Genomic DNA, 134,092 nt, shown 5'->3' on the forward strand with positions numbered 1-134,092 from the left:
CTTGCCACCAGACAAGCTGTGTGCTCTCGCGGGGTGGAGGGTAAGCAACCCTCTCTAGACTGTTTACATCTGATAATGGTGGTGGGGAAAATACCACACTACAGCCTCCCAGGCCATTTCCCAAATCCTTAACAGACTCTCAAACCCATTTTTTCTCATTGAGGAAGGGATATTTTAGAGAAAAATTAAAAACTCAATCCTGGTATAAACTGAAGGCGTGATGGGAGGCAACCCTGCCTGGTCTGCGAGCAGAGCTGGACACAACGCCTTGGAGACCCGGCTCCTGTCCTGCTGTCCCCAGCAAGGGCCACCCTGGGTCTCTGGAGAGGACCTCGCCTGGACAGGCTACTCGAATCACCACAGCCCCAACATCTGGGAGCTCCGGCTCCACCGACCACAAGGCCGCCCATGTCTCGTCAGGGGCAGGGCAGCCAGCCTGGGAGGGACGGACAAGCCTGGCCCACAAGCTGTGTCCCCCCTGAGCAAGCTGACTTGGGGCTGCTCGGACTTTCCCTAAAGGCCTCCAGGGCGACCTCCCCGGTGGTCCAGTGGCCAAGACTCCATGATCCCAGTGTAGGAGGCCCAGTTCGACCCCTAGTTGGAGAACTAGATCCCCACGTGATGCAACTAAAACTCTGAATACCGCAACCAAAGATCCCACATGCAGCAACTAAGACTGGGCACAGCCAAACAAATATTAAACCATATCTCCTTTCAAAAAAAAAAGCCTTCAGAGACTGCGAACCATGACCTCCTGAGGCAGCTGAGGAGCTTACCTGACAGTTTAGACCAGCAAGACTTCCGGGTTCTTCTACATACTATCAGGGCCATGTGGAGGACTGCAGCAGGTTCCTGGGGCTCTGAAATGTCCTGAGTCATCAGCCTCCTGCCCATCCAGCAAGCTCCATCCTCCTAGAGGGACAGGTGGGCCAGGGAGCACGGCCCTGTCGAGCGCCTACCTGGTGGGGTGGTCACCACTGCTACCTGACACAAGACCCTGAGGCTCAGAGGTCACATCACCATGTGGAGGTCACACAGCTCAACCAAAGGCAGAGCCTGAGGCCTGACTCCCGACTGAAGCTCTCTCCCCACCCAGGTGGCAGAGCAGCTCCCCCAGGCTCGTTGTTCACCAGGACTCAACACAGGCTGCCTCTTGTCAGCCTCAGCTCTGAGGCATTCGGCCTCTGCTCCCACCTGGAACCTGCAGAGACTGGGAACCTCACTAGCTGCCTGGTACTGACAGTTCCTGGGATTCTACCACCACCCGCTCCCCTAGGCCCCTGGGCCAGGCAGGTATGTTGGAGGGTAAATACCTCCCTGGCTGGCTGGGCCCCAAGAGGCTGAATGCAGAGATATGGACGACACCCAGACATATGGGGAACACTTGCCTGGCTTTCCTACGTGGATGCAGGGAAGCAGCCTATGGAACCCTCATGAGCAAGGGGACAAGCAGATGCCTGAAGCCTCCAGGTCCCAGCTGAAGCAGCCAGAGGGACTCTGGCTGTCCTTGCTCCTGAAGACCCCGAATGGCAGCAAGCAAGGTGTGCAGGGCTCTGGAGGCGATGCTGGCAGGGGCCCTCCCCAGATGTCATTTTGTTCTCCCTTTATGGACCCTGGGGATGGAGGGACTGATTAGGTCTCACTCAGAACAAGCCATTCCAGTGATGAGCTCCATCAAGTTCATTTTAATGTTCAGGTTCCTTTGCCCTCATGGATGCAGACGAAGAAGCCCCCAGGCCCCAGGAAACATGTGGGACAGAAATCAAGGCCACTGCAAAGCCACCATCCCCTCCAGAGGGCTTGTTCCTGGATAAATCGGACAGATGGGCCCACTTTGGGCCTTTTGTCAGATTTAAAGGAAACTATTGGCTCATCCAACCAACAAGTGGTCCGCCTCTACTCTGGGATGCAGGACAAAGCCAGTCACATGGCAGCAGGTCAGTAAGGGATGAGTGAAAAGCAGGGTGGCTTAGGGCTCTCGCCTCCAAAGGAGAGCTCCAACTCAGGGCTCCCTAAGACTCCAAGGTAACAAACATTAATGTGAAGTGGCTCCTTCACAGTAAACCAGGCATATCATTTGTGCATACGTGGGCCTGGCCTATGGGGGTCTCCCATCACCAGGTGGAGTCTCTGGGTGCAGACAGTTGGGTGGAGGGCATAGGTGCACAGCCCCTGGGCTCTGAGGTGGATACGGTTCCCAGGGCTGAATCTTATTTATTTACCCACGTGTCCAATACAATCCCCGACCCGCCACCCCCCGAATCGACCGAGCTCTTGATTCTCGCTCCCCTGATCACGGTGTTGCTCTCTGCATGATTAGCTGCTGGTTCTCCAGACACTGCTTCAGCTTGTCTTCTGTCAGGGTCAGCCGCTGCTCCAAGATGGAGACCGTCTGCAAAATAAACGGGCAGGCTCAGGATGGAGGGGCCCCTGGGCTGCCCTCAGCCAGGCCTGCTCAGCTGCCCCGGAACAAACGCCGTCTTCTCCCACCCAGGCTCCTGCTTGGTGCCTTGTCCCCGGGTCTTCATGTCTGCTCCTGCTGGTGTGGGAAGGTGGTTCTCTGCTGCTTGTGGGCAGCGGAAGGGCACAGTGAGGGACAGCAGGCCTCGTGGCCTGACATTTAGGCTGAGTTATAGAGCAGCAGCACTTGCTCATCTGGGCCAGGCTCTGTCCTTGCAGAGACCATCAACCATCCCCAACCTGAAGATGAGAAAGCTGCACCCACAAATGAAGGGACTCCACCTGGGCCCTGCCCAGGCCTTGGATCTTTACAACTGGAGAGGCTTCCCAGACTTGGAGGTGAGAACCCTGAGCCCATGAGGGCCACTGCCCGTCCGAGTCCACTGGGGACCGCTGCAGGAATGTGCTGTCTGGGGCTGAGGCCCTAACGCCCTGTTTCCGAGTCCATTTTCTCTGCTATAACAGGAACGATAATGCCAAGCTCACAGCAGTCCTGGAGACTGGGAGGTGACAGCATGGTGCCCAGCACGCGTCAGCCTGGCCCATGTGGCCACGGTGACAATGCTCATCATGTTGGCCTCTGGGGGGCAGAGACTGACTCTCTGGCCTCCCCTGCACACCCGGCATGACGGCTGCTCTGCCAACCTGGCCCTCAGACAAGGCTGCAAAACCTGGCCCCCTCCTCTGCCTTTGGACAGAGCGTTGGCAGAAAGGCAGGAGTGTCCAGGCCCACGCAGGCCCTGGGCGAGTCCACCAGGAATGAAGCAGGCTTGGTTCCTTGCCTTGTAGCCTACAGGCATTAGAAAGGGCTCAGATTAAGAAACAAGACTTTCTCTTAATTTCATCCATTTGTGGGCTTTCCCAAGAGGTTTTGCCACCTTCCCTGAGGCTCCATGGAGGCTCTGGGCCTTGGTCCAGTAGAAAGGAAACTTTCCTTTCACATATTTAATAAAACACTGAAACATTTGGGGAGGGAGTTTCCCCTCTAAGGCTGCTATAAATTCTTGCAGCATCCCACACGGATATCAGCCTCATGGAGGCTGCTCCTCCTGGCGGCTGGCCCCTTCTAAACAAGCTGGCTGGGTTGCAGGGGCTCTGAGCCCCAGGGCACAGGACAGAGCCTGAAAGGCTGCTGCCTGTGGAATACGACCTGGCACCCTGAGAGGCAGAGCTGAGCTGAAAGAGAAGATCACATTCCCCTCTACTGGCCGGCCAGCCATGGAGGGGGTCTGCGGCTCGTAAAAGTGGCAGCGGAAATAGCCCCCGGCTGGCCCAGAGTAGCATTCCTGGAAGTTTCCACTGGCTGCTGCAAAACCCACACTGAGCCAAGCTCCAGAATTGTTCCTCATCCAGACTTTTTCCGATGGCCCCGGACTCCAGGCTGCAGTGGGGAGCCAGCCAGCTTGTCCTCCTCTGGCCAGCACTGCCCCCCAACACACACACACTTAAAAGAAATGTTTTTCCATAGGGACTGAATTTCCAAATGTGGAGGCAGTGGGTTCTGGGCCAATGTCAATACCAGGGGTGCCACGCATTTCATGGGGCTAACTAAGCAGAGTGTTCCATGGCGGGTAGGGGGGCGGGGGTTACTCAAGCTCAGTAGAAATATGGTCATTAAATTTGATGATGTTAAACTTCTTTGAACAAAAAAGCATTATCTATTTCACCTCAAGCCACCTAAATGGAAGGTGTTGGGAGGTCCTTCCTTTGGGAGCTATAAATGCTTGAGGGGGTGTTTCATACCACGTTATAGACAAATGGGCTGAAAAAAAAAGCCCACCCCTCTCAACTCTGCAGGCTCTCCCCTTCCCCCAGGCAAGCTTCTGGAAGAGCCGTATCATCTCTGTTTGGTCTCCACTCCCCCACTCCTGGTGTGCCCAGCCTAATCTGCCAAGACGCTGGCTGGCAGCCACCAGGCGCTGATCAAGTCCACCAGACTCTTCCCAGTCATGTAGGATCCCACCAAACCCCTTCTGAGCTGGAGGAATGGCCGGTGAGAGCAGCACAGCTTTGGAATTCTGTACATCAGAACCATCTCTTCTTCACAAATCTGTCTTAATAATCCTATCCCACTAGAGCATGGGACCTCATTTTCATGGGAAACGGTAATCCCTTCTGATAACATGAAGCCCGGAAGCCCTGATTTCTGATTTGCTGATGCACCTTCCTTCCACCAGAGAGAGGGCTTTCCCAGTGGTGGAAAGGCTCCGATGGGGGCAGCCAAGTAGCAGGGGTCAGACATGCTCAGGGCTGGCAGCACATGCAGTGAGAGGCCAGGCAGGCCACCTGCAGGGAGCGGCCAGGCCTCCCCGGCTGCTGGGTCCATGTGAGGAGGCAGCAGTGACCCTCACAGGGACAGATGAGATTCTGGGCCATGTCCTGGGCCGGGTTTGCACTGTGACCTTTACCTGTGGGCTCAGCATGCCTCCATGAACACGTGCTGCCTCGGCATCCAGGGCAGAGCCCTGCCCTCAGTCCTGCGTGCCTGGGGCCACACCAAGCAGGCTGCTCGCAGCTTACCCCACCTCATGCCCTGGTCCAGCCCTGGGACTTTTCCTCCTGCCACCTGGTGCCCATACTCCCCAGGCCTGGAGACAAGGCCAACCTGCCCTGGAAGGTGAGGAGAAGTGCTGGAAAGGCCAACACCTCTGCAGTCCTTCTGAGTCCATGCTCCCAGCCCAGTCACCTCACTTTCCTTTTATTCAAGGGTGAATGACCTGGTCCCAGCCTCTCACAAAGCCCCCACAGGGGTGACGGTCGGGTGTTGTGGCAGGTCCCAAAGAAGGAAATGGTCCAGCTGGACGTGGTGCCATAGGATTAGCAACTTAATTTTAAGGAGGACCAAGGGAAACTGGAGAAGGGGCCGAGGAGTCAAGGGTTCTGGCTCCTGGGCAGACTGGTCTGGGCAAAGTGTCTAGGAAAGACAGCCATCATTGAATTGGTGATTCAATGGCTAAGACTCTGCGCTCCCAGTGCACGGGGCCTGGATTTGATCCCTGGTCAGGGATTAGATCCCACACGTTGCAACTAAGAGTTAGCATGCCATAACGAAAAGATCCTGCATGCAGTAACTAACAGCCAAATTAATACACAAATAAATGAATATTAAAAAAAAAAAAGACAGCCATCAGCCGGGACTCTGGGGTCCAAATTCTTCCACAGAGAGGGCCCTCCTGTCTGCTGACCTTGGAGAAACCAGGTGGCTTCATACACTCTCCTTGGCCCTGTGCCATCCAGACACGAGGCCCCCGAAGCCCAGACCTGAGGGAAGACCCAGGACTGGGCTCGGGGTGGGGGTGGGGCAATCCTGACTCTTTGCTGAGCTTGCTCTTTGTTGCTGTGTGGGCTACTCTCTCATTGCAGTGGCTTCTCCTGTTGCAGAAATAGGCTCTATGGCTTGCAGGCACATGGGCTTAGCTGCTTGGCTGCATGTGGGATCTTCCCGGACCAGGGATTGAACACATGTTCCCCTGCATTGGCAGGCAGATTCTTTACCAGTGAGCCACCAGGGAAGCCCCATCTTAATTCCTGACACACACAGCTCCAGGGGCTGTTCTTGGCAGCTGACATGGAGTGCTCACAATGTTCCAAGCACTCCAATATGACCCGTCAGGGCGGGAGCATTCATCATCCCATATTTTTCCAAAGAGGAAACCAAGGCACAGTGATATTAACCTGCCCAAAGTCACACAGCATACAAATGACAAACCTGGACTGTGAACCCTGGTGGCCTGGCTTCAGAGTGAGGGCTAGCGTGCCATGAACTGCGCGCATCTGCTTTGTCCCCGTCCATGTGTAAGGAGAGCCCCAGCCCACTCCTCTTCCCCTGGCTCACTGCGGCAGGGCCTGAGGACTACCGGCCCTGGGCCCCAGCAGTCTTGATCGTCCCTCGCCCTGTGCCCAAGCTCAAGCTGCCTGAGGACACAGCCATGGATCTCTCTTTTCACCCAGTGGCAGCCACCTTCTGTCCAGGCCACTTGGTCTGGTGGCTCTGGATTAAACGAGCAGAAGCAGCTGGAAGGGATACCCCCAACGGTCACCCAGCACTGTCCTCACATCATCTGGCTACTCTCTGAGGTGGTTCCCAGGGCTCAAACACCTCCCACGCCCATGAAGCAGTCTCTTATCAAGCTAAACATTTAGGTTTGGAATTATCATGAAAGTCACAATTTTGAGCTATGAAAAGGCAATGCTGCTGCTGCTAAGTCGCTTCAGTCGTGTCCGACTCTGTGCGACCCCCATAGACGGCAGCCCACCAGGCTCCCCCATCCCTGGGATTCTCCAGGCAAGAACACTGGAGTGGGTTGCCATTTCCTTCTCCAATGCGTCAAAGTGAAAAGTGAAAGGGAAGTCGCTCAGTCGTGTCCGACTCTGTGCGACCCCACAGATGGAAGCCCACCAGCCTCCTCCGTCCATGGGATTTTCCAGGCAAGAATACTGGAGTGGGGTGCCATTGCCTTCTCCGATGAAAAAGCAATAATATAGGGATATATCGACAAAAACCTTTTAATATGTATGCAGTGACAAGTGACCCTAACACCCTTATTTTAGATACTATCTCTCACTGGGGTGCTCTCCCTACAAGACAAGCAGTCAGACCCCAACTAAGTTGTGGGACTCTCCCAGGTCACCACTGGCACCCGACCCCTCACAAGACTGGGCTCCACTTTAAATGAAGCACCTTCCTCCCTGAATCAGAGCAATAGGAAACAGAATTCGGACTCCATGCCTGGACAGTATCACTCTTTGCCCAACACTGTCTGCCTCCCAGGGTCACAGCCATAGGGGAACAAGAAGTTTCACTTTCAAAGTCACACCTGTCAGAGAATCACCTGGGGGCTTGTTCCAGAAACACCTTCTTCTGCTATTACCAACAATTTCCAGGAAGCCACAGCCCTTAAGGAAAAGCATTCCCTTAGAAACACTCCTGTTTGCTGTTGAATGAATTCTGTTGTTTCTCTAGACCAAGGGCTGGCACACTCAGTCTGTGGACTGTTTTTATAAAAAAAGGTTTTACTGCCATGCCCACGTGCTTACGTTTGTCCATGCTGCCCCAAGGGCAGGTTGAGCGGTTATGACAAACTCTATGGCCCACGGAGCCTAGAATATTGAGTGTTAAGAAAAAGTTTGCCCACCCTTGCCGGAGACACTTTCTTCACTCACTCAGATCCTCTGGGGCATCGCCCTGTTGCTGGTCCCTGCCAGGTCCAGGGTGACAATGGCGCACAGCACACAGGGTCAGCTGGCCTCACGGGATGTGCAGTGTTGGAGGCCAGAGCTAAGCCGCTGTTGGGACTGCAGTGTGTGCTGGCAGGTTGCTGGGTGCTGCCTGGTCAGAACCAGGGGAGGTGGCCCTAGGAAGTGAATGGGCTAAGACCGAGGGGGAGCTCACCAGGAGAGAGGGGCAGGAAGGCCCTGAGGTGGGAGGGAAGGCAAGAGGCAGGAGAGGGGCCTGGGAGGAGGCAGGAGATGGGGTCGGCCCTGCAGGCCATACCCGGCAGCCCCAGCTTCAGCCTCAGAGCAGCAGGAAGGGGCTGGGGGCCTGAGGCTGGGTGAGGCCCCTCTGGCTGCTCCATGGCGATGGTCTGGGAGTGGCTGTGATTAGGTATGACGGTGGGTTGGTCTGGAGGTGATGGTGGGTGGGCTAAGGACGAACATGGACAGACTCAGAGCCACGAGGTATGACCCACCACCGCCTGGTGGTGAGTCAGATGGGGAGAGAGAGACGAGAAGACAGGGTGAGAGCGGGCACGGGCTGAGGCCCCTCCGCAAGGGCCAGGCAGGCACGGGCGGCAGTGGAAGAAGCCTGGGCCAGCAGCAGGGTTATTTTGCATTTCTGAGATGATCCTCATTAATGGGGGTAGAGGGGGCTGGGGGAGACAGGAGAGGAAGAGGGCATTGAATCCACAAGCCCCTGGGTACTGGAGAGCAGAAGCCGGTGCAGTGCCGGGGGCTCTGGCCGAGGCACAGGACCACGTCAGTGATGGCACTGAAAACCCCTGGAAAGCAGCCTGGCCCCTTCAGTGGGTGCCAACTGAAGGACCACCCAACCCAGGGACCCCATAGGAAGCAGGATACTGGAGGCATTGGGGACCAAACCCAAGAGCACAGGAGAGGCCAGCTGGGGCCAATGGGTGGGGTTCCTGTCATGATCTGGTCAGAACCCGCTGAGGAAAACCCCCTGGGAGAGACTCAGCAAGGCTGAATCTTTTGAATCCTGATTTTCCTGCTGAGGGGGGAGAAGACATTGTGACCTGTCTCCTATGGGGGCAACACTGACAGAGCAAGATGCTTTTCTCGCTCACAGTTCAACAGTGAACTGTGATGCTCTAAGGGCCTTCTGAGTGTGGTGTAAAAATAACCAATTTTAAAGAGACAGGCTTTTATTTTTAGTCCCTTATGGATTATAGTGACGCCCGAAGGAGTTGCACCAAAATGCCAGTCCTCGGTGCTAAGTCTGGCACCTGGGGCCCCAAACTCCAAGTGGGAGGGAACGCAACACAGGGGACATTTTGACAGCGTCACAGTTCCAAACCTTCCTGCTTCAGATGCCTCTTCTCTGCTGGCATCGAGTCACCAGGCGTCTGCGCCCCCTCAGGGCACAAACTGCAGGGACAGAACCTGGGTGTGTGTATCTCCTCTGGTCTCCAAGGTGGCCAAGGGGAGCCTCAACCCTCACTCCTGCCACGGGGCCTCAGACATCTGCGACGCTGGGAGAAGTCAAAGCAGGTATGTGGGGCCTCTGCCCGCAAGGGGCTGGGCAGCTGTACGCCCAGGGGCTCTACTCCGGTCCAGGGCATCACATGGGGGAGGCGAGAATCAGTGCTCCCTGGGAGAATAAGCCCCCACCTTGGGAAGCCGTGGAACACAGCAGGACAGGTTTAAGCTACCTGCAGCCTCATGGAGCAGCGCGGTCCTTTCAGGCACACGCTCCCTGGCCTGGTTTCCTCTCAGGTGAGCTTGTCCTGCACTTTCCCTCAGCTCTTTCCCCCATCTCTCATTTCTGGCTCCTTCTTAAGCCTCTTTTCCCATCTCTCTTTTTACTTTGTATTTAGGGAGAACGCAAGAAGAAATGTGTTGACCTGGCCCACAGGGACTGAGCTCCGCATGGAGTCCAGCCCCTGACCTGGCTCACCTGCTCTGGGGCTACAGCCCAGGCCAGCCCCCACGGGAAGGAGAGTGCCAACCCTGACAGGAGGCCCCAAGGCCTCTGCGAGGAGACAGCGCAAGACAGGCCAAGCGCCAGGTGCACAGGGGCAAGGTCCCAAGGCAGAGAACACAGCACTCTCGTGGCACTGCCAGGAGGCCACAGTGGTTGGTTTGGAGTTACCGAACAGGGAAAAAAGAGTGGTGGCCACAAGGAAAGTGGAGGAGGGACCCCAGGGCCCTCTGCCAAAAAGGGACAGGAGTCGGGGAGCCTCCACTCCCCGGCACTGCCTCACCAGACTCAAATTTGAGCAGGTCCAGCCAGGGAGAATGGTGCTCCTGTGGCCAATTTTCCAAGTGCTGGATCCAGAGGGGACCCTGGGAGAAGAGGCTCAGCTCGGGAACTAACCACGGCTCTTAGTTTCACAATAGGTAGTGAAGCGGGGCTGAGTAAGCCGGCACTTCAGAACACAGACCTAGCTGCACCCTCCAAGCCAGGTCCCTCCCAGCAGCTGCCGCTCTGTCCAGAACCACCACTGCCACCATCTTGACTGACGACCTCTTGCACACTCCCCGTGTGCAAATGCAGCAAGAAAACTACTAGCACCCTAAGTTCTGCAAAGCCCGGAGGGGCCTCAGGACACCATGAGCCCTCCTGACATCATCAGGCCCTCGCACGCCCATCGAGGGCCGATCCCCAGCGGCAACTAAGACGCTGGCTCCTGGGGGCTCCAGGCACTGCAGCGCTGCAGCACCAGTCCTATCTGGGCAGGCTGCTGGCAAAGCTGCCATGACTGACAGTGAGCACCACCTTGAAGGAGGGGAAAGAATGAGGATGACCAGCCAGCTATTCTCTCTACATTTTTCTCAGCTATCGGGCGAGTTCCTTACAAAGCTTCCTGTGCGCAGGTGACTCACTGCAGGCTTCCCCGCCATCCTCCCTGCTGCCATCCAGCTCAGGAAGAGCCCTTCTTCCGGCAGCCCTCGACCCGCAGCCACGGCGCTTCCCCGTCCACACTCTGCTGTGAGCAGAGCCCCAGGGTGCTCAGGGCCCCCTGTGGAGAGTGGTATTGGATTCTACGGTTGAAAGGCCCTCCTGTGTCTCCCTGGAGCAGGGGAGACAGGTGGCTCAGAGGTGGGCACTGTGGCTGAGCCCACACAGACGACGGAGGAAGAGAGCTGACATTCAGCCACGTGTCCCCTCCAGTGCACTGCCCCATGGCGAGGGGAGCTCAAACTGCCCTGGGAAGGCAGTCTCATGGGAAACCAGGAAACTGGGGGTCTCACAGCCTGGAAGGGAAGAAAGCTGAGAGGGCTGGGGGTAAGAGAGCCACATGAGCACGCATCTGCTACAGCGTGGGAAGGCGGTCAGGCTGAGAAGGGAGACGTGCAGGGCAGAGGCGCCACCAGGGAGTGGGTGGGGGAGGGCAGGGGCAGTGGGGAGCATGCAGGGCGCTGAGCAGGCCGGGGAGGCCTTGGGAAGGGCTGCCACATGGTGCCCCTCTGCGGCCGTGTGTGGCTGTGCATGGCAGCGCTGTCAGGACTCTGCCCAAAGAGCCTCCTCGCCTGGCCCCAGGACCCCCATCACACAGGCAGTGCTGTGGGCCCCCCGCGTGGATGGAGGACCATCCCCGGATGGATGAAGACCTGGATGACCACTCCTCAGTCCTCATCCCTTTGCCTTGGCTTCCTGGACACACCCCACCCCTCTGCCCTCCACACCACTTCTGCTATATTCCTTTCCTGTTCAACAGCACAGGACGAAAGGCCAGGCTCCTGGGCCTGGCACTCATGGCCTGTGTTGCCCATCACCACTGCTCTCCTGCCCCACCCTGCCTGCTCAAAGCCCCACTCCAGCCCTGCGCCCCTAAGAAGTGCTCCTCGTCTCCACCCCAGCACCGGTCCCTGCCCTCCTCCTCTCTCAGCACGTCATGTGCTGACACGGGTGTGGGCCTTAGAAAACGCCGGCCTCCCCCTTTGTCCTGGGCAGTGAGAGCACAGGCACCGGGGCTGTACTGCCTGCGCTCAAACCTGAACTTTACCACTACCTTGCTGAGTGGTCTTGGCAAGTTACCTGACCTGGACTTCAGAGTCCTTATCTTGTAGAGCATCGGAACACTTTAGCTAACGTTTACATGGCACTTGCTCTGGGCAGGGGTTCACCATGGGAACATGGCCCCCCGGCTCACAGGGACCCTGGCTGAGGCCCCAAAGACAGCCTGTGGTCAGGCCTCGCAGGGTCTGAGCCATCAGGGCACGTGGTGGTCTGGCTGCTTCTTAAAAGTTCTCCTGTGATGGAAAGTTCCTTTTAATCACTTCCAGGCTTGTGGTTGATTCTGGCTCCTCCAGGCAGTCTCCCCAGAGGGGCTGGGGCACCCCAGCCCCCTTCCCTCAACACAGGAACCAGATTCCTGGGGGGAATGGAGGGTCCCATGTGCCCTGAGTCTCAGGGAGAGGGCACAGTCACCCAGCCATGCCACTGGGGCACTCATGTCAGGCTGTGGGCAACATCCATTGGCTCAGCGCCCCCGACTCGACTGTGCTGCACAGAACATCTAACTTTCCTTGAGTTTCACTGCAAAGATGGAAAAATGTGGAATTAATCTCCCCTGTAGCATGCTTTTGACTTCACTCAGATTTTAAAGATCTAAAACAGATGCAATAAAAGGGGACTCTCTTTGCTGTGGGGTCTTGTGAGCTATCAAAACAACACAGGGCTGCTGGGCCCAGCGCCTGCCTGGCTCAGCCTCGTCTCCTGGCAGCTCCAGTCCCGGCTGTCAGGGTGGCACACACCCGTGTGCACACACGCAGGGCTCTGACTCAATGGTACCCCGGCCAGCCAGCCACCACATGTCAGAGGGGAGTGGGGGCGGAAGGGGCTAGCCCATCTCCTTCGGGAAGGGTTGCTGGTCTGGGCTCGGCTCTTCCCACCACCAAAGGTCTGTGTCTCAGCCCCAGCCTGAGACTGGCGCCTGAAGGTCTGTGGGCCAGAGGCCTTCAAAGTCAGAGGTGTGAACGCCCGCTCACAAGCAGCCGGCTGATGGCCACCAGAGTGCCAGCCTCACAGGCACAGAGTTTCTGTCTATTCCTGCTCCCAGGCACAGCCCTGGGCATGTCACAGGTGCACACTGACTGCTGGATGGACACACGCCAGACCCTGAGTGCCGTGAGGATGCAGAGAAGGCAGGTCCGGGTCCCAGGGCACCTGAGGATGACCCTGCCTGGCTGCTGAGGGACATTCCCCCAGCTTGGTTTGGATCTGAGGAGGCTTGAGGGAGTGGTGGAGGAGGGAGAGGAGGGCAGACAGGCTGGAGCCCGAGGGGTTGCTGCCAGCTGGCCTGGGGAGGGAGGAAGCCTCCTGACCTCAGCAGGAAGTGAGGGTGTGCAAAGCAGGACAGAAATCCAGGAAGCAGCCCAGTTCCTCCCCTTCCCCTGCCCCCCATGCCCGACCTGTTGGGACTGAAAGCTTCAAGGCCTGAACTTTAAAGGGGAAGGAATGGAGATTCCCGCTCATGCTGATGTCTGTCTGATAGGTTAATTCGTCCAGATCACACACAGCTGATGCACAGAAAAACAAGCTTCTAAAGACATTCCCCTCAAGCTGCCTGGGCTCAGCAACTGTCTTTTTAACCACTCCTCATCATCCCGCAGCCTGCTGCCAACATCACAAAATGAGCTTTTGTCCCTTGAGCCCTCTAGTCCACATTTCTGCTTCACATTATCTCAGGGATATAGGATTTCTCTGGCGTTTCTGCACCCCCCCCACCCCCACCTCTAATGAGGACTAGTTCTCTTCAGGAAGTACATGGAACACTATTTTCTATTGGTGGATTAGCTATGGGATTAGAGAATCTTGGCTAATTTACCTTCCTTGTGACCTTATAACAATTCCTTTTAAATAAACACAGGCTTTTCCATATTACTGCTTACCCCCAAAGAAGAGGCTGTAAAAAGCAGGTCCACTCACTACCATCCATAAAACTGGATGCTCCTGGGACCATGAGGTGCAACCCCCACCAGGAGGAAGACCTGAGCCATATACTCTCCGCCAACCCTGGCCTCTGCCAGCCATGAAGAGGCCACCTGGGAAGCCTAGGTCAGGGAGGGACACGACCCCAAGGGGCAGGATGCCAGTCACTGCACAGGCTCTGTTGTGCTCTGGCTCCAGGGAGAGTCCAAACAGGGCATGAACCTTGGCCACCTTCAGTATCCCATTTCTTCAGATACTCAAATTTTTAGCAGTCCATATACAATAGTCAATTAACCAACACCCAATAAAACACAACTGTCACAAGTCGGAGAGATTGCTCGATAGCTTGCTAGAGGTCTGAAAACCTCAGTACAGCCTGGCAAGTCAGGTTGTGGCCCTCATCCAACAGGCCCGCCACAGGGATGCAGGACTCACAGGCTCCCCCTGCCCTGCTGAGTGCCCACTGCCCATGCTGGAAGACCCAGCCTCTCATCTTGGGCAGTTTTCTAAAGCCACCAGCTAGGGTACTGTTCAGAATAGGGGTTACAGAACCATTTCCCCCAAATGCCATGCTCTGCTCAATTGAAATCTCCTTTCTGCTTTTTCTCCTCCACCCAGCCATGGCTACCATGGGGAGAATGAGGGTCTGTACCAACAGTCCAGGCCCACAGGGACCTCTGCTGAGAGGCAGAGACAAATGGCAGGCCCGACAGCAGCCCCTCCCAGCTCCCGTGGTGCTTCATTCAGGAGGGCACCAAGGGGCCAAGCGGTCAGCTAGGGCTTGGTTAATCTCAGAGCTGCGTAGGCCCATTTGGGGCTGCCCGTCACAACCAGAAGACTCATGGGCCCCTTCTCATGACCTGTGCTTGACCCTTCTCGGGAGGGCCCTTGGGTCCCCAGAGCAAATCGCCCGGGTGCCCCCCTCTGTCCTCTGAGAACTGTCCAGAGCCAGGCGGAATGAGAGGCCCCTGCTCAAGGCCAGTGTTCCAGCTGCTGCTCCCCCCGCCCCCCACCACCGCAGCCCCAAGCCCGCTCGGGGCCTCCCAGGAGAAATCTCATACGACCGTGAACACTCCCAGGCCCAGAGGTAACCGCAGCCTTCCCGAGCCCATGTGGCGGGCGGGAGCGTTCCATCTGCAGCTTCTTTGGGGAGGGGGTGCTTCTGCCACAACCACAGACGGGACAGAACACAGAGCTGCCACCCAGCCCCCCTCATGGCCCGTCTCTGAGTGCTGCCAGCAGCGCCGGCCCTGACTTGGTACTTCCCAGGCCTCTGCATTTGCAAAGCCAGAGAAGCCTGTGGACAAACTGCCGGAACGAGCAACAGGACTGGGGGAGGGCCAGGGCCAGCTGCTCTGCAACCGTCTGGAGGGGGACCCAAAGTGTCCAATAGACCAGAGTGTCTTCAGTCCCTTGTCCCCAGGAAGTAGCCTCTTAATAGGAAAAACAAGTCTCTTGTCTCCCAATCCCGAGAGGCAGGAGCCCCAGCTGTCCTGAACTCAACTGTGGCCCCAGGGCAGCCGTTAAATACCCATAAAGAGGCTGGCAAGCCCACTCGGGATTGTACACAGGCGAGGCAAGGTGGAGGCATGCAGTTGAGGGAGGGCCCGCTCTGGCAGAAACCAGCAACAGTCATCCCCGTGGCCATGTGTGTGCGTGTGCCGTGGGGGACGGGGTCGGGGGAACGTGCACACACCCCACAGACAGGGGTTGCTGGCACTTTCACTGTACACCTTCCCAACAAATTCCATCTAGACACCCCTGGGAGGACACGCCCCCAGAGAAAATGGAGAAACTGCTCTAAAATCTGGAGTCTGTTTCCACAAACAACGGTTGGTGTGTCCAGGAAAGAGGGACTCTGAGAGCCCCTCAGAGCGGTCAGGCAGCTCAGTCCATGGCAGGTGGGCCCAGGAGTCCCACACCTCCCACCAGGGTAGAACCAGACACCTCACCTGAGCACCCCATCAGAAAGGAAACTGCAGGGACCATGGCGGGCGGAGGGCTCAAAGCAATGTGCCACTGTATCCAATTCCCCAAAGCAAACAGGCCAAAATCCTTATCCTTGTTGAGTTAGGTCATCAGAGTCACAACAACCTGGACCTTCTAACCAGCAGGGCTGGGTGGCCTGCCCCCGCCTGCTTCCCACGGCTTGGGTTCCAGTTCTGGAGCCCAGCGGCCCCGTGACTCACAGGAACCTGAATGCCTGACATCACAGTCTTGAGCACGGCTGCCATGAAAAAAACACAGTTGGGACAGGAATTTCATGGCTTGATATTTTTAAAAAGCAGCAAGACATGAAACTGGAGTCAAAAATAACTTTGCTGTGGGTTTCTGAGGCGAAACCACTGGTCGCCTGCTGGGCCCAGGCCCCTCACTGCAGCCTCCCTGCTCCCAGGTACTGTCCACATGGCTGCACCTCAGCCCTCGCCCCTGAGGAAGATGCAGGGCCTCCGCAGCTTCCAGACACCACCCACCCTCTGTCACTTAGAAGGAAGGGTGCCAGGGTGGGAGGTGAGGACGCTGACTGTGAAAACAGCTTCTCCCTGCTCACTGGTTAGTTTCCCAGCACCTGGGAAAGGGACCCTGAAATCATTTGGCAGCACCCCTACAAGAAAACAAAGGGAAAGGTCAGGGCTTCTGTCTAGACACTCACTGAATGTCTGTCACCAAGCAGGCAGGCCTGGCAGGGGTCCACCTAGAGCCCTTCCTCTCGGAGTAGCCACAAGGCGAGGGGCCCGGCCAGGGGCAGCAAGGAGCGGAGACTCACAGAAAGAAGGCCGTAATAGTCTCAGGCCCCACCTGAGATGCTAACCCCTGCTGCCCACCTCCAGGACAGATAGATGGGCAGGGTCTAATATCTCCCCTCCATGGAGGAGGAAACCACAGCTTCCCCAAGTCCACACAGATGGAAAGCGGCCAGGCTGTGCCAGAGCATGTGGGGCTTCTGACTCCTGGTTGGAGCTCTGCTCTGGCCCCAGGCAGGCCTCTGCAGTCAGGCCATCTACCTCAGGAAGAGACGACAGACTGGGGCAGGCCCAGCAGGACGGTGACAGGGTGGCCGCAGGACAGAATGGGGGTAGGGGGGCAGGATAGGCTCCGGGAGGAGGGGGAGGGCACACACATGGCACACAGCAGCCACATCCATGACCTCAGCCCGAGCTGCCCTTGAGAATTCCCATGAGGGGTTTCGAAAAACAAGAAGTCTCCCAAAGAAAAACCTAAATCTCATTGTTAGGGAATACATTTTCTGCAACAACCATCACAATGATTCAGTTCAAAGGATGGCTGTCAAAAGATGAACATACATCTTTGCAGAGCTGCAGTCTTGGCCCAGCTGCCTGGATCTGGGTTCAATGCTCCCATCTAGTGCTAACCCCCCATCCCGAGCCACCCAATTTTCAATAGGCACCCCGGTCCCTCCTGCCACCTCCTGGACCTGGGGAAAGACCTCCGCTTTATCTCCCTCCCATCCTAATGCCTAGTCAGACCACTAGAGCCTCCTGGCAGCTCAAAAGCATTCCTGGGACTCCAGCAGTTACGGAAGCCTGCGGCATGTCTACTCCTGTGTCACCTGACCACCCTGGTGCACTCCCACTCGGATCCCGAGAACATCTCCCTCAAGCCCTGCTTCACAGATGGCACCAGTCTAGCACCCAGGTAACCTGGAGCTTCCCCACTGCGCTCAGAGGACACGAGCAGGCTGGGCTGCCCCCACTTCACATGCGAGAAGGCTGAGGCTCTGGGAAGCCCCGTCCCTGCCCAAAGTTACCAAGGTAATGAGCGATGGAGCTGGCCCCCAAGTCCAGGAGAGCAGGTACGCCCAGGCTAATGGGCAGTGGCTCACTGAACTGAGCAGAGCAGCCTTGACACCCAAGGGTAGATCACGGCTCCCCACAGGTAACAGGGATGTGTAAGGTGGCCAGGTGGGATCAAGGTCTTGAGGAGCTCAGTGGCAGTGAAACCCCAAACAGCAACTCTACAGGGGCAAAAGTGGGGGTTCTCTCCAACACAAAGAAGGGCCAGGACAAGGGGGTGTGCTTTCTGGCTAGTGGCCTCAGAGGCTGGGCCACTGGGCTGTGACCTCAGACCACTAAGCAAGAGCGTCCAACTGTACCTTCAGGAAGGTGAGGTTTGGCCTGCAGATAAAAAGCGGGTCGCACCCGCAGGAAGGCAGGCTGAGGACCATGAACCTCCACAGCGGGGTGCCGGCTGTCACCTGGGACTCTGGGACTCCACTAAACATCCCGGCCACTACCCACTGCAGCCCCAGGCTTCCTCCCTGAAGGATGTGCAGCAGGACAGAAGCCCATGTCCCTCTCAGAGGCTGCTCAGAAGTAGACTTCCTTGTGGGGGAGGGGAGGGGCAGTGATGTAAGGGAGAGGGGACTTTGAACTAAGTAGGAGTCAGTGTTGGGGTGGCCGAGATACCCTCGGCTCCTCCAGAGCACAGGCATGCGTCAGATGGTAAGAAGCACTGCCAAGGGGGCTGCATCTGAGGCCAGTACCCACAGGAGGCGCACAGCCCGGCTGAGATATCCACACAGGAACAAGGACGGCTGTGGTCATCCAGCTCTACACCTGAGGGGAGCCTCCAGAAAGGATAGACCATGGCCATGCTGGTCCTAAAAGGAGGGGCCAGAGACCCTCCAACCTGAATGGGGCAGCTCTGGCTGGGGCTGAACACCTCAGTGAGAGCCTCAACTCCAGGAGAGGACGTGGGCATGGAAAACAACCAACGACCAAGCCCAAGGTGGCACGAGATTTAGTGCAGACACTCCCCCAACACACAGCATTTCGAAAACAGGTTGCACTCTAAGACCTCGATGGGGACTTCACCTTGGAACCCAAGCCACACTCTAGCTTCCAGGAACGCACACCGCCCAGCACAGCGGGTGACTGGCCGACGGGCTGGGCCTTTGGTCAGGCACAGCGCCGTCTGGACTTGCAAAAGGGCTGAAAGGTGCGAGCCCAGCCACAGGCCAAGGCAGAGAGGCTCATTTCTTCCCTGGGATGCCAGTTTCTTACGAAGTTACTATCAGACTCCTGACTGCTAACACATAACAGAACCTTCCGTGTACGCCTTTAAAACACAGTGACAGGAAATGTTTTTAGTGTTATACTCCACTGGATGCAATGAGGCTATTTTTAACCACCCTCTCAGACTTGATTTCCAATTTTATCCTATAAGGTTCTAATTCATTCCACCTCCCCTGATCTCTCACTTGACGAGGCTGTGAAGAGCACGAGGCAGGCTGGGCACTTGCTGATGGCTCTGAGGTGGGGAGTGTTTTCTAAGTCTTTGCTTCTCCCCCTCTCAACACAGGCCCTCGCTTCCAAGGCTCAGGGCGCTCAGGGATGTCAGTGTGATGTGCACACAGTCTCACCATCCCCCTGTGTCACCGACGCCTGACCTTTCCCCTCAAATGTCCATCCGGCAGTGGGTCCAAGGCGTGCTGTACTAGCTGGGATCCTGTGACACATGGACCACGTGACGCCACGTGGAGGTGCTCTTAGAACTTAGCCTGGAGCCAGCGGTACAGAAGAGACACCATGCCACTTCACCCCCATCTCCATCAGAGATTCAAGGGTACTCTGCCTCCTTCCTGCGCCCTCCCTCTACCTGTGAGCTGGCACAGGAGAGGGGTCTACACCCAAAGCCAAGACGGGCAGGAGCCTGAGGACCTTTACATCCTGCGGTCGCCCAGTCGCCACACCACCCACATGCCGTTGGCTGTGCTGCACTCTGCTCACTGCGTGGATGTGCCCGTGGTCCCCACCTCCACCCACGGCCCAGACCTGCAGGCATGCTGCTGTGCAGAACTGCTCTTCTACCCCAGGATGAGAGACCCTCTGGGTATGCCCACGGTGCTGGCTGCCACCTCTTGTCAGGGCATTCTGCTTCACTGAAATCTCTGCACTGCACAGACCACTGTCCATGAGCAGCCAGGTACATGTATGCGCCTGGTGGGGCGGGGGGGACCACATGGACCTCATGGATGAGGGTGGTCAATGCTGCAGCTAACATTTATGGAGCAGCTACCCAGGGGTAGGCACAGGCCCAACACTGCTTGCAGACTCATCGCCTTGAATTCTGACCACAAATAGGGCAGGCTCGGGACTTCCCTGGTGGTCCAGTGGCTAATATTCCGCACTTCCCAACGCAGGGGCCCTGGGTTCAATTCCTGGCCAGGGAACTAGATCCCACATGCCACAACTAAAGACACCTCGCGTGCTGCAACTAAGACCTGCTGCAGCAACCAAATGAGACATGGCGAGCGCGCGACAGACAAGCAGGCTGGGGCCTGGAGAGCCACAGGGGCATCTCCAAGGCTGCTCAGAGGACAAGGAGCAGCGCCAGCTCAAACCCAGAGCCTGGCTGCCTCTCGGCACCTTGACTCTCTGTGCAAAGTTCTTGCATGTCCCTGGAGTGCCCACCCAGTGAAGAGTCGAATGAACGGACAGTGTTTCTTTCAAAGCTCTGCTGTGGCCCAAGCCAACACTGGGTGGGCACTCCCTGACAGGATTCAGTGTTGGTGATTTTGGGGTCCAATGGCTTGGTCAGGGATTGAATGGCTCTGAGAGACAGGATCCCAGGGCAGGCACTGCCATTTCATTCATTTGGGCTGAAGAGTAAGTACACTACAATTATGTTTTTTAAAAACCCAGGACCGGCAGGCCAACTTCAAATGGCCTGAATGCCAGGCCGAGTGCAGATGATGGGGGAGACCACGTCACAGCCTACCTGGGTGAGGACGTCCAACTGGCCCACGATGTGCTCCAGCGTGCTGGTCAGCGACTGGGGCATGCTCACAGGCTCCTGGGATTGGCTCTGCATCGACTCCTGACTTCTGCCCGTGACTGGCGGGACAAGGGGGTCCACTTCTGGCTGAAGACGATGAAAGGAAAGACAGCCCTTTAGTCTTGAGGAAACACTGAGGAAAAGAGGAGCCCCTCAAAGGATCAAGGGGAAAACCACACCAGCAAACTTGAGAAGATGAGTTCCAAATGTTGGTGAGCAAGGGCGGGACTCCACCTCTGGGCCCTCCTTTCCAAGTGGAGACTGAGAGCAAGGAGCGGAATCAAAGTAATTGGCAGTCCAGGCTGCAGGGCCCTGAGAGGGCCCTCAGGTTGGGCTCTTCGAGGTCCTCAAGAGAGGCCACGGGCTGCCAGCTCTTTACAAGACCTGTAACCTTCAGTGTGACGCCTCTCAGAGTCCAGGGCCCCTGAAGTCTATGCTGGACCATGAAGTCACCCTTCCTCCTAGTTAGCCCAATGACCACTCCCCACACCCCAGGGATGGGATGGCCCAGAACTAAGGGAAGAGTCCGGCCCTGCCCTGGCACAGATCCCCTGGGGAGACAGATTCTATGTGAAAGTGCTGGTCCAATGGCTGGCGGAGTCAGCATCACAGGACAGGTGCCCCATGCTGCTTCAGAGAAGACTCCAGGAACCTGATGGACTTGGTGCTCCTGTCTAAGATCCTCAGTCCCCAAAGGCAGAGCCATCCTCCCCTGCCACCACCATCACTGGACAAGTGATTTCCTAAATGGACGCATGTCTCCCCAAAGTCAGGCACTGCCCTGCACACAAAGGCTTTTCCAGACCCCAGAAGCATCGTGCACATTTGCAGCAGAGCAGGATGCCGGGAACCACCTGGTTCCCAAGGACATAGTGGCAGATGCCTCAGGAAGATACAATTCCTCTATGGACTTGTTCCCTGTGGGAATGACATGCTCAGCGAGGCTGACACTCTGCAGTGTCAGTTTTGAGGCCAGCCCCAAACCCCAATAACCCATAAATGCAGCCACCCTTGGGACTCCATGTTTTCAGCCACAGTCTGACTGACAGACATTCAGGATGTTACATGTCATTCTCTGGCTTTTGCCAGGCCTCCAGGGCTCTCCACAGGCTCTGAGAGAAAATTCAAGCCCCATGACAGGGGACCCTGCTCTAGCCTGCCTCCCTCCCCAGCACTACTCCCACCTCTGCCCTCTGTGCCCAGCTCCCAGGGTCCCCTCATCCACCCTTTCTTTCCCCTGCTCCAAGCATCCTGATCCTCCACTCACCCTGCAACCCCTCATCCCCAACCAGAAGCTCCTCTGTGCTCCTGCACACCTGGACCTGCCCTACCCCTATCCTGCTCCTCCAGCCACTGCATCTCCAGAGACAGGACACATGAGCGGGAAGAATCAAAGCCAGACAGCCCACCACCCGCCCACGTGTCCGTGTCTCTCCCTGTCTCCTGCCTGCACGCATCACTCCTCTCCCCTCTAAACCCAGGACACATCATTGGGCTCAAAGCCTGTCAACTCTCCAAACACAACAGAGCCCAGGGCACTCCAGCCAGCACTACCCCATCCTCATAGCCACGGCCACTGCAGAACACCAGCTCTGACTGCGGCTCACCTAGGATCAGCAGCCAGCTGGCATCTCATCTGAGTTGGCCCATCTCCGAGACAAATCCAGTGGCTCTGTGCTGGGCATGCTCCCCTGGACAGGCCTCAGCATCCTTGAAAAAAATCCGCCCAGAAGACAAGTACCAACCAGCAAAGAAGGGCAGCTCAGCACATGGCCCCTACCTGCATATTTCCCTTTATTAGGAAAGTGTTCTAATCTCATAACAAACTCTCAAGTGCACGTCAATTTGGACTTGGAAAAATGCAGGCCCCAGTGCTTAAAGAGAACTTGAATGCGAGACACAAACCTGAGGAGCATAACTGAAAATAGGGGCAGCGCCACATCCACACACCTGCTGTCTGCTGTGGCCGTTGTTAAGACCTTGGCCCATGGGGCCTGGGGGTCTTCCAGTCCTCTACAAGTTGTTACACTTCAGCTCTCAAAGCCCATCCATCCCAAAGGGAAATGCTTCAGAAGCCTGGACTGGCCTTCACCACAGCGGCCCCCAGACCCAGGCAGTTCTGTTGGGAGACAGAGCAGAGTGCAGCAGGAAGAGCAGGGACTCAGACAGCCCCTGGCCAGCACCTGAGCTCTACCCCTGACAGGCTAGGTGGCCCTAGCCAAGAGTTTTAGTCCCTCTTAGGGCCTCCACTTCCTCATCTGTAAAATGGGGGTGACAACTGGGCCTGCACTTCCAAGGGCTGGACTGTGAGGAACGTTTATCTACGAATCACCCACAGGGAGGAGCCTATGCCCACTGCTTCCAAAGAACCCCCTTCCAGACACGCATGCTCTTCCTCCTGTCACTGAGTCCCCCTGGCTCCCTCAGGAAAGGCCACCAGAGCGAGGATGGGAACCTGGCAGCCCTCTGTCCTGACAACCAGCGTCCTCAAGGAGTGACCAGTTGGGCGCTACCTGCTGCCTGGGAAGGACGGGATGGAAATTCTGAGTGTTTCTGCAAAATGGCTCAGAAACGGACAGTGCCAAGCCAAACCTCTGGAGGCAGGGGTGGGGATGAGTGCCACTGACTTCAGCAACAGGAACCCTCCTTCTGAGCCCAAGCCAAGCCACTCCAAAGGAAGACTGAGGACAGTAGCCATGTCCCCCAAAAAGGGCAGTGGCCTCGGGAAGAGAGGCTGCAGGAACCTGAGCTCAGACAGGAGGTAACTGCCAGAATGTACCCAGCCTCCAGCCTTGCTCACAAGTCCAGGGTTCTGCCTGCCCTGGGCTGTCCCTCCAGCCACACCATTTGCTCTTGCTTTTGCTTTCACCAGGACCACAGACATTACAGCGCTTAACACACTGCCAGTCGGGCACATGAAGGACTCTGCTGGGGCTTACTTGTCGCCCATGAGCCAGCTTTGTAGAGGCCACTTAACTTAATCCCTACAATGACCCTTCACAGCAGGCATCGCTGGCCTTAACTTTCAGATGGGGAAGCAGAATCACAGAGGTTAAATAACTTATTCTAATACAGGAAATTACAGCTGGGATCTGAACTCAAAGTACAGGCAGTTCCTGACAGGAAGCAGACTCTGACAGGGGACATCACCTGTGAATTTGCTTCCACACGCCCAGTGCCTCTCTTCCATCCTCATGGAGGCTCCCAGCTCCCAGTTCTAATATTTTTTGCATCATTCCCCAGCCCCACCTGCCCTGGAATGCTTGCATGGCAGAGCTCAACACAGAGCCGGCAGGCCCTCCACACACACTCGATGACACCTCAAAGAGCCACCATGACAACATTCCTGTGGAACAACACCTCCCCGCAAGGCAAAGGGCCAGCAGTTCCGCCCCACATAGCTGCTCACCTGCACTCGAGCACTTTGCAGATGTGGCATTCCTCAAGAGCCTGGCAAGTAAGTGACAAAGCAGAGATAAGAAGAGGATGGGCAAGAGGAGGGAGAGGCGCACATGACAGGCTGTGGGTAATGACAGTGACGGGACATCAAGAGCAGTGCTTAAGGGGTTGTCTGTTCAACATCAAAGGGTACTAGGGGCCCTGCCTGGCGGTCCTCAGCTAGGTCTATCACAAGTAAAACTGTAATAGCATTCAGCTCAGTTCAGTCACTCAGTCGTGTCCGACTCTTTGCAACCCCATGAATCGCAGCACGCCAGGCCTCCCTGTCCATCACCAACTCCCGGAGTTCACCCAGACTCACGTCCATCGAGTCAGTGATGCCATCCAGCCATCTCATCCTCTGTCCTCCCTTTTTCCTCCTGTCCCCAATCCCTCCCAGCATCAGAGTCTTTTCCTATGAATCAACTCTTCACATAAGGTGGCCAAAGTACTGGAGCTTCAGCTTTAGCATCATTCCCTCCAAAGAACACCCAGGGCTGATCTCCTTCAGAATGGACTGGTTGGATCTCCTTGCAGTCCAAGGGACTCTCAAGAGTCTTCTCCAACACCACAGTTCAAAAGCATCAATTCTTCGGCACTCAGCTTTCTTTACAGTCCAACTCTCACATCCATACATGACCACTGGAAAAATCATAGCCTTGACTAGATGGACCTTTGTCGGCAAAGTAATGTCTCTGCTTTCCAATATGCTACACAAACATATATAGGGAGCTGCACCAAGTCAACAACTTTTACTCTTACCAAATAAAAACATCTTAACATTACAAGGAAAAAAAAGGTGAAACTCAGAATTATGCTGTTGTTCAGTGGCTAAGTCGTGTCCGACTCTTCGTGATCCCATGGACTGCAGCATGCCAGACTTCCCCTGTACTCCACTATTTCCCAGAGTTTGCACAAACTTATGTCCATGGAATCAATGATGCTATTTAACCATCTCATGCTCAAATATATGAATCAGTCTAACTTTGTGGAAATCTCACTTGGGATCTGCGGGTGTCCCAACCCTGGCGCAGGATCCTGGGCTCTCACAGTAAGCTAAGCTGCTTGCCTCAGTTTCTGTTGCTGCCAGCCTGTCATATGCTACCAGGAGCTCAGCACTACACACAGTAGGAACTGCATAATATCTGTGGTTGCTGTCAGCCACTCAAATACACAGGTAAGCAACCCATATATCTTCATTATAAAACAAAGTAAGAGCAGGGCCTGCAGGGCCTTCCTGGACAAGAAGTCAAGCCATCGGGGTAACTTCTTGACTGTTCTCTGCATTGACTACTCTGGTCTTACTTTTTCATCATCATCAAGAAGCAAACATGGATAATGAGCTCCCACCCAGGATAATCCCATCCTAACAAGAAAAAGATAAACAATCTAAAAGGATCTTACCTTATCCCTGGAGAAGAGAATGCCAACCCACTCCAGTATTCTTACCTGCACAATTCCATGGACAGAAGAGCCTGGTGGGCTACATTCATGGGATCGGAAAGAGTTGGACATGACTGACAGTTCAGTTCAGTCACTCAGTCGTGTCTGACTCTTTGCGACCCCATGGACTGCAGCACGCCAGGCCTCCCTGCCCATCACTAACTCCCGAAGCTTGCTCAAACTCATCTCCTTCGAGCCAGTGATGCCATCCAACCTTCTCATCCTCTGTTGTCCCCTTCTCCTCCTGCCTTCAATCTTTCCCAGCATAATGAGTAAATTCTTTGCGTCAGATGGCCAAAGTATTGGGAGTTTCAGCTTCAGCATCAGTCCTTCCAATGAACAGCCAGGACTGATCTCCTTTAGGATGGACCAGTTGTGTCTCCTTGCAGTCCAAGGGACTCTTAAGAGTCTTCTCCAACACCACAGTTCAAAAGCATCAATTCCTTGGCACTCAGCTTTCTTTATAGTCCAACTTTCATGACTGACAGTTAACTTATCTTAAATCAGAGTGTTGACATCACAGAGCAAACAACTAGCCTGGAATGTAAGTAAAGGCAGACTCTTCCAAGGAAAACAGGAAGTGAGCATCAGTCACCTCCGGCAAAGCCTGCGAAAGTGGGACACCAAGTGCCATCAGGTTTCATGTTGCAGCCGCAAGGCGGAGGCTGGTGGAGGGGAGAGCCCGGGACAAAGGGAGGCTGCACAGCTCAGAGGGCCTTCCAAAATGGGGAAGGAGCACATCCAGGCTGTACACTGTCACCCCGTTTACTTCACTTACATGCAGAGCACATCACGCGAAATGCCAGGCTGGATGAAGCACAAGCTAGAATCAAGATTGCCGGGAGAAAGAGCAATAACCTTAGATATGCAGATGACAAAAAGTGAAGAGGAACTAAAGAGCCTCTTGATGAAAGTGAAAGAGGAGACTGAAAAAGCTGGCTTAAAGCTCAACATTCAGAAAACTAAGATCATGGCATCCAGTCCCATCACTTCATGGCAAATAGATGGGGAAACAGTGGAAACAGTGACAGATTTTATTTTCTTGGGCTCCAAAATCACTGCAGATGGTGACTGCAGCCATGAAATTGAAAGACACTTGCTCTTTGGAAGAAAAGCTATGACCAACCTAGACAGCATATTAAAAAGCAGAGATATTACTTTGCCAACAAAGGTCTGTCTGGTCAAAGCTATGGTTTTTCCAGTGGTCATGTATGGATGTGAGAGTTGGACTATAAGGAAGGCTGAGCGCCGGAGAACTGACGCTTTTGAACTGTGGTGTTGGAGAAGACTCTTGAGAGTCCCTTGAACTGCAAGGAGATCAAACCAGTCCATCCTAAAGGAAATCAGTCCTGAATATTCATTGGAAGGACTGATGCTGAAACTGAAACTACAATACTTTGGCCACCTGATGCAAAGAACTGACTCAATGGAAAAGACCCTGATGCTAAGAAAGACTGAAGGTAAGAGAACAGGATGACAGAGGATGAGATGGTTGGATGGCATCACCAACTTGATGGACATGAGTCTGAACAAGCTCCGGGAGTTGGTGATGGACAGGGAAGCCTGGCGTGCTGCAATCCATGAGGTCGCAAAGAGTCAGACAAGACTGAGTGACTGAACTGACTAATTGAACTGAATGGTCTTCTCCACAGACCTCCACTAGGCATTCATTAGAAAGATGGGGTGGGAAGGGTGGGGTGCAGGGATGAAAGAAGACCATCCTTGAGGGTGCAGGCCTGGAGGAGGGGAGTAGTCACAGAAAAGGCACGAAGCCCCGCCAAGAACCTTGTCACCCGTGGAACACAACTCTTAACCTATGAGAAGAGCAAAAAGAGATAAAACCCTTTATTCCTGTGGGAAAGGCAGGAAACCATCCTGAGAGATCACTGAGGTCTTCAAAGGCTGAGGGAGGGGCGGCACTACTAAGAATGCCCTACTCCTGAGACCCATGGACACAGAGCCTAAGCCTGAAGCTGGCCCAGGACACAGAGAATCCCTCCAACAAAGCTAGCGAGCAACAGGCAACAAGCAGTAACAGCCTACTGCCAGGGCTGGGACAGGACCACGGACACAGACACTCTCTGAGGGGCAGGACCCCAGGCTAGACTGAAAGCTTGGGGTGAAGCAGGAACATTGAGAAAAATTCTCCAACACCCAGACCTCACCCTAAGTGCAAGGTAATGCTAAACTAAGCTCAACTCCTGATAAGACTATTTACCTCAGCCTCTGCCATCCTCAACATGTTGACTGGCATTCAATAAAAAATTATGAGACACTCAAAAAGGCAAAGAAGAGACTTCCCTGGTGCTCCAATGGTTACGACTCTGTGCTCCCAATGCAGGGGGTTCAGGTTCAATCCCCGGTCAGGGAACTAGATCCCATATGCCATAACTAAGTTCCAGTGCAGCCAAATAAATAAATACTAAAAAAAAGAAGAAGAAATGACTACTGATAAATGTAACAACATGGGTGACTGTCAAAATAATTAGGTCGAAAGAAACCAGAGTACAAGGAATATATATCTGTATGATTTCGTTTATATCAAATTCTGAAAAATGGAGAAAGCAGATTAGTAGTTGCCTGGTGCTGGAGGTGGATGGACAAGATTGACTACAAAGAAGCACAAGGAAATCTGGGAGATGATGGAAATATGCTATAGTAGTATAGAATATTGTAATCATGGTAGTGATTACATAACTACTGAAACTCACAGAATGCTTCACTTTTAAAAATGGTGAATGTTACTATTTGTGTATTAATAAGTCTGACCTAAAAAGATGCAGTTACAACTGAAATGTCCTTGGGACCCCAGCAGCCCATCACACAACACTGCGCTTGACGCTACCCATCACTGCCACTCTGCTCTCAAGGTGAAAATCCCTGCCCGGCCAGGGGACATTAGCAGCAGGCGAGACCCAAGGCTGAAGACCACAGGTGAGGTCTGTGAGGGCCACCACTGGTCTGGGGGTGATGGTTTCCAAATGCAGACGTCCCTGGTTGTTAGCAGATGTCCCAGGCAGGGTTTCTTAAGCAGCAGCCACCCAGTCTATGGAACTTTGGCCTCAGCCGCTCAGGGGTCCATACCCAGCTTGCCAGTCACAAGCGAGTGAGGTCTGCATACAGCTGGCTGGAAGCCAGGAGTGGCTGGAGTTTTACCACAAAGATGTCACAAGCTGACCTGACAGAATGGGCCCCTCTGGTCGGGTGGGGAGGTTAATTATTAACACTTGCTCAAGGCTGAAATTTCTCCTTTTCTTCTAATCTCTAACACTGGACCTTGTCCTCTGCCCAGGCTGCTCCAGAAACAGAAACTCTGTAATAGACCAAAGTATCCAGAAGCTACTGCCCAAGCCTTGGGTCTGACTAGAGAGGGGAGATGGGAGTGACCTGGGTGGGCTCACTGGTACCCTCCTAGTACAGACCCTGAGTGCAAAGCTGGAAGAAATGGACAGACACACACACCATGGTTAAATCTCTTCAACTTAATCTCTCATCCAACTACTCATCACATAGTCTGCTAAGCAAGGGTACAGACTCACACACACAGACGTTTCTTGGTTTTCACCTCATGCCTTTGGCTTTGACACTTGGCCCCACGGAAAGCTAACAGTCATCCAGTCTGCCTGTCTCCCTGTCTGCTAAACCTGGCCTTGGCGAGGGGAGCAGGGGACAGAGCCGAGCTCACTCGGGCTCCTCTCAGCTCCGGCTTCTCCAGTGGAAACAGGCCCAGCTGTTTTCTCAAGTCAAAGCTCAAAAGAAAGCTGGTACTGTGTTCCCCACACATATTTGTGGACTAGATCTACTACAGTCTTGTCTGCCCTATAATTTAGGGTTCCGGCCTGGAGTCCAACAAGAAAGGAAACTTCTGGTTCTAAACATAGCCCTGAACCCAAGAGGAATTCTGGCTTCTTAAAATCATCTAATTGTTCTGCAGTCTTGCCAATGTTCTTTCAAGCCAGCCCAAGTACGAGCACTGAGTTTGGTTGCCGCTGTTGGCTTCTGTGTCGGGTACGAGCACGCAGGGTGCCGCTGCGAGTTCTCCACACCAGACTCCCAAGACGGCGGGGCCCTGGGTCTTCTGTGCACCGAGTGAGCCAAGAGGCCCAGCGACAAGGGCCTGGACGACATCCTCTGAACCTAATCAGACTCTTCAAAATGACAGATCCAAACTCAGTGTAAGAGCCACCTTGTGACCCCAGGCTCCCACCAATGGGAAGCAGACAGGGAGTCCTCTGAACTAAGAATCTGTGACCTACGAAGAGGTCGCAGGATGGGTCTACCATGGAGGATGAGGGATCCACATGCCTGACCCACACCTCCTCACTCAGAACCGGTGCTGTCCAAATGGCAGGACAGCAGGCGGCTTGGCCCACTTTCACACCTCACAGTCCCCTCCTGAGACACCCTCTGAGGCAAAGACCATGCTGCCTCAGTCCTCCTCTTACCCCTGCATGGGTCACGGGCCTCCCTGGCATGCTGGAGATGTTAAATGTACAACCAGGGAACCCCCTTCTTCTCAGTCAGGCCCAAAGCAAAACTGAGGCCCCCACCCCCAGCTATGTCAGCCACTCCTCGGCTCAAAGCCAGACATCTCCTGCTGACTCCCCAGCAGCGCTGTCCGAGGGTTTCCAAGTATCTCTCCCTACACAAGAGGGCTGGTTTATGAAGCCAAATGTCTCAAAGGTATGAAAGGAGGGCCTTGGTTATACACAGGAAATGGAAAGGCATTCCAATGTCCAGATATGCCTCCAGCAGCAAAAAGTAGGACTGTCCTACTGAACTGACCCATAAGAGAAGCTGTGGGGAGAAGAGAGCGAGGATGAAATGGGGAGAGAGAGGCTAAGTGACTGCAAACTGGTGGCAGCAGCCAGGGAGCCATCAGACCATCGTGCAGGGAGAACGGGCCTGTGTGCAGGGGAGATCCTGGCCCTCTCCTGGTCCCAAGGCTGGAGGAGACCAATCAGGCCTTCAGGGGCGGAAACCCCCAGGTCATCACACCTGGTACAGCCAGAATCCCACACTGCCAGGCAGCAAGGCAGAGCCCAAGATCAGGGACACAAATGAGAAGGAAGAGGACGGGGCAGGCAGAGGGGTCCTCCACGCAGCCCGAGGAAGTATCCGAAGAACGCTATGAGTGGAGCGCCTGCTGCCAGCCTGCCCGGAGTCCCCAGAGCAGGCGCGCCTCTGGAGCACTCTGAGAACCAACATCGAGAAGCAGACAACGCCACTGTGCGATGCCCAGGGGGTGACCGACACCTTTGCAGGAGTGCTCTCTGAACGCGACCTGGTTCCTGTGGGGCCAGTTTTTTGCTCAGTTCACCTCAGGCTGGGTGCTGAGTCCCTACGGTTGCTACCTCCTACCGTGAGACAGAAAAACCTGCTCTCCACACCACAAACACCTGAACCAAGACACCCTGGGTGGGAAATCAAGGCTTCCGATAAAGCTCAAGCATCAACGGCAGTTTTTGTTTTTTTAAACTGCTCTAATTTTAGACTTAGAGAAAAGTTGCAAAAAATAGTACAGAAAATTTCCATATATCCCTCCCCCAGTGTTAACAGCTTATATAATCATTAGTACAATGGTCACACTAGGAAATGAACACAGAGACAATTCCATTATCCAAACCAAGGAAGGGCTCCACTCAGGCTTCACCAGTTTACCTATAATATCCTTGAATCCTGATGTTCCAGAACCCTGTCCAGCATCTCCCACCACATTTAGTTTTTTCTCCTTAGTCTCCTGCAATCTGTCCAGTTCCTCAGCTTTCCCTTCTTTTCCATGACACTGACACTTTAGAAAGATTACTGGTCAGTTACGTTGTCAAACATCCCTCAGTTTTGGTCTGTCTGATGTCTTCTCACAGCTGGAGTGAGGATATGCATTTTCGACAAGAGCACCACAAAAGTCATGTGTATGACATCACAGGGCTCATGGGGACAGGTCTTCTGTATGAACGACACTGACTTCAATCAGTGGTGGCGCTGACCCCGCTGCCAGGTTTCTCCAATGCAAAGCTACGTCTTTCCCTTGACTGTGCAGTCAGTCAAGGGGGACTGTGGCTTTTTAAAAAGAAACGTGTGGCTGTCATTACGCACTGTGTGTGTCAGCCCAGCTTGCTGATGGCTGCAGCTGCCCGGCAGATGAGAGGCATCTAATGAAGATGAGCAGCAGAGCCGACGTCTCTGGAAGACGCCGAAGCTCTCGGTGACAAAGAGGAACAGTAGCAGTTTATTTATAGATCCACTTGAAGACAGCTCATTGTAACTACTGGAGTTGAATGTTTAAAACCTCGGGAACAAAGGCTGGCTATTTTAAACTCTCCTTGCACTTGGTTCAATGGAGAGAGAGTTAGAGACACCGATCGTCCCCAGGCACCACTCCCACCATTCGGTAATTCATATTTTGTGCAGCTTCTCAGGACGTGAGCAAAGCCCGTGAGACAGATAACCAGGACTGGCCCTGCCTACCCAGCAGGGGCTGTGGGCCTCCAATGAGCCAAAGCCCTTACTCTGGTGCTGCCTAGGGAGGAGCCAAGGGAGGTGGCCTCCTCCCAACCTGGGGTCTCACAGCCCCCCTTTCCTGGAAAATGAAGTTGCACACAGCTGTTGTGAATCAAGGCTACAGCACCTCTCCACCTCCCTCCCCCTGCAGGCTGCGAAGGGGGACAGCGCACCCCAGTGGACGCCTGCCCTAGGACAGCAGGCGGTGGCAAGCCCACCTGTGCTGATCCATGGGGATGGGGGGCGGGGGCACGGTGGGGACAAGGGCTTCCCGGAGCTCAGAGCACACAACTGTCCGTGACAGTGGAGCCCTGAGGCTGGCCTGGCCTGGCCCACCTGCAGCTCTGAGCTAGGAGCACTGAGCCTCTCCACGTCCCAGGACCACGCTGGGAGGGGAGATGTGGAGATTCTCAAAGACTCCCACATCCTTTGAACAAACAGCACAAAACAACGTTCTTGACTCAAAGAAAAAAAATGTGAATATGCACTAGGCACCTGATAGTAAGGAATTATTCATTTTGTTGGATGTGGTAAGAGAGCTTCAGTTATTTAACCAAAAGAAGTCTTTATTTGGGGTAAAATAAAATAGCTGGATTAAACAAAAATATTTCAATTCTTTTAAAAACTGTGGGAGGAGACAAAAAACAAGGTTGGCAAAACGCTGGAGTGAGGTAACAGGTACATGGGGGGGTTCACTATATTATATTCTTTTTGTGCTAGCTTAATAATTTCCACAAAAGGTTGTTTTTTTTTTTTTTTTGGAGGTTAAAAAAAAAAAAAGCTTCCAAGTGACAGGAATGAGTTGTGAAGCCGAAGCCAAGCAAGTGGGACCCCAGGAGGAAGGTGAGGTACAAGATCACTCCCACTCTGGTGTCCTGACACTTTTAAGCACAGGAGGCAAATTTGGCTAAATCTATAAACATCCAGGATAGCCTTTGGCACAGCCATAGAGAAAGCCCCAACTGCACCAACAGCATTCAGTGAACCCTGCAGCAGTGTCCAGAACTTCAAAGAAACTAATTTTAAGATAATCTCCATGGAAACCATCTATTCTGATTTTTTTCCATGGTAACCAATGAGAACATAAACACAAGCATTATTCAACACCCTTATACCACATGGGCCATGCTGCCATCCAATCTGGAAAATATAAGCTGCAAAGGGCTTTTTTCCATTGAAAATGAAAAGGAATGAAATTAAAGGAAGACTAAAACTTATAGTCCAAACATGTGGATTCTCCCACCCTCCATGACCCACACCACCCCATGCCACCTAACCCTAAGCTGACAAACCAGGCCAACAAGTGGTTTCCTTCCTTTAGCCTGGGACCATCAAACGTGCCAAAAGCCCAGAGCCAGAGCCTGCCTCCAGCCTCACACACTCCACCCATGCTGCCCACAGACAGCAGGCATGTGTCCACTGAACTCAGATTTCCTGTTCCAGAGGTATGCTGGGTACCACGTGGATACAGAGGGAAAAGTTAGGCCTGCAAATAACTGACTGCAGCAGAGAGGGGCTGCTCTCGTAAGAAGTGCTCTGGGTGAGCAGAGCAGGAAGAGTTTGCAGCCTTCCTTCCGGGAAGGCTGCGTGCAGGAGGTGCCATCTGGAAAGAGACTGAAAGGATGAGCGCAGCTCTGCTGGGGAACAGAGAGGGTGGGGCCGAAGAACCACAGTCAGATGGGAGCAACTGAGTCTATTTCCACTTGAGGCTCATTTCTTCCGTTTTCAGGTTTCTGAGTTTGAAAGCTCCATGGAAAAAGGAAGAAAGGGGGGAAGGGGGAAAGAAGGCAGGCAGGCTGTGGCTCCAGATGCCAGTGGCCTCAGGTCTTGCCCACCCTCCCTGCTCTGCGTGCATGGCCTCTGCTGGCTTTCTGTGGAGAGGAGGCTTGTCAGCATCGCCTAACCAGGCTGTGGGTGCTCATCAGTGCTGCCACCAAAATGGCAGCATCACAGCAGCGGCCCCACAGGTGAAACAGAACACCCAAGGCATGGGGCCTGTGCCTGCCCGGGACCTTTTAACCTCAGAGCAAAGTGCCACAATGTCAGGAACTCACTGTCCTGTGATTTGGGCTCACATGTGCAACTGTGGGGGCTTCCCAGGTGGCGCTAGCGGTAAAGAACCTGCGTGTCAATAGAGGAGACAAAAGAGACGCAGGTTCCATCCCTGCATCGGGCAGATAGATCACTTGGAGGAGGGCATGGCAACCCACTCCTGTATTCTTGCCTGGAGAATCCCATGGACAGAGGAGCCTGGCGGGCTACAGTCCATAGGGTCACAAAGAGTTGGGAACAGCTGAAGCGACTTAGCACGCACATGCAACTGTGCAATCTCCACTGACCTTGAACCCACGCTTTGGCTGCCAGGGGGAAAGGAAACCCAAAATAGCTCTGAGACCCTTGAAAGAGGTGAGAGAGCTCTCTAAGGTGTGAGCACACGCCCAGGTTCCTGCACCAGGTGTATTCTGACACACTCAGAGCGGGACACAAGGGCATCCAGGCTTTGACTGGATTCCAGAGTCAAGTTCACCCATCTTCATGGCACTGTGACTGTGTTAATGCGCCTTACCCTGGATTTCGGAGACTACACCCCCAGTTGGTTTAGTCATTAATAGATCTTCCTTCCTAGGAATTGTGCCTTTCTCCTCTGGAGAGGGACCTTGTGACATGGATGGGATTTTTCAGTGGCAGGAAACTACCATCATCCCCTTGAGTGGGCAGCTGGAGAAGGGAGTCCAGCTTCTGCCCATCCCACCACCCCAGCCTCTGGATGTCACAGCTGTCAGGGCCATTTCAGGGCTTGTTCCTGCTCTCGTTATCTGGAGGCACTTCCTCAAAAGGCTCTACAAAGAAGACCTCCACCTGGGGGTTTAAATGTTGGGCTACAAGCACCGAGGCCATCTCAAGCTCAGGTGGCCCACCAGAGACTCACCCACCAACTTCCCTAAAGGACCTGCAGGCCCTGGAGGACCAGAGGTGACCTAGGCACCCCCATCTGCAGGGTAAGAGGTGAACACTGAGGACAACGCAGGAGGCAGGTGGCGTGGAGAATGTGGTTTCAAGCACGGATGACTGGACTGACACAGCGGCACCAGGGGCCAGGAAAGGAGCCCACAGAGGATGACGGGCTCAGCAGAAGCTCAGAGGGCTGCCTGGGGTCCCACCCTCCCTCTAACTGACTGGTAATAAAACCACACATCTGCCTGCTCAGTTGTCAAGAGCCCAGCAGGTTTAAAGAGCACCTTTAGGTCTAAAGAGACCAAAGGGCAACACTGGGATTTCTTCTAACATGGCACAAAGACCAGAACAAACCACACCTCTTTCCATATTGGGCTGAAGGGGCGCCAATTCTCCAGGCACCTCTCCCAAGTCGTAGAAACTTCCTAAGACGGACAAAGACTCTCTTCTTCCAGCCATCTCCCTGCCCAGCATGCCAGGGTCTCAATCTATTGGTTTCCAGTAGCATCAGCATCATCAGAAATTTGTTAGAAATGCAAATTCCCTTACTGAATCAGACACTCTGGGGAGGGGACAAGGTGAATTTTAACAAGCCCTCAGGGAAATTCTGATACATACCAAAGTTTGAGAACCACCACAACAGGCTTGCTGCAGTAAATGTCAAACGTTAAAAGGCTTGTCTCCTCACTACAGGGCCAGGAAGCCAAGTAACTTCTCCCAATGCACTTCCACAAAATCCTTCTCCTGCTTGTGAAAAACAACCTGTTCCTTCTGGGAAGCGTAGTAATTATTTAACGTGTGCCTGGCGGCAGCCCTGACCCACCTCCCAGTCAGTCAGTGGAGCCTTTGGAAGGAAAAGGAGGGGGGATCCTGCCTGCTTCCCAGAACTGGACACAGCGGGTCGGAGGGAAGGGTGCTGGCCTCAGGGAGCCCTCTGCTGCATGTATCGGGATCTCTGGCGCTCCTAGACAGTGCACAGTCACGGCACCCATCAGCCACTGTCCAAAGCAGGGAACTTTCTTCAACAATTGTAGCTTGGAGACTTCCCTGGCGGTACAGTGGATCAGAATCCACCTGCCACTGCAGGAGACATGGGTTTGATCCCTCGTCCAGGAAGATTCCACATGCCACGGAGCAACTTAAAGCCCATGAAACACAGCTACTGAGCCTGCGTGCTGCGAGCCCGTGCACCTCAACCAGAGAAGCCATCACGATGCAGAGAACGGAGAGTGGCCCCCACTCACCACAACCAGAGAAGAGCCCGGGAAACAGCAAAGACCCAGTGCAGCCCAAAACAAGTGACTAATTATAGTTTGGGGGCTTCCCTGGTGGCTCGGATGGTAAATAAATCTGTCTGCAGTGTGGGAGATCTGGGTCAATCTCTGGGTAAGGAGGATCCCCTGGAGAAGGGAATGGCAACCCACTCCAGTATTGTTGCCTAGAAAATTCCATAGACAGAGGAGCCTGGCGGGCTACACTCCGTGGAGTTGCAAAGAGTTAGACATGACTACTGGAAAAAGAACAAACACTGAGCTTCTTTTTTTCTAGGATCATCTGGCTTCTCAAGGAAACTAAGAAACCTGGAGCACTTTCTAGGGCTTCCACTCAGGTAAAGGTGGGGGAACGCGCGACCCCAGTGTGGAGTGAGGCATCTCGTGGGAGGGCCTTCTGTCACCAGAGTCAACAAAGGCTGCTGCAGCTGCCCCGCCCCACCCCCACCCCACCGATGGTCTTCTGCAGAGTGAGCTTACAAAATGGAAAATGCCCGAAGGAGTAATGTAGGCTGGTGAGGAGAAATCAGGAAACAGAGACTCCAGATGACCTGCCTGGGGTCACAGAAGCGGCCTCAGCCTTGGCTGAGGATAGGACACAGGGGCAGTACTGCCAGCCAAGCTCTTAAAGGGACTCCCAGAGTCAGAAGTTTCCAGCAACAACCCCCTCCCCAGTAGGGCTGCCTAAGAATCTTTCCCCGGCAGCCATCCTAGTAAGAGTGCTGTACTCACCCCAGGAAGCGCCTGGCCAGCCAGGTCTCTGGTTGTCCTATACGGTGCCCGTCCCATCTCAGGTGATCTGGAGATGCCTCTCAGAAGAGGAACCTTGGGGTCTTAGAGTGGGTGATAACAGGGATGGGCAGTGGGAAGTCAACTTTCACCTAGGGTGATGGGCATGCAGACACCAGAGGCCCCAGGGGAACTGCCAGGGGTCGACACAAGCACATACACACAAAAGTGACAGAGGGCTGTGTTTCTGAGTCACCAGTCTGTCCTGTGCAGGGCTTGGCTATCTGGCCCGGAGGCTGAGGAAGACAGGATGCTTTTGCCCCTTTAAGACATGGGGAGAATACCTCTTGCTTGTTTCCAATTAAGAGTCTCTCAATTTTCCTAACAGAAAGGCTGAGACCTAGGGACACAGGTTTCCTCCGGGCCTGGGTTGCTCACCAGTAGGTGACCTTAGGGCTCAGGTTTCTCCTCTGTGAAGCACCAGGGGTGGAAACGAATTATGCCACAGGAGTCACACAGAGATGGCCTATCCACTAAGTCCCAGGAAACATGAAAACAAAGTCCCCACTGTTTCCAAGTCTGCCCCCAAAGTCCAGACGCTGCCAGGCCCAACAATGGCCAAACCAGGCAAGAAGGTGCTGGGAGGGTTGGGGAGGCTCTGCTTTCCTGAGCCCTCGATGCCTGTGTGCCTGGCACTCTCTGACTGCTTGAGGATCAGAGATTGGGCACTTTCAGGGTGGCATGGCCTTAGACAACTGCTTGAGGATCTGCTGCCAAGAACCCCCTTTAATAGCTTGGAAAATTCTGAGCCAGAATTGGCCTCAAGTAGAGAAAGGAGAGGCTCTTCTCTAAGACATATAAACTCGGGGTTCACCTCTGCTCTAATTACTCACAATGCCCCATCTACAGATCCATACTTCTCTTCACTATGAAAAGTGAATGCTAGCCACAAATGTGTGTTCTCACCAAGAGACCCAAGTCTCCCAAGTTCCCAAGCAAGAATGCAAATCTATGAGACAGGTGGAGACGGATCCTGTCCCTCCCTTGATCTGATGACTCCTCAGGCCAGGGCCCTGCGTGAGAACCCAGATCTTGAGCAAACGCCACCCAAGACTCCCAGATCCTCAGCATGGGACAAGATCCAGTGCCAGGGCTCTCTGGGCCAGGATCAGGGCCCAAGAACCCTTAAGTCAAGCTGAGTCTGCAAACAAAAACTGTGGGAACTGAAGTAGGGGTACAGGGGGTGTCAGGGGCTCCATGGACCAAAGGAACTAAGAAGAAGAAATGGACCACCCTGAGTGAAGGCTGAGGCCTTGGACAGATAGCCTCGGCTAACCTGGCCTCCTCTTCCTGGGGACAGAAGAAGAGGGCTAAGGTTTGGGGGCTCCTGGGCACTGTGCCCCAAGGAGTTGCGGGGGAGAGGGGGAAAGGAGGGCTGCTTCCTCCCAGCTCATAGATTTGCTTTCATGTGTGGGAGCAGAGAGGACTCAGGCTACTCATCAGGATGTATAACTGACACCTGCAAGAGTCTGGAAGCCGCACCAGCCCTCACAGGGACAGCCTGCTGAGCCGAGTCAACCTCCAAGATGACCTGGTCAGAAGCGCCCCAGGCCCTGGCTTGCTGTCCCTCATCACAGCAGGGGCAGGGGGCTTGTCTAGTTCTGTCAGACAGAGGAAGGAAAAGGAACATTCTAAAAATAGAAAAAGGGAAAACAAAATTTAAAAATAGAGCTTGGTGAGCACTTGCCATGTGCTAGGCATGGTTTCAAGTGCCTGCTTGATGGGTAACACCTCATGCGATCTCAGAGGAGGAGGAGTCCGCATCTTTCTGCCTGAGCTGAGTGGAGAAAAGCCCTTGGCCCGAGACCTCAAGGTTCTCTGAACTGGAGGGCAGCCAGCTCAGAGAACTCAGGAAGTGGTTTTCTAGTTTTACTGAATTACCTAGAATTTGGCCTTCTTAACCTCCCGCCCCACCCAGCACAACCTTCCTTCCTAATTGCACAACAGGCTCTCAGATGTTTGGAGGAAGGCAAGAGTAAGATTGTTATCAGAATAAATGCATCCTTGCTATGAAGAACGATTTTAGGATGCTTCTGTGGTTGAGGCAGAAGTCAGCTACAGTGGCTGGGACTTGGGGAGCAGGTGCCAAATCCAAGGTCGGCCAAGACACAGTGGTCAACAGCCGCAGGGACTGAGCAGAAAACACAGGAGGGAGTGAGAACCCAGAGAGTGAGTGAGAGAGGGCAAGGTGGCCAGGGCTGGGGTAGGAAACAGAGCTCGAAACAGTCCCCCGACGACACCAGTAAAGCCCCTGCCACAGACAGCGTGCGCGCATCCCACAGGCCCCTCTGGAGGCATTCACCTGCCTGAAACCTCCCAACCTTCTTCCACGACGCAGCATGCCACAGGGCAGAACGTGGCGTCTCCTGCCCATTCTCAGCCCAGGGCACGGGCTGTAGTCCTGCCTCTGCAGGCTTCCAAGAAGAGAAAACTCTTTAGCCACAGTCCCGAGATCCCTTCTCATCACAACTCAGCCAAGAATAGAGGGAAAATGGAACCCATTATTCTCATTCTGAAGGGCTGGGAAATGGCTTTTGCTTTTCAACATGAAATGTGTCTAAAAATAAGCTGTGAATTTCAACCAGAGGTTGAAAATAGCTCCGGCACTGAACAGAGCTCTGTTCACAGTGGGCTCAAGGATGGCCTTCATTCCAACAGCAAGCGGTGAAGCCACAGCCAGAGCAGGGGTCCAGGCCAGGGGCTGTCCCAGGATCACAGGGCTGCCCCTGCCATGGTCTGCCCCTCTAGCTTTAGACTGCCAAACTCTAACAGGCATGTGGTCCAGAATTCAAGAACCAGCACCTGGCCCAATGTGCTTCTAACATCCCCAAATGCCCAGGGGTGACTCATGTGGCATTTGAATCTGAGACCCAGAGTGTAAACAGGACTGGGGGGGAGAAGGGGGGAGGTAGACATCAGGATCAAGAGCTCCCTGGCATGGCGGTGGTGCTTAAGGCTCTCTGCGAAGCCAAGCCACCAAATCCTCAACAGGCACTACACCTCAGAGCCAGGGAAAGCCTGCAGGCAGGAAGGGCAAGAACACACTTTAAGTGTAGTAAGGAAAATCAAACTGTTAAAGGTCTTTTTCTGCTGTTTACCATCACCCCTGGAGATTCCAAAGTTTGATAAGCCAAGCATTTCTACAAAATGGGCTTGTGTTAGAAAGCCAGACTAAGAGACCTGGGCCACAGTTGGTTGGTTGGGGGAGAGCCCAGATCTGGCCCATCAAGCAGGATCACAGGCTCCAGAGTTAGTGGCATCCTCAAGCCCCTCCCACCCCCAGCCAGCCCTGCTGCAGAAGCCCCTCTTCTGGGCTCACTCCCAAGGCAGAGTTACTGCAGTGACTCAACCAGGAGCAGTGCTGTTCCCCAGGAGACACCTGGCAATGTCTGAAGACATTTCTGACCTCACAACTAGGGGTGGGGGTGCTACAGGCAAGCCAGTGGGATGCTCCTAAACATCGTACAAGGCACAGACAGCCCCACAGTGAAGACTCCTCTGGCCCAAGGGGTCAACAGCACCAAGGCAGAGAGCCCCTGCATCGCTGCAAGAATGGTATGTGGACAGAGTTAGAGGGCCCGGGGGTGCCTGAGGAGGTGAGACAACCTGGTTGGCCACAGAATCAATCACCAGCACTAGCTCGGTGCCTGGGAAGCCCATGGGCAAGAAAGGAAGACTACACCTGTCAGTCTGCCTCCCCACCTCAGGGGAAAACCTAGCCACTGAGCTGCACTATACCAACTAACTCACCTTAGTTTGGGAAGATGAAAAAATTCTGTGTACAATGGTGGTGATGGTTGCCCAACAGTGTGAATGTACTTAATGTCACTCAACTGTACACTTAAAAATAAGCACAATGGGGGCTTCCCTGGTGACTCAGTGGTCAAGAATTTGCCTGTTAGTGCAGCGAACACAGGTTCGATCCCTAGGTCTGGAAGATCCCACATGCCACGGGACAATTAAGCCTATGCACCACAGCTACTGAGCCTGGGCTCTAGAGTCCAGGGGCCGTAACTACCGAAGCCCGCGAGCTAACAGCCGATGCTGCACAAGAGAAGTCACTGCGATGAGAAGGCCGCACACGGCAAATAGATAAAGTCCTCCAGAAGCAAGAAAGGTCCTGTATAGCCCCCCAAAATGAAAAAATCTTTAAAAAAATGGTCCACACGCCACAATGAAGATCAAAGATCCTGCATGCTGTAAGATCCAGCACAGACAAATAAATAAAAATACATATACTTTTTTAAAAATAGGCAAAATGATGAATTTTATGTTACATATACAAAACAAACCAAACAAACCCCTCAGCTCTCCTCTTTGGCCTGGGAGTCCTGAGGTCAGAGCTGCCACTGAAAGTGTATGCTGGTGGTGTGTGCGTGTGGGCGTGGTTATCTCTGGAGGAGGACCTACACGCCAACTCAAGAGTCTCAAAGGGGCCTGTAACAAACAGGGAGAAGAGCCTGAAACAATGACTTTAGGATTAAAAAGTCATGTCACTTTCTGGGTTAGCAGAAGTCACCCACATCAGATGTGGGGTCCTGGGAGCCTGCCTGTAGGGGTATTCGAGTCCCACTATGGAAATGGAGGTTTGAGAAGAGTGAGTGTTTTTGGACCACGGAGCCAGGGTGCAGACTCTAGATCCCACACCCCTTTCCTGATTTGAGCCCCACGGGGTGATGCCCACTGGGCAGAGGGCTTGAGGCTAGTTCGGGAACAAATGTTTTTTCTGAGGCCTGCTAATGGTTCAGCCAGACCCTACCCTGCCTTGTCCTGCTGGCTTTCCCAGCCCACACCCTCCATCCTAGATGACCAGGCCCTGCAGCTATGGGAAGCAAGGGTGCCCCATACCCTGTCTCTGGCCCAGACTGAAGGGACATGGGGCAGCTGTCTAAGTTACTTTCCCAAAAGCTACCAGAAAAGGAGCATGGGATTCTCCCCTTGCTGCTGATTACTAACCATTCCCAAGACACAGATAGCAGACCCCTCTCCTGGGATGGGGAAGAGCTTCCAGCCAGCACTCTACCACCTGCAGTTTCTAGCTTAGTCAGCCCTGCTCAGGGGGGCCAGCATGGTGGGCTCCCAGGACTACACACTGCGGCAGGTGACTACGCCCCAGGTGTCTCACCCGTGAACGAGAACAGTCACTCAGAGCACTCATCGTGACGAGGTCAGGAATACACGGGGCACTACACGTCAAGGCCTCAACAGGGTGCGGTTCACCATAAATACCCAAGAGACAGGAAGCTGTAGAGGAGGTGGGCATGGACCCCAAGGGATCCCAACCCCACTGGAAAAACCCCCAATCCAGACAATGCTTTTATGGGTGGAAGATGAAATAGCGGCAAGCAGACCACTGGGCAACCCAGCCACCACTCTCCCAACAAAACCAAAAGCTGAGAACTGGACGCTCTTTAGCAAATGCGGAGGGAGAACAAAATCTCTGGGCCAAGGGCAACTCTTGGAAGAAAAGCTTTAAACCCCAACCTGGCGTGTTCCTAGAGGGAGTCCCACACATAGGACGGGCCATGGGCAGGGTGGGGCCCGCTGCTGGAGTCCGTGGGATGGACTTAGAGGCTTCCTGGTTCTATTCTGGGCCAACCTTGACTCGCTGGGGGCCTTGGGCAAGCCGCTTCCTGTTGTTCAGGCCAGCTTCTGCATGTGGGAGAAGCCAAGCTGCCACTAAGGTCCAGGCAGGAGAGATTTAAGCAGCCTGCACCAGAGCTTACAATCCGCGCGGCTCCACCTCCTTGGCATGACTGTTTATTTCAGCCAAAGCTGAAAATTACCTTCTTCAAAGCGTGAGACCATATCTGTTATCTTTTTTACCCCAAATATTTGTCCAAAAAATATTGTAACTATTGAATATTTTAAATTCAGGAACACTGAATGCCCTTTTACCAACAAAGGTACTAAAAATGGTTTGTGACTGAGGAACTTCCTTTCCATGGTTTAAAATAAAAAGGAAGTGAGAGCAGGGCTGGGGCCCTTCCCATTTGTCCTAGCTGTGGCTTCAGGCCCTGCACCCTCTAGGAATCTGACAGTGTACCCAAGGCTCAGCACCAGAGAGGTCCTTCCTCTCCTTAGGCCTCAATCAGCCAGTGGCCTGAACCACAAAAAACAATCCCCCAGCAGACGACACGGGGCCTAGGCATCCGGCAGTCTACGCTGACAGCCTCCTCACATCTTGTTTGTTCACTCCGGATTTGAAACAAAGCACCACAACCGCCTAAGAAGTTTCTGGTAAATCATGACATCTTACTAGGGTCTCTTTCCTGGAGCCTGCCTAAGCCTGCAGCGCCCCCGCTGTCCCTGAGCCCACTGCTGTTGACCATGACCCAGTCCACCAGCCACAGGGCTCAGTCAGGATAACGCCTGTCAGGCCACTTACCAGAGTCCCAGAAGAGCTGGCCCGCGTGGCCGGGGGCCTCTGCACTCTTAGCATTTCTCCATAATCGACGACTTCAAAGTTACTCTTCCAAACCATCACCTGTCGAGACCGAAAAGCACATAGAATCAGGAGGAGAAATACCCCTTACCTATCCTTCTTCAGAGAGAAAATGGGCCCAGAGGCTACCGCCAAAGTTCTGGGCCAATGGTGGGACTGTGGTCCCCACCTGGCACCCCACTCATCTCTGGACCTGCCCCACCTCCCTGGAGAGCAGATTTTTTGAACAGGCCCCGAGAAGATCGGGTGCTCCATCAGGGTAGAGAGTCACCATCACCACTGGGCCTCCGCACTGGCTGCTCCCTGTGCCTGGGGCATCCCAGGTCCAGGCTCTGTATACCTAGCTTATCAGGCTAAATGTCTGCCCTAACACCATCTTCTAAGAGAGGCCTTCCCTGGCCCTCTTGCTAGTTTTGATCATAGCTCTCTATTTCCTTCAAGGCATCACTCAGTAGTTGTTTAAATCTCTGTCCGCTTTTCCATGTTTATCACCTATCTCCCCACCAAAATAGAAGTTCTTTGCAGTGGCAGCCTGGCCAGCCTCACTGTGAGAAGTGGTTCAGATACAGACTCCAGGCCACACCCCTAGGGTTAAGATCCTGGCTACACCCCTTAGTGTGTGGCTCTAGGCAAGGGACTCAATCTCTCTGTGCCCTGGTTTCCTCATCTGTGAAATGGGGATGAATGGTAGTTCCCACCTCACAGGGCTGCTGTACCTCAGACATTGGCCCCAGGGAGAAGTCTGGCCCCAGAGAGAAGTGGTTCACACATCCGTTACTTTACACCCCACTGGGAGGATCTTCATGCCCTGAGGCTCCTCTTACAAAAGCTGGGTAAGAGTGCTCCCTGCTGGAGGGTGTCAGCACGCCTCCAGGACCACTTCCAGGATGGCAGGAATTGTGAATCGTGTCCAGCAGTCAACCGAGGCCACAGAAAAACTGCCGGATCCACATAAGATGGAGACTCAATGTCCCCTGATGCTTCCCCCATCGGGATGCAGCCATAAGCCTGGTTCTGCGGGAAGCTGCTCACCACCCACAGAGCGGCACTGTTCATCAGCCCCAGCTGATGGGGATCCAGGGTCTCTCATTGGTCCCCTTTACAAAAAGAACGGCGGCACTCACCCCCTTGTTTATAGGGTTCTGGGCAATGCACCAGTCTAACTGTAGAATAATCCTGAGCAGAGGAATGGCTACCAGGAATGTGGAGAGAGAATGTCAAATGCCATTCCTAAAAGGCTCTCAGAGCACACAATAAGAAGGCAGCTGGGGAGCTGACAGCGGTAGCTGCCGAAGGAGGGCTCAGGGTGGGGACCCTACTTCCTACCAGGGTGTCTCTTGTGCTTTTACCAGGACTTTACTTATGTTGTGGATTTATTAGTTTCCCTAGTCTTCCAAGCAATGAGCCAGGACTCCACACCCAGGGAAGGCTCAGGAATCTCCTTGGTCTTCCTCCTGCCTTGTCTGGTCAGCACAGGAACTGGTGCTGGTGTGGGAAGACACCTGCCATCTTGTAGCTCTGCTGTGCCTCCAACCACCCTCTGCTTTACTGACAGACTGAACAGAAATCAGCTAGAGCTGGAGCTCACTGGGAAGCCAGTGGGACTGTCCTGGGTGAAGCCAGGAGAGCTGTAAGGCTGGGAGCAGCAGGATGAACATTTGGGGCAACCTACCAGGTCACACTGCCTCAGAACAGCCACTCTTTCCTCCGGTCCGGGAATTATGGTGTTCTGGCCAAGCAGCGCTGCACCAGAACCCGGAGAAAGATTTCCAGTGGGAGGCCTACCGGGCCCCAGACTCTGGGCCAGACCCCAGGGACATGGTGGCAAGGCAGGACAGGACGTCCTGACACATGTTCTAGCTCTGTAGTCGTGGAGCTGGAAAATGCCGTCCCTCAGACAGCACACGAGCAGGCCAGGGAGCAATGGCCAGCAGATAGTGGAGCACAGCCTCCAGCCAAGTCCTAGCTCAGACTCAAGCTTCCTCACCCACAGAACGGCTGAAGAAGGTCCCCCGGGGCTGCCCCAAGGGCTCAGTGAGGGGTCACACTCTTGCCGTGTTGCCCACATTACCAGGTCCACGGTAAGCATCCAATAATTATCTAATTATTCACCTAGAGTCAGGAAAAAGAAGTCCCTAAAAAACTCTGGGGACTTCCCCAGTGGTCTACTGGTTAAGTCTCCATGCTTCCAATGCAGCAGGCACTGGTGTGATCCCTGGTCAAGAAACTAGATCCCATATGCCTCATGGCCAAAAAGAAACCAGAACAAAACACCCTCTATTTTACCTTTCTCAGGGCAACACTAACCCAGACTCCTTCCAGCCCACACTGGTTTGAGCAGCAGGAGTTCTGAGACGCTGCCATGGCCGGCGCCTGCGGCACACCGGCTCTGGGACAGCAGGGTGCTGCTCTGAGCACCCTACTCCAGGATCCAGCCTCTAAGGCTGCTGAAAGCCCCCAAGGAAGCTGGTGAAACCCAGCCCCTCCACCCCTGCGGCACTTCAGCCCCCTGTCTGTTCTCCTCAGTATCCACTGGGATCCCTCGGACCATTCTTTACTTACTTGTTCATCTGAACCGCCAGAAGCAAAATACTCCCCCGTTCTTGAAAAGGCAACCGTGGTGGCTGGACCCTGTGAGAACAAGCCAAAAAGAACAAGCACCAAAGGTCACTCTAGATCCTCAATGCACTGGAAGAAATCAGAATCTCACGAGTAACAGTGACAGCAGGCCTCAGGGCTGAGCACCTCACCCAGAGCGTGCTACCCCCAACCTTGGGCGGAGGAACCGGCAGGTGCCAATGCATGAGCACGACCGCCGAGGCTCTGTCCCAGACACCACTGACGAAGGCGGGCCAGGAGGCCAAGGCCAGGATGAGCGGGACCGTCTGTGCTGCCGACACCACTGTCCTCAGTTTCCAAGGGGAAGCCAGAGGTCAGAGGTGCACTGACTTATCCAGGCCCAGCACTGGGGCCAGAACTTCATCCCTTTGACCAGACCATGCCCCATCTCGTGTCCCTCTAATGAGTGCGTCACTTTCCTCATGCTGGGGCCCTGGGAGGAGAGCTGACCCTCTGGCTTCTCAGATGCTAAAGGTCCTCACAACTGTCCAAAGGATGATGCCAAGCCTATCCCTGGCCGCACCCTGAGGGCCAGTGAGCACATCCAGGCTTGAGGCAGGGGACATGATCTCCCGTAAAGAGCGAGGACTCTTCCTCAAACGCCTGCAACCCACGGCAGAAAGACACACAGCAAGAGTCAGCTCAGCACACCACCGCAAACCATCGCTTTCTTCTGGCCAAACTTTAATGTGGTTCTACCTGGCACTCCCCAAGCAAAACCAGATGAAGGAGGTTCCCTCCTAGAGGACGACGGTGCAGCCGCCGCCTACGGCCGCCTCAGTCCCTCTGGAGCAGCACAGGGAGCGACAGGGACCCCTGCTGCCCGTGGGAGGGGCCCGTCAGTGGGGCCGACATGCCTAGGACAGCAGGACACTGGGAAGCACTTCCCCTCGGTGCCAGAAAGACCAGGCAGGTTGTAGGCTGGAAAGGGACCCAAGGCCATGGAGCAAGGGCAGCTTCAGCCTGCCCGGAAGAGAAGGCAGGTTAGACAGAGCTGCAGGAGAATGCATATCTGCCTACGTCTCTGGAATCTACCCCCAGCTCCTCTTCCCTGAGCTGCCCATAAAGGGGGGTGAAGAAGAAGTAGCACAAGCTGGCTAACGCCAAGTGCTCAGGCTGCCTAGAGCACTCCACTTGCCCTGACGCACTCGATCCTCAGGCGTGGCCTGTATGTTTACCCTGGAGGACAGGGCTGAGGGTCGGGTATGAAGCCTCCAGCTGTGCCTCTCACTGCTCTCCTGTGCAGGTGGGGCCCCAGGGGCTGGGGTCACAGAACCCAGGAGTCTTGGGCAGCCATCCACCAGGACAAAGCAGATCCACTCTCCCTGGCAGGAACCATGTCCACTTGCACGGGTGAAAAAACGCCACCAGGAGCGGAGCACCACGGCTGCAAGCGCAGGGTCTGGGTGCAGGGTGGGAGCAGGTCACGATCGCCCAGATAGCCTTCCAGGAGGACAGTCACCACAGGCTGACAGGACTTAAGGGGGGCAATTTCAGGTGGCAAGTTTACTTGAGTCTTAGAAATCTCTTAACTGTCCCATAGTTTCAATATTTTGATGAATATATAGCTACACTATATGAATACAAAGATAAAATGACAAAACTGTTTTCATTCTGAGGTAAAACAGAAAGGAAAGAGAAAAGGGAAGGAAAATAGTACAGAGTGTATCGAAAAGCCGGGCTCTCTGCCTGCCCAGAGCTCGCTGAGGAAGGGCGGGTTTCCAAGAAGTCACAGCAACTAAGGAACCGAACAAACACTCGTGGGTCAGTCCCCTTTCCTGTTGTCACTCAACACCAGCTGCCAGCTTGGGGACAAGATGCTGAAGGCCAAGCGGCAGCAGGACCACTGAAGAATGTGGCCAGCAGCCCAGTCTGGCAGGGGCATCAGGACCAGAGAGCAGGTGCTGGAAGTCCTCCAGGCAAGAAGAGCTGGAGCTACCCCCAGGGTCCAGGTCCCAGGAAACAGGGAGGGTGCAAGCGACACGGGTGCTCTGAGGACGCCTCAGGGTGGAGGCCCACGGTCCTCCCCACCGGTGCCCACTTACCAAGAGGACGGCACAGCTCCTATGCCAGGCCCCTCGGTGTTCCTACCCTTCCACCCGGGGTGCACAAGACAGTCCGGGGCCCTTGAAGCACAGCCCGGAGAACGGCTGTCCCTGGGCCCTGCTGCGGGCCAAAGTCATCATGGACTGCAGCGCAGACGCAACTCTCCACGGCTGATGATCCGCATGCCAAGCCTCAGGAGGTCTTTGGAGACCCAGACTACCCAAATCTTTCTTGGCTTTCAGTAAATTCATTTAAGGCTACGACTCTGCCTCTGACTGCCACTGAGCACACACCACCTTAGGTCTTAGATCCCCGAAGCTTCCCCTGTGCGCTAGTTTCCGGTCCTTCACCCCAGGGTCCCGTTTCGCTGTGGCTCTCTGAAGCCCAGCAGTTACTGAGGAGAGTACTCTGGTGTCTAAACCCTGGGGGCTGGGGAAGTCTCTCTCAGCCCTGGCAGGGGCCCGGTATGACGTGTGTTCTCTGAGACTGCCCAGCCTTCACAGTAACTGGCTCCTTTCAGTCAATTAGTCACTCCTGAAACACTCATCCACCGGCTCAGGGCAGGCACGTCGCCAGCTTGTTTCTTCCCCAAGGCAAGGCCCAGGGCCTCTCCAGTGCTTCCTGAGAGGTATTCTGAGCAGCAGCTCTCGCTGGGGCCCCGGCACTGTGTATCCAACCTGTCCCCCAGTCACTGGGGGTGCCCATCTGGGGTCCAGGTCCACTGGCAGGGACGCTGCATAGGCTCCACCAGCTCCTTCCCGGCTCCCTCCCCGGATCTGGCCAGTTGGAGCCTCTTCTGAGAGGATCACCGGGAGCACTGGATACAGCCAGGCCCCCCACCTCCCTCTCCCCACTGACCCAGCCTCACGTGGTCCTTCAGCTTGGCTGGACGCACACCCAGTCATTTCACCACATACTGCCTCTGCCTGGACAACCTCTAGATCCAAGGGACCCCCACTGGCTAGCTCCTTCGCACTCATACAGCAAGGCGTCAACGGCAGGGGTGGGGAGGCAAAACAAAGGCTGCCAGAGCGCTTAGATCCCACAGCTCTGATGGCCCTCACCACGCAGCCCCTGCAGCTTGTCGAGACCTCTCCGCTCTCCTCACCTTCCAGCCTGAGGCCCTGCACACCTGAACCCCGGCCATTGTGTCAACAACAGTTACAGTGGAAGGCCAGCCAGGCACCCCCATCACCACTACCCAAGTGTTTTGATGTTTTTCACTGGTTTCCAGCAAACACAACGGAATGTCACACCACATGCCCCATGCCAGAGATATAAGCATGGCCATCAAACACACACATGGAGATCAAAGAGGCCTCTGGCGTGGGTGCTTGCCTCTGACCCCTGTGCTCAGACAGAGGCACCGTAACCCAGCCCACCAGACTGTGGCTTCCACAAAACTCCGAAAGGGAGGCTCTACACTGGCTCACTCAACCTGCTGTGGCGTGGTGGATGTCCCTTTAGGGAGCCCCATGGACAAGGAACAGCCCCCTAGCTCCTAGGCTGCTCCTGACCTTAGCCAAGGACACCTGTTCCCAGCCCTTAACCTGGGCTGCCAGCAGGGAACAGAGGATCAGGCTGAGCTCCTGGTAACTTCAGTTGGAGCACATGAACTATTCTCCTCCCTCTTATGTTCCCTCACCTCTTGCAGGAGGTACCCAGCCATCGAAGCCAGAGCTAAGCCTCTCAAGCAGCAAAGCGAGTCCCCCAAATTAACCGACTACCTAAGAGCTGCAGGGTGCAAAGAAACGAGGCAGGAGGCGCTTGTTCTGAGAACTTCCTTCCGCCTGGGGCAGCCGGGGCGGGCCCACACGCACAGGCACTCTGTCCTGCTGCTGTGGCTCCTCCTGGGAGGTGAGCCCCGCTTAATGCCACTTCCCCAGCTCCAGCCCAGGCCCCAGCAAGGCACAAGCTGCCAGGAGCATCAGCTGACCCATCCTCAAAGCCTGTGATTTCTCAGCAACTGAGCTCAGCCCCTGGCACAGACAGACGCTGTCCCCACTTGGGGTTCTGGGCCTTGGGTGACGGGCGCTCACCCCCCGAGGGCCAGCTGTGGTTAGGGAACCACGGGCCTGCCGGTCCCCGTGTGGTCCCATCACTCCACAGAGACACGAACTTCAACTGCACAGCCACAAGCACCAGATTTAACTCCCCACCCACGCCCCACCTACCATCCTCTCCCAAATAGCTCTGGGGACGAAAACCAAATGAGCATGGCTCGAGATTATGTTTCGGAAGATACAGAAAAATAAATCTGTATTTCTAGCACACTGTCCCCACGTGTGCCACACAGAACTCCGGGGCGGGGGGGGGGGGAGGGGCGAGGGGGAGGCCTTGCTCGGGGCAGTTGGTGGGAAAGCCCTCTCCACTGCGAAGTGAGGGGTGCGGTGGGATGAGGAGGCTCCCGTGCAGTGACAACCCGAACTCTGTACTGGCTCCAGCAAGAAGCAGGGACTCCCTTGCCTCCTGCCTAAGTGTCCCAGTCTAGGCGGATCCCCAAGGGCAAGACTTTCCAGAGCCTCAGAGAGGGCACTGTCCTCTGCAGACAGCCCAGTGCCACCAGATAACAGGCTGTCCTCCAGGGGTCAGGCCCTGCAAGAGACCCGATTAAAGAAGGGCCATGCAAGCAGGCCTGGAGACCAAAACAGCAGTGGGACAAACCGCTCAGGGCAGCGGTGGGACAAGGACTTTGGGTCAGGGAATCACTGTACCCCACCCACTGGGGGATGGATTTTAGGAGCTGTGGACAAAAGTCAAGTCAGAGTGAGAGGACGATATGGAGCAGATGAGAACAACCCTAAGCAAAGTAAGAAGCCAGACAAACCCTACAGAGATTCTGGGGTGAGTGGGAGGAGGGGAATGGACACCCCCCACCCCAGACAGGAAAGGGCTGACGGCCACCAGAGCCCCTACATGAACTCAGTTTCCTAACAGACACTGTCCGCCCATGGTGCCAGGACCATGCCCAGAACAGAAACTGTCAACTGCCTGTTAAAGAGCTCTCACCTAGGGACTTCCCTGCTGGTCCAGTGGCTAAGACTTGAGCTCCCAATACAGGGGGTCTGGATTCGATTCCTGGTCAGCAAACTGCCACATGCCACAAACAAAGATCCCAAGTGTCACAACTAAGACCCAGGAAAGGAAAATAAATAGATAAATATTTTAGAAAAAAGAGCTCTCTCCTAGAACAACACGGGGTCATTTTCCAAGAGCTGCACAGAAAAGGGACTGACCCCTGTGAGGACCTACTATGTCTGGTGCTGAGCAACACAGACATCCTCTCCCATTATGACAGGTACAGGTGTCATTCTTGCAGAGAAGGAAAGGCTGGCAAAGGCAAGGTCTTGACCACTGTCAAAGGGTAAGAGATGGTGCCAGAATGGTTTGATCCCAACACCCAAGCCCTTTCCTCCCTTTTGTGGACCCCCAAAACTCATGCTTTTCTGGCTGAACAAGATGAGAGAGTGCCCAGCATCTTTTCTAAACCAGAAACAGGTGGGTATAAGCGGTTCAGTCCTAGAAATACTGGGGTGGTTCCTTAGAAAGCTGGGCATCGGACAAGGCTGTGAACTTTCCCCAATAAAATATATCAGACATTTGGCCTCAGTCAAAGCAGCTGGCAAAGGTGACCATGAGGGCTCCTTTCCACCAGATCACTGAGAGAGAAATCACCCCAGTGTCCCCAGGGGAGAAGGCGGAGGAAAGAGGGCAGTGCCCCATCCCCAGGTTGGCAGAGCCTCTCCACTCTGTCCACTCTCCACCTGAATGGCAGACTCACGTGGAGGCAGAGAGCTACCCCACCTCTCAGACCCAAAAGGCTCCTCGGCCCATCCACACCCCTGCTGGAGTTTGCAGACCTGCTGCCCTCAAGCGGCAACAGCAGCAGGGCTATTGAAAGGCCAGGGCCCACTCGGGCTGGAGCCAGCAATGGGCCTGCCCAGCTCTCTGGCCTGTTGCCCAAATCACTTGCAAACACTCACCCCAAAGAAGTCTCTCAAGAGCCACACGAGCCCCAGTAGCAGCCAAGGAGTCGTTTCAGGGGCACAGCATGTGTGATGCCAGCTCCCACGAGGCAGGAGCCTCGCTCAGTCACCAGTCGCACCCCCTGAATGGCCCTTTGTGGCTCAGAATCCCAAAGCCGGGATTGCAAGGAAAAAGCCCCAGAATCCTTTAGGCTCACAACAAACTAGTAACTCATGTCCGGCCCCAAATCCACAAGTCAGCCGGCCTCTCATGGGCCAATGGAAGTGCGGCCAGTCACACACCAGAGAACCACCAAACTGCCAGCAGGCTCAGACCCCTGGGGCACCAGCTGCCCTGGGTGCTGCACGCGGGCCGGGCCCAGGAGACCCAGGCCACCTCAGGTGTTCCCAATCTTACTTTGCGCTTGGCATGTGGCCGTCCTGGTGCTCCTGTGCCTTCAGGACGGCAGACTTCTGGCCTCAACCCAAGGCAAGAGAGCTTCTGCCCAACAGCTCTGCCTCCTCGACCCTTCCTTCTCCACTCTGACCCTTCCTCACTCTCCCTCCATTAGAAATGGTTCAGGCTGGCCCTCTTGCAGGACACAGAGACACTTCCTTGGCACACAAAGAACCCCCTCTCTTGGTCAGGGTCTGGTTCACCCCAGCACCAGCCCCCTGCGGCTGATTCCTCTCAGCTGGCCTCTGACCCTCAGCCTGCACTGTACCTTCTCACAGGTGTGGAACTGGAGGCCCAAGGGGGTTGCTGCTCCATGGAGCAGAATAACTCAACAGCCCTCCCTCTAAAGCTCCCTCAGGGCTCTGCCTGAGGGCGATCACAAGGAAGTCCTCAAGTCCAAACCAAAGCTTCAAGGGGATCCCTCTCCCACTGACCAGAACGCTGTCATCCAACAGTGAGGCTGGAACACAAGCCATGAGGCCTGCTGGCTTCCTACACAGACCAGTGATCTATTACTAAGAACAAAAGTGAGATTACAACTCGACTTCTAACGGTCATACATATGGGGTCAGCGGGTATGCTGGAAACTGTAGATATGGTTAACTGACCCCGTTCGACAACCCTAAGCTGCCTAGACCATTCTCTGGGCCTTGGTTCCCCCACCAGGACTCAAAGGTGCTTTCAGATCTGCCAACTACTCTGTGGGACAGAATCCCCGGGCATCCGGGGCCACTAGGGAGCCATGGGGCTGCTCAGCCACAGGCTTTAGGAAGTGGCCAGTGACAGCTGTGCTGGGTGAGGCCCTCAGTCACCTCCCGGAACAGAATGTGGAAGCTCAAGTCGCCAAGGAGCTCAGCTGCGCATCTTACTGGAAGGACAGGGCCGGAGGCACTTCATGAGGGGGGAGCCTAAGACCAGACGCTACACAGAGCATGCGGGCAGAGCTGCACTCCTCAGCCACGGTACAGGCCCTCTCCCTGGGGCTTGGCCAGGGTGATACATTTTCCAATGGGGCAACACAGGTGTCCAAGAACTGTTCCAGAGTGGAACCACTCTGGCCTTATAGCACGCACAGACCCTCACAGGTTAGGGACATTTACGGAGCACACTGGCTCCCAGTGACAACACAGGCCAAACCTCTACAGGTCTGTCCCCTCGGGGAGAGAAAAGGCACTCTCGCTCCCAGCCCAGATGTCCACCTGCTCTAGGTATTCAGGTTGGCTGGTGGGCTGTTTTTAACAACTGCCCCAATCAAGGCTGCTCAACCGCACTATCCTTTCTAAGGAAGGCACCCTTAGCTGACTGTGAATCACCCCAAACCCAGGCCCCTAAGGCCCGCAGCACACCAATGCTAAGTGTCTGCATTTGGTGGGAATTTTCAAGGGTCAGAACAGAAACAAATGTGAGCCTCACACTCCAAGTCCCACTTTGATCTGGGCAGCACTCTGGGGGAGAAGCCCACCCTGCTTCACCTAACCCTCCAAGTACCACCCAAGACCCAACCTGCCTCTCCTCATTTCGTAATGCATTCATGCCACCTCAGCTCTGCTGATGGCCCCAGGGAGTCCCCTGCTTGCCAGGCATGAGCCCCTGGGGATGAGGCCACCGCATCCATTTCAAACTCATGAGGTCCAGCCCAGCAAGCTGGGGAGCGGATGACATAATGCACAAGCGGACAGCAAGATGAATAGGGGTGAGCTTGCTTCTCTTTCTTCCCCCTTCCTCTGGGCACTGCAAGCTTGGTGATTCCTGGAGCCATTTCCCATTCTCCACACCCCAAAACTACCAGTTGTCCTCAGCCTAGCTCCCACATTCCAGGTTCAACAGCAGACAGGCAACCACGTGATTTATCGTGGCCCCGTCTTGCTTCTCTGGGAGAACAACATCCACAGGCTGCTATGCTCTGACGCTGGGCCTGAGCTCAGGAATGCCCCTGTAGATGCTGCATTCGAGGCTTCTCAGGCTCAGAGGTGAGTCAGCGGTCTGAAGAGCGCTCACAAGAAAAAGGAAAGAATGGGGTGGTCAGCTGGTGCGCCTGTCTGCACGGTACTTCCGCGAACGGCTTCTCCTCCATCATTGGAACACAAGAAGCCACAGCCTTCATGTGGTTTCCAAATGCCCTCCTGGTTATAAGAGCCAAAACTGGTTACGCATGAATCTAAGTAATCAAATCGCCAAAGGGATAACCACAGTGATTTCCCCCACAGGCTGACAAGAGCAGCAATCATCTCAGCCCAGTGGCTGCACGTGACGCCCAGATGTGTCAACATCAGACGAACAGGTCCGAGCTCCTACACACCAGACATGTCTCTGACAGACAAGGGATCACCACAGCTGATGGCAAGTGGCCTCCACGTCCAAAGGAAGCAAAAGAAAAGGCCTGTGCCCCCACAAGACTCAGCCAAGGCCCTATACACCCCAACTCAGGTGGCAGTGGGATCCAGAGGGCCCTGGGGTAGGCACCTCAACCCAGCTGCTGGCCCAAGAGGCATAGGCACCCCAGAGCCTCCCTCAGCCCTCGAGAGTGCGCCCACTCTCCACCCTGCCCGCGCCTGCTCACAAATAGAGAAGTGGACAGACAGAAATGCTCTGGTCTCTGCCCCGACAGGAGACACTCTGCTGACCACTCTGCTCAGCAGGAGACACTCAGCCACACCCAGCCCGCCCGCCGAGGCCGGTGCCCAGTCACTGCCCCACAGGGAGCCGAGGCACGGGTGCATTGCTAAAAGGGGCTCGGAGAGAAAAGCCCTCTCCTCGAGTCAGCTCCGGGAACTCCTCAGCAAATGTGTGGGGAGACTTCCCTCCTTCATGCCCACCTCCACAAGGCACCTGTTGTTTCTGCCTCCAAAGGGCTCCAGGAGGCTTCATGGCTGTTGGAATGGGTCCCATGACCCATGGAATGGGTCCCAGGGCTCTCCTCAACCACACCACAAAGGGAGGCTGGAGGTCACTTGGGACAGACTCCATTCAGCCGAGAGAAACCCTGCCAACCACGTCCAGATGCCTCCCTCCCTACCCCCAACCGACTGAAGCCCTGTGCTCCCTCCTCGGCTGCTGCCCCAGTCCCAGCGCTTCTGCAGAGGTCACAGCTCTCATGGGTAGGATACCTATTTCTGCACCTCACCCCACTGCCCAGGCTGTGGGGGGACGCAAAACACTCCAACGCCCCCCATCAGGCGCCAAGGGAAGGGTCACCTTGAGGCGGCACCTTCACCCCACGCCACGTCACCCCGCCCAGGCTGACGCCCTCACCTGATGGCCGTGGAGTGTGTAGAGCAGCCGGCCCTCCATGAGGTCCAGGATCTTCAGGGTTGAATCGCTGGAGGCCGTGACCAGGTAGCTCCCCGACGGGTGGAAGGAGAGGGCATTCACCGCCGCGCTGTGCACTGGGGGAAGGACGGCAGTCAGGCGCAGGCTGGGAGGCCCGTGAAGCCAGAAGACAGCACGCGGGGCCAACCAGGGCTCCGCATGGGGCTGGACCAGGGCAGCCAGCATCCCGAGCTGCCGTGAAGAGCCTCCCGAAGACTTTCCAGGAGGGCAGCACAAGCAAAGAACAGAAAGGGGCCCACCCAGAGCCGCGGGAGACACAGGGCAGGTGGGAGCCCAGGGGGCAAGGCCAGGGGATCAAGCCATCCCTCCGCCTCTCCCTCCTCACCAAGCCGTCAAGCTAGAGACAGACAGAGTGCTTGAACATAACCCTCACTGGGCCTCACATGCTGCCACTTCAGGGAAATCAAATGGAAAAGAGAACCCCTGAAGTGCCAATACGACGCCCCTGCCCTCAGGGAAAGAACGTGAGTGGGGTGGGTGAGAAGCCAGTGAAGAAAGCTCTCGGGAGCCAGTCAGGCTGGGGTTCTGATCCCAGCCTCCCGACTGGCCCACTGTGGCACACTGAGCTTGTTCTCCTTCTGTGGCACAGCACCCATCGTAGGGTGCTATGGGGATGCTACCAGCTAATGCCTGGGAGGCGTCTGTGCAGAGCGAGCCCTGATGCCCCCGCCACCACTCCAGGCATCCAACGCTACTCCAGGTCCTGCCACTTAACCCCCTTAACAGCTCAAGCCCCTCCGTGCCTCTTCCCCACCGCTCTAGCCCAAGCCCCACCATCCACGCTGGTGTCCCTCTCTCCAAGATCTGACCCCCAGCTCTGTCGGCCCCCTAGCCGGGGGACCTTTCTACCCCTTGTTCCCCTTGGGCCGGGAAGACCCTGAAGCTCAATGTTCAGTTACCGCCCCAGGGAAGCCTCCCTTGACCTCGCCATCAGGGCCTTGTTTTGGCCTCCTGAAGCACCATGATCCTCTTCAAAGCAAGGGTTTTGCATTTACGTGCAGTTATTTCCTTCCCCACTGGGTCCCCTAGAGACCATGTGCTCCCCCAGGCAGGGGCTGTGCTGGGTCCTTGGCTCCTGGCTCAAGGCCTGACACCGAACGGGTCTCAAAAAGCAGTTGGTTGACTGGCACCCAGACAGGACACACAGGGATGGGCAGTGCGAGGACCAGCCAGCCACATCACAGCTTCTTAGAGCAACTGCTGAGAAGACCTGGTGCCTTCATACCCACTACAACTGGCCTGGGGGCGGGCGGTGGGGTAGGGCGGCAATCAATGGGACTACAGTAGCCATGAGCCCACCACGCCAGAACAGCCATAAACATAAAGGCGAGTTCTAAAGCCAACCCCCCATCCTGGCACGCGAGCATGCAGGAGCCACTGCTGGGCCAGTCAACACCCCCGCCATGAACTAGTCTCCACAGAGCTGACAGAGGTGCACGGAACCCCTCAGACTCCAGGCTGGCCAGACTGAGCACACACTTAGGGGAGACAGCCAGGACCTTACGTAACACATTTAGGTCTGAACACTCTCAGCACCAGGAACTCCAAGAGATGGCCTGGAGCGGGGCTGCCAGGATCCCCAGTCAGCTCCTGGAGCCAGAGCCTAGAGCCCCCACAGCCCAACACACTCCTACAGCCAGGGCCAAGGGAAAGGGGGCAGCACCCTTAGTGCTCACCAAAAACAGGGGCATGGAGAGCAGAGGAAAAAAGTCACAGCAACCCCAGCAGAACTGAACAGGCACCAGCCACACACAGCAGCAGAAAGAACATGAATAGCACAGAGTGTGACCAAGACTCCCCACATGTGGGGGAGGCACCCACATGTGCAGACCCAGAAGCAGCATGGACTGAAGCTCCTGACACAGAGCACGACTTCTCTCTGAGGAGGACAGGAATAGGGGGACCTCTTAATCGTTCATCTACATACTTCCACAATGTATTTTTTCAGCATTAGACCATAGTCACTATGATAACACAACTGAGTGAATGCTTAAAAAGTCAATCCTTCCTTTACCCTGAAAGAGGGTCAAGTCTTGGGGGCAGGAGCCAGGGTCATGCAGGTACTTAGGCAGTGCGCCTCTAGGCTGCGAGCCTGCTCCTGAGGGGCTGGGCTCAGCAGAAGGCAGCTTCACACTCGCGGTGAAGTCGGGGCTGGGGGTTGAGGGAGGCAAGCACAGCAAGATCCCCTGTGCCCTCAGCACCACAACAGACAGCGTGGAGAGTCAGCTGCGCACCACGCCCCCCCACCTCACCACACCCCCATCTCCTCTTGGGCATCCTCAAAATGCTGCTCCTGGCACTTCTGCCTTTCTGAGCCTGGAGAAGGGCATGCTATTCTTGTTTCTGCAGCCCCTGGCAGCCTGCGCTGGCATGAGTGCCACCCCCACCCCGACCTGAGACAAAGTTGGGAGAGGCGGCAGCAGCAGCATCGGGCAGGGAGGCAAGCTCAGGGAGCACAGGGCTGTCCAGCACCGGCCAGGCGCAGGGGCAGGGTGCGGCTGCCACGCCAGGGCCTCCCACCTGGTCAAGCCCACCCAAGGGAGGAAGGGTGCCCGAAGCCTAGCTCCAAGATAAATGGCAGGAGTAGCAAAGGCCTCTTGGCTGGAGTATAAATACCTGGAACCATTTACTCCAGAAGAGGGCTCAGCCCAGCAAGCCAGGCTTTTGGAGATGTGCCAGACCCCACAACCAACCCCCTTTCCCCACTTGCTCAGCTGCCCCATCCCCCAGCCCTGTCAGCCTGGGGCAGCTTCTCCAGCTCTGCAGAGGGTGGGACTGTGCCAGGAAGGCCTCATAAGAATTAGCCCTGGATGACAGTCCCCCTGCACGATGGAGGCCCAGCTGCCCCACAAGGGGGTGAGCCTCCTGTCACAAAACCCTGAGCAGTGATGGCCCACAAACAATCCACTTTTCACCAAGCCTGAAGCTACAGGCCCTCCGCCTGGCTCCACGGCAGACCTGAATGACGGCTGATGGCAGGCTGCCCATCGGGCACAGCTGTGTGCTACACCCCACCCCCAGCACTACCCCAGAGAAGGGATGCCAACTCAAGGTCAGAGATGTACCAGCTCGAGGTCCTACAAGTCACCAGGGTGCCAGGTAAGGGGCCTGAGGTCACTGCAGACCCTGCCCCCAGTAGTGGAACAGGTCACAGCTGCGGCCTAAGGAGACACCTGGGCATTCCCAACCTGCCTGCACAGCTCTTCCTGCTGAATCCTCAGCAAACCTGCCCCCCTGTCCAATGGGTTCCAAACTGGCCAAGGACGCCAGCAGGTCCCTTCCAGGGACAGGCCACACCAGTGCCAAGCCACACCACATTCCCCACCCCACCACAAGGGGCTCGGCACCTACCACCCAGGGTGGCTCTCACAACCCAACTGGCATCACAAGTGACACAGAAGCTGTGGGCTTACAAGAGCTATGGCTTCACACGATGAAGGTGCTCTGAGAGCAGCAGCAAAGTCGCTCCAAGCACTGCTCTGCAGGAATGCTGTGTGAATGCTGGCTCAGGGAAGGTGGGGGAGAGGCAGTGTGTTGGCCAGATCAGGGGGTACAGTGCCTGGCCTCACGATCAACCCTTTCAGTCTCCAAAACCCAAAAAGGGTGCTGACCTGCCCTGTTGGCTACACAGCAGCTTTAAAACCTTCCATGACCATGTCTAGGGTAGGGTGGGGCATCCAGGGGGTTGCTAAGGACCAATGTACAGAGAAGCTGGGACTCTGAGCTCTAACTGGAGCTTCTGGAGAGAGCCAAGTCCTCTCAGAGGCCTTGGGCAAATAAATGACTGGAATCAACACAGTGTGATGAACCCGGAGCTTCTTTGCTGCATGACCCAGGCAAGCCTCAAACACCCCATCTGTGAAATGGGGAGCAGCCCTGCCCTGCTGACCACCCAGGCCTGTCCCTGGATATCGAACACACACGTGCCTGGAAAGCACAAGGCACATGAAGGGATCTGGGACAAAGCTGCTCAGATGTCTGAACAGTCTTAGTGTGGGCTCTGAGCATATGGCGCCTAAGCCACCTCCGTGGGGACTGGCACTCCTGGGGCCCCAGCACCCCACCAACTCCTTGCTGAATTGGGAAATCAGAACTGCTCCTCGCAGTGACAGGCCAGAGCAAGACACTCCTCGCCTGAGACAAAGGGTGCCAGCCACCTACTGTCGCCCAAAGTGATTCTAACACACCAACAGGGGATGGGAAGTACCCTCCACAGAGCAGGATTTTGGTGGGTGGCCACAGGCGGCCTGGACTCGCTGGCCACACACTGCAGTATCATGAACCAGTTTCTCAGAAAAGCACAACAGCCTTATGCACTCAAACCCCAATCAGGGGAGACACTGGACGCCACTGGCCTTAAAAACTTTCCCCTGGGTGTCTTAAGGGGTCAGAAAACCTGCTGGGGTTTTCTGCCTGCTGCCAAGAGGCCTGCTGCCACGGGGCTGGGAGCCCTTCTTGGGGATTCAGCCTCCCAGGGATGCCCCTGCCTCTTGTAGTAGGGGAACAGTGCTACTCAGGAGCCAGGAACACCTCTCAGGTCGAAGGTGCTGCCACAGCACTCTCTAGGGGAGCAGCTGGACCTGAGCAGACCTGACCAGGTCCCTGCCAGTAAAGAGGGTGAGGAGTGGACCCCCTACCAGTGAGCTCAGGCCCGCGAGGTTTCCTTGAGCCCTGGAGGCTGAGCCCAGAGCTGTTGGGATAAGCCTGCTGCGTGTGAATAGCTGCTGTGTGCCACACACTGGGCAGGGAGCTCACAGGGAATCCAGCTGTTTTGTGGGGTGCTCCAGGCCCCCGAAGTCTCTGGTCCCTAACGAGGGGATGATGCTTAGGAATCAAATGCTTCAGGCTTGTTGAGCGGCTGTCATGAGAGGAAAGGACAGCTGTATTAACAGGTTGAAATTCCTCTGCGGAGCCTGTCAGCCTCACGCACCTCAGGCCCCCTCAGGACTCGACCTCTGATGCCACCTGAGTCCACCCATCGCCCCCAGCCCTGCCAGTCATGGACCTTCCACCCCCACCTGCTGCCAAGCCTGCTCCCTCAAGAAGCCGAGGCACCTCTCCCCAGCACCCTCCACTCTCCTCCACTGCTGTGGGTCACCACACCCTGAGCACTCTCTTCAGGACACCCCACTTTCCTCCGCTCTCCTCAGCCCTCCACTGTGGGGAGACCAGGCTCCCACTCGTCACTCTGGATGCTCTGTGGATCTTTTTCTCCCACGGCCCCTCAAGCTCAGGGATGCAACCTCAGATCCCGGGCTCAGCTGGCCCCTCCACCCACAGCATCAGCTCTGCCTCCATCCAGTCTCCAAAACCTATCCTCTGGGCCTGACCCCTGCCTCACTCTCATATCTAGCCTTCACCCAACATTGGGCATGGACAGCCCTCCCACCAGGCACATGGCTTCCTCCTACTCAAGCAGGCTCTCAGCACGCTATCCTCTCAGATGCCTGTCACCTCTTCACCCCATCCCAGCATGTCCAGCCAGGACATGGGCTACAGCATGGCATTCCAGGCCCTTCCCTGCGGGTACCGGTTGCTGTACCTCGTCAACACCAGGCATCTGATCCATCAGAGGTGTGCCTGGACTCTTCCAGGGTCACCTGGAGACTTTCCCCATCATTATGAAGATTTATGTGGTAAACCCACATATCCAGTACTAGACTGTAATCCTCATTTGGATTCTCCCATCAGATGCTCACAAACCCCATCAGGCAGGTTACCACCACCTCTGCAGAGACAGGAAGCAGAGTCCAGGCACTGCTCTGCCTCATCACCTCCCTGCCCAAGGGCCCCTGACCTCACACTCAGAGACAGCATTCCCACCCAGCACCACTCTGCTCCTCCCACCTCCCCCCATCAGTGTGCTGATATACCCAGTCTGCAACTTGGGCCTGGCCCAAAGCAGGAGAAAGCCCTCTAAGGCTGAAGGAGAGGAGAGGCGTGGTCTCCAAGGAGAGGGTAGACCCCGCTGGGGCTCTGTTCTAGAAGCCACTGTCTGAAACAGCCATCAGTGACAAACTCCAGGGTTTCCGGTCGAGGCAAGAACCACTCTTGTGGCTGGCCCCTGCCACCTGGTGGTGGTGTGCAGTACTGCAGGCCTGGGCCAGCAGGGCCAGCCTTGCGAGGAAACCAGCCCTCAGGACTCCAGGACAGACTCAGCAGCAGCAGCAGCATCACCATCACTGTCATCAACACTGCACCGACGCAATACAGAGAGGCACTCTCTAAGTTCCTGTCATGGATCAACTCATTACACCAACACCACCTATGAAACACGTCTCATCAGAGGCACACAGGAGTCAAGTAACCTGCCCAAACTCACCCAGCTATCTCCACCAGGTGCTTTTCAAGACCAGGATCCACTCTCCCTTCTTGGAAGATCTGTTCCTTTAGTCACCCCAAGAAAATGCCAGCCTCAAACATCTAAGACTCGGAACAGCTTGTTGGGGGTGCAAGGAGAGAACTCTGAACACCACATCCCACAACTTTGTACAGATATGTCCTTCTCCGCTTACTCCTTGGAAGGAAAGTTATGACCAACCTAGACAGCATATTAAAAAGCAGAGACATTACTTTGTCAAGGTCCATCTAGTCAAGGCTATGGTTTTCCAGTGGTCATGTATGGATGTGAGAGTTGGACTATAAAGAAAGCTGAGCACCAAAGAATTGATGCTTTTGACCTGTGGTGTTGGAGAAGACTCTTGAGAGTCCCTTGGACTGCAAGGAGATCCAACCAGTCCATTCTAAAGGAGATCAGTCCTGAGTGTTCATTGGAAGGACTGATGTTGAAGCTGAAACTTCAATACTTAGGCCACCTGATGCAAAGAGCTGACTCATTTGAAAAGACCCTGATGCTGGGAAAGATTGAAGGCAGGAGGAGAAGGGGACGACAGAGGATGAGATGGCTGGATGGCATCACCGACTCGATGGACGTGAGTTTGAGTGAACTCAGGGAGTTGGTGATACACAGGGAGGCCTGGCGTGCTGTGGTTCAAGGAGCTGCAAAGAGTCAGACATGACTGAGCGACTGAACTGAACTGTCCTTCCCATTTTCGGGTGTGAATTTTGCAAGTGATCCCATGAATTTGAAACTTAGTCCCAAATTCACAACCACAGTTCTTCAAACTACTCCAGCTCTGACTCTCCCTGGTCTCACCCCAAACCCCCAGGTCTGCCTATCCATTCAGCCTCCGGCAGAACTCCCAGCACCTCCTGTGGCACCTCACCAGCTCCCTTCCCAGGTCCGCATCCCCACAACTGTGGTGAATCACAGTTCTGCCCAGTCACACCTGCCCTGAAGCCAGTTCCATACCCTAGTAGCTTCAGCTATCTCATCTTGAGCTCACACAAGTCTGACCCCAACCCCATCTCCCCCCTGGAGCCTGACACCAGCCCATATTGACAGCCCACCACCCTGCCTTCTAAGGGCTACAATTAAATAAGGAGACACAGCACCAGGGCTGTGTTTACCAGCCTGGCCCCTAACAAAAGGACCCTCCAAACAGCTCCTGGCTCCACATCTGTGGAGGACACCATGGAACCAGAGGCGGCCAAGGCCCCACCAACACGGACCTCTTTTGACAAACCTGTCCCCTTCATCACCTCTAGGGCTATCAGCTTGGCCCCAGAGCACAGAGCGTTCATTACAGAGGGAGGCAAGTGGCACGTGCAGCCCCTGGGAACTGCCCCTCGGGAGGTGCCCTGGCCAGAGCCCCCATTTGCCCCGCCGTGTGCGTGAGGCTCTGCCACTTCACAAATGGCCACCAGAGGGCTGGTGGATGCCAGGTGGCAACCCCTTCCATCCCCTAGCCAAGTTTCCAGACAGCCACGCCATAGACGACCCACCCCTGGAGATCCCAACAGACCCAGGACTCCCCACAGCTAGCCAGGGCTGTCCTCAGGCCCAGTTCAGCCCCGCAGCCATGAGCTGGATGCCTGGCACAGCACAGTCCCGCAGCAGCCCCCCGGGGGCACTCACACTGATAGTGCTGTAAGAGCCGGTGAGTCCGCACGTCCCACACCTTCACCGTGTTGTCCATGCCAGCAGCAGCGATGCACGTGCCACTTGGGTGGAAGTCCACGTAGGTGACAAAGCTGGAAAGAGGGGGCCACCGAGTGCTATAGGAGGCCTGACTCAGAGCAGACCCCAGAACGTCCAGCGCTTCCCCGTGCCACACATCTGCTCATGCTGCTCCGCTCAGCGCACAACACCTCCCTGCTGCCCTGTGTCTTTAGCGGGTGGCCAAGGGAAGGCAAGAAGGAGAGGGTGAGGAAAGAGCTAGGAGGGACCTGGGGGGACTTCCAGAAGCAAGTCCCAGCACAAACCTCTAAATGCAAGCAGAGACACTGCTCTTCAGACCAATGGTCAGCCAACTGCTTGCAGGCTTTCAGTCAGAGCTGGTGCCCTGACCTGAGCCAGAGGCAGAGCAGACCCTGACAACTGAGGCCCAGACAAGAGGGGCCAGCAGGTTCCAGATCCTCTGCTCACCTATTCCTAGGAGACAAGCCAAGGGCCCTTGACAGACTCATATGGGACACTCAGGATGGTACTGTGGCCTCAGGAGGGGCCCTGATGTGGGGGTCTCAGCCTACTGGGGGCAGAAGCTGGGGTTGATTCAGGGACCCAGATCAGGTGAGTCCCTGCTGAAACACAGGCTCCTCCCTCTCAATGATGCAACACAGTACGAACAGCCACCATCTGCTACAAAAACTGATTAGCCTTTCATTTATAAAGTCATCACCAAGGAGAACATACTAACATCCTTTTGGGGGTCTGGGTTCAACTTCTTCAGACACACATGTCACAATTCTGAGACACACACACACACACACAGACACACAGACACACACACACACACACACCAGAGCCAGGGACCAACAGAGACATGGCTGAGGGCCCCAAATGCCACCACTGGAGGCCCCTACGGCCTTCTGATGCCCTAGTCTGTGCTGTTCTCGAGGGCCTACAGGCTGGGGAGAGGATCTAGGAACTTACCCGCCATGCTCACAGTACGAGTGGACACACTCCCGGCTGGTCTTGTCCCACAGTTTGACGGTTTTGTCATCACTGGCGGATACGATGAGCCGCCCATCCGGGGAGAACCTGAACCGGGGGGACAGGAGTCACACCAGCAATCAACAGACATCACAGGCGCCACACATCGCCTTCCAGTCACTCTTCTCGAGCTGCCCAGCACAGGAATGCGCTGGGGGCCACACACCCTGCTCTGACCCCGAGTGACCCTGGGCAAATGCTCTTCTCTCTGCAAGATGGACCACAGGGTGCCCACCTTCTGGTGAGCAGGTGAGAAGCACGGTCACACACAGGGGCCCCGACACCGCACATGGCAACGTGCATGCCGACTCTGGTGTCGTGGCATCAAAGTGGCCCAGAGCTCGCTGTGGACACCGCCATCCTGCCCCCAGAACCCTGAGGCCATGTGCAACTCAGAATCGGTCAGCAAAACCAGGTGCCAACCAAAACAGATGGAGGTTCTGGAGACCTACCACCAAAGGCCCGGTGTGAGTTCAGCCCTCATTTGCTGGCTGGGCTGCTCCCGCTCTCAGAAGCCCAATGGTGAGGGCCTCTCACAACAGCCAGGGACCTCCCAGGACAGGGAACCGAGTGCCCTAGAGGACAAGTAACTTCTTGGGGTCCCCTGAAAAGCGCAGCTCAACAGTCCCCAACCTCTGACTCCCATGGTTTCCTGGTGTCCCCAGACACCCCAACCTCTTCCCCGGAAGCACACAGATGTGACATGTGAGATCTGCTGAAATAAATAGAATAAACCAGAAGTGGGCGTAGCTGTGTCTGCAGCTTTTAGGCCTTGAAAAGTACTTTCACTACCTGGCCCCATCCCCATAGCACTGGCCCCGCACCAAAAGGAAAACCAGCTTCCAGACCAACCCATCAGAAGCCTGGGCCCCCATTAGGCAGCTCTGGAGCAAAACCCACCTCTGAGGAGTAGAGCATCCAAGAGATAAGGAGGCAAGCCTCAGTGACAGGGGCCCAGCTTCTAAGCTCAGCTCCACCACTCACTCTCTGTGTCGAAGGACAAGATACTGCATTGTTCTGAGCCTCAGGTTCCTCATCTGCAAAATGGCAACGATGCCACCAACTTGCAAGACTGTCACGAGGAGTTAGAAGAAAATGTCTAGGGGTGGTATGACGTTATCTTGTTGTTGTTGCCATTGCTGATAAGTAGTCCCTGATGACCCACTTTGGGCTGCATCAGCACAGATATCAGGGGTCAAAGGCCAGCAACTGACTAACTTATCCCTCATGCATTAGCTCAGTGAAGCTTTGACAGCTTACAATATGAGAACTATTAATGTTCTTATTCACAGATAAGGAAGTTGAGGCTCGGGAAAAGTAAAGAGTAGCGAAGTAACTTGTTCAAGGTCAGGATGCAGAGGCATCTTTTTTGTTCCTCCCACCCCTGGGGTCTCTCCAACAATCTCAGGTAGGACTACACTCACTTGGCGCAGCGGACCCAGTTGATATGCTGGCTCAGGGAGAACAGAAATTTCTGGCGATGCGTTGACCACACCTTGACTGTCTTGTCGTCAGAGGCTGTCACAAAGGACTGGCCGTCACTGCAGAAATGGACGCTCCTCACTGTGGCCGTGTGTGCACGAAACACAGTTGACTCGCCTTTGCTGCAAGGATGGGTATCCAGAGTCAGGAAATCCATAAACCCAGAACAGCAACATAAGGGCACATCGAAGCTCTCCCCACTCCTCAGGACCCTCCCAAAATCAATCCACACCTGAGTGCCCCAGTCCCCAAACAGGGAAGCAAGAACCTCCGCCACAGGAGCAGAATCCCGGCCCACCTCACCCACGTGCAAGCAGCATCAGGTAGGATCCTCCCAGGATGGCTGAGGTCAGCCCAGAATCTCCCTCCTGACCCTGAGGGGAGGGCCCCGACTGAAGCCCAGCTTCTAACAGCGCCCCCTCAGAAGTGAGGCAGACGTCCTACTGTGACCAGTCCAGCACCAGGGCCAAGACTCAGACAAACCCCTTCATGTCTTAACTCACACGTTGGGTACCCATATGCGGACAGTCTTGTCGCGGGAGCCAGAAGCAAGCAGGTGTCCCGAAGGGGAGAAGTTCACACAGGTTACGGCGTCCTTGTGGCCAGCAAATCGGTAGGCACGGGACTGGGGCTTCATGTGCCACACCATAAGGCACGAGTCCATGGAGCCACTGGCTGAGGCGAGAGTGGGCATGTGACCCTCAGCTCGAGCAGGCTGGAGCCTCCACCAGGAGCTGGGGCAGGGTGGGCAACAGGGAGACTCAGCTTCACAGCCAGCTCCATCTTCCCCGTCTTCAGTCACACTTCCAGTGACTGCTGAGTGGGGGTTTGGAGACCCTGTGGCCTGTTGACTCTCCAGGCTGCAGGTCCACACAGAAACCAGCCCAAGAGATGCCCATCACAAGCCAGCCCTGGGCTGCAAAGGACCCAGGTCTCCCCAGAGACACACTCTGAGGCTCTAGACAGCAAGTCCTCCTAAAACTGGAGAGCCAGCTCAACCCAGTGGGCTTATTACCATTAAGAGGATCCATCAGAAGGACCCCAAAACAGACCCCAAATGACTTGGGTTTCCTTTTAACCTCTAGTGTTTCATGAAACCAGCAGTATCTGGCAGGGGACCTTGACGATGGGATGAAGGGGGAAGCTCATCCATAGAAACAAGAAAGCTGCATCCGAGATAGCCATGTATGAACCCTCAGGTGGCCAAGAAGGGGGCATTCAGCTGCAGCATAAGGGCAGTGAGGGGAGGGCACACCCGGCTCTGCTCCACAGCCTTCTCGCTGGTGGGCATCTTCAATAAGAAGGCGTGCCCATGGCACTGTGGACAGCAGAATCAGTAAAGACCCAAGGAAATGCCACTGTTTAGGCTCATTCTGAGGCCAGACCTCAGAGGTAGACAGGGTATGGAGGGAAAAGCCAGGAACTAGGTCCTACTCTCAATGGCTGTATGATCTTAGCAAGGTCCCCAACCTCTCTGAGCCTCACACTCCACGTGCAAAATGGAACTCAGAAAGCCTAGTGCCCAGGGCGCTGGCTGCTGAAGCAGGCTGCAGGTCTAGAGAAAGCACCTGAGTTCTCATTGTGCCCTGGCCCCCCATGCCACACCTCCCAGGCAGAAACTCGACCTTCTCAGTCCAAGATGCCTCCTCTTACCCAGCTGCTTTGTGTTGAGACTGAAGTCCACAGAGGTGACTGCATCTCGATGGCCCTTAAAATGCCTCTCCAGCGAGGGGTCCTCCTGAGGGAGAGCCAGGGTCAAATGTGTGAAGCCTGGATGAGGAAGGGGCTTCCCTAGGTCCAAGACACTTCCTAGAACAACCAGGAGGGTTTTTAAATGCTCAAGGTATGATCCTTTATATAGGAAAATTCTAAGGAATCACTAAAAAACTATTATTAATAAACAAGTTCAGCAAGGTTACACGATACAAAATAGACAAAAATCAAGTATATCAACAATGAACACTGTGAAGAATAAAAGTATGAAAACAATTCCATTTATAATACATAAAGAAAAAACTTAGGAATAACTTAACAAAAGATGTGCAAAACACAGTGAGAACTAAAAAAAAAAAAAATCACTGAAAAAAGTAGGAGGAGACCTAGATAAGAGGCTCCAGTTCAAGCTGGAGTACAAGTATGTGTGCTCATCTCCTCCTGCAGGAACACCAAAATCACAACTAGCTGTTGAACAAGCATGGAGGACGCTGGAACCCACCAGAAAAGACATCCCACATTCAGAGACAAAGAAGCCGAGGCGAGACAGTGGGAGGGACACAACCACGATAAAACCAAATCCCATACTCCTTGCGTGGGTGACACACAGACTGGAGAACAGTAATGCCAAACGAGCTCCCCACTGTTGTGAAGGCTCTGAATCCCACATCAGGCTTCCCGCCTGGGGATCCTACAAAGGGACTGGGAATCCCCAAGGAATCTGATCTTGAGGGCCAGCGGGATTTGACTACAAGACTTCCACAGGACTGGGGCAATCAGGGACTCCAGTCTTGCAGGTCACAAACAAAACAAAATAAAACCAAGACTCAGAAAAGGAGCAATGACCCCACAGGAGACTGAACCAAAACTACCTGCTAGTGTTGGAGGGCCTCCCGTGGAGGCCCCGATCGGCAGGAGCACATCACAGGGACGGGAGCACTGGAAGGAGCAGTCTGGGAAGGCTCCCCTTGGGGCGAAGCCTCTTGGAGGTCGCCATTAACTTGATTACAGACCCCACGCTGGGTCCCCTCAGGCCAAACAACAGGGATGGAGCACAACCCCACCCATCAGCAGATAATAGGATTACAAAGCTTTTCTGAGCAAGGTCCTGCCCACCAGAGCAAGACCCAGTTTTTCCCATCACCAGTCCCTCCCATCAGGAAGCTTACACAAGCCTCTTGCTGCTGCCACTGCTGCTAAGTCGCTTCAGTCGCGTCCGACTCTGTGTGACCCCATAGACAGCAGCCCACCGGGCTGCCCCGTCCCTGGGATTCTCCAGGCAAGAACACTGGAGTGGGTTGCCAATGCCTTCTCCAATGCATGAAAGTGAAAAATGAAAGGGAAGTCACTCAGTCATGCCCGACTCCTAGCGACCCCATGGACTGCAGCCTACCAGGCTCCTCCATCCAGGAGATTTTTCCAGGCAAGAGTACTGGAGTGGGGTGCCATTGTCTTCTCCTACAAATAAAAAAATTCACTGGATGGGCTTAAAAGCAGAGTGGAGTTGAGAAAAGCATTTGAAAATAGATTGAAATTTTTTCAGTCTGAAAATGAAGGGGGAAAACTGAACAAAACACAAGCCTCTTAGCCTCCACCATTAGAAGGCAGACAGAAGCAAGAAGCACAGTCCCACAGTAACAAAAACAAAACCCACATTACAGAAAGTTAATCACGATGAAAAAGCAGAAAGGTATGTCCCAGGTGAAAGGACAAGACAAAACCCCAGAAAAACAACTAAATGCAGTGGAGATAGGCAACCTTACAGAAAAAGAAATTAGAATAACGACAATAAAGATGATTCAGGATCTCAGGAAAAGAATGGAGGCAAAGATTAAGAAGATCCAAGAAACGTTTACCAAAGACCTAGAAGACCTAAAGAACAAACACAGAGATGCATAATACACTGGAAGGAATCAACTGCAGGATAAACGAGGCAGAAGAACCGATAAATGATCTGAGGACAGAATGGTGGAAATCACTGCCACAGAACAGAATACAGAAACAAGAATGAAAAGAAAGGCAACCTAAGAGACCTCTGGGACAACATTAAATGCACGAATACTTGCATTATAGGAATCCCAGAAGGAGAAGAGAGAAAGGACCTGAGAAATTATTTGAAGGGAGACTATCTGAAGACATTCCTAACATGGGAATGGAAATAGTCAACCAAGTTTAGGAAGCACAGAGAGTCGCAGGCAGAAGAAACCCAAGGAGGAACACACCAAGACACATAGTAATCAAACAGACAAAAATTAAAGACAGAGATAAAATACTAAAAGCAACAAAGGGAAAATGACAAATAACATACAAGGGAACTCCCATAAGGCTAACAGCTGATTTCTCAACAGAAACTCTACAAGCCAGAAGGGAATGGCATGATATATTTAAAGTGCTGAAAGGGAAGAACCTACAACCAAGAATATTCTACCCAGCAAGACTCTCCTTCAGATTTGATGGAGAAATCAAAAGCTTTCCCAACAAACAAAAGTTAAGAGAATTCAGTACCATTAAACCACCTTTACAACAAATGCTAAAGGAACTTCTCTAGGCAGGGAACACAAGAAAAGGAAAAGACCTACAAAAAGTAAACCCAAAATAAGTAAGAAAATGGTAATAGGATCACACACATTGATAATTACCTTAAATGTAAATGGATTAAATGCACCAACCAAAAGACACAGACTGGCTGGGTGGATGAAAACAAGGGCATGTATGCACTTCCATTCACCACACCACTCTGCTTGACCAACCCCCCTGCCACAAATTGTATGTAATTATTTTACATTGTTAAGTTAATCATGTTCCCATATGGCTTGCAACTGTAATTATCATTTGTTTTTGTCTGGCTATTGATGGTGAAAACCCATAAACACCTTTTACTAATGTGATTATGTAACAATTACTCACGTAATACCATTGTATCATGACTGGTCAACAGAAAAATAACAGAACTCTACCACCAAGTTAGGATCTAATAGAAAAACCTGTAAAACCCACTTTTTAAAGTCCAGATGCATATCAGAATTACTTTGAAATTTTTTGAAAAACATAAATGCTCAGGTAGTGAGCTCCAGCTCCAGATGTTTCTAATGAGCAGTCATGTTTAAAAATAACTGGACTATATGACCTTGTTTTGTCAGTTTTCATTCCGATCCCAAAGACAGGCAATGCCAAAGAATGTTCAAACTACTGCACAATTGCACTCATCTCACACGCTAACAAAGTAATGCTCAAAATTCTCCAAGCCAGGCTTCAACAGTATGTGAACCATGAATTTCCAGATGTTCAAGCTGGATTTTGAAAAGGCAGAGGAACCAGAGATCAAATTGCCAACATCGCTTCCCTGGTGGCTCAGAGGTTAACGAGTCTGCCTCCAATGCGGGAGACCCGGGTTCGATCCCTGGGTCGGGAAGATCCCCTGGAGAAGGAAATGGCACACTCCAGTATTCTTGCCTGGAGAATCCCATGGATTGAGGAGCCTGGTGGGCTGCAGTCCACGGGGTCACAAAGAGTTGGACATGACTGAGTGACTTTACTTACTGGATCATAGAAAAAGCAAGAGAATTCCAGAAAAACATCTACTTCTGCTTTATTGATTACGTGAAAGCCTTTGACTATGTAGATCACAGCAAACTGTGTTTCAAGAGATGAGAATACTAGACCACCTTACCTACCTCCTGAGAAATCTGTATGCAGGTCAAGAAGTAACAGTTAGAACCAGACATGGAACAACAGACTGGTTCCAAACTGGGAAATGTCAGTACGTACGTGAGTAGTCAAGGCTGTATACTGTCACCCTGCTGATTTAACTGATATGCAGAGTACATCATGTGACATGTCAAGCTCGATGAAGCACAAGCTAGAATCAAGATTGCAGGGAGAAATATCAATAACCTCAGATACATGGATGATACCACCCTCATGGCAGAAAGTGAAGAAGAACTAAAGAGCCTCTTGATGAAAGTGAAAGAGGAAGTGAAAAAGCTGGCTTAAAACTCAACATTCACAAAAACGAAGATCATGGCATCCATTTCCATCACTTCATGGCAAATAGGTGGGAAAACAATGGAAACAGTGACAGACTGTATTTTCTTGGGCTCCAAAATCACTGCAGATGGTGACTGCAGCCATGAAATTAAAAGATGCTTGCTCCTTCGAAGAAAACCTATGACCAACCTAGACAGCATTTTAAAAAGCAGAGACATTACTTTGCTGACAGAAGTCCGTCTAGTCAAAGCTATCGTTTTTCCGGTAGTCATGTATGGATGTGAATGCTGGGCTATAAAGAAAGCTGAGCACCGAAGAATCGATGCTTTTGAACTGTGGTGTTGGAGAAGACTCTTGAGAGTCCCTTGGACCGCGAGGAGATCCAACCAGTCCATCCTAAAGGAGATCAGTCCTGAATATTCATTGGAAGGACTGATGCTGAAGTCGAAACTCCAATACTTTGGTCACCTGATGCAACGAACTGACTCCTTGGAAAATACCCTGATGCTGGGAAAGATTGAGGGCAGGAGAAGTGGGTGACATAGGATGAGGTGGTTGGATGGCATCACCGACTCGACGGACATGAGTTTGAGCAAGCTCCAGCAGTTAATAATGGACAGAGAAGCCTGTGTGCTGCAGTCCGTGGGGTCACAAAGAGTCGGACACGACTGAACTGAACTACATGATGATATATGATTTCTATCTGGTTTGTCTCATTTTTCTGTTTCATATTCTGTGCTCCCATTTCCTTCAGTTTATGTTCTCCAATTTCTCCATCTCTTTTTTTTTTGATGTTCTTTCTGAAGCCTTTATCAAGTATAGCAGAAAATCTTTTATATAAATATATACAAATGAATAATATATATATTGAAGAAAACTTAAGAATTTTTTCTAGTTTGTTTCACTTATTCCATTTCATATTCAGTGCTCCCATGTCATTTAGTTTATATTTTCCGATTTTTCCAACTCTTTCATTTTTTGATGTTTTTCTCAAGCCTTTATCAAGTTACCAGGTGTAGTAGAAAAGCTCTTGTATACATATAATAAATAATACATATATATATTTTAGAAAACTTGGGAATTTTTGCCTAACTAAAAAATTTATGACATTTTGATTCCACTTGTTTGACTTAGTATGAAATGTAATGCAGTATATCTAATTTTTAAAAAAGATATGCAACAAGCAACAAAGGTTTATTGTATATCATTCTACAGGGAATTATAATAAATGTTTTGTAATAACATAATAAAAATAATTTCAAAAATAGTATGTGTATATGTATAACTGAATCACACACACAAAAAATTCTTATTTTTTGAAATTTAGTAATGTTTATCTTTTTGCCAGTCTTTTTAAATGTCCTATGTATGAGATACAAAATTTTAAATATATTTGTGTAGGATGTAAGATTAAATTAATATAAACAGAAATCTATTATATTTAAATTATTAATGACATCATTCAAGATGCTATTTTTCCTGCCCTTGATAAAATAGTCTCAGACAAATGTTAATATATCTCACAATGATTATATATATTTCTTTCTTTTCCCTTTATTTCTTCAATTTTTGCTTTATGTTTGCTTCTTATTTTTAGGTGTCTAATGGTTTATGATGTCTATCTTGTTTGTGAATCATACCTTTCATCATTAAAAATATTCATCCTTGTTTCATTTAAAAATAAATTAATTTTTAAAAAAAGATCCAGACAAATGGAAAGACATCCCATGTCCATAGTTTGGATAACTTAATATTAAGATGCAATACTCAAGTTGATCTAAAGATCATAAAAATCTCAGGTGCTTTTTTTTTTTTTTTTGCAGAAATTCACAAGCTAATCCTAAAATGCATATAAAATATAAGACAGCCAGAATAGACAAAATATTTAAAAAAAAAAAAAAAAAGGACTTCTCTTCTGATCCAATGAAGAATCTGCCTACCAAAGCAGGGACAGAAGGTCAATCCCTAGTCCGGTAAGATCCTACATCCTGCAGGGCAACTAAGCCGATGCACCACAACTACCGAGCCCATGCACCTAGAGCAACAGGAGAAGCCACCGCAGCGAGAGGCCTCTGCAGCGCAACTAGAGCAGCCCGTGCTCACAGCAACTAGAGAAAGCTCATGTGCAGCAATAAGACAAGCACAACCCAAAATACGTTAATCGGTTAAATTAATAAAGTTTTTAAAATAAAAATAACGTATAAAAAAAGAGGGGTGTTTCCCTGGTGGTCAGCGGTTAAGAGTCCACCCTGCAATGTAGGCAACACGGGTGTGATCCCTGCTCCGGGAAGATCCCACACACGGAGAAGCAACTAAGCCCACGCGCCACAACTACCAATTCTGTACTCTAGAGCCCAGGAAACTGCTCCTGAGCCTGCTTGCTGCAACTTCTGAAGCTCGTGTGCCCTGGAGCCTGTGCTCTGCAACAAGAGAAGCCATACAATGAGAAGCCCAAGCACCGCAGCAAAGAGTGTGGCAACTAAGAAAGCCTGCGTGCAACAGCGAAGATCCAGCACAGACAAAAATAAATAAATCTTAAAAAAAAGAGGGGGGGACACTCACTATAGAAAATAATCTGGTAGTTTCTCAAAAAGTTAAACATAGTACTTCCCTGGTGGTCCAGTGGTTGAGAATCTGCCTACAAATGCAGGGGACATGGGTTTGACCCCTAGTCCAGTAAGATTCCACATGCCACAGAGCAAATAAGTCTATGTGCTACAACCCCTGAGCTCTAGAGCCCTTGAGCCCCAACTACTGAGCACACGTGCTCCAACCAGTCAAGCCCACCCTATGCTCAGCCACGAGAAGCCACCAAATTGAGAATCCCGCACAACGAAACAAGAGCAGCTCTCGCTCACCACAACTAAAGCCATGAATACCCAGCGCTGCCAAAGATAAAAAGAAACAAATCATTTTTTAAAAACTTAAACACAGAGTTATCAAATGACCCAGCAACTGTAGGTAAATACCCGTAAGAATTGAAAGCATTCTCACACTAAGGCTTGTATAGAAACTTTCACAGCAGTATTAATCATAATAGCACCAAGTGGAAAAACCTTACTGTTCATCAACAGATAAATGGATAAATGACATGTACATCCGTACAACAGGATATTTATTCAGTCATGAACTGGAAACATGTACAGCTTTGAAAACATTATGCTATAAGTGAAAGACACCAAAGGCCACATTTTGTCTGAGTCCATTTATATGAAGTGTCCAGAATAAAGACAGAAAATAGATTCCTGGCTGACAGGGACTGAAGGGGCAGAAGGGAGGGGATGCCGGGGGAATGGAGAAGAAGGGGAGCAAATGCTTTTTGTTTTTCTTTGGGGTGATCAAAATGTTCTGCTGCTGCTAACTCACTTCAGTCGCATCCGACTCTGTGTGACCCCATAGACGGCAGCCCACCAGGCTTCCCTGTCCCTGGAATTCTCCAGGCAAGAACACTGGAGTGGGTTGCCATTTCCTTCTCCCATGCATGAAAGTGAAAAGTGAAAGGGAAGTTGCTCAGTCGTGTCCGACTCTTCGTGACCCCGTGGACTGCAGCCCACCAGGCTCCTCCATCCATGGGATTTTCCAGGCAAGAGTACTGAAGTGGGGTGCCATCACCTTCTCCGGATCAAAATGTTCTAGAAACACAATAATGCTAACACAATACTGTGAGAACACTAACAACACTGAATTTTACACTTCAGAAGGGTGAATTTTATGGTATGTGAATAACATCTCATCAAAGTTATTTTTTCAAAGACCAAGGAGAGAAAATGGGTACTTTCAGCAACCACCATCTCAGGAATCGGATCCCATACCCTCCATCGCACTGTGGACTAACTAGTAAAGCCGAAGGTCCACCCTGAACAAGTCCTTGAGGCTTTACCACCACCTCCACTCCACCCAGCATCAGAGAAGCTGTAGCTTAGGAAGACATGGAGATAATATTCCAGAGACTTCTCCATCCAACAGCAATTCATGTTGGAGAGTTATACCCCAGCCACACAAAAATCTCTCCTTACCCCAAATATCAGTAACCTCAAAGAAGCATTTTGGGAGGACCAGGGAGCCCAGCAAAACCTCCTCTTGGGGAAAACCCGTCCTTGGTGCAGAGCAAGGACTCCAAGGAGTTGTAACCAGAACAAAGGTTCCCGTTCCCCATGCCCCGCTCCACCCCCAACACACCTGCCTTTCACCTAGAGAGGGAATGGCAGCTGGGGGAGGGCGGGGCACAGAGCAGAAACGGCTCCACCTGAGCTTCTTAGAAAGAACTAGGGTAAAACAGTACCCCCTCGAGGGCACGGTCAGATCTGCCCCGAGCCAGCGGGCCCCTGAAATCTCCCAGCACCCTCTCTTCCAATGCCACAGGCTTCCTGGTTCCTCGTTTCCCCCAAAGATGGGGAACACCATGAGGGGGTCAAAAGGCCTGCTTCCCAGTCCGGGCCCTCGGCTCACGTGCCCAGACACCTAAGAAGGCCAAGCCACCATTCAGCGTCACTGACTTTCACAACCCAGCCAGACAGTACCAGGCAGGTTGAGTTTTCAAAACAACCTCTCAAAAAGAGGGGCTTTGGAGTGCTCCCCACTGGCCTCTGGAAGGACCTGGGGCCGAGAGGCAGCCTGTCACACTGACGCAGGCGTCCCGGGGGCCTAGCTGTTCCCACACAGGGAACAGGGTACACTCTCAACAAGCCCCCGGTTCAGCCACCCACTGCTCCGAGAAACGGAGACTGAAACCAGAGAGGCCCGGCACTGAGCCCAAGTCACACCTCCAGTCAGGCCGTGCTAGTGTCTGCGCAGCTAGGAAGCAAATCCCGAGGGCAGAGGCTACTGGTTTGTTAGCCCCGGCAGCGCGAACGGGGCCTGGCTCGCAAGAGGCGTTCACCAGGTGCCCGAACTCAGCACCGCCTGCACCGACCGAAATCTGGGGCCAGAGAGGACCGGCTCGGAACCCCGCGTCCCACTGTCCCCGCGGAGAGACTAAAGCTCGGGCGGCGGCCGCTGACAGAAATTTACCGGGCAGTGCGCGGTCATGGCGGGGCCAGGGGCGCCCAAGGCGCCGGAGGAACGTGAAGGAGCGGCGGCTGCCGTTGCGGCGCGTTCAGTTTCCGCGCCCCCAACCGCCGCCAATAGCAACGCGGGTCTCTGCACCTCGCCCCGCCCACCGCGGTTAAAGGAGACGCGGTGCCTCAAGTTTTTGCCCGTCGACCCGAAAGAAAGCTGTAGGGCCGGGTCCTTGGTCTCTGCATCTAGCGCCACCTGGCCAGTCAACCTACGGACGGCGGCGCCAAATGCCTCTGTTCACCGTCACACATTCCCCCTGAGAAATTGAAAAGTCCAGGAATAAAGGGTTCCCCCACCGACCCGTAGCCAGGCTAAAAAGACCATGTACACAGCCTTCTGGGATTGCAGTTCCGAGACGGTCCTCATCCTTGTGTCTGGAGGGTACCAGGACTACATTTCCCATGATGCCAAGAGGGTGGGGCCGGGATTAACCACCCGAAGCCAACGCTTTAAGGATCCCGGAAGTAGAGGGTGTGGCTCGATGCGCTTGTGTTCTCTAAAAGCGCCCGCGAGGCCGGCTTTTCTACCCATTCAGAGCCAATTATTGGCCCTTCATGAATTCTTTAAGTGGTTCGCTCCTCCGAACGCGCTTAAAACAAGTGTCTGTTTAAAAGAACACTAGTCACCCGGAATCACATCCGTGGAGTCGAAAGGCCTGGGATATATTCTCAGTTCTTGCCCTGATTCGCTGTGTGACCTCGGGGAAAAAGTAACCCTGCTCTGTGGACCTCAGTTTCCCAGTTTGTTATATGAGAGGCTGTTTCGCAGCCTGGCCCTCTCAGGACCCTCAGCGCTGAGTACCCGATGTAAATTACAATACCAGTTTAAAAGAGGAAATGCCGGGACCTGTCCACCAGAGGCCGTCCTTGCTCACTTTCTGCTGTCCTTAGACGCGCGCCCCCACCCCCGCCCCCACCCCCACCCCCACCCCAAGCTGGGCCTCATCTAGACTGGGCATTTTTCAAGATTTGTGAATCTTCCATTACCTCTTCTGGTGAACTATGGATTGTCAGTACTTAAAATGAAGCAAGGCAAAGGCTAACAGTTTTGTCAAGAAAACATACTGATCATAGCAAACACCCTCCTCCCACAACACGAGAGGACTCTACACATGGACATCATCAGATGGTCAATACTGAAATCAGATTGACTATATTCTTTGCAGCCAAAGATGGAGAAGCTCTATACAGTCAGCAAAAAAAAAAAAAAAAAACCGGGAGCTGACTGTAACTCAGATTATGAACTCCATATTGCAAAATTCAGATTTAAATAGAAGAAAGCAGGGAAAACCACTAGGCCATTCAGGTATGACCTAAATCAAATCCCTTATGATTATACAGTGGAAGTGAGACATAGATTTAAGGAGTTAGATCTGATAGAGTGCCAGAACAAATATGGATGGAGGTTCATGACATTGAACAGGAGGCGGTGATCAAAACCATCCCCAAGAAAAAGAAATGCAAAAAAGGCAAAACAGCTGAGAAAAGAAGAGAAACTAAAGGCAAAGGAGAAAGAAAAGACATACCCATCTGAATGCAGCATTCCGAAGAATAGCAAGGAGAGATAAGAAAGCCTTCTTATGTGAACAATGCAAAGAAAGGATACAATAGAATAGGAAAGACTAGAGATCTCTTCAAGAAAATTAGAGATGCCAAGGGAAAATTTCATGCAAAGATGGGCATACTAAAGGACAGAAATGGTATGGACCTAACAGAAGCAGGAGAGATTAAGACAAGGTGGCAAGAATACACAGAAGAGCTATACAAAAACGATGTTGATGACCCAGATAACCACGATGGTGTGATCACTCACCTAGAGCCAGACATCCTGGAGTGTGAAGTCAGGTGGGCCTTAGGAAGCAAAGCACTACGAACAAAGCTAGTGGAGGTGACAGAATTCCAGCTGAGCTATTTCAAATCTTTAAAAATGATGCTGTTAAAATGTTGCACTCAACATGCCAGCAAATTTGGAAAACTCAGCAGTGGCCATAGCACTGGAAAAGGTCAGTTTTCATTCCAGTCAAAGAGTACATAAACCAAGAACTTCCAGATGTGCAAGATGGATTGAGAAATGGCAGAGAAACCAGAGATCAAATTGCCAATATTCGCTGGATCATAGAAAGAGCCAGGGAATTCCACAAACACATCACCTTCTGCTTCATTGACTTCACTAAAACATTTGACTGTGTGGATCACAACAAACTGTGAAAAATTCTTCAAGAGATGGGAATACCAGACCACCTTACCTGCCTCATGAGATACCTGTATGCAGGTCAGGAAGCAACAGTCAGAACCAGACATGGAACAACAGACTGGTTCCAAGTTGGGAAAGGAGTATGTCAAGGCTGTATATTGTGAAATGATGGGCTGGATGAAGCACAAGCTGGAATCAAGATTGCAGGGAGAAGTATCAGTAACCTCAGATATGCAGATGACACCACCCTTATGGCAGAAAGTGAAGGCGAACTAAAGAACCTCTTGAAGAAGGTAAAACAGAAGAGTGAAAAAGGTGGTTTAAAGCTCAACATTCAAAAAACTAAGATCATGGCATCTGGTCCCATCACTTCATGGCAAATAGATGGGGAAAAAATGCAAACATTGACAGACTTTATTTTCTTGGGCTCCAAAATCACTGCAGATGGTGACTGCAGCCATGAAATTAAAAGACACCTGCTCCTTGGCAAAAAAGCAATGACAAACCTAGACAGTGTATTAAAAAGCAGAGACATCACTTCATATAGTCAAAGCTATGGTTTTTCTAGTAGTAATGTATGGATGTGAGAGTTGGACCACAAAGAAGGCTGAGCACTGAAGAATTGATGCTTTTGAACTGTGCTGCTGGAGAACTCTTGAAAGTCCCTTGGACAGCAAGGAGCTCAAACCAGTCAATCCTAAAGGAAATCAACCCTGAATATTCATTGGAAGGACGTATACTGAAGTTGAAGCTCCAATAGTTTGGCCACCTGACATGAAAAGGTGACTCTCTGGAAAAGACCCTGATGCTGGGAAAGATTGAAAGCAGGAGGAGAAGGGGATGACAGAGGATGAGATGGTTGTATGGCATCACCGATGCCATCCAATGGACATGAGTTTGAGCAAACTCCAGGAGATTGTGAAGGACAGGGAAGCCTGGCATGCTGCATTCCATGGGGTCGTAAAGAGTGAGACACGACTGAGAAAATGAACATAAACAAAACAAACACTGATTAAGATTTGGCCAGGCCCCTGAGGTTTCTCATGATATCCTAGTATCTAAGATGGTGTGTGCCTGGACCTGCAAACCAGAGCCCAATGCAGTGAATTCAAAGACTGACAGTGGGTCAGGGGGCAGGGTTGGGGTTGGGGGGGTGGGGGGTGGTGAGGGGGTGGGAGGTGGAGTTGGCATGTGGAGGAATGAGTCTCTTCTTTGGACTTGGAAAGTCTGGGGCCAGACGCAAGAAATAGATATATTTTAACCCTAAGAAGGAAATGGCAACCCACTCCAGTGTTTTTGCCTGGAGAATCCCAGGGATGGGGGAGCCTGGTGGGCTGCCGTCTATGGGGTCACACAGAGTCGGACACGACTGAAGTGACTTAGCAGTAGTAGCTTAGCAGCAAGAAGGAAATGGCAACCCATTTGGTCTGGGGCCAGACGCAAGAAATAGATATATTTTAACCCTAAGAAGGAAATGGCAACCCACTCCAGTGTTCTTGCCTGGAGAATCCCATGGACAGAGGAGCCTGGTAGGTTATAGTTCATCCAGTTGCAAAGAGTCCGCAGGACTGAGCGACTTCACTTTTCACTTTCACTTTTTTTTTAACCTAACTTCACTGTGATTTGGCTTAAACTTGGTTTCTGTATGTTAGAAGGGGCTTCCTATGTTAGAAATGTTCAGGCTCACTTAAGTTATACACTATGAAATTCTCCTTAAAACATGTATAGTATCACTTACACACATCCCAAAATTGTTCAGCACTGTTCAAATGACAGTTTTCAAGCTTTTCCATCAACATCTGCATCTTACTCAGCTATTCTCTTGCCTACTGGCCAAATACTTAAAATAAAAACACTAAAAAAGAAACAAATACAGAAAACCATATCTATTACGCATACAGATTCAGTCATTCTTGTTGTTGGGTGTATTTTTGTCAGTTGTAGTTAAAGAACACCTCTGGTCTACCAGAGTTCATAATCTACAAAACTGCATTTATAAAATCCTTCAGTAAAATGATTTTTAAATGTCAGGCTTGCTCAAAGTGAGAGGCAGTGGAAGATTTTACTCATCCTCTCTGGTCTTTCCAGCTCCCACTGTCTGCGATTCTTACACCTCAGGGAGAGGGAACTGAGGATTCCCCACTGGCTCTTGCTCATTTATTCACCATAAAAACGCAGAGGTCTGAGAAAACCACACAGACAACCCAGGATCCACCACAAGCACAGTCGCCATAAACCAAGATTTACGGCTCCACTCTCCATGTTCTGCTGGAGCAGACTGAACCCCATTTCTGACTGGGAACTCCATGGGAGCAGGGGACGCTCAGCGTTGGAAGAGCTTTAACGTTGTTGGGGGGATCTCCATGTTGAGGAGGCTCGGAGAGACCTTCTTTTCCAAGTTCCCCTGTGGCAGACATGTCTCTGTCCTGGTACACAGCCCGCACACGGCCCCCTGCAAGGGCCTTTCACCCTCTCATCACTCCCAGACCCCCTGCCACAAGGGACATGGGGCCCCCCAGGGTTGGGGTGAACCAAGATGGCGCTCTGGTAGCAGGTCTCCCTGTTGTGGGAGTGACCCCTGCAGGATGACCCTCCCTGGGAAGACCCATTGCAATCCTGAGCCCCAGGGGAACCCATTGTGAAACTGGGATGCCCCTGCAGGTCAGCCTTCTTATAGGGGAGGCCCATCCCAAAGTGGGGAGAGGTTCCATGGAGTCCCCAGCCTTCAACCTCACCTAGCTCTGCTCAACCATCCAGCAGCAGTGGCCACTCTGGGTATGCACACAGCTTCGGCCTGCCCTTGCATGTTGCAAACAGTGAGTAGCATGACTAGAGTCACCATGGCAATTCCTGGGACGATAAGGTCTCTGGGGCCAGTTTTCAGAAAGACAGAGCTGGCCAGGAGCCACATTCCTCACCATCCACTCAAGCCAGATAGGGATGCCTCTGAGTACTTCTACCCACACCCCATAAGCGTGACAAGCATGAAGCATGACCTCTCTCCCATAGCCTCAAGAAATGCCAAGAGAGATGCTGGACCTCATTTCACATTGTCCAGAGAGAGGGGAATGGGCCAGGCAGCCCAACTATGCGGAGAGGGAATTCCACAAAACTGAGGCTCAACCCCCAACCCTGGCTCTGCACACATGAGCTGGGAGAGGGATGCAGACATTCACAAAAGGTATAAATTCAATTTGAACCATTTCCACTGGAGAAAGCTTTCCAGTAGACAATTTGAACAGGGCTTCAGAGCAGTGGTTCTCAGCCCTGGCTGCCGTTCAGAACCTCTGCAAGTGGGGCCAGGCACCAGTGTTTTTTAAAAGCTCTCCAGGTGAGTCTAGTGGGCAGCCACAGCTGAGAACTTCCTCTCGAGATGAGTGGCACCGAGAGATCTTTCTGTGATGATGAAAATGTTCTGTATGCACACTGTTCCACAAGGTAGCACTGGTCACATGTGACTGTCAAACACTTGAAATGTGGCTACTGTGCCTAAGGAATGGGATTTTAAATTTTGTTCAAGTTTAATGAATTTAAATGTAAGCAGCCCTATGTGGCTAGTGGCTATGATATTGGACTGCACAGCCCTAAAATAGGGACTGGCTCTATGGCCCTGGGCAAGTCACAGAGCCTCTTAGACTTTGGTCTCCTGGTGAGGCCGCGGGGAGGGGCACAGTGTCCAGTCCACAGTAGCCAGAGCAACTCATTGTCCCCAAGTCCCACTGCCCGGCCAAGGAGGGTTTGGAGTGCTCAGTTGCCCAGTTGGTTCAATTCATTGCAACCCCAAGGACTTTAGCCAGTCAGGCTCCTCTGTTCATGGAATTTTCCAGGCAAGAATACTGCAGTGGGTTGCCATTTTCTACTTCAGGGGATCTTCCCAACCCAGGGATCGGACCTGCATCTCGTGTCTCCTGCATTGGCAGGCAGATTCTTTACCACCAGCACCACCTGGGAAGCCTGAGGTTTGGAGACACCAACCCAAACCCAGGGGACTTGAGCAAGATGGAAGGATGCCAGGTCACAGCTCCTCGGGTCCTCTCACAAATCTTTGCTGGCTGCCCCCCCAACCACCTGGGGTGGGAACACAGGGCTAGATACCCAAGAAATTAGGATACTCTCAGCCCTGAACTGTGGTGTGGTATAGCACCAGCAATTTTGTGGAACAGTGTGGACAATTTTCATTTATTAAGGAGTACAGCAAAAGTAAGACTGGGAGCTGACTGTGGCTCAGATCATGAACTCCTTATGGGAAAATTCAGACTTAAACTGAAGAAAGTAGGGAAAACCACTAGACCATTCAGGTATGACCTAAGTCAAATCCCTTACAATTACACAGTGGAAGTGACAAATAGATTCAAGGGCTTAGATCTGATAGACAGAGTGCCTGAAGAACTCTGGACGGAGGTTTGTGACATTGTACAGGAGGCAGTGATCAAGACCATTCCCAAGAAAAAGAAAAGCAAAAAGGCAAAACAGCTGAGAAAAGAAGAGAAACTAAAGGCAAAGGAGAAAAGGAAAGATATACCCATTTGAATGCAGAGTGCCGAAGAATAGCAAGGAGAGATAAGAAAGCCTTCTTATGTGAACAATGCAAAGAAATAGAGGAAAACAACAGAATAGGAAAGACTAGAGATCTCTTCAAGAAAATTAGAGATACCAAGGGAAAATTTCATACAAAGATGGGCACAATAATGGACAGAAATGGTATGGACCTAACAGAAGCAGAAGAGATTAAGACGAGGTGGCAAGAATACACGGAAGAACTATACAAAAAAGATGTTCATGACCCAGATAACCACGATGGTGTGATAACTCACCTAGAGCCAGACATCCTGGAGTGTGAAGTAAGCATCACTACAAACAAGGCTAGTGGAGGTGATAGAATTCCAGCTGAGCTATCTCAAATCCTGAAAGATGATGCTGTGAAAGTGCTGCACTCAATATGCCAGCAAATTTGGAAAACTCAACAGTGGCCACAGGACTGGAAAAGGTCAGTTTTCATTCCAATCCCAAAGAAGAGCAATGCCAAAGAATGTTCAAACTACCACACAATTGCACTCATCTCACACGCTAGCTAAGTAATGCTCAAAATTCTCCAAGCCAGGCTTCAACAGTACATGAACCGTGAACTTCCAGATGTTCAAGCTGGATTTAGAAAAGGCAGAGGAACCAGAGATCAAATTGCTAACATTCTTTGGATCACCGAAAAAGCAAGAGAGTTCCAAAAAAACATGTTTTTCTGCTTTATTGATTATATCAAAGCCTTTGACCGGCTAGATCACAACAAACTGGAAAATTCTTCAAGAGATGGGAATACCAGAAATTCTCCTGAGAAATCTGTATGCAGGTCAAGAAGGAACAGTTAGAACTGGATATGGAACAACAGACTGGTTCCAAATTGGGAAAGGAGTATGTCAAGGCTGTATATTGTCACCCCACTCATTTAACTTATACACAGAGTACACCATGTGAAATGCCAGGCTGGATGAAGCACAAGCTGGAATCAAGATTTCAGGGAGAAATATCAATAACCTCAGATACACAGATGACACCACCCTTATGGCAGAAAGTGAAGAGGAACTAAAGAGCCTCTTGATGAAAGTGAAAGAGGAGAGTGAAAAAGCTGGCTTAAAACTCAACATTCAAAAAACAAAGATCATGGCATCCAGTCCCATAACTTCATTGCAAATAGATGGGAAAACAGTGGAAACAGTGACAGACTTTATTTCCTTGGGCTCCAAAATCACTGCAGATGGTGACTGCAGCCATGAAATTAAAAGACACTTGCCCGTTCAAAGAAAAGCTATGACCAAGCTAGAGAGCATTTTAAAAAGCAGAGACATTACTTTGCTGAGAAAGGTCTGCCTAGTCAGAGCTATGATTTTTCCAGTAGTCATGTATGGTTGTGAGAGTTGGACCATAAAGAAAGCTGAGTGCCAAAGAGTTGATGCTTTTGAACTGTGGTATTGGAGAAGACTCCCTTGAACTGCAAGGAGATCCAACCAATCAATCCTAAAGGAAATCAGTCCTGAATATCTATTGGAAGAACTGATGCTGAAGCTGAAACTCCAATACTTTGGCCATCTGATGTGAAGAACTGACTCCTTGGAAAATACCCTGATGCTGGGAAAGATTTGAGGGCAGGAGGAGAAGGGGATGACAGAGGATGAGATGGTTGGATGGCATCACTGACTCGATACACATGAGTCTGAGCAAACTCTGGGAGTTGGTAATGGACAGGGAAGCCTGGTGTGCTGGTTGCAAAGAGTCAGACATGACTGAGAGACTGAACTGAACTGAAGGAGTACAGCAAGATCCATGTGAAGTTTTAACTACAAGGCCAGGACCAGTACGGTGTTTTACTGATGGGAAAACTGAGGCACAGAGTTAGTATCATATGTAGGAAACCAGGATTTGAACCCAAGTCTGTCTGCACAGCCTGGACCCTTAATCCTAATGTATACAGGAAGAAGAATAAAAACCCTTAAACAGTTCAGGCCCTGGTGGAAAGAAAATGGGCCTCAAGATTTCACCCCCAACAACAGAGATGGGGACTGAAACTGTCCCAAGGTGTCCAATCCCACACTACAAAGTCCTTTGTTGTCTCATTTTATCTTAAACCATGAATTTTAGCAAATACTCCCTTTTAATATCTTTTAAATATCAAATTAGTGTTTTAATGATTGATCAGTTAACTCCAAGTCACACTGATATTCAGAAATATACCCGTTTACCCCGTGGTTTCATGACCACCACCATCCCACCCTCAGTTTGCGAAGCAGGGCTATAGAACTGTCACTCAGCTGGTCATTAAATGGAGTGAAATTGCCAAGGCCAGGCCTACATGGGGTTTTCCAGAATCTAGGGTGCAGCTGGTTTAAATGCCAGTTCCCAGACCAGCCATAGAGCTGGGTGGAGCTGGGAGCCCATATTTATAATAAACCCTCTGGTGATTCTTTTTTTTTTTTTGGCCACACCCATGGGCATGTGGGATCTTAGTTTGCTGACCGGGCATCAAACCCATGCCCCGTGTACTGGAAGCATGGAGTCTTAACCACAGAACTGCCAGGGAAGTCCTCCCCTCTGGTGATTCTGATGTAGTGGTCTGGGGAACTGATAAACTCTGGGCACCAGGAGGGCCTGGATAGCCTGCCCCTGCCTTTTGAGGAGCCACTTCCACTGGCCCCACCCCAGGCATCCCTCATGCCTCCATACCCCTCACTCCTTATATGCCTGAGTTTTCTCATCTATCTCCCCCTAGGCTATGACTCCATGAGGGCGACAACCACACCCTGCTAATCACAGGAGGGTCCTGGGCATTCAGCTCTGGCTTCGCACAAGGAATAGTCGCCAAAATTTTTGGACAATTCACTCCCTGGAACCATTGGGCCTGAGGAACACTAGGAAATCCCTCCCAGGGGTCCCTGTGATGCTGGGGCTCAGAGAAGGGCTTGCTATAGAGGTGGGAGCAGACAGTTCTATTCCACAAGCACCTGTGGAATGCCAGCTGCATGCCCCACTCTGTTCCGTGGTCCCTAGGCATTATGGAGGGTCAGGTATATAGCTGCCCCTGCACCCCCTCAGTGGGGGTGGCAGGAGATGAACTAGCCTCTGCTCCAGAGGAATCAGACAGGGAAAGGGCCACCAAGCAGGCTGAACCCTCTGAATGTCCTTTAAGGGGTGCTGGCCCAGCACTGAGCGTGTCCCTCTGTGGGCAGGATAGGGAGAAGGCTTCCAGGAAAAGGCAGGGGTGGGGACCTGAAGGCCAAGCAGGATGAGGATTCAAATGCTTCTAGATGGAGGGTCCTGTCAGTTCATCCAGGCCCCTCTCGAGAGCACATGGAATGGAGGAAGGTGTGTGACTGTGTGTGCACCCACCTGTGCCTCTGAGTTCTTGCATGGGATTGTGTGTCTGCTGCACTTCCTGTATGCTTATGGGATAACTTTGACGTGTCTACCTGTATGTCTGGGTTTGGGTTCTTCCAGAAGCTGAGAAAGGATTAAGGCTAATTCGTGTGTTTGAGAGAACACCAGTAGGGAGTGTGAGCGTGAGACAGAGGAGGGAGAACCATGAAGGGTATTATTAAGCAAGTTACCACCTTGGGCAACTGGAGCCTGATGTCACTAGAGAGTCTGGACCCAGTACAGGACATTCCTCAGGGTCACCTCACCTGGGGTGAGGGCCTAGCCACCCACACTTCAGAGCCTGGCACCTTCAGTCACTTATACATCAGGCCTAGGAGTTTCTGGGACACAGAAGGCCCTCAGCAGGGGTCTCTGGCAGTAAGAGTTCAGGCTTGTGTACCCCAAACGGTAAGAGGGAGGGAGCAGGCAGAGCGCCAACAACAGCCGTTACCTCGCGTGCCGATGTGCCGGCGCACAAGCTGATGCCCCGTTACATCACATGGACACACGGACTCCAGCGACCCCTCCTTGTGCAAACCTCTGCTGGACCAACAGAAGGTCATCACAACATCAAACGAGCTCTGGCCTTGCCCTCCTCCCCTTCCCTGAACAGGCTGGCTCAGGATTTGACAAATCATGCTGGGCCTCCAACTTTGGCTGAACAGACCTGGACCCGCTTTGGGCAGTGGCAGTTTCCACCCTTGGGCCAGGGTAGAGGCTGGGGGTCAAAGCGGGCTGTGGGCAGGGAGATGGGGGAGGCCCTCTGCAGAGAAGGCAACTGGGGCCTCCTCTGTCTGAACCTCACGGTCCACAGGAGCCTGGACAGTGGTCTCAAATGCCACTTTGGGGGCAATGGGGCATGTTGGAAGCTTGGGGTGCCAGGGAGGGGGTATGGTCGGTGCTCCCCTACAGAGGGTCCATCCTGAGCAGGGCTGGAAGGGGAGAGGTCTGGGGACAGAGTCCTAGTATGGAGACCTGGGAGCAACAAGAAGGGGTACAACTACAGGGAGACCATGATTGCACAGAGATGCACGGGAGCATGGGGGTCCAGGCTGTGGGGGTACCAGAACTCCCATGCGGACAGTTGACAGCAGAACTAAGGACTGAGGCCATGCAGGATCTGGGGGATGGTGAGGGGCACCCCTGAAGCCTGCTGGGGAAGGGAAGGAAGGAGGTCAGACGGGAGCTTGGGGAAGCCAGGACATGGAAGAGTTTTAGGAGCTAGTGAAGAACATTGGAGGCCCCCAACAGGGAGGGGATGGGGTCTCCCCTGAGGCTGCAGGGAGTGGGATGCTGTAGTGGGTCAAGGAATGGAGCCAAAGGAGGTCTGATGGGCAGAGGCTGAGCTCACAGGCTTGGAGTTGTGCAGATCTGGGCTCCAATCCCAGGTATAATACTGACTAGCTGTGTACTGGTAGGCGACAGCTTAACATCTCTGAATCTTATTTCCTCCTGTACAATAGAGATCCTAACAGAAACTAAATGTATTACTTTCCTAGGGTTGTTGTAACAAGACACCACAAACCCAGTGGCTAAAAACAAGGGAAATTTATTCTCTCCTGCTTTTGGATGTTAGAAGTCAGAAATCGAGGTGCTGGCAGGGCCATGCTCCTCCCAAAGCCTTTAGGGAAGGACGCCCGCCTTGTTTCTGCCTCAGCTCTTGCGGAGCACAACTCCAGTCTCCACCTCCTTCCTCACATGCCTTCCTCTCTATGTGCCTCTGGCCTTCTTATAAAGGACATCAGTAGTAGGATTAGAGCACACTCTCATCCAGTAGGATCTCATTTTAACTTCATTATGTTTTTAACCACCCTGAAAGTGAAAATTGCTCAGTCGTGTCTCACTCTTTGTGACCCTATGGACTATGTAGTCCATGGAATTCTCCAAGCCAGAATACTGGAGTGGGTAGCCATTCCCTTCTCCAGGGGATCTTCCCACCCCAGGGATCGAACCCAGGTCTCCCGCATTGCAGATGGATGCTTTACCAGCTGAGCCACCAGGGAAACCCAAGAATACTGGAGTGCATAGCCTATCCTTTCTCCAGTGGATCTTCCAGACCCAGGAGTTGAACCTGGGTCTCCTGCATTGCAGGCGGACTCTTTACCGGCTGAGCTACCAGGGAAGCCTATTTTCTAGCAAAGTTCCATTCACAGGTATATGGTGCGTTATGACTTCAACATATCTTTGGGGGGACACAACCCTATGGCATCAGGTTGCAGGGGGATTAAACCACAGCCTTGGCGTACAGTAAGCTCTATGAAAAAAAATTCCAATTGTAAAATGAATAATTCATGGTGAGGAAATGTACAGCATGGTGACCATAGGTAATAATACTATATCTTGCATATTTGAACATAGCTAGGAGAGTGGATCTTGAAATTTCTCATCACAAGGAAAATAATTTTTATGTAACCATGTATCACGGTGATGGATGTCAACCAACTCACTGTGGTGATTGTTTTGCAATACATACAAATATTGAATCATTACACTGTACACTTGACATTAATTTGATGTTTTGTCAATTAAAAAGGGGGAGAGGCAGGCAGGGGTGGGAGTTGGGAGTGCAGGAACGCAGACTGCAGACTTTGCTGCGCATGCACACGTGTGTGTATGGACAGACACAGGTATGTGGGAAGCAGGACACTGCTCACAGTTACACCCAGGAGAGCTCAGCCTGCAGTCCATCTGCCAGGCACAGCCACTCAGCAAGCCTCAGGGCCTGATGAGCTCCCTGAGCAGGAGGACCCTAAAGTCAAAGCCTTGCTTGTCAGAGACTTCCCTGGTGGTCCGGTGCTGAAGACTCTGTGCTTCACTGCAGGCGGCACGGGTTCCATCCCCGGTCACGGAACTAAGACCCCAAATGCTGTGCAGTGCAGCCAGAAACAATGATAAATATAAAGTAATAAATTTTAAAAGCCTTGCTTGTCAGAGGATTCCTTGAGAGCCCCAAGCAAGGCCACCACTGACATCACGAGCAATTTCACGGACTATCCCGACACCCAAGGCTGCTTCAACCTACAGCCTTGACATGCTGGGGGAGGGCTACAGCTGCTTCAGGAAGGAGGCAGGACACAATCAGACAGGCCCCAGGGACGCCGGTGCAGATTCCAGGCGGCCACCCCACAGACCCCACAGAGGACTAGATCAGAGGGGCTCTGCCCCCCAGCCTCTCCCCATCAGTCACCCGCACACGCAGCCAGGGCTAACTCCTCTTCTGCTGGCTGCCCTCTTCCATCTGGCCACACCCCTAGGGCGAGGGTGTGTCGGGGGAAAACAAGCCTGGCCCCAGCTCCCCAGAACCTTCTGGTTTCTGCCACAGGACACCCTCCGACCTCACCCATATCACTGTGTGCTGCAGGTGAGCAGAGTTTATCCACACTGCCATGACCCCTGGGGAGATACGTCAGGATGCTGAGTGCTCCAAGGAGAGGACACAGGTCAGGCTGATAAGGAACGTGTTGCGGATGACAGAGCCTGGCTGCCCTCAGGGCCACTCCCCACTGCCCTGGCCGGGGCACCTGTCCTCTCCTCCCCACCCCCTCCCAGGGCAGCAGATCTGGCATCGGACCAGGGAGCCCCCCTGGGGTCCTCCTGTGTGGGGGCTCCAGGTGCTCAGGCCTGGCTGACAGAGGAGTTCTAGCCCTGCTGGCCCCTCCAGCTCTGTTCCTTCCCTTCCGACCCTCCCCTTCCCCAGCATCACGTCTGGTGCTGGGAATGGAGCCAAGAACACGATGGCATGGCCTTGGCCTCCAGGCGTGGACGCAGATGGCCGCAGGTGCTGTTGTGGTCATGGCAGGCCTTGGTGTACAAGCACGGGGTTGGAGGAGCGAGAAGGAAGGGATGGCGGGGAGGCCTGGCCCCCACCAAGATCTGAGGAAGGAGCGTTTCAGTGCAGAAGGGGCAGCAACACAAAGGCCCGAGGTGGGGATTTGCTGGGTGGGCTTAAGGGGGGTCATCTAGTGGGTGGGCCTTGCAGACGGTGAAGACGTGCCTTCCCCTGAGTCGGGGGAGCTGAGCAGAGGCGCAACCCCAGGCAAGTTTTGCTTTGAAAGGCTCCCTCTCCCTCCTCTGAGGTCTGTGGCTTTCCACGTGTAGCCCCAGCAACACCTGAGAACTGGCAGAAATGCGGACTCCGGGGCACGCAGCTGAATCCACAACCCTGCGGTGGGCGCAGAAGGGCCCAGGGATTGCTGGTGTAGCCAAGCAGTCTCGCTCAGGTGCCCCCAGCCCACCTGAGGCCCTGAGAAGGCAGTGTGGATGGGCAACGAGACCCACGCTATGGCCTCCCCACCCATCCCACTCCATTCCCAAGAGCTCTGGCAGCACACGGCTCTGCCAAAACCTACAAACAAGAAACCAGTTCACCTTTGCTCAGCCCGGCTGAATTATATAATACACATTCCTAACCTATGTGACCACAGAACGTTTTTTCCAGAGAACACCTGTTCAACAGCCTGAACACTGACCAGTGCCACCCCTGTGGCGTACTTTGATGGATCCTCTCTGGACTCCTGCCGGTGCCTAATAATACCCACACACTCTGGAAAGTGCACGAATGCCCCAAGATGACCCCGACTGGACTCGGGTGATTTACAAACCCACTGTCCTTTCCCAAGCTCCCAAGGGGGTGCATACTGACCTCACAGCCCTGACCTCACCAGAAACGCAGGTGGGAGAACAGTGATGTCGCATTCTGGGGAGCTAGTGGGCACTCGGTGGGGGGTGAAACAGCGGTGCGCAACCCTGTGGCACCACACCGCCTGGCCCCGTGTGCAACAGTGCGCACCGTGCCACAACCGTGGCGCACAGCGGCCCGTCCCTGCTCGTCTGCCTGTAGCAAATGTGACTCTGCAGCTGCATATGGCTGCTAGTGTGAGTGTGCCGGCCCGTGACTAGAGCGGCTGGGCATGTGGCTGTGCACCAGGGGCTGTCAGTGACTCTGGCACCTGTGGGTCCTGGGCCAAGTGTGCATTTGAGAGACATCTAGTGTGTACACCTGAGAACGACCACCAGGCTGCTCTGGCCTGGAGAATTCCCAAACCTAAACTGTGACTTCAGAGCTGCCAGCAGCTTCCTGTCTGCTAAGACATGAGCAGGCTGTGGAAAAACTACTTTCTAAATGTAGTTACCCAGACATAATGTGGGAGCCCTCCCACGCAGAGCCATGGTTACCTGATGTGCTGGCCAGAGGCACCGGGACAAGGGCCAGGAGAAAGGCTCAGGGCCTGGGATGGGGAGACGCGCCACCTGCCCTGTGCCCGTCTGTCCTGCAGCTCCCTACCCAGCCCAGCTCCACAGGGCCTCAGCTGGTTTCCTGAGCCCTCTCATGGTCTACAGACCAGGATCAGAGATGGCCAGCCCAGGGTGAGCACAGAGGATGGCATGGACCCCAGGGAGGGGCCTGTGAGCCCATGTGTGGACGAGAAGGGGTGCGACGGCAGGGTGCCTGCAGATCTCCCCAGGGGCAGACTCACACAAATGCCTGAGCGACCGGGTGCCTGGTAATGACCTTGTTCAGATTCTCCTGCCCAGCCATCAGCTTCCCACTTTTCACGTTTACCTCTTTGGTGACACAACCTGCCCACAAACTGCCCCCAGCTCTGGGGCCTGAGAACTCACCATACATAAGCACTCAGAGCCCACAGAGAAGATTTGCCTGCTTACCCACTCCATTCATTCATTCACTTATTCATTCATTCATCAAATGCTCACGGAGGACCTCCTCTGAGCCAACAGCCCTGCTGAGCCCCTCTACCCCCCTAGACCACCCAAGTCAAAGCAATGAAGGCAAAGTCCCAACGGACCCTGATGTTTTCTGTTCCTCAGAAAAGAGGAACTCGGGCTGGGTGGGATGGTGGCCGTTTGCTGGAGGGAAGTGCTAAGCTGGTGTCACAACCAGGCCTCAGCATCAAGTCAGATGGGATCTGGAGGTTGGGTAGATGTTAAGACTGCCCTCCTCCGACCCCGGGATCCCCTGCCTGGGGGTCTGGCACTTCATGCTGCCTGAACACCAGGGTGTGTCTCACCTAGGATTGACCCCAAGGCTTCACAGCTGTTCCCTAACCCCAGGCCCCGTGGGAAGAGGTCCACCTCTCAGCCAGCTCTGGAGACCCTCTCAGTTGGGGCCTGGATGGCCTCTGCTGCCCCCCACGCCACATCCCACCAGCAACCCCACCTCTGTGACTTCAGCGAGGGCTTAGAGGCCTTCAAGCTCCTCCCCATCTACCTTCCTCAGGGTCCTCAAAGGCTTAAAGAGTCCAAGCCCATCTTCTGAGCACTGCCCACTAGCCTCAACTTCTCATCCATGCCTTCTCATTCACATTTCACTCTAATAACAGTAATATGATGAGACGTATCCAACACCTCCTTGGTGCCTGACACAACAGGTGATATTTTCACCAACAGGTGATATTTCAATCAACAGATGATTGCCCATATCATGATGGGAACAGTCGACTCACTGGAAAAGACCCTGATGCTGTGAAAGACTGAAGGCAGGAGGAGAAGCAGGTGACACAAAACGAGACGGCTGGATGGCATCACCGACTCGATGGACAGGAGTTTGAGCAAGCTCCAGGAGACGGCGAAGGCCAGGGAAACCCAGCATGCTGCCGTCCTTCGGGTCGCAAATAGGTGGACACGGCTTAGCAACTGAACAACAACAATATCGTGAAGCGTAGTGACTAGAGCCAGAGACAACCAAGGTCATGGACCCCGAGTCGGGCCTGCTCCACCCCAACCATCACCTGGTCAGCTCTTCTCATTCCTCACGACTTACACGGAACGTCCCATCCTCATGAGGCTTTTCCAAATCCCCAGATAAAGCAGCCCCTGTTCTGGCCACTCAGACCACCCGTGTGAGCTCTCACTCTCAGATGATCATGTGTTTGGATGGGCTTGTGTTTATATCTGTCTCCCCTGCTAGACTGTCCACTCCATGAGTGCTGGGCTGCCTCCCTGGAGCCTAGCTCAATGCCCAGTAAACAACAGGTGCACAATAAGTATTTACTGAATAAGTAAACCTCTTTATCTATTTCCTGAAAACTACCTCGTTCCATCAAGCATCTGAGGTTGTTTATAACAGGGCATACAATTCTATATGAGGGAAAAAGCAAACTTGGAATCAAAGATTTTGACGTTCTCTATGGGAAATAGATGGGGAAACAGTGGAAACAGTGTCAGACTTTATATTTTGGGGGGCTCCAAAATCACTGCAGATTGTGATTGCAGCCATGAAATTAAAAGACGCTTACTCCTTGGAAGAAAAGTTATGGCCAACCTAGATAGCATATTCAAAAGCAAAGACATTACTCTGCCGACTAAGGTCTGTCTAGTCAAGGCTATGGTTTTTCCTGTGGTCATGTATGGATGTGAGAGTTGGACTGTGAAGAAGGCTGAGCGGCGAAGAATTGATGCTTTTGAACTGTGGTGTTGGAGAAGACTCTTTGAGAGTCCCTTGGACTGCAAGGAGACCCAACCAGTCCATTCTGAAGGAGATCAGCCCTGGGATTTCTTTGGAAGGAATGATGCTGAAGCTGAAACTCCAGTACTTTGGCCACCTCATGCGAAGAGTTGACTCATTGGAAAAGACTCTGATGCTGGGAGGGATTGGGGGCAGGAGGAGAAGGGGACGACAGAGGATGAGATGGCTGGATGGCATCAGTGACTCGATGGACGTGAGTCTGAGTGAACTCCGGGAGTTGGTGATGGACAGGGAGGCCTGGCATACTGCGATTCATGGCGTCGCAAAGAGTCGGACACGACTGAGCGACTGAACTGAACTGAACTGATAGACAATAAATGCTGGAGAGGGTGTGGAGAAAGGGGAACCATCCTACACTATTAGTAGGAATGTAAATTGGTGTACCCACTATGGGGAACAGTACAGAGCCTCCTTAAAAAATGAAACACAGAGCTACCATTTGACCTAACAATCCCACTCCTGGGCATATATCCAGAGAAAACTATAAAATACATGCACCCTAATGTTCATTGCAGTACTGTTTACAGTAGCCAAAACGTGGAAGCAACCTAAATGTCCATCAACAGATGAATGGAAATAAAATGTGGTACATATCTAAGTGTATACTACATACATATATGTGGTACAATGGGATATTTCTCTGCCATAAAAAATGAAACAATGCTGTTTGCAGCAGCATGGATGGACCTACAGATGATTATACTAAGTGAAAAAGACAAATATCATATGATAACACTTTTATGTGAAATCTAAAAAAAAAAATCAATACAAATAAACTAATTCACAAAACAGAAACAGACTCCTAGACTTAGAAAATGAACACATGAGGGGTTCCTTGGAGGCTCAGTGGTAAAGAATCTGCTACTGACGCAGGGGACACGGGCTCAGTCCCTGGTCTGGGAAGATCTCACATGCTGCAGAGCAACTTAGCCCAAGGGCCACAAGCATTGAGCCCGTGCTCCAGAGCCCAGGAACCGCCACCACTGCCGCTCACACACTTTAGACCCTACTTCTGCAACAGAGAAACCACTACAATGAGAAGCCTGTGCATCACAACTAAAGAAAGCCCAGGCACAGCAATGAAGGTCCAGCACAGCCAAAAATAAATAAGTAAATAAAATTATAAAAAAAAAGAAAGAAAGAAAACAAACTTATGGTTACCAAAGGGGAAAGAGGAGGAAGGATAAGTTAGAGGGTTGGGATTAACATATACACATTAATATAATAATTAATATAATAACCAACAAGGACCTGATGTAGAACGCAGAGAACCCTATTCAACACTCCATAATAAGTTACATGAGAAAAGAATCTGAAAAAGAATACTACATATATATGTATAACTCACTCACTTTGCTTACACCTAAAACTAACACAGCATTGTACATCAACTAGTGATTTCATTTCTAAATATCCCACAGACGCCCTCACCCTATATGAGGATGTCTGAAAGTGCAACCTACTGAAAACCACCAAACAATTGGTAAGGGCTATGTGGGTGAACGATGAGCAACAGTGCGGTGGAGTATTATCACGCAGTTGTGGAAAAGGATGGGCACTCCCTGATCACTGACAGGGCTCTCTCCAAGCTATTAGTGTTAAGTACAAAGAGCAAAAAGGACTATGTTCCGTAAGTGCGGCACTAGACACGTAGTAGACGATCAACTGATAAATGTTGAATAAATTAGTGGAATCTTTCTGGAAGGACCCAAGAGAACCTGGGAGTAGTGCCAGTGTCTGCGGAAAGACCCGGATGAGGGGAATTTTCGCTGTTTACCCTGAACCATGCTATTTGCACTTTCGGCATATGCAAATATTATCTATTCAAATAAATAGGGTTTTGCTATTAAAAAAAAAAAAGACGAGAATTCAGAGTGCTCATGTCAAAATCTGGATATGAGGCTTTTCTTGAAAAAATGGGAAGAAGGCCTGGCCTTCTTGTTGAGAATGACAACAGCTGTAACTGAGATGGGGCTGTCCCTAAGCCCAGGGGGCACAGGGCCCATACTGCCCCACCCCATCAGGCCCCTGTGGCGCTCTGTGCTGCTAACCCAGATCCATGCTGCAAAGAGGTGAGTGTAGGTCTGCAGAGTATGGAGTGGGGCACAGAAGTCTTCCCCAAGGTGAAGGGGTGGGTATTTAGCCATCACTCCTGGTTGATTTCACTCGTAACGACTCTAAAAGCCACAGCAGGGCCACCACAGTTCAAAGGCTGGTGATGGCTGACGTGTCACAAGACTGCTAGTCTTTCACAAGAATCAGTTAACTCAGTACCCGTCAGGCCCCAACAATGCCTCTGGTCTCACCCTCAACTGGGACTTGAAGGCTCTAATTAAACCCAAAGGGAACCCCAGGAGAGAGGGAGTCACCGGAGGCCCCTTAGGCACCTTGACTTGAGGATCACGCCAAGGAGATGGGTGACAAGACAAGGACACATTGAGAGAGCTAGGAAGACAGGCCTCGCACGACTCCAGCTCTGAAACTCTAACAAGTCACCTCTCCACACCTTGATTCCCTTGTCCGTAGCTCACACTATATGCTGTTTCCAGGTGGGGGTGGTGTTTCAGGGAGTCCTCCTGTCAACCTTGGAGAACCACTGAGATACATATTTAGCATAGATGGAGAGGGAGAGAAAGAGAAAGAGAGGTTTATTTCATTTTAAGGAGCTGGCTCACATGACTGTGAGGGCTGGCAAAACTGAAATCTGGAGGGCAGATCAGGAGGCTGGAAACTCAGGCAGAATTTCTATATTACTGCTTGCAACAAACAGAAGTCCAGCTCCAGGAAACCTCGGGTTTTCCTCTCAAAGCCTTCAGCTGACTGCGTTAGGCCCAGTCACGTTACTGTGGACAACCTCCCTGACTTACAGTCAGCCTGCTGCAGACGTTAATCATATGTACAAAGTACGTCACAGCCAGGTCTAGATTGGTGTTTAAACAAGCAATATCACCTAGCCGGGCTGATACATAACATTTAATCACCACATAATGTATTACTTCCTTCTGTGCGTGAGGAAACAATCTCAGAGAGGCTGTGGCAATTGCTTAAGGCTAAGGAACCCATGGAGGGATGGAGCTGGGAGTTGAACACAAACGAGTTTGCCTTTGCTCTGAGAACGGGGCTGCGGATGGCTACTCCACGCCTGAGAATTAGACAGGAAAAGGCACAGAACTGCCTGGGACCAGAATTCAATAGGGCGGTGGTTGGTCTTAGGGAATCACTGTTAGTCCTGAGAAAGGATGGATGGAACGGTGCGGGAACAGCGAGAAGAGGCAGAGAGGAGTACTGTTTCTCCCCATCAGAGATGGGCTCTAGAGTCGAGGGCAGAGAACCTACAGCCTCCACGGTCCTCAAGGAGCAAGGAGAGCAGGGCAGAAGGCAGCCTCCAGCAGGCCGAAAGTCCCAGTGCCAGGCAGCCAACTCCAGAGCCTCTGACCCCAAGTGCGGGGGACAGAGAAGGAGCACAGTGTTGCCGGTGCGTGGGGTCAGAATGAAGTCTCGCCTCCTGAGCCTGTGGCTGGCTGCCCAGAGGTTTCTGGAAGTGGATGATTTCCTCTAAGGGTCAGGCTGGGCCGTCTCCTTGGCTGGGCCGTCTCCTTGGCTGGGCCATCTCCTTGGCTGGGCACTCCCATCTGCCCAACCAAAGTGGACCAACACCCAGAAGTAGAGAAAGGCTTCCACGGAGAGCTAAAACCCTTAGACATAGTCCCAGCCTCGTTCCTCCCAGCTCCTTTAATCTCCCTGGGGTGGGGCACTGGATCAGAGGCCAGCAGGTCAGCCCTGTTCTCCACCTGCTGGCTGGGTGACCTGGGCGAGTTCCTTCACCATCCTGAATTTCTATCCAATGTATGTGGCTAATCACTGCATGGCCTAGACGGCTTCCTCATGGGGACCAGGGCCTATATCTGAACAGAGTTGCTACTTGTTCATGGTAGTGTCATTCTCCCAGCCTTCTTACTGCCCTAGTCCACCCAACCCCACTGCTCTCAGCCTTGCTCACTCACTCTCTCCTCCTCCCTCCGTTGTCCCAGCTCCTCCCTCCTCTGGTCAGAATGCAGCAAAATAGGCCTTTAAATGCCTGCACAGCCAGGGAGAAATGAAGGTCCTTGCCTTGGCTGATAATCACATAGTTGGTAACAGTGGGATTCTGGTAACGGTCGGCTGGGACTCTGACCCCCACCCCACATACTTCCCTTGTCTCCCTATTGCCTCTAGCCTCCCTCGACCCCCAATTCCCTTCTCCACACTAGGCTCCTCCAGCCTTCTCTGCGAGGCCCTCAGCCTGGCTGTTCCATCAGAGCAGTATCTCCTTGACACCAGGTCCCAGCTCCCAGGTGGGTCCCCTCCTTCCCACCATCATCCATTCCTGTGCCCTGTCCAGGCTGGTCACAGTCTGTAGCAGTCCCTTTCCTAGGGTGTGTCCTCAGCAGCTCAGGGCACTGTGCATCCAGCACTGGCCAGAGGAGGTGAGCTCAGTCAGGTCCCTTCGCTCCACCCTATGTCATCACCCATCACTGCTCTATCACCTCAGGAGGCCTGCTCAGGCCTGACCTGCAGGCCGGGGCTGGGAGCTAAGGACAAGCTCTGGGGAACCACCTCTGGACCAGTCCGATCCTTCCCCTAACCCCCACCAGAGGCTCCTCCAGAGGCTGAGGGCGCAAGAGCCCAGCATGTGGGCTAGAGAGCAGGGAACCATTACATCTGGTTCCCTTTGCAACACAAACCTCATCTGCTGTGTGGCCCTGAGCAAGTCCTCTCCCCTCTCTGGATCTTAGTCACCTGGGCTCTAAAATGGGTTAGGGCTACAGACACACACTCAGATGTCTGCAAGTTCAGACAGCTGTCACTGCTTGGACATCACATGTCCTCAGGGTTGGGAACCCCCTGGAGGGAGCGCTGGTGGAAAAGTGGAGACAGCAGGTCCGCCTGGGTCAGCCCAGGGGTTCCAGGCCTGCAGGGTGCTCAAGAGAAGCTAAAAATTCGAGTTTCAGTTTAACAATCTCCGGATTGCTACATCTTGCCAACTAACTCACGTTTTTAAAAGCACCGTGTAGGTCAAACAGAACTTGTCTGGGCCACAGTTTGTGGGTGCTAGGCTGGAAGGTTAGATTCTGGGGTCCTCTGGGGTCCTCTGGGGCTCTCTGGGAAGATAAGTGTTTGCTTTTGGGGGCATTTCTTGCTCTCTTTCAATAAGAGTGCGGGGTGTTTTTCCTTGTGGACCACCCTAGACCTGCCTCCTGGAGCATTTGATGGCTTTGCTCCACTGTGGCCCCTTTTCCCCCCAGTCAATAGGAGCCCACCCTCTACCCCACAGATGGCTTCACAAACCCAGGCCCAGGCCTGCCCCAGGTAAGCCAGAGCCTGGAAGGACCAGAACAAGGCGTGGTGGGTGTTTCAGAACCCTCCTATCCCAGCCAATCCCCAAATTCCTATCATAACTCCTGGGCCCGATCACTATAAACCCTGGAGCTCATGTTTCCAACCCTCCAGAGCAGAGCAGAGCTGTTTCCAGGACCTCTAGCCCCTCTACAGGGCTGGCCCCTCACCCACCATTCTTCATATAGGTACCGACACCCCAACGGGCACTGCGGGCCCAAGGCCACACTGAGCATCAGTAGCACAGGCTAAAGGTTTTGCCTGTCTTCAAAACTGTCCCACGTCCACTGGGGTCTCCAGGAAGGCTGGCAAGATTTCTCACCTGGCTGGCAGATGTGGAAACTGAGGCCCAGAGAAAAGCACGAAGCTTGCTCAAGGTTCCTGGGCTTCATGATCCTTATAGAGGGGCCCTGCTAAAAATAGCTCCTCGGACACAGAGTGGAAAACAATGAAACGGCCCCTGATGGTGAAGATGACGCAGACAGGGGAGTCGGGGAGGCTGGGTCCTAGCGTCATTCCCAGAATGGAGCCTGACCTTGCCTGAACTACGGAGGCTTGGGCTCCCCTGCTTGGGACCAGGGTGACAAGATGCATGTTTTACACCACAGCTCTGAGGAGGGAGGCAAGACAGCAGTGAAGTGGAGGAAAAGAGAGGGAAGGAAAAAGCAGAGGGAGAGAGAGGAGAGCAAGAAGGCTGAACTCAGGAGAGGGGTCTCAGCTCTGTCAAAACGGGGCCCACCCACTGAGACAGAGGGGCACTCTCACTTCACAGATGCAAAAACTGAGGCTTAGGGCATGGGGTAATTTGCCCAAGACACCAAAATCAAAAAGTAGCACATTCAAGATTAGAATTCATGGCTTTAGCCTTTGCCCTTCTAGCAACACCTCAGGGACTTCCATGGGGGTCTAGTGGTTAAAAATCCACCTTCCAGGGCTTCCCTGGTGGCTCAGTGGTAAAGAATCTGCCTGCCAATGCAAGAGATGTAGGTTCAATCCCTGGTCTGGGAAGATCCCACATGCCTTGGAGCAACTAAGCCCGTGCGTCACCACCCAGGAGCTGCAATGGCCAAGCCCATGTAGTACAACTTCTGAAACCTGCATGCCCTAGAGCCTGTGCTCTACAACAAGAAAAGCCACTGCAACGAGAAGCCCACGCTCCACAACTAGAGAGGAGACCTTATGTGCCACAACTAGAGAAAGCCCACGCAGCAGTGAAGACCCAGCACAGCCAATAAATAAGCATCTGCCTTCCAATGCAGAGGACATGGGTTCAATCCCTGGTCGGGGAACTAAGATCTTACATGACACAGGACAACTAAGCCTGCATGCTGCAATGAAGACTTAATGCCATCAAAACTTTTAAAAGTAAATACATAAAGTTCTTTAAAAGGAAAAAAAAAAAAAAGGCAAGATCTCAATCTGGAAACCACTCGTGCAACATTTCCCAAGATGTGGCCTCAAACTACCCTATCCCCACATGACCAGGAGGGAGGCCTGGTTAAGACGCAGATTCTTGGGTCTGATTATTTCAGTCCCATACCGGGAAGCTATGTAGCTCTGTTGTAACCTTTCTCATCTAACTACCTAGCTGCATTCCTGCAGCCCAGCTATTCAAGCTGACTCACACTGCCCTCCAGGACAGAGCTGGGTTTTCCCACTCTATGCCTCACCCATCAGTCTCGCAGTCCCACAGACACCCACCCCTCCAGCCAGTACCTTTCTTCTGGAAGCCTTCCTTGTAGCTGGGATTCCCCTCTCCTCCAGTGCCTGTTGGAGTAATGGCCTCTTCCTCCATCTGGAATTATTTACAACATTCTATTTCACTTTATGTGGGAGTCTTCTGTTTCCTAACCTTTCCTTCTATTAAACAGGAAATTCCCAGAGGGCTGGAAACTTGTTGGTTTAAACAATTGGCCTCTGAAATCCATGACTTCACCTGACCCTCTGCCAAACACAAGTGGCAAGGCTGGGAGAGCTTTACAAGGAGGAACAGAGCCTTAGAGAGGTTGTGGCCTACCTGAGACCAAACAAGATCGAGCTGAGGTTAGAACCCATGTCCAGCTCTGATATCCAGTTCTTCCAGCTTCTGCTTTGCCTCTGATCACTCAAACAGCCCCGCAAGGTAGGCAGAATGGGGTTTATGATCCCATTGCTCAGGTAGGGAAAGTGAGGCCCAGGGATAGGGAAAGCGCCCAGGACCATGTTTACTCTGCTCTGGCTGCACTGGAGTCTGATCTTTTCACTTACATTCTCTCCAGCTGTTGGGCACTGCACAGGGCCCCTCAGCAGGATGTAGCAGAGTTGAGCCCTAGATTCCCAGGCAAAGCCCTCATCTTGGACCCCTGAACTGGCCCCATTGCCACTTCGGACCCTGGTGCCTACTCTGCAGGTTGACTTCCTTCACCTGTCTGGCAGCTGGCTGGAGACTCGGAGACAGGCAACTGGGAAGTACTGGACCCACCTTGACCACCATCACTCTAGACTTTGTCCCTCTAATTAACACCCACCTGAGGAAGGAGCTACCTGGGCAGCCCTTTCCTCAGGACAAGGGGAGAGCAACCCTGAGCCTGGTGCAGGCCCAGCTCAACCAAGCCCAAGTTAAGCTGGGAAGGGTGTGGAGTAAGGAGGCCATGCTGGCGTTCCTGACAGGGCTGTGTCAAGCTGTACCCTACAGGTGTGGTCTGGGAGAGACTCAAAGGAGGTAGGGCCAGTTCAACTCTGGGAGAAAGCCCTGAGTCACCCAGTTGGTGCCCAGACTGGGCGGCCAGCAAGGGACTTTGGACAGCCCACAATGGAAAATAAAAATAATCAATATGTGCCAAACCCCAACTACGGGTCAGACCCCATGCTTCCACCGCCGGCCCCTGAGTGTGTAGTGTGTGGGTTCCATCCAGCCCTGTTCCTCGTGCCCCTTCTCTGCATCAGGTTAAGTCCCTTTATCTCAGACCACAAAGTGCGATGGATAGGTCTCCTTGCACTTCTGCTCCTAGAATCCCTCCCTCCAGGTCCCTGGAAATCACCCCCAGGACCCAGGACCACACCATGCTTAAATCAGTCCAGTCCCATCTCCTCCGGGAAGCCTCCCCTGTCCCTCCCTTTCCCCCACTCCCACCCACATAAAAACAAGCCTGGGTGGGTCAGATACTCCTTAAGACCCTGGTCTGGAACTCCTACTTTCTCCTCTCTCCTCTATTCCCATAGTACCTATTTTTAAATTAAAAGACGCTTAGTCCTTGGAAGAAAAGTTATGACCAACCTAGATAGTATATTCAAAAGCAGAGACATTACTTTGCCGACTAAGGTCCGTCTAGTCAAGGCTATGGTTTTTCCTGTGGTCATGTATGGATGTGAGAGTTGGACTGTGAAGAAGGCTGAGCACTGAAGAATTGATGCTTTTGAACTGTGGTGTTGGAGAAGACCCTTGAGAGTCCCTTGGACTGCAAGGAGATCCAACCAGTCCATTCTAAAGATCAGCCCTGGGATTTCTTTGGAAGGAATGATGCTAAAGCTGAAGCTCCAGTACTTTGGCCACCTCATGCGAAGAGTTGACTCACTGGAAAAGACTCTGATGCTGGGAGGGATTGGGGGCAGGAGGAGAAGGAGACGACAGAGGATGAGATGGCTGGATGGCATCACTGACTCGATGGACGTGAGTCTGAGTGAACTCCGGGAGTTGGTGATGGACAGGGAGGCCTGGCGTGCTGCGATTCATGGGGTCGCAAAGAGTCGGACACGACTGAGCGACTGAACTGAACTGAACTGAACCCCTCAGTTGCCCTAGAGGTGCTCCCCCCCCCACCCCCGCTTTTTTATGCTCCACAAATGGTTCTGAAGCACAGGGCTACTTGGTGGAGGAAACGGCAAGGTGGTGCGGGATGAAGGTATCCGCGCACAGCACTGCACTCCATCCCCGATACAGGTAGTCCCAGTAAACCCTCTCTACCATGTCAAAGTCCGAGGAGCGCCTCCTCGCCTCGCCCCGCCCTTTCCGTGGCACGCCTGCGCAGAGGCCGCACTCGCCCAGGGCGCAAGCGCAGCTGCCCGTCTGTGTGTATATTAGGACGACAGGATCGCGGCCTGAGGGTTCTCGCAGACAAGGGCAAAGCTTGGTGCGACGCTTCCACTTGGGTACTTGCGGCCTCAGCCACCTCCGCCGAATTCCCCGCGCAGGTGAGGGCCCCGCGCTCTGCTGGCGGCGCAGCCGGGGGCAACCCGACCCCCGCGTGCCCGGCCTGCCGGCGCCCCGCTGCTCTAGCCGTTGGGACCCCATCCCCCACCGCACTGATCAACCCGCCACCTCGGGGTCAACTTTCTTGGTGCCCGATCTCCTACCACATCGGCCCCTTCGGCCATTCCCCATTTAACCGACCGCTTTCGAATGGCCATTCCCCATTTAACCCTAACCCTAACCGCTTTTGAATTTCTGTCTTAGACACCTCGTTCGTTAATCTCAAGTCCTAGACATTTCCTTCCCCACCTCTACCCTTAACTTCTGACCTCCCCTGCCCAGGACCACCGCTTTCCGCCAGACCCAAGGCCCTGGTTTTTTAACCTTTGCTTCTTCCCAGTTAGTCCAAGCGGCACTTCCCCTTGTACCCTTGGCCTTCTGTACGCCTCTCCTTTCTCAGTTATGCCCAGTTCATGGAGCGGTAGGGGCATACCCTCGGGGAAGTCCTGGCCTCAGGAACCCAGGGCTGGACTGGATGCCTTCTTGAGAGGTTTGGGAGTGTGTGGGGACCAGGAGAAGATCAGGATCCCTAAGAGTCCTCTCTGCCTGGATGGATGACAGTGGCTTCTTCCCTGGCCTCACTTCACCACCTGGGTGGGTGCCAAGGTGTCTTATCTGCACTGTGCATCTTCCTCAAGGAGCCTCTGACTTCCCAGACCTGTTCCTGACTTGTCCCTCATGTCCCAACCCCTTGGTTGTTAATCATCATTATTTAGGGTATTTGGTAAAGTAGCTTTGCAGGTGCCTTTGTAGGGAGCTGGGGAATGAAGGAGATGGTGATCTGGGTTGCATGTGATCACCACTTCTTCATCCCTCATCAGTGCTGCCCTTAGACATTTTTGAGTGAGACTCGTTAGTATCCCAGGGTACCCTTGCTACAAACTTCAGGTGACAATCCAGTGACTTTGGGGTGGTATTTGCACGAATATTAACAAGTGTTGGTGTCACTCCTCATCTTTGTGCAGGATCAGTGTACCTCCGGGAGATGGAGACTGTTGTTCGTCGCTGCCCATTCTTATCCCGAGTGCCTCAAGCCTTTCTGCAGAAGGCAGGCAAATCTCTATTGTTCTATGCCCAAAACTGCCCTAAGATGATGGAAATTGGGGCCAAGCCAGCCCCTCGGGCCCTGTCCACTTCAGCAGTCCTCTGCCAGCAGGTCACAGAAACCCCTCCAGCTAATGAGAGTAAGTGTCCTTAGCAATGACGTAGAGGGCGGTGGGATGTCTGCGTTCATTACAAGACCCTGGAAGCACTTCTTGTGCACAGTGCTGATGAGGGTCACGCTGAGGGGGTTACTCTGTGCCAGGCTCGGTTCTCTGCATAGATCATCTCATGGAATCATCATCCTAACTCCACAACGTAGGCACTTTCCGTTTTCACATCTTTAAAGGTGAAACGGTGGCCAGTGTTCCACCTTATGGATTGCATGTTGGTATCTGTTGGGAGTTTGTCAGTGCCTCATTCATGTAAGCCTAAGAATTTGGAATCTTTCTGTAAAGATGGAATCTGGAAGCCTGTAACTTCTGAAGTTGTGATTTTTTTTTTCTTCTCTTTTTTCCTTCCCTTTGCTATGTTGCCTGACCTGTGTCTTTTGCCCTCAACTGCTTTCTCTGTGCTATGCCTTCCCAAATTCCTGCTAATTACTTAGGCAGTCACACCTTTTTTTTTTTTTTTTTTAAATCACTTGTTCCTTTGGCTATACCAAGGTCTTAGTTGCAACATGTGAAATCTAGTTCCCTGACCAGGGATCAATCCCAAGCCTCTGGCACTGGGGAGCAGAGTCTCAGCCACTAGACCATAAGGAAAGTCTCAGACAGTCACTTATCTTATACTTTCATCTTTTTGTCTGGCTCCAGACCATGTGGGCTATTCCAGACTAAACCATCTTCAAAGTCAACTCTGTTAGTTGCTCAGTTGGGTCCAATGATTTGCGACCCCATGGGCTATGTAGCCTGTCACGCTCTTCTGTCCACAGGATTCTCCAGGCAAGAGTACTGGAGTGGCTTGCCATTTCCTTCTCCAGGCAGGTTCTGTACCATCTGAGCCACCAGGAAAACCCAGAAAGTCAACTGTGCCTGTGTGCTTTTTGGTTACGTTAGGCTACACTGAGGTATCCAGCAACCCCTGAATTTCACGGGCTTAACACACAAAAGATTTCTATCTTGTTCATACAAGGTAGGTCATGTTGTTCACACTTGGGGTCATCAGGGCCATTTTCTTCTAAGCAGTGACCTGGGGTTCACACTTTGGTGTCCTACAGCTTTACCTCTGAAATCGATGGCTTTTGGGTCACTACCGCATGACGGGAAAGTGAGGAGGTCTCACATCAGCTCATCTTTTAAAAACTTTTCATAACAGTGAATTTGATTTTGAACAACAGTAATCAGTGAGGGCCAGCTTTGTTTCACTTGTGTCCCCATTTACCGTGTCTACTCCCACTGTACTATTTTGAAACTGGTTCCAGAAATCTCCTCTGTAAATAAAAAGATACAAGTTCTAAAACCACCATTATGGTGCCATTATCACGTCTAAAAGATGATGCAGCTTCCTAATATCATCAGATACTCACTGATCCCCACCAGCTCTTGGGTATTTTAGCCAGGAAGCAACACATAACAGCTGTTGGCCAGAACTAGTAACAGAGCTCCAACTAAATGCAAGCATGCTGTCCTTATTCTCTCTTTTTTTTTTTTTTTTACTGTACAAAGTACATATAATATAAAACTTCCCATTGCAACCACTTTTAATTATACAGTGGTATTAAGTATATTCATATTGCTCTGCAGCCATCACCACCATGCAATGTCCAGAACTCTTTTCATTGTCCCAGAATGAAACTCTGTGGCAACTCAATCCTAACTCCCCCCACCCCATTTTCCTCCCCCAGGCCCTGGCAGACATGATTGAACAGAATCTCTCTCTGACTACTCTAGAAATGTCACTTAAATGGAATCATACAGAATTTGTTAAAGTAGTAACTTTTTTTTAACACATATATCTTTGTATATTAATTTTTAAATTTTTGTTTTTCATAAAGAGATCAGAGATTTCTAGTCTTTTCCAGGAGAGAATTCAACTTTTCAGATTCCACTTAATTCTGGGGAATAATTTACCCTAGAGGCTTGTTAGGTATGTTCTTTGGGTATGAACTTGTAAGAAAGGAATGTTTTTTTCTTTTAGTAGAAAGGATTTAATCCTTTGTAGGATTCTTTTTTCCTCCGTACCATTGTTTAGGAATTAGTTATGGCTTTTTTTAACTGAACAATCAAAACCCTGTTTTACCAGTCTGTCCTAGCAATAGATTCCTCTTGTATTCCTGGTTGAGTAAAATGTGACTTGTCCACTTGATAGACCATCATGTAACCATCCCAAATCATACTCAAAATATTTACTAGCTTATACAGATCTTGATGATGAAAAGGGCATATTAAAACAAGCATACAGGTGGCTCAGCTGCTCAAGAATCTGCCTGCAGTGGGGGAGACCTGAGTTCGACCCCTGGGTTGGGAAGATCCCCTGGAGAAGGGAACAGCTACCCACTCCAGTATTCTGGCCAGAATTCCATGGACTGCGTAGTTCATGGGGTCACAAAGAGTCAGACATGACTAGGCGACTTTCACTTCAACAACATACAGAATAAGTAAAATTTTTTTTCTAAACGCACACAAAAGGGGAAAAGACAGTTAATATCCGAGCTGTCTGCAGTGGTTATGGCAGGGGGTTGTTGGCTTTCTGGTTTTCTGGTGTCTTTGTTTTGGCACACCGCACAGCATGTGCAACGTCCCCAGCCAGGAACTGAACCTGTGCCCCAGTAGTGGAATTCTGGAGTCTCAGCCACTAGACCACCAGGGAAGTCCTGAAATGCTTATTATTATTTTTTAATGGTTACGTTTTGAATGATAGAACTCTATTTTTCTAGGCTTCCCACACTGAATATGTATTCAATGACTTTTATAGTGAATGAAAAATGAAAGCAGTTTTTTTTTGGCCATAACACATGGCATATGAGATCATAGTTCCCTGATCAGGGATTGAACCTGTGCCCTCCTATAATGGAAATGCAGAGTCCTAACAGGGACACGGGAGCCTGGCGGGCTGCCATCTCTGGGGTCGCACAGAGTTGGACACGACTGAACAACTTAGCAGCAGCAGCAGCAGCAACCACTGGACTGCCAGGAAAGTCCCATTTCTGTTTTTTTTTTTTTAACTTTCCTTTTAGAAGATTTTAATAAAAACTGTATTACTGTATGGAGACATCTTACCCAAGTTATAGGAGAGCATGGCCTGTGACTCACAGGAGTATCCCAGGATGATGAAAGACTTCCAGAAGGAAGATGACCACATTTGCTCAAGGGGAGAGGAAAGTCTAGGAAATTAATTCCCAGCCAACTATGTTAAGTCATGAACTTCTTTGAGCCATTTAGAGAAAAGTGATAGTTTATATGTTAAGTAACAGCACGCTTTTTTTTGGTCAAGAATCTAAACCAATGAATGGTTTTGGTCTAGAAAATATTAGCAGAGAAAAAGTTGTATGACCATTTCCAAATACCTTCAAGAGTGTGTCCTCTCATGAAATAGGCTGAGTGTACTTGGGGCATATTTACTGAAAATAATCCAACTCAAGAATGCAGGGCCATCTAGAACTAGAAAGTACTACTTTGGGGATTGATATATGAGAGGTACTGTGGGTTTGAGCAGTAGGTGGACTGTGCCAATTAACTCTTCACAGGAGCATTGTTTCCAGTGAGACAGATGGGAAAGCAGTTGAATTTGCAGAACCCGGTAAGAATAAACTGGTGTCTGGATCCTGAGGTAGAGGAAGTATAAAGTGTGTCTTCGAGGCAACAAGAGAAAGAAACAAGTGGGCCTCCGTGTCCTGAGCAGCCAGATCCGATGCTTCAGTTTTTCCATTTCCCCCCTCAGAGGACAAAACCGCCAAAGCCGAAGTGCAGCAGGTTCCTGACGGATTGCAGCAGGCTCCTGATGGATCCCAGCAGGCTCCTGATGGATCCCAGCAGACTGCAGATGGCACGCAGCTTCCGTCTGGACACCCTCCCCTCGCCTCGAGCCAGGGCACTGGGAGCAAGTGCCCTTTCCTGGCCGCCGAGATGAGCCAGGGCGGCAGCAGTGTCTTCCGCAAAGCCAGCCTGGCGCTTCAGGAAGATGTGCGGGAGATGCATGCCGTGAGGGAAGGTAAACTGCCAGGGACCCTCACAAGAGTGAAGAGGCCCTTCAGCTTCTCCAGACCCTCAGATTTGTCTGAGCTATTACTAGGGGAGCATTTCTGTCCGTATCTTCCTCTTTAGGGCCAAGGAGAAAGGTCATCCAGATAGGGGACTGTGTGGTAAAATGTGGGAGTTTCTTTTCTCTGTGTTGTGTAGGGTGTGACCAGCTTTTACAGTAACTAATTTCTGAAAATACCCCGTAGGCATAAACTGTTACCTGGTTGCCCTGTGTTTCTTTCCCATCGTCTGGTGGGATAAAAGGGGAAAAACAGTGTTACTGCAGTTAGTGCTGGTCTTAGGACTCCCAAGCTGTCTTAGTGGTGGTAGCTGTGTGGTAGCCTTTATTCCATTTGTGGCTGTATCCATGGCACACACAAGGTCCCCAAGAAACCTCGCCAGCAGAAATGATCAAATGGCTGCAATTGTTTTCTATAAAGAAAATTGTCTCAGTTAGGGTTGGGGGGTGCAATGGGGAAGGCATGCTAACCAGCCAGGGGGGGAAAAAAAGCTTCAGAGTTTAATGTTCCTCAAAGCTGGCTGGTAGCTCTGAAAACAAAACCAAACAGTAACTAAAGAAGAGAGGCTTCATATATTCAGTTACATCTCACTTTGGTTATGATGGGCTATTTTTATGAACTAGGCAGTAAGCCATTTTTGACAATATGTCTGGAAGGCATTGTGGACTCAGAATAGAACACTGATCCCCTGTGCCTCTTGTTACTTGTATTCCAGAGGTTGCCCAAACCTCAGTGAATCCCAGTGTGATTAACGTGAAGACCGAAGGAGGGGAGCCGAATGGACTGTTGAAGAACTTTCAGGATATCATGCGAAAGCAACGACCAGAAGGAGTGTCCCACCTTCTTCAAGATAACTTGCCAAAATGTAAGTCTCCTTGATATTTGCCCGGTGGAAGACCGTTTATAACTTAAACATACATCAGGTTAAACATATCATTGCATGGTGAGTTGAGGATTAAAAACCATGTCCCTGGGACTTCCCTGGTGGTCCAGTGGTTAAGACTTAGCACTCCCAAGGCAGGGGACCCGAGTTGCATCCCGGGTAAGGTAACTAGATCCCACACGCCACAACTAAAGATCCCTCATACCACAACTAACAGAAGATTCTACATGCTGCAACTATTAATAAGACCCAGTGCAGCCAAATTAATTAAAAAAAAAAAAAAACATGCCCCTTGCTTGATGCAGGTTGGTGCTCTTGTCTATAGTAAATGCCAGTCCTGTGGAGAGCCTGCCTCCTCTCTCTTGGCACCTACTGTCTGCTTATGGAAAGTGAAAAGTGAAAGTTGCTCAGTCCGCCTCTTTGCAACCCCATGGAGTATACAGTCCATGGAATTTTCCAGACCATTATACTGGAGTGGGTAGCCTTTCCCTTCTCCAGGGGATCTTCCCAACCCAAGGATTGAACCCAAGTCTCCCACATTGTGGGCGGATTCTTTACCAGCTGAAATTGAGTTAAACCATGAATTAAACTGGGGTCTCCTGCATTACAGGAGGATTCTTTACCAACTGAGCTATCAGGGTGGGGGTTATGCTAAATGCTTGGCACATACAGTGTCCTTTGAGACATACAGTCTTAAGATGAGGGCGTCAAGACACTTGCCCAGATGAGTACTTCCTTCATTTGTCCAGAACCTCCCTACTGCCAAGTGACTGAGCTGGGATGAGAACCCAGGTCTTCACCAAAGCCTAGATGTGCTTTTTAACCATCAGACTGTACCATCTTTTGCTTGGTTTTCAGCTGTTTGCACTTTTCAGTATGATCGTTTCTTTGAGAAGAAAATTGATGAGAAAAAAAATGACCATAGCTATCGAGTTTTCAAAACTGTGAACCGGAAGGCGCAGTCCTTCCCCATGGCAGATGACTATTCGGACTCTCTCATCAGCAAAAAGCAAGTGTCTGTCTGGTGTAGCAATGACTACCTAGGAATGAGTCGCCACCCACGGGTGTGTGGAGCCGTCATGTAAGTAGCTCTCAGCTTTCAGATACCACTGGCATAAGCATGACTTAGCAAGACATTGATAATTTACAGGGATTGGATCTTTTATAGGGGAGAATTTTTAAAGCTAAATTTTTAGCCTTTAAAAATATGTACACATTAATTTTAGAGAACTCTAAAGTTGATGGAGCCCCTCTTTGTGCAAGGGTTCAAGTTTATGGGCTCGTTGACTATATGTCTGCTCACTTCCAACTTCTCCATAAGCAAGGACCCCTCTTACACCAAGCAGTCTTGGACATAACATGCCCTGCCTTATAGGTGTGGATGGAGAAATACAAATCGAGCAGCAGGGGATGGTAGAGCCCGTCATTCATGTCCTTCAGGAGGTTTGCCATGGTATGGACACCTGAGAGAGGTGCTGGCCAAATTCCCCAAGGAGACTTGCCAGAGAGAGCCCAGTCTGAGGTTTAGTACTAGAGACAGCCTAAGATTATGGGACTGGTTCGCAGAGGGTATAACTGACAATCAGTCAAGATGTCCCTCTAGAGCCTGAGGTCTTGTTATTGGAGAAAGAGAAGTTTGTCAGAGAAAAGAAACCTTCGTAAATTAACTAAACTCAACTAAGACTGGTAAGTGGACACTTGCTCTTGATCCCCCCCGAGGCATCATCACCCCGGTGTTGAGACTTTCTCCCACCCAGTCTAGACAGGAAGTGGTTGAAACTTCTGGCTGCATATTCACAGGGAAAGAAGCGCTACATCAACATCAGTTTCAGTCTCCTGGATCCTAGAGGGAGGAACTGTTCTTACAGTATTCAGAACCATGAGATTTATTTTCTGTCTGCTTTTTTTTTTTTTAAGAGACACTTTGAAACAGCATGGTACTGGAGCAGGGGGTACTAGAAATATTTCTGGAACTAGTAAATTCCACGTGGACCTGGAACGGGAGCTGGCTGACCTCCACGGGAAAGATGCCGCACTCTTGTTCTCCTCGTGTTTTGTGGCCAATGACTCAACCCTCTTCACTCTGGCTAAGATGATGCCAGGTAGGAAGCCTGCTGTGGGTGCCTTAGAACTGTCTGGGTTTCTTAATAGTAACAGGAAGATGACAAAAAAGACTTACCCAGACCACTCAAGAGATACGCTAGGAACTCCTGAACTGAGTTAACACTTCATGAAGTGTTACATTCTGAGTTCCAGTAGAGCAGGATAACAATGAAGAATCAGACTTGCAGGGCTTGTCCTTACAGTAATTGCTTCCAGTGTGCTTTGTATTCCAAGAAAATCTTTTGGAGAATTCTCTTAATCGTGTAGTTATCTTTTGATTGAGTTTGGAGTGAGGCAGCCAGATTTAAAAGCAGATTAACTGTGTGCCACTGGGTTATTTTGTATCTATGGGCCTTCTCAGAGGAGAAGCACTAGTTAGTTATTTTGCCAGAAAGAAACTGGCATGCAGGGTCTTTTTCCTACGGGGCAAAGAAGCATTTTCAGGGCAAAGTCTGTTGTCCTTGACTGTTGAGAAAATAATTTAGCTTTGGTACAGATAGCAATAAAGCACATTTTTGTCTTGTTAGGCTGTGAGATTTACTCTGACGCTGGGAACCATGCCTCCATGATCCAAGGGATTCGGAACAGCGGAGTGCCAAAGTACATCTTCCGCCACAACGATGTCAGCCACCTCCGAGAACTGCTGCAAAGGTCTGACCCTGCCGTGCCGAAGATCGTCGCCTTTGAAACTGTCCACTCAATGGACGGTAAGTCTATCGAGAGGCCAGCCTGAAAACTTTTAATGAATACAAGGCCTGAACTTAAAAGCGTGACGTTATTTTTATAGTTTCTTTTCTTTTCACTTTCTGCCAGGATTTTGTAGTTGGGGGACACTATAGATTTGGATGATTGTAGATATTCTACTTTGGTTTTTACTAAGTTCCAAATCTCAAAACAGTCCAGAAGCTGGGGGAAGTTCATTGCTTTCCCCAATATTAAAAATATCTTAGAAGGTAAGTTACTGTGTTCTAATCCTTACCAAAAGAGAAATCTGTGACACAGCAAGTGTTTCCGCACGGTCTGTGGTCTCTCCTCAGGGGCAGTGTGCCCGCTGGAAGAGCTCTGTGATGTGGCCCACGAGTTTGGAGCAATCACCTTCGTGGATGAGGTCCATGCAGTGGGGCTCTACGGGCTGCAAGGCGGAGGGATTGGCGATCGGGATGGAGTTATGCCAAAAATGGACATCATTTCTGGAACACTTGGTATGTGTGCTCTGCACAGTCTGTAATCCATACCAAAATTAAATTCTGACTCAGTGGTAAAGAACCCACCTGCCAGTGCAGGAGATGAGAGTTCCATCCCTAGGTCAGAAAGATCCCCTAGAGGAGGAAATGGCAACCCACTCCAATATTCTTGCCTAGGAAATCCCATGGACAGAGGAGCCTGGGGACTAGTCTATGGGGTTGCAAGAGTCGGACAAAATTTAGCAACAACAAAACCAAGGGCTGCTGGTCTAATGGGTCAGGTGAGGAGATGGTCTGATAGCATCTAAAGCCTGGGTCACTTTTTTGAGCAAGTTTTTATTTTCTCAGTGAGTGGCACAGTTTAGCAGAATCCTTTGAGTCATGGAGGCCTGGCCAGCAGAATCAAAGTAAATCTCATAGCCTGACATGACGGAAGTACCATTTGTTGCCCTCTGAGCTCATTCCAAATGTAGTTGTGGGTCTAGGTATACACCACGATAATGGCCTTTACTCTCTCTACATCAGATTGTTCCCTTATATTAAAAAGAAATTAAAAGGAAGAATTTTCGTGCTGTTCTCCTGGAGCCACAGGTCCAGGTGCTGGGTGTGAAGCGCTGAGCTCTGTCCCTAGCACAGGGGGGTAGTCCAGGTCACCCAGTGTCTTTGTATATCCTCTGCTCCTCCTAGTTGAGAGGCAGTGTCTCTTGGAGCAACTCCAGACTCCACAGCCATGCTGCCTGCTGGGTCTAAGTCTAGCCTGTGTAACTCACTATCGGTATGACCTTGGATTGGTGGTTAACTTCTCTGTGCCTTAGTTTCTTCATGGAGGCAACAGCAGACCCCCACCTCAGTTCGAAGAATGTAAGTGAACAGTATACAGACAATTACTATAGGCCTTCTCTTCGTCTATGAGACAAAAATGTCATCTATACTAATTTGAGAATTTCAGAAGTTAGTAAAGCGGCTGGAGACACACGCAGTGGCTGGCTAAAATGCCACTTTACAGCCTGTATTTGGTAAAGGAATGGCAAGCAAAAAAGAGTGTCCTTCAGCCCCGTCAAAGGGCATGAGAATGCCGTGCAGACCAGGAGAGCCTGGGGCTCTTGGGGCAGAGCCCTGCCCGGAGGTGAACTCTTGTTCTAGTGTCCTGTCCTGATTCCAGCTGCCCTTTTCTTATAAAGAGCTCTCATGACGTGGGCCCTTTGAAGGTATGGTCCCTGAGAGATGAAAAGGGCTGGAGAGAAAAATTTTCCATTGTGACAGCTTATACCAGTCCAATCATGTGTGGGGTTGAAGCAAGAATGTTAATTACAGAACATAATGTTTTAAGATCGAGGACTCTTCTGGAGTCCTTAATCTTGAAACCTGAGATACCAATTATATAAGGGAACTCAAGAAAAAGGAAAAATGAGGCCAGCCCTAAATCAGCCATAACAGGGTCTAAGTTTTCATGTTTATCCAGCAAACACTCCTTGTTGGAGTTTTGTGATTACTTAAGTAGAAATTAATACCAGTCCTGCCAAAACAAATTAAGTGTCTTTAGCTAGCTGACATTCTGGCCTCAAGGGTAACACAGTGAGCACCCAGCTGGACCCTGTCCAGAGCAGGCACAGTGCAGAGTGCGGAGGATGCAGGTGACCTAGGTGGGCAGGGAGGACAGAGGGGAGGTGGCACTTGGTGTTAGGCATGCTGGGACCAGCCACTGGTGCCAAGACCTAGTCTGGAGACCTGCGCTTTGATCCTGATCAGACACCAGCTTGGCCATGTGACTTTGGGCAAGACCCTTTCGTAACATTCTCAGCTTTTTCCCTTTTGGAAATGGGCTGCTGTCCCTTGATTTCAGTCTTAGGACAAACAAAGGAGAGAGAGAAGAGTAAGTGTTCTGAGGCTCTGCAGCGCCTGGCTGTGCACACTTAGGGCAGCCGCTGTAATAAATGAACCCGTCTCCTCCTAGGCAAAGCCATTGGCTGCGTCGGAGGGTACGTCGCCAGCACGAGTTCCCTGATCGACACCATCCGGTCCTATGCAGCAGGCTTCATCTTCACCACCTCCCTGCCGCCCATGCTGCTGGCTGGAGCGCTGGAGTCCGTGCGGATCCTGAGGAGCACTGAGGGCCGGGCCCTTCGCCGCCAACACCAGCGCAACGTGAAGCTCCTGAGGCAGATGCTGATGGATGCCGGCCTGCCAGTGGTCCACTGCCCCAGTCACATCATCCCTGTCCGGGTAATGACCTGTCTATGACTGGACTTGCTGGGGGCTGGGTCTCTGCCCTTGACCAGGAGATGTTCTGGTTCATGCCTTCCTGAACTTGGGCCGGGCAGGGTGACTGTTGGGGCCAAGGGCTGTAGCCAGTGGCCGTCTGCCATGTTTCTGCCTTTGGCTGACTTCACAGCGAGAATGAAGCCTTTGAGCCCAGCAGGCTGGAGCAGAGGTTCCTTCTCCAGCACACTAGCCTTGACAGGGTAAACACAGAGCTTGTGTCTGGGAAGCTCTGAAAGCCGGAGCTTGGCTAGCTCTAAAGTATTGCTGTTTATTCATTTCCTTGTGACATAGGTCTTGCTCTGCCTGCTACAAAGGGCAGCCCTGTTGGCGTCACAGTTGAATTCATCTGAGTAACAGAGCTGGTATCACCAAAGCTGCCTTCATCCCCAGGGTGCACACACCCACTGCCATCACAATAGGCTCATGGGAGTTCCCGCTTCCCCCCTTTGGATCCTGGGAGGGAGATCAGTGTGAAAGTTACTTCTACTATGGTTTCAGTTCTCTGATCTGTGGTAAACAACCCTTTAAACTGCAGGTGTCGGGGCAGCACTCTGCCTCTCTGCCAGGCTTCCATATGCAGGTCGAGCCCAAGCCACTTGGACACGCGTGTGACGAGTCTCTGCTGTCTGGTTCCAGCCTTATCTTCTGTTATTATCAATCTTAGGTGGCAGATGCTGCTAAAAACACGGAGGTCTGTGATGAACTAATGACTAGACATAATATCTATGTCCAAGCGATCAATTACCCCACAGTGCCCCGGGGCGAGGAGCTGCTGCGCATCGCCCCCACGCCCCACCACACGCCGCAGATGATGAGCTACTTCGTGGGTGAGTAGCCAGGGAGCCGCCAGAGCCCCGCGGGAGAGTGGCGTGAAGCTGTCTGCAGCATTTATAATTCAAGCCATTCAGATTTGTCTCTTCTTTTTCCAAGTAATTAAGAATATTCTCAGGTGGTAGAGAAGTGTGAAAGACGTTTAGTCGTTTGCTCCACTTCATGGGAAGCACTGAGGGAGCCTGCTGTCGGCTCACTGTTCCCATCCATGCCTCTGTCTGACTCAGGGACCCCCAGTGGTGGCTGCTGCAGGAGAGATGCCTCTGACAGCCTAAGCCTGCCCGGGCCTCCAGAGCTCAGCTCTGCACTTCTCTCTCCTCTGAAAACCGACTACACACCTAACCCCTTCTGTTCAGCATTTCATATTCTCATAGTTCTGTATAACGCAGGTCTTTCCGCCTGCGTCCAGCTGAAGGCAGAGACTGAACTCATAGCTGCCTCTGCCTCGGAGGTGTGTTGCCCCCCTGAGCCTCCGCCGCCACCCACAGTGGTTCCCTGCCTCTAGCCTTTCGGGCTCCTCTGCAAGGAATAATCCCCCTCCACACAGTGCAGCCATGTGGGAGCAGCTTCTTCTCTGAAGGGTGTAAAGTAAAGCCTGACCTGGGTTTTCTCTGTTTTTTAAGTAACACCCTATTAAGATAAAATTCAGATAAAACAAATTCTAACCTTTCAGAACACATAATTCAGTGGCTTTTAAGTAATGTTGTGTAACCGTCAGCATTCTGATGCCAGAATGTTTTTATCACCTCAGGGAGAAACTTTACACCACTTAGCAGCCACATCCCAGTCCTGATCCACTTTTTGTCTGTGGACTTGCCTATACATAACATTTTATGTAAATGGAATCGTACAATATATGGCCCTTTATGCCTGACTTATTTCACAGCACAGTGTGTTCAAGGTAGCTTGAATCAGCACTTCATTCCTACCAAATAATTCTCCTCAGTACAGATATACCACATTTTGTTTATCCATCAATTGGTGGATGTTTGGATTGTTTCCACTTTTTGACTATTATGAAAAAAAAAAGAATGCTGCTGTGAACACTTGTGTAAAAGTTATTATTGGGGACATATATTTCCATTTGTCCTGGGTATGTACTTCCTCTAATTTTAAAAAACTTGCTCCTCACAGATCATCTGCTGGCCACATGGAAGCGAGTTGGGCTGGAACTCAAGCCACATTCCTCAGCCGAGTGCAACTTCTGCAGGAGGCCACTGCATTTTGAAATGATGAGCGAAAGAGAGAAATCCTACTTCTCCGGTATGAGCAAGCTGGTATCTGCTCAGGCCTGAATGTGCTGTGCCCGAAGTTACTCCACCTACCCCAAGTCACATTGTATCCAGGTAGTCCCTCCACAGTTGTCTTTGTATGTGAATTAAATTATATTAATTTTAATCTATGGTAAACATGTAGTCCAGAAAATAAATTCTTGTCTAAATCAGGGTTCCTCTTTTTACTGGCTACTGAATCAAAACGTCATTCATCCCCTTAAACTCAGTCTGTATTGCTGAGATGTGTGAGATGGGTGAAAATATCCTGGTCCCAGGTAGTGGCTCCAGACCCTACCCACGATGGCACGGCCTCTCAGAATGCTGGGAGCTGCTACTGCTGCTGCCGCTGCTGAGTCACTTCAGTCATGTCCGACTCTGTGCGACCCCCATAGACGGCAGCCCACCAGGCTCCCCCGTCCCTGGGATTCTCCAGGCAAGAACACTGGAGTGAGTTGCCATTTCCTTCTCCAATGCATGAAAGTGAAAGGTGAAAGTGAAGTCACTCACTCGTGTCCGACTCTTCGAGACCCCATGGACTGCAGCCCACCAGGCTCCTCCATCCATGGGATTTTCCAGGCAAGAGTACTGGAGTGGGGTGCCACTGCCTTCTCCCCCAGAAGCTAGCATGTCCTTTTTCGAAAATTAGAGTACGACTGCTCTGCAATGTTGTGTTCGTTTCTGCTGTACAACAAAGTGAATCATCTATACCTATACACATGTCCCTGCCTCTTGAACCTCCCTCCACTGCCCCCTATCCCACCTCTCTAGGTCATCACAGAGCACGGAGCTGAGCTCCCTGTGTTACCCAGCAGCTTCCCACTTGCTATCTGTTCTACACATGGTAGTAATATGTCAAGCCCAATCTCCCAATTCGTCCTGCCCTCCACAGAGTTGGACATCGACTGAAGCGACTTAGCAGCAGCAGCAGCCCCTCCCCGGTGGTGACCACATGCCCGTTCTCCACGTCTGCATCTCTGCTCCTGTCCTGCAAATAGGCTCACCTGTACCATTTTTCTAGATTCCACATACATGTGTTCATATGCAATCTTTGTTTTTCTCTTTTTGTGTTAGTTCACTCTGTATGACAGACTCTTAAGTCCATCCACATCACTACAAAAGACTCAGATTTGTTCCTTTTTCTGGCTGAGTAATATTCCATTGTATATATGCAATCTTTGACAAAGGCAAGAACATACAAGGAGAAAATACAGCCTCTTCAGTAAGTGGTGCTGGGAAAACTGGACAGCTACATGTAAAAGAATGAAATTAGAATACTTCCTAACACCATACACAAAAATAAACTCAAACTGGATTAAAGACTTAAATGTAAGGTGAGACACTATGAAACTCTTAGAAAAAACATAGGCAGAACAATCTTTGACATAAATCACAGCAAGATCTTTTTTGACCCACCTCTTAGAGTAATGAAAATAAAAACGAATGTGACCTAATTAAACTTAAAAGCTTCTGCACAGCAAAGAAAGCCATAAACAAGATGAAAAGACAGCCCTCTTTGGGGGAAAACATTTGCAAACAAAGCAAGAAAGGATTAGTCTCCAAAATAACAAGACGCTCATTCATGCAGCTCAATATCAAAAACACACGACCCTATCAAAAAATTGGCAAAAGACCTAAACACATCTCTCCAAAGAGGACAAACAGATGGCCAACAAACATGAAAAGATGTGTTCGACATAGCAACAAACATGAAAAGATGTGTTCGACATAGCTAATTACTAGAGAGAAGTGAAAGTGTTAGTCACTCAAACTCGTGTCCACCTGGCGACTGTAGCTGCCAGACTCCTCTGTCCATGGAATTCTCCAGGCAAGAATACTGGAGTGGGTTGCCATTCCCTCCTCCAGGGGATCTTCCCAACCTAGGACTCAAACTCAGGTCTCCTGCATTGCATGCAGATTCTTTATCACCTGAGAATCATCAGGGAATGCAAATCAAAACTTTGTAGAGGTGTTAGGAAGTATTCTAATTTCATTCTTTTACATGTAGCTGTCCAGTTTTCCCAGCACCACTTACTGAAGAGGCTGTATTTTCTCCACTGTATATTCTTGCCTCCTTTGTCAAAGATTACATATATACAATGGAATATTACTCAGCCAAACACAGAGGTATGACCTCACACCATCAGAATGGCCACCATCAAAAAAAATCTACAAACAATAAATGCTGGCGAGGGTGTGGAGAAAAGGGAATGAGTCGGGGCATTCTACAGTGCTGGTGGGAATGTAAGTTGGTACAGCCACTGAGAAGAACAGTATGAAGGTTCCTTAAACTAAAAATAAGATTCAGCAATCCCACTCCTGGGCAAAATTTGTAAAGACACGTGCACCAGGCACCCCAGTGTTCACTGCAGCACTAACAAGAGGCAGGACAGGGAAGTCAGCACGGCTTTAATGCCTGCCAGGCAGTGGCCGGCCCAGCTGTGCCCCAACCCCAAGCAGTTCTGAGGGCACAAGCCGCAGCTGCAGCCGCTTCAGTCCAAGCCTCTCCCCACACCGAACAGTCAGTGCTACGGCCGCTGCTCCCCCCAGCCCTGGCCCTCACACTTCCCTGTGAAAGTCGGGCAGTCCAGGCTGCTCTGTCACAGCAGTCCTCCAGTGCTCGCTGCACCTGTGGTCTCCAACCCTTCGTGCTCCTGCCCCTGACTCCTGCCCCTGGTGTTCTGAGTCCCACAGCTTCTTGTGCATTCCTGCAACCGGCTCTTACCTTCTTCCCATGGGCCTGCAGCAGGCGCTCACCATCCTGTAATAAAACAAGCTCTCCCTCGGTCTTGAGCCCCACCTAGCTGCTGCCTCTGTTCTGCCCTTTCTGCTTAGCCCTCCCCACTTGGTCCTTCAGCCTGTTCTTTGTGGAGGCCACTCTTTTCTTGCCACATCGTGCTTGTCTTTGCCAAATCCAGCGGCCAGTTCTGTTTGCCTCTCATTGGTATTTGAGGTGGTTGTCCTTAGCCTTTTTATAGCTTTCTCTAAGCTTCTGGGCCACTGACCTCTCCTGACTTTCCTCCTCCTTCCTGAGCTGGTCGTTCTCTGAATGTTGAGCGCCCACTGGGTTCATCTCTGACTGCACGCCAGGCTTCCCCTCTCTGTGGATCCTCTCTGAGGATCTCTCCATGCCTCCAACACACACGCCACCCTGGGTTTCAGTTCAAGCCGTACATCACTGATGGCCAATAAACAAGCACCTGAACCCCGCAGCTCCTGATGGCGCCCAGGGCTGCCCACTCCTCCGATACCTACCCTTCTCCTCATCTTGCCATTATCTATCCACTAACTCTGGCCTCTCGTGCGGAAATCAGCTCTCATCGACGCACGTGACACCCTTAACAAGTCGTGTAAGTTCTATCTCAAAGACAGACCTCAAGCCAAGCCACTTCCCGACACCGCCACTGCTCTCTTGCTTGTGCCATCACCCTGGCACCTGCCCCAGCCCCAGCCTCTACCCCACGCAGCAGCCTGAGAGAGCTTTGAAAAAAACAGGGAGTTCCCTGTCAGCCCAGCGGTTAGGCCTTAGCGCTTACACTGCTGAGGGCTCAGGTTCAATTCCTGGTCAGAGAACTAAGATCCCCTAAGCCGCAGCCCCCTCCTACCCCCGCCCCCCAAATCATGTCCTGTCCCTCCCCTGCAGAAATTTTTCTGGGTTTTCAAATTGTACCAGATGGTCGGGACTTCCCTGGTTCTCCAGGGCCTAAGACTCCAAGCTCCTAATGCAAGGGACCTAGGTTCCAGCCCTGATCAGAGAACGAGAGCACACATGCCGCATTAAGAGCTTGCACGCCACAACGAAGACCCAGTGCAGCCAAATAGATATATTCTATTTAAATATCCTAGACTGTCACAATAGGCTGATGAGATTCTCTGGTATCAAGATCCCATCCATCTCTGCAACTTCATCAGCTATCCCACCCTCACCTGTTCACCCAGCCTCAGATCTAGACAGACTCCTGGCTCTCAAATACCCACGGAGGTTCCCACCAGCTTCCAGGGGTTGGTGTTAGCCATTGTTTCTCCCCCGGATTTCTCTTCCCAGGCTCGTGATGTGCTGAGTAAGCAAAAGGGGTCTGTCTCTGCTGTAACTATACACCACAGCGGACGGGGCTTAAACAACACCGTCGTTTCTCAAGAAACAACGTTTCTCACCGTTCTGAAGGCTGTACGTCTTGAGTCAAGCTGCCAACAGATTTCGTTACTGGTGGAAGTCCTCTTCCTGGCCTGCAGACAACTGTCTTCTCGCTATAAATGCATGTGACCTTTAACTCTTCCTCTTCTCTTTTTTTTTTTTAAATTACTTTATTCTGTTTTTTGGCTGCGTCCGAGTTGTGCCACACGGGCCTTTCCTTGAGGCGCCTGTGCTTCAGAGCTGCGAAGGCTCAGTAACTGCAGCACGTGAGCTCCAGAGTGCGCAGGCTCAAGAGTTGCAAGTGTGCCCCAGAATGCACATGCGCAGTAGCTGCTTGAGGCACCGGGGCTCCAACGTGCGCAGGCTCAGTAGTTGCAAGTGTGCCCCAGAGTACACATGCGCAGTAGCTGCTGGAGGCACCGGGGCTCCAACGTGCGCAGGCTCAGTAGTTGCAGAAGGTGTGCCCCAGAATGCACATGCGCAGTAGCTGCTGGAGGCACGTGGGCTTCATAGAGCGCAAGCTCAGTAATTGCAGTATGTGCGCTGCAGAGAAGTGCCGGGTCAGTATTTGTTGCCTGCGAACTTAGTTCTCCCACACTATGTGGGAGCTTAGTCCTGCCAGGAATCAAACCTGTATTGGAATACAGAGCCTCAACCACTGGACCACCAGAAAATCCCCCTCTCTTCTTTTTATAAAACCACTAATCCTACCGCGGAGGACCTACCTCCTACCCTAATTTAAATCTAATTCCCCTTCAAAGGCCCCACCTCCAAACACCATCACCTGAGGTTAGGGTTTCAACCGAGGAGGGGACACAAACATTCAGCCTGCAACAGTGACCTGTGAAAACCTGCAAGATTACTTTTCTAGAATGGATAGATGAGTTGAAGAACAACCAAGCAACTGGAGGAATGAGAGACTCCTGGCCTCAGCTCCGAGCCTCTGGGGGTGGGTCCATGCCTCTAACCAGGCCAGGCTATGAGAGAGCTGGCTGAGTCCTGGTCGCATCAGATAAAGCCACAAACCCGGGCAGGCCCCCTGGGTAAGATGGAAGTCATATCCCCTGGGAACCACCACAAGGTTCCTTTCAGCTCAGGAAATGCCCTCATTCAGCTTTCCCAGCCCTGTTCCCCCAGGACAGCTTTCAGGGCCCTTCCATTGTCCACCAGATTCCCACGCCTGGAACTGCCTCCACCTCCTTTCCGTCCAGTAGTTTCCCCTCTACTTTGGGTCACGTTTCTCTCCCAATGCTTAACAAGACCCACCTTCCTTCTCATTTAGACTCAGAGCCACGGGGGCGGGGGTTGGGGGTGGGGCCGGTCAACAAGGTCATTAGCTCAGCTTCTCCCTGCTGTGTGTGATTATGAGGACAAAGGATGATGGAATGTTCTGCCGAGCAGGGGTCCCCAACCTCTAGGATCTAATGCCTGATGATCTGAGGTGGAGGTGATATAATAGTAATAGAAATAAAGTGCACAATAAATGAAACGCTCTTGAATCATCCCGAACCCATCTCCCTGTATAATCCCTGTCGGTGGAAAAATTGCCTTCCACAAAACGGGTCCCTGGTGCCAAACCTGTCGGGGAGCACTGCTGCAGGAGCGGAAGCATTCATCAACTGCTTCCACAGGGAAAGTTCGTGTAAGCAAGGTTTCTAATAAAGATGCAAGTATGAAAATGGATGACGTCATGGAAGCTCCCTAAGAATATTCAGAAGCCTAGGGCATTAAATGGGCTTCCCTAGTGGCTCAGATGGTAAAGGCTCTGCCTGCAATGGAGGAGACCCAGGTTCGATCCCTGGTTCAGGAAGTTCTCTGGAGAAGGGAATGGCAACCCACTCCAGTATTCTTGCCTGGAGAATCCCACGGGCAGAGGAGGCTGAAGGGCTACAGTCCATGGGGTCGCAAAGAGTTGGAAAGGACTAAGGGACTAACATTTTCACTTTCAGGGCATTAAATAATGTGTCCTAGAGGGAAATGGGAGAGCTGTAGCTTAGAATCTTAGCAGGTAGAATTTCCTTACTTTTACATTTCTTCCCGTGAAGTTGTCCTAAGTCTTGTGCCCAGACCTCGACTTGTCTAGCGCTCACTGATCCCCGATGGCCGGGAAGCACAAGGAGGCCACACCAGGGTGTGCAGGTCCCCAGCCCCGCTCCCAGGTTCCTGAGCCTCTGCTTCTGAGGCAGGAGATAGACAGGCTCCAGGTTGGATATTTACAACCACCCAGCTCCTCTTTGAATTTCCTGAGGCGAGAGATAGGTGGGCTCCTGCTGAGGAATTTACTACCAGCCTCCTGTTTCCTCTCCAAAATGGAAGTGACCACAGAAACAGGGTAAATAGCCAGTCTTTGTGTCTTGTAAACATCTCAAGGGAATAATCATGACAAGGACAAAGAGAGGCAAGAACCCTGCCTGCGTAAAGGATAAGGGAGGCATTACACATGCTCAGTTTGGCTCCTTGGAGTCGAAAATCAGAGGATATTCCAGGCCGTAATGAGTCTTGCTCCTCCCAGAAGCCTTCACATTGAGATCCATCTTGGCTAAGGTGTATGTGCGCAAACCTCAGGTGAGGGTCCTGAGACAAACTAGCCAGGGAGAGAGCGAGCAAGACGATTGGCCTGAGGGAAAACAAAGACCTGGAAAACCGCCCCCTTATAAAGGATTTAAACTTCAAAAAGGCGAGACTCTCTGAGCTCACCTGTGTGCCTTTCCATATGTACTTTTCTTTTCAATAAACTGTTTACTTTACCCTTTACCTTCTACCCCCTCACCTCATTCTTGACTAAGCAGGCAAAGACTAGGGACTAGCCTAACTGCTGGCTCTCTTGCAGAAACCAGTACTCGAGAAACGAAGCACCACATTTGGAGAGTTAGAGAACTCAGATTTATTATGCTGGCGGGCCCAGAGGAGTTAACACTCCAACCTCTGAGCCCCGAACAAAGGGATTATCTAGAGTTTTTCTAGACAGACTGTAGTGGGCAACACTGGCTGTTAATAGGCTGGTTTAAACGAAGGGGTTTCAAGCACACGGGTACAGTGGTCAAGATGGGGAGGGGGATGCCTGGCTTGGACAGGCATGATTAAGCAGATTTGCAGGGGCTGGACGATTTCAAAGAGCAGGACAAGGGTCAGTGAGATAAACTCCAGTTTCTAGTATTGCAAGTCCCTGCTTTTTGAGACTACATGACCTACGTGATCTAGACTTTGCAAGGGGCAAGCTGAGTTACAGTGGCAGAAGGAGAAGGAGGTGATGTAAAATTTTAACTTTTCCTCTTCAGCTCCACTGTGGTCCAGCGGTTAGGACTCCCAGACTGGGAAAGTAAGACCCTGCTTCTAGCAATGGCTCCCTGCTGCTTGCTGCAAACTGGCACTTACTGCTGCGTGCGTCCGAAACCAGTTCCACCACAGTTGCCTCTGAACCCCTTTCAGTGCACTGGCCCTGACTCAGAAGGGCCCTGACTCAGAAGGATCCATCTCTGGATAGAGAGAGAAAAATCTCTCACAGTCCCAGTGAGAGGTTGTCCTCAGTGTAAGTACCTTACCTACAAATAACCACTGGGTGACCAGCTAGGTCTCCCAGACTTGAAACACATTACCATAAATACTTGTAACAGCCTGCAGAGTAACTCTGGCCATTCTCACAGGCAGATGTGCAGTCTCTATAGGGGAGGGCACTTGCCCAGGATAACCCAAACAGCAGAGTTGGTGGTCCCCCCAGGTAATCTGATTCAAGGCCCATCTCTTCCCCAGCCTTGCAAAGCTGTGTTGTGGGCAGTGTTAATGGTTGAGGACGTGCAGCAGTGTGGAGAAGAGGGCCAGCCAACAGCGTCCTTCCTGACCACAGGAGCCCAGTTCCTAGCACCCCCTGCAGGGCCTAGGCTAGTGGCTCTGCCCCTAGATGTGGTTGATGACAGCAGAACTTTCCCCTGCAAATTGAACTGAGCACCATAGATGCCTCTAGATTGACTTAAGTGGAGCCCAAGCATGCTCCTACCATAGCCCCCATGCTTCACATCCAAGATGTTCTTCTTCTGAATCCTCAGAAGAACCAGGACTGGGAGCATGAGTGCATGGCCAGGAATGCAGAGGTCCTAGCTGGGGTCTGCCCCAGGGCAGACTCTGTTGGTCAGAGACAGGCAAATTGTGCTTCCCACGTGCAAAATGTGGTGCCCTGGGCAGGGCCCTGACTTCTGCTCCCAGATGTGACCAGAACAGTCTCAGAGCCACTCAGCAGCCCCCTCTCCCTCGCCCACAAGACTCCAGCCTAGGGGAATGACAGTTCTTGTTTTATTTTCTCCCCAAGCGTGGGTTAAGGAAGTGCATGGGGCCATGCTAGCCGCTCCTCCAGAAGCTGGACTGGATTAGCACCCTCATGGGGCTACAGATATGTGGGTCAGAGACTCTCCTCTGTCTTTCTTTTAGGCAGGCAGATAATAGGGGATGCCAGCCTCCAGCAGGAGCCCCTGTACCCAGGTCAGAAAGGAGAAGGTGGCCTAGACTTCTCTCCCAGCAATAGCCTGGAGGGAGGGGGAAAAGCAGCCTCCTGTCCTTACCAGGGATCCCCACAACCAGGCTGCAAGATTAACCAAGTCTGCCTGAGTGCCAACCTTCCAGCCCAGAGGCCCTGAGCCCCTGAACTGCCCCAAACTGGGCCCATGGCCAACTCAGCTGGGTTCTCTCTCCCAGCGCCCCAGACACCAGCTCCAACCAAGAGGCCGCGCGTGTCTCTTCTGCTCCTCAAAGGGCAGGTTTACTTGTGGGGATGGGAGACAGCCGGCCTGAGCAAAGCAGCTCAAGTACCCTGGGCCTAACAGGACCCATGACTCCTCACACACTTGTGGAGACACTGAACAGCCTCTCTCCAAACAATGGGCATCGAGGCTCCCAGCAGTATCCCAAAGTCTACACAGAAATCTAGCACCAAAACTAGAAACACACACACATACTCCATCGCGGCTGTAACTCCCACATACGTACAATCAGCTATGAGAGGCAGGAGCAGGAAAGGGAGGCCCCTCCAGGTGACAGCTCACCGAGGTGTCCCTTTGATGCAGAACAGAGAGACTCAGCATGCACTCAAGGCAGAAACAGAAATGGGTTGTGAGCTCACCTTAGACTCTTCCCTCGCTCTCAGCCCGCTGCTGCTAGGATTCACCCACAGGCCTTCCTCTCCCCAGCCTGGACCAGCCTCCCCAGTGCAGCATAAACGTGGCCACCAGAAGGCGCAATCACCCCCTCTGAGCTTACTGCATATCTTCCTGATCGCTTTAGGAATGAACATTCTGCAGGGTTACCACCTCTTAGGAATCTGGTGCCAGTCAGAAATGAAGCAGGCCTGCAGATTCCCTGCCTGCCCTTGAGGCACCCTAGGCCCTGCTGGTGAGGGAGATAGATCCTGAGGCCAATTACAGAGGAATGCCGAGCTCAGTAGGACTGGTAATTGAGGGAGGAGTTGAAAGGGTCAGGAGACCCAGTCTCTTCTCTGGGAAGGACCAAGACCTCACTGTCCAAAAAAGATGACAGTGAACACAACTGCCCTTAGCAGCTTCCCCCTAACCCTGCCAGCCTAAGCGCTGTGGGCCCTCCCCTTTTCTCCATGGCGATTACCGCCAATCACCTGTTGCTCCTTGCCTTTGTTTTAGGCCCGGTGAATTCTCCCCTTTTTCCTCCCAACAGCACCTCCAGTGAGCTCAGGGTTAGTTGTTGGCCCTCCAGCAGCATTTATTTATGTGTCTGCTCTATGCCAGGGGGCCAGACAGAGTGGTGGGATTGCAAAGGGAGGCAGGTTGGGGCATCCCAGGCAGACAGGCAAAACGGCGGGGGGGGGGGGGGGGGGGGGGGAGGGGGGGGGGTGTGGGGAGTTGGGGGTGTGTGGGGATTGTGGGGGTGGGGTTAAAGGAGTGCTGGGCAGTCACTCTGTGCTATTCGGCTGTCGTGGGGCCCCGGCAGAAGTTCCGGTTATAGAAGTGGCGGTTGTCCCTGGTCAGGGCCATGCCCAGGTTGGCCCAGAAGCTACCCTGGCCACTGGGCTGGTGGGGCCAGAGGAGGACGCTCTGGCGGCAGAGGCGCTGGCGCAGCCGCACGTAGCGGGACCGGTAGGCGGCGGGGCGCAGGATCACCAGCACCACGACGTCCTTGCGGTCCTCCAACAGGCGCTGCTGGGCCAGCAGGAAGCTGGCGCGCAGGAGGCCGCTGACCCGGTCCGTGTGGTCCAGCACGAACATGGTCTTGCGGCTGCTGTAGACCGAGGCCCACAGGTTCTCGAAGAGCGTCTTGCCAGGGAGCCAGTCTCGCTCCTCCAGGCAGAGGCGGAGCGCCCGGCGGCCGCGGCGCTCCTCCAGCTGCACGCGGAGCTCGTTGTACACCCAGTCGGCCACTGCACTCTGCGCCTTGTCGAAGACCACGAAGGCATCGTAGAGCAGGGTGTCCTCGCCCCGCTGCCGCCGCCGTCGGGGCAAATGGGCCAGACACAGGTGGAAGCAGTACCAGAGGTCCCAGCCACAGAGGTGGTGCAGCATGGGCACTGCCAGGCCCAGTGCCACCATTAGCAGCGAGAAGCCAAAGCAGTCCCAGGAGAGGGTCTCATCCAGGCAGAGGCGCAGGTCCTGTGCAAAGATGCTGCGGCCCTGAAGCTGGCCCGGACTGCCACACGTGACGCGCCTGGACAGCCCAGGCACGGCCGCCTGCACCTCCAGCAGGAAGTCCACGAAGGCCGCCCCGCAGGCGCAGTGGAGCGGGTTGGCGCTCACATCTAGGATTTTCAGGGTCACTGTTAAGCCACCGAACCAGGAGGGATCCACTGTCTTCAGGGCATTGGCGCTGAGGTTAAGCTCTTTCAGCTTCTCGGCGGGGACGAAGAAGCCAGGGGTCACGAAGCCGATGCTGTTGCTGCTCACGTCCAGCTTCTGGAGCTGGGTGCCATGTGGCAGGCTGCCGTTGCTCAGGGCCTTCAGCTGGTTTCCCGCCAGATCCAGGGCTTCCAGCCGGGGCAGGACGGTCAGGCTGCTCCAGTTGAAGAAGGCCAGGTTATTGTCCCGGAGACGCAGCTGCCGCAGGCTCTTGGGCAGGTTGTCCAGGTGACGAGGCAGGAGGGTGTGCAGATGGTTCTTGGACAGGTCCAGCTGGACCAGGTTCGTCAAGCCTTTGAAGAAGCAGAGATAGAGGTCTCCCTCGGCCCACATCTGGCTCAGGGAGTTGCCACTGAAGTCCAGGGCGCGCAGCGAGGTGCTGCTGAGCTCCTGTGACACGCGGCTGTGGATGCCGTTGTGCGCAAGGCTGAGGTAGCGCAGGGAGTGCAGCAGGGCCACGAAGCTGAGGTTGTGACCCACGCCCTGCATGCTGAAGGGCTGGCTGTTGTAGCTGAGGTCCAGAGCCTCCAGCTGCGGCAGCTCCGTGAACGAGCGCCCATGGTACAGGTCCAGCTTGTTGTAGGACAGGTCGAGTACTCGCAGGCGGGTCAGCGGCACGAACTGTGAGCCATTAACCGCCTGCGAGATGCTGTTGTGGCTCAGGCGCAGGCACTGGAGGCGGGAGAGGCGGGTAAACATCTCCTGCTGGATCGTCACCAGGTTGTTCCGTGACAGGTCCAAGGTGAAGTTGAGGTTGCAGCTTGGCATGAAGTCCTTTGAGCTGACGGTGACCAGCGGGCCTGGAGCGAGGCCCCTGGGCGACCGCCAGACTTCCACCCCGCTGTCCACCTCCCCCAGGGCGGCCACCGGCCTCGCAGCTCCGCTGATGCGGTTGTCCGACAGGTCCACGAAGAGCAGGCTCGGGAAGGCCCCGAAGATGCTGAGCTGGGCCTGGTTGATGAAGTTCAGCTGCAGACGCAGACTCTGGAGCTTGGGCAGCTGGGTCAGTGGCCGGAGCGTGGTGTTGGTGAGGGAGCGGAAGAAGATGCCGTGCATGTCCAGCTTCTCCAGGGACACCAGGCCCCCAAAAGAGGGTGCCAGTTGCAGGTGGGCAAAGGACACCTTCTTGTGGTAATTGAAGGACAGGTTGAGTCTGCGCAGCTGAGTGAGGTTCCTGAAGATGGTGGTCTTGGTGATGTAGTCATAGAGGAAGTTCTCACTCAGGTCGAGCACTTGGAGCCTGCCCAGGCCGCGGAACCAACCTTTCTCTAGTTTGTAGAGAGAACTGTCCTTCAACACCAGGCCTTCGAGGTGGCTCAGGTGGCTGAAGGTGTCAGGGTGCAGCTTGGGGAAGTTCTTTGGGCACTCCCTGCAGGGGTTGCGGGCGTGGTCGCAGCGGCGGCAGTTCCCGCCCACATCAAGCACACGCAGGGCAGTCAGATTGGCCAGGTCCTCGGGTGCCAGGGTGATAATGTGGTTATAGGACAGCAGCAGGGTGTCCAGGCTGGGGGGCAGGCGGCGGGGCACCTCCGTGAGGTTGTTGTACTTGAGCGACAGGTGCGTGAGGTTGCCCAGGCCAAGGAGGGCGCCCGGGGCCACCTCCACGGCCTGCTGGCAGGGGTTCTTATAGTAGCAGTTGCCGTCCATGTACAGAAAGCGCAGGGCGTGCAGGCCAGTGAAGTGGGTAGGGCCTAGCACCAGGATGCTGGTGCGGCTCAGCGACAGGGATACGAGAGAACTGGGCAGGGCAGGCACGGTCGTGATGCCATTGTAGCTCAGGTTCAGCTCCTCCAAGGTGGGCACAGCCAGAAAGGTGTTGGGCTCGATGGTCATGCGGCAGGGGAAGTGCATGGGGCTGAGGCCGGCCGGTGGGCAGTTCCACTTGAGGTTGAGGACCCGCAGGCTGGACAGGTGGACGAAGTCAGAGTCGTGCAAGTGGTGGATGCGGTTGGAGATTAAGGAGAGGCTGGTGACATTGGCCCGGGGGGCTCCAGCCGAAAAGCGCGGCACAGACTTCAGGAACAGCCAGTTGCAGTTCACCTGACCGCGGGGCTGGAGCTCACAGGGCAGGAAGGCAGGCAGGGTGCCCTGGGCCAGGGCTGCTGCCAGCGCCACCGCCTGCACCAGGAGAGAAAGGGGGTGCGGGGCACAGTAGGGGCCCTGCAAGGTGGGCGCCGGGTGAGGACACAGCCCCAGCTCCACCTCCTCTGCCCCACCTCCCTGGGGGTTTCCCAGGAGGGCTTCCACCTCCGTCTCTCCCAGCCCTCCAGGGAGGTTCCTGTTTCTCTCTCCAGTGCCCATCACATTTCCAAAGCCCGCGGGGAACTTGGACTCAGATCTGAGACCCAGCCTTTGACTCAGAGAAAGAAATCAGAGCTCATCCTGAGACCTGCAATCTAGACTCGTGATGGAGGCTTTCACTCAAAACCAAACCCTAGCTGGACAGGAGAGCCCGGTTGGTGGTCAACAGGCCCCCCAAGCTCACCCTCGCTTCCCCCTTCCATTCCTCAGAGGTCATTTCTCTTCTCTCCCAAGCAAAGAGGCATCTTCCCTTCCCTCCAGCACCCCTGAAAACCTCCCTCTGCTCTCTGTCAGGCTCCCCCCAACCACTCCTGCTCCATTTGGCCAAGAGGTGGAAATGAAGGTCTCCTGCTGGGGTTCAGGCTGGCCACTGCCCAGGGCCTTGGCCAGGATGGCTACTGCCTAGCTCTTTCATGCTCTGCCCACCTTACCCAGCCCAGGCACTCAAACTGCTGTGGGTCAGAATGAATTGGAGGGAAGGTTGGGCAGCGAAGGGCAGACAGGTCACAGCCCTGGCGTCCCCCTGGCTTGCAGCCCAGCAGCACCACCAGCAGTGAGCCCAGCACCACCACCAAGAGCAGCCCTTAGCCCCAGCCTCCTCACCCAAGCAGTGAGTTTGGGTCTCATGGCTCATGACTTCAGGGCTCAGTGAATTTCCCCAGAGCCACCTGGGTGACTGTCCCTTTCACCTACCTTTGTCTGTAGCTCCCAAGCCCATGTTTCTCCCCCATCACTTCCTCCCCACCTTGTCCCCTTCCCTGGGGGCCGAGGGCTGCTGTCCTACCATGACAGGGAATGCGGCTTCTCCAGAGGGTCTGGAGGGCAGGTTGGGTGGCAGCTGCAGGGAAGGATGCTTGGCGCTCACTTCCCGTGCCGACGGCTCAGAGAGCAGAGGAAGTGAGAATTTTGTAATAACCTAGTAGCCCCCTTCCTCCCTTCGCTCATGGCAGGGGTGGGGTGTAAGGGACATAATGAGTCAGAGAGGCCATTTGCATAGTCAGGTGGCAGATCGCTCCGTAACCCCTTCCTCTTTCTACTCCCCGCCCCCCACCCCAGTCTGTCTGAACCATCTGTCACATCCCACGTGGGCCTCACACCTGTCTTCTGGGAAGTCTGGGGAGAGGTGAAGGCCCAGAGCTCAGTCTAAGGTTGGCAAGAGATTGGAATTAGGAGCAGTGTCAGACCCGGTGGGGTATGCCTCAGCCTTCTCAGCCCCTGCCCCCCAACCCAGGCCGGCAGCTCCTTCACTGCCCTTTCCTGCCCTGAGGTACCAGTCCTAGAGCTCTGTCATGCCGGGCCTGGCGTATGGGACAGGGGGCAGCATTGGCCTTGCCCAGGGTCATCTGCCCCTGCCACAGCGGTGGCTTCCTCTAGGAGCAGGCCCTCCTCTGCATTCCCAGAGCACCATCAGAGCACAAACCCCACCACTGGATCAGCTGAGACCTCCTGGCTCGTCCTCCCTGAGGCTCCCCCCGCAATCCTTCTGACCCAGGTGATTGCAACGGATGACTCAGGCCCCAAGCCGCGGGATGCCCGGGGACCCTCAGCAAGTCCTGCTTGCTCCGTGTTCAGAATGTGCCCATTTCCCACCCTGCCCCCACGTCCACACCCACCAGCCTGGTCTGAGCTGCCGTCTCCTCCTGCCTAGACCAGTGCAGCTGTCAGCTCCTCAGGATTGTCCTGCTTCTGCTCTCAAGGTCCACAGTTTGTTCTTATTAGGCCCCTAAGTCACATTAGGTTCCCCCTCTGCTCAGACCCCTCCATGGCCCTTTCTGGGGCCAGAGCCACAGTCCACACAATAGCCAGCAGGGTCCTATGCTATCTGCCTCCCCCTTGCTCCCTGCCCAGTCTCCAGACACACTGGCCTCCTGGCTGTGGCTCGAACACACGCATGTACTTCTCCTGCCCCAGGGCCTTTGAATGTACTGTTCCCTGTGTCTTGAAGCTCTTTTTCCAGATAACTCACACGGCCCCCTCCCTCACCACCCTTACATCTCTCGTCACACATTACCCTTTCAATGAGGCCTTCTCTGATCTTCTTATAAAGCCCCTACCCCAGATGGAGTACTCCTGAGCTTTTACCTAATTTGTTAACATTTTTGTTTTGTTTGCAAATAAAGAGTTGATTTGAAGTTAGAAATTGCAATTCTGGAGACAGATTTGGGTAAAATGAAAGAGTGTTTCAGGAAAGAGTTCAGGGGATCATAAAGGCAGAAGGTTGTTAAAGTTGTCTGTAGGTACTCAACACTTGCTGAGTTCATGGGTCTCCACAGTCAGCTCTGGCAGCACAGCGTGTTTCTGAGTGACGCCTAAGTGAATGGGGGAATGAATGAACAAACAGCGTTTCTGGCAGGACGGGGCAGAGCTGGACATCGGCTACCCCTGCTTCTCTGTGTGCACCTCTGGGTGGGTGTCATGGCAGACAGGCTCCAAGCTGCCAGGCACCCAGCTCGTGCACAGGCCCAGGGGGTTTGACAGCATGGGAACAATGGTGTTGTCTTCCTGCCCACTTGAGAACCAGTGTTTGAGGTGGGAAAGATCAGTCTGCCTTCTATGGGTCCATGGCTTGGGTTCCAGCTCCACTCCCTACAATTCTAAGCACTTCAGTAGAGGCAGAGAAAGGCCCCAGGGATGGGACACTGCCCTGAGTCCCAGCCCAAGAGGCACTTTCCAGAAAAAGGACAGTGCCCATCCAGCAGGTGAATGCATCATCGGCCCCATCCATCCCCAACCCCGCACTCTTCACATCTGGGATAGCAGGGGTCTTCTACACACTTCTCAGAGGCAGAAAATGAAGTTCTGGCTGCTGCTGAATCCCAAGCCCAAGGGAGATTCCCCCAGAGTCCCTGGGACCAGAAACCTAGGCCCTTTGGGACAAGAGAGGTACCCAAGGTACTCAAGAGGGGGCCAATGAGCTGA

At 52.6% G+C, this 134,092-nt stretch overlaps 3 protein-coding genes across 5 annotated transcripts; 1 reads left to right on the forward strand and 2 right to left on the reverse strand.

The window, feature by feature from the left end:
* Nucleotides 1–1,662: 1,662 nt before the first annotated feature.
* On the reverse strand, nt 1,663–101,728 carry POC1A (POC1 centriolar protein A). Of its 3 annotated transcripts, none has more exons than XM_040247114.1 (11): nt 76,881–77,241; nt 67,824–67,908; nt 66,674–66,845; nt 66,113–66,292; nt 64,629–64,736; nt 63,612–63,727; nt 55,556–55,689; nt 45,779–45,847; nt 43,160–43,258; nt 20,318–20,461; nt 1,663–2,392 (listed from the first exon to the last, which is right to left on the reverse strand). In XM_040247114.1, the coding sequence occupies exons 1-11, from the start codon at nt 76,896–76,898 to the stop codon at nt 2,294–2,296; spliced, it is 1,224 nt and encodes a 407-aa protein (XP_040103048.1). In that variant the 5' UTR covers nt 76,899–77,241; the 3' UTR covers nt 1,663–2,293. The 3 variants fall into 3 exon arrangements, with proteins under 3 accessions (XP_040103048.1, XP_040103050.1, XP_040103049.1); XM_040247116.1 differs by lacking the exon at nt 76,881–77,241 and adding an exon at nt 101,602–101,728 and having other exon boundaries at nt 1,671–2,392; XM_040247115.1 differs by having other exon boundaries at nt 1,671–2,392; nt 67,824–67,979; nt 76,881–76,969.
* A 1,998-nt stretch (nt 101,729–103,726) lies between these two features.
* ALAS1 (5'-aminolevulinate synthase 1) lies at nt 103,727–118,063 on the forward strand. Its single transcript, XM_040247117.1, has 11 exons — nt 103,727–104,055; nt 105,079–105,297; nt 109,037–109,306; nt 110,071–110,220; nt 111,097–111,319; nt 112,156–112,340; nt 112,869–113,048; nt 113,379–113,543; nt 115,480–115,748; nt 116,452–116,614; nt 117,753–118,063. Exons 1-11 carry the CDS (start codon nt 103,830–103,832, stop codon nt 117,911–117,913), a joined length of 2,211 nt encoding a protein of 736 aa, XP_040103051.1. The 5' UTR covers nt 103,727–103,829; the 3' UTR covers nt 117,914–118,063.
* A 6,829-nt stretch (nt 118,064–124,892) lies between these two features.
* TLR9 (toll like receptor 9) lies at nt 124,893–133,427 on the reverse strand. Its single transcript, XM_040247118.1, has one exon. It carries the CDS (start codon nt 131,171–131,173, stop codon nt 127,946–127,948), a length of 3,228 nt encoding a protein of 1,075 aa, XP_040103052.1. The 5' UTR covers nt 131,174–133,427; the 3' UTR covers nt 124,893–127,945.
* Between the last annotated feature and the right edge of the window lie 665 nt (nt 133,428–134,092).

This window comes from Oryx dammah, unplaced genomic scaffold (genome assembly GCF_014754425.2).
Source record: "Oryx dammah isolate SB20612 unplaced genomic scaffold, SCBI_Odam_1.1 HiC_scaffold_9, whole genome shotgun sequence".
Taxonomy (NCBI): domain Eukaryota; kingdom Metazoa; phylum Chordata; class Mammalia; order Artiodactyla; family Bovidae; genus Oryx; species Oryx dammah.

Coding starts and splice junctions, on each gene's coding strand:
- POC1A (XM_040247114.1), bottom strand. Junction 66,846..67,823: donor TCTCAACACAAAGCAGCTGG/GTAAGAGGAGGC, acceptor CTCTCGCCTCAG/CCAGTGGCTCCATGGACTCG. Junction 64,737..66,112: donor AACTGGGTCCGCTGCGCCAA/GTGAGTGTAGTC, acceptor CCCCCGGTTCAG/GTTCTCCCCGGATGGGCGGC.
- ALAS1 (XM_040247117.1), top strand. CDS start 103,830: ATGTCAAAGTCCGAGGAGCGCCTCCTCGCCTCGCCCCGCCCTTTCCGT. Junction 113,049..113,378: donor AACTGTCCACTCAATGGACG/GTAAGTCTATCG, acceptor GTCTCTCCTCAG/GGGCAGTGTGCCCGCTGGAA. Junction 115,749..116,451: donor GTCACATCATCCCTGTCCGG/GTAATGACCTGT, acceptor TATCAATCTTAG/GTGGCAGATGCTGCTAAAAA.
- TLR9 (XM_040247118.1), bottom strand. CDS start 131,173: ATGGGCACTGGAGAGAGAAACAGGAACCTCCCTGGAGGGCTGGGAGAG.